This window comes from Agelaius tricolor, unplaced genomic scaffold, assembly GCF_023055355.1.
Source record: "Agelaius tricolor isolate 1412-34295 unplaced genomic scaffold, bAgeTri1.0.p SCAF_44, whole genome shotgun sequence".
Classification (NCBI taxonomy): Eukaryota; Metazoa; Chordata; class Aves; order Passeriformes; family Icteridae; genus Agelaius; species Agelaius tricolor.
Window position 1 is genome coordinate 1,427,519 of NW_027269304.1, and position 144,179 is coordinate 1,571,697.

Sequence of the window (144,179 nt, forward strand, 5' to 3'; positions counted from 1 at the left end):
GTCTCATGAGCTATTGCTAAGCTATACAAGAAAATAGTTTAATAACAAAACAGCAAAACACATGCCATGATCTTACCCACAACCACAACAAGAGGTTTGGCAGGAAGCTTTCTGCTGCACTGAAATCAGTGAAGAATTTTAAAAGAGAATTTTAGAACAGAATTATAAAAGGAATTATAATATATAAAAGAATTATAATATATATAAATGTATTTATATATATAACTTATTTATTTATAAAAATTTATTTATATATATAACTTATATATTTATATATTATATTTGTAATTATAAAATTATAAAATAATTATAATATATATAAATTACAATTTATATATATTATAAAATATAGTAGTGACAATACTGATGATAAGAACTACAGAAAATATGGATTTTTTTCCTATAAATATGAAGTGAAACCAAAGTCAATAAATGAAGCAAATCTCTCCCATTTCCTGCAAGATAAACTTACAAATTTTGACAGAGATATTATGTAGAGTGTAATTTCCACATGAATAGCCCCAAAAGATTTTCAGCCAATGCATCACTCCTCAGTAACGCTGTAGAATTATGAATGTATGTATAGAATGCCTCACTTCCCAATTAAAGGTTTAAAATAACCTAAGCAGGACATAATCTATTCTTAACTATTCGGACTTGTGAGGTTTTAGAGCAATTTAGCTTCATGTACATCAAAAAGGGGAAAAAAACCGGTTGTTCTATGTTCCTGACATTCTGAAGTTATTCTGAAGACTTCATATTAAATGGAACTGAAGTCACTCAGAACCCAGCAATGCTCAGCTGGGTCAGCTGGGTTCTTTTCCAGCATCAGGTGAAGATGAGGATGCTGGATAAAGGGGATAAACAGGAAATGGAAGGAAGTTTTTGTGGGCTGAATTTGCCACTACAATCGTGCAGGAAAACCACATTGCAGCACCCCTCCTGACCGACCTAATGTTCAGTGAGAATATGTGGTATAGAAAAACATACGAGGCAGAGTAATTGCTAGTCAGGAATAAACTGGGAGAATGAAAAAATAAAAAAAAAAAAAAGAAAGGGAGGAGCAAGGCAGAAAATTCTGCTTATGCACAAATCCATTGAAAAAGAAAGGAATTTTTTTTTTTCTTATGACAAGCTCTAATTTTCATATGGCTAAATTAATAACAATCCTTGTCCAAATGCACATCCTTTTCTCTGTAAGTACAAAATATAAATCAGCCAATTAAAAAAAACCCCAAATAATCTCTATTTTGAACAGAGCAAAGCCTCTTTTCTCTATCAAGAATCTCAGTCAAGACAGGAGAGAAAAACAGGCACGTAATGCATTTTTTAAATATAAGCTTTGATGTTTATATGTTTTTCTCTAGTTTTTGGTTTTTTTAGATGAGTCTAATTTTTGCATTGCAAAGAAAAAAAAAAGTAAAATCAGTCTGCAATAAAATTGAAAGCAAAAATTTTAAGCAAACATAAATGGAACTAGTTAAAGCAAACCACAAGCTGTATTTCTGAAATCATACCAGAGCTGCATGTTGGAGTGAGGATACTGCCTCTCTTTTATTTTGCGAGCAACTCCCTAAACTGAAGGTTTTCTGTTATTAGTTCTCTTTTATGGCATCTATAGAACTCGAAGAGAAAGAAATGTAGGTTGAGGGCAACATCAAAACCACGACTTTAAAAAAAGCCCTTCTCTGATAAAAAAGAGTCAGTCCTTTCAGTACCCTCCTTTAGTTTTCCAGTGTAGGGAGCAGGATTGCTGTTTATTTTATTTTCTGTATGCAGCTTCCCATTTAAAAGTCTCAAAACTTTCTCCTGTGGTTTCTCAGTACCTGGTTGCTGAGAATATAACTGAGCTTCAAGTACTTAACTCATTCTAAAATGTTTTTTTTTCTGCTAAATAGTTTTACAGTTTAAAAAAAAATAGTTAACTAACAAAAAATAAAATTTTAATGGCTTTTACATCTTGAGTCAGAAAAGCCAAAGAAACCAGAACACTGGTTTATTTCTAAAATATTCATATAGCAACAAATCCACATTCCTGAAGAAAATTTCTAATGTCTGGAGTTGATAATACACCTTTAAAAAGGAGTCAATATTATCAACCAGCAAATGAAGCCAAAGGAGACAAAAAACTGGAATTTGCACAGAAAAAGGAAGTGACTCTTTCATTGGATGTTGTAGTAGATGCATTAAGAATATACAAATAACTGGGATTTTCTAGTTTTCATAGACTTATGAGACGAAATTTTGTGACAGTCTTCTGGCCCTCCTCATGCTAATATTGAAAAGCAAATTTTCAGTATTAAAGTCAGGAAAAGGGAAAGTCAGGAAAAAAACTTCTAAATAGTTTAATGCCTACTAATGTGAAAGATCTTGACTAAAATTCAGACTTATTCCCTGCTACAGCAGCTGTGGTGACCTGATGGTAATTAGATCACGACCCGTTGTACATTAGTTGTAAAAATACTTAAGGTTTGATTATTTCCTCCTATTTCATGAAAGCCATAAAATTTATTTAAGGTAACCATGGAACAGCACAAGTTAAATGGATACATTGTCACTACTGATTAACACCACAGATGTTTATGATTAACTAAAGTGCTAAAAAGCTCTATATGTGCACAAAAATAAGTAGATTCTGCCCCCAAAATATGAATGAACATTAAATGTGTCCTGTGTTCATCTTAGCCGTTTCTTAAAAACAATTTAAATAAATTTGTCTAAAACCAGCAATAGATCTGATACAATCTAGCACAGTCTTGATCACTCAGAGTGAGGCACATCCTTCATGTGAAGGAAATTGCTCCTCACTATCACAAAAACAAAATCCTTTTTCCCTGAAGCTGAGGTGTCTGGGGTTTCCTGATTCTGGAAATTAATTGCATTAGTCTACAGGTAAAACCCATGTTTCATCTTTTCAATCACTTTGGGTGTTGTGGTCTAAAAAATTAAAAAGAGAAAAATAGCTAAACCCCTTCTGCATCATATCAAACACATTTTTAATCTTGTAGGTCGTTCTCTTTCACCACAGCACTTGTAGAGGAATAAATATTGAAAGCAGTTGGGGAAAAAAAAAAAAATCCTGCATCATGATGGGATGTATGTAAACTTTGGAATGTTTTGTTTAGAGAATCTCTGCACTTTATTCTATAAGACACCGTTAAACTGCAGGATCTCTGGGGCTTTTTTTTTTTCAGTCCAAACTTCTCCATCCTTCCATGCTTACAATTTAGGGGTTTTTTTTCTGCCTCTGACCTCTTCGATATAAAAATCTCACAAGTTTCCTGAAATTTTTATAACCCATTTGAACTCATTATTTCCTAATAACAGATTTACTCAGATATTGCTATTAAGGACTTCAATCTCCAGTAAAATTTCTTAGTGAAGTCAATGGCATCATAAAAGAAAATTATGGGCAAAAACTAATAAGAGCTGGAGTTTCAGTAATGGCTTAGATCAATCATTTGGAAAGCCACTACCTCGAGATCTTTTCCAATGGAAATAAAATGCACACTTGACTTCTAACACCTTCTATTGGAGAAACTAATTTGACGTCAGGCATTTTTTCCCAAAAGTTCTTTTAGACTTGTAAATGAAAGTGAAACTTTGGATACTTTTTGGCAGAGAATAATGGCATTGAAATCAGAAAAGTGAGTTGCAAATGGTGTTGCCGAATTTGTACTTAAGAGGAATCACCAGAATCTAAAGGACAGAGAAAGACCAGACACAGGAAATTCAAATAATGCAATTCAAGCAACACACAACGAGCTTGATAATGACTTGAGCTATCCCAAATTATATAATCAAAATATATAATTTGAAAGAGAATAACAGGGTCAACCACAGCACCCATTTCAATGTGATCCTTTTATAAGGAACATAGCATATTTTAGATTTTTGTATAGCAGCATTGATCACTATTGTTTCTGTGAGAAAACAAATACTAACCAAATAACTATTTAATCAGCTGACTCTATATTATTGCCAATATCTATTTTTTCTCACTACTATTATTTTGATATGTTAAATAGCTATGTAAGAAATCAAAAAACCAAGGTAAGACATTCAAGGAAAGACATCTTAATTATTTTTTTCATTATTTTGGGCAACCTTAATTCCTGTTGCGGATGTTGTTGCTGTTCCTACCCGTTAGGTTTCCAAACCAAGCAGGAGATCATTTTATTGAGCATTGCCATTTTTCCACTCACAAAAGTGCTTTGCAGTTTTCACCTTTAGTTAATTCTTAGGGTGTTGAATCTCCATGCATTACCCTGGCATGCTTATTGTTACGTTCCAAATATACATGCTTATTTTCATGCCATCTCATATTTCCCTTTCCTAACAGCACTGCTAAAAACTGGCAAATAAAATTTTAAGTTCCATCCCTATTATCCCTTTCACTGATTTCTTTACACTTATGCCACTCACACATTTATTTGGAACAGCCCATAGTGATTTTTTTTTTTCCTTCACATTTATGCCTGCTGCAAAAGATACATTTAATTCATAAATGTATACAAATAGGTTGACTGATATTTCGTGTTGGGGTGCTGTTGCTGTTGTTTGTGTTGGGACTTTTTTTCTGCTCAAATATTTATGCAACCAGAGGGAGTAAAAAAGAGAGGAAGAAGAAGAAGAGACTTTGTGAAATGTTTCCTGGAAAAGCACATCCACAGCCGCCTGCTCACAGGGCCTGGCTGCTGTCTCAGGGTTCTGAGACAATTAAAGATATTTCTGAGGCCAGAGTCACCTGAGTTAAGCAGCTGTGGGCTAATGAGCCGTGAATCCTTCATAATGCTGTAATGTTTATTTGATAGAAAAATAATGGTGGATTTACTTAACCTGCACCTGTAATTAGCAGTGTTTTCCTTCTCAGTGGTGTTTTCTTCTGTCAGCCAGAGACTTTTGTCTGCCCCACTTACCTGAAAGACAAATTTCCTACAATGGATGAGATTTGTTTTAATAAAGGAACTAATATTGTTGACTAAATGATTGAGTTTCTCTCCAGCAAAAAGAAAATACTTTTACCTCTACACAATCCTCATTTAGAGTAAATATTACTTGACAATGAACAATTAAGAGTAAAAAGCCCCCGAAACAATGAAACTGAAGCGTTTAATAACCTCACTTTCAACAGTGAGTTCAAAACAAAACCAATCAACTTGAACATGAGTGTTTCAAATGAAAGCATTTCCTTTCCCCCATGGAAAATTCTAATTTTGCTTGGAGAAATTTGGTGATAAAAAAGATTGGATTTTCAAAAAAATAGCTAAGTATATTTCTCCGAGGCATTTAAATAGCAAGAAATCCATATCTTTCAGGGAAAATGGACTTAAATTGCATTCTTATTTGCTGCTGGAATCTATCCAAATATATTTTACATCAGTCCAAAACTTCAAAAGCAGAAATAAAACAGCTGACCATTAAAAAAACCAAAAAACCAACAATAAAAAACAACTGCATAGGGAGAAGTTATTATGTGAAATTAAACTGAAATGTGAACATTTCTAACTGGTTTTATTTCAAAAGGTTTATTTCAGTATTTAAAATTTCAACAGTGTCAGGCGTGAGATTATGCCCTGAATGATGGAGCTCTATGTATTTCCTGGACATATAACTAAGGACAAATAATTAAAGAGTAAAATATATAGTTTTTTATTTCCGGAGAGTAGGGGTTTTAGGAGGATTGAGGAAAGAGTGATCATTGGTGGGTTGGAAATGAAAGATTGTCTCAGACACACAGAAGGAGCCACAAATGAAGAAATTCAGGCCCAAAAGGTGGAAAGCAAGTGAACTGGACATTCAATGCACATTAAAAAAAAACCAAAATCTTTGAAAAATCCTTCTGTATTCTGCCTTGAAACCAAGCAAGCACGAGTTGCCAGCAGAGTCATAAATTTATCTTTAAAACTTATGGGAGAATAAATAGATAATCAAGTTTAGAACCACATTAGTTGTGGTTTTCTTTTTTTGTTTTCTCCCTGTCTGAGAGAGAGCAAATATGCACAAATTTCTGCTGGCCTTAGCTCCAGGAAGTGTCATGTTCCTGTAGACTTAGGAGCCAAGAAATAAAATTAAAAAAAAAAAAAAATCACAGAGAAAGGTGTGCAAAGTCCTGCAGTGTGAAGAGAAATCTTCTGTTCCAGCAGTTCTCTATTTGGTAAAATTAATTTCTTCTTCCCTTCTCCCCTGGTTATCTGATATTGACTCTTCTAAACAGATGGGAAAGGATAAGAAGGATTTTATGGCTTAAAGAGCTCTGCACCTTAAAATATAAAAGTACTTGAATCCTCCAGGCAACAAGTTGTTTCTACAGAGCGCACATTGCACATTCTAAAAGCTTTTAAAATGTTTTCTGCAGCTCAGAAACCCCTCCATTATTCTCTAGCCATTGTGTTCTTGCGCGGCTTCAGCTGCAAAACCGCATTTGTCCTCCTTATGCCTTTCTAAATTTTCATTACCCTGTGAAGAATAATTAAATCACACAGCAAGCCAAGACAACTCAGCGGTGAATGAGAAGCCAGTGCTGCAAAGCAGCATCAAAAACTGAAAGTGAAGATTTTTAGCTTTTAGCAGCTAATTTACTCAGGTACCACCCTAAGGCATCAACACCATTTATCACTCCTGCAGTAATCTGGGACAACGTTTGCACCATCACTAGGAGCAGAAGTGGTTATGGAAAAAAAAGAAAAAAAGAAAAAAAAAAGGAAGGAAATTTGGGGAAATACAAGGTAAATATTGAAATGAATCAGCAAATCCACAGAAAATCTGCAACTGGGCATTGATGTCTGTTTAGAATTAAACAAACACACAAGTGAGGTTCTAGGTAAGGAGTCATGGTCACTAATGAAATCACCCAAGATGCAAAGATGCCAGTAGTTTTTAAAGTAAAACAAACTTCAGCCACATTTCTAAAGAGCTTTGCAAGGAAACTCAAATATTTCTGTGCAACTACAATTTTTACGGAGTTTATAAATGCAGTAAAGACGGTGGCAGCAGAGATTTTGCAAGAAATTAAGTTTTTCTCAAAAGCATCTTTTAAATACCTGAAGTTCTTTTAAATCCCTCTCTCTTACTGTTTTAACCAACACAAAGGAACAAGAAATAACTACAGAGGCAAGCAGGAGGCAACATGCAATTCTTAGAGAGGGCTTCAAAACTAATATGAAAATTAATTTCTTTAATCATAGCAACACACAAAAAAAATGCATTTCCATAGTATTTCTTCTGACTTGAATGATCAAATCTGAAGTTTGAAAATGCCAGTGAGACTCACAACTGAAAATTTAGGGGTTTGGAGCAACTGGCTAAAATTATTTAGCTCTTGTATTACTGCTACAGTTCAATGAATAACAAAAAGCATAAGGGACTCATTGCATAAAGGGTTCCAGGATTTTATTTGATTGTTCTCTTTCTCCAAAAATTTGAAGTAAAACTAAACATGTTTAGCTGAAGTGAATACTTCTATTCTTTTCACTTTGTTAGTATAAAAACTAAATATGAAAGCAATACAAAAAAAAAATATGCCCTTATGGATTTAAAGTAACAAAATAAATCAATCTTATCCATTAATTTTAAATTTCCTTGCTTTGGTGGTTTTACGATAACCTTATTATTTCCCTCAGTAGTCTTTTTTCAATCTAACATCACTGCCTGATACAGTTTAAGCTGTATATATCTATTTCTGCTGTATCTCTTTCTCTAGCCCCTTAAAATCTTTCCCTTTGTTAAAAGTGTTTGCAACCTATTGAAATGCAAATGGAGATAAACACTCAAGTATCATGCAGACGATATTACCAAAAATATGTACATATTTTAACCTGTATTTTCAAGATTTTCTACTTCTGGAAATGCATCTCTGCTCATTTCAGGAGAAGAAGAAATATTAAATATTTTTTGTCTTGTGCAAAATGTCATGTATAATCAAGGAAAGTTGGCTTTTCTTCATCATGATTACTGGAGCAAAATGTCTGTCTCACTAAAGTGCAAATGCACTAAACCCTGTCTCACTAAAAACATCAATTCTCTCTCCTCTAGGATAAATTTCTAACTACTCATCACCAAGTGATAATTTTTCCTACTTTTGATGATGAAGATGTCAGACTATATTAATGGTCCAGCAAATTCCTGCCACATTCATAAGTTCCCTTGTCTGTTAGGTTATCATGTACATTAAACTCAGGAAGGTGTTTGGGTTTTTTCTGGGATTTTCTGAAACCACATCCAGAAAAGTCACACCCCCAGCACGATGCAAATCCAAAAAATTATTTCATTTTACTATCCTTTGATAGTTTCAAAATAGTTTTATCTTGTCCCTGGAAGTCCAACAATACCTTTAGTTTTATTCGTGCCCGTATTTACATCATTGTTAGAATTTAATTTTGCACTTCATTAGCACCCCCAGCCCATCCTAATATTCTAAATGAGCAAGAACTCTTCAAACTTCCTTTAATCACAAACACTCATTATAATTTTTCTGGGTGATGGGGTATATCTGAAAATCAGCATAATTCCAATATGTCTAATTTACACCCAACAGAGTTCTAAATTCTCCTAATCATGTTTATGCAAATGCACAAGCAGCAAAATAATTAATGTAAGGATCTGAAATGTGTTTCAACCCAAATTCTCTCACTGAAAATCACCATTGAACTCATCACTCACTTCCCTTCCCAAAGTGTAGGTTTCTGAAAATACACATTTTTCCTACACATTTTTCTGAAAATACACATTCTTCCTGCACATTTTTCTGAAAATACACATTTTTCCTGCACATTGAGACCTGAGAATATTTCTGTGTCAAAACACCTTTTTCTAGCAGTTAGTTTACTGAGTCAATACTTTTGCCCTTGCTCTACCAGTTTTCACCTTTCACACTCTCTCCCTTTGGACTCTTTCTTTTTGTTTGTTTGTTTCTGTTTGATGGTGTTTTGGTTTTTTTTTTCTTGACACAGAACACACTGTCTAGTCCAATTACTTCTCCATATGAGATGAATGTTCTAATTTCAACACTTTTAGGCCAATGGAGAACCTCCTAGGCTCTGATGGCCTGGATTTTTAAAGGAGAAAGGGAAAAAATTATCTACGCTGTTGAAAAGTTGTGGAGATCAGTTGAAGCTTGACCCCTAAAAATTGGGGGTCAAAAAATTGGTGGGTCAAAAATTGATGGACCCTGATGCCTCATCCCTGGAGGTTCAAGGCCAGGTTGGAAGGAGCTTGGAGAAACTTGTTCTTGTTGAAGGTGCCCAGGGCAGGGGGTGATTTTTAAGGTCCCTTCCAACCCAAACCATTCTGTGACCCACCAGTGGTGTTAGGAATGATGGCTGACATGACTCAGAAGATTCCTTCCTTTTTTTCTGCAGCTACGGAGGTTGGGGGACATCCCAGAATTCTAGAAGAAGAAGACTGATGGAACACCAATCTGCAAGGCCTCAGGTGGAGGATCCACTCAATTTTTAGCCCATCAGTTTTTCTTCAGTCCCTGGGGAAGTTCTGGAATGGATCCTCCTGAGGGTTATCAGAAGTCAGAGAAGTCAGACTGGGGAAAAGGCCACATTAATCCACCAATAACAAATTCTACTTGACAAACCTGACCACTCTCTCTGACAAAGCCCTCTGCTTGGCTGATGTGAGCAGCGACCATTATCTTGATGCCTTCGATTTTTAGCTTTTGTACATTTTTCATATATTTTCAGAGGTTGCTGAAGCATGGCTGTAGCTTCTAGCACATTTCCTATCTCTTTTCCCTACATTTAGGAGCACTAAGCTGACCTTTTAAAAACATTCCTAAAATATTGTTTAGTCTTATTCCAAGAAGAGAACCAACTAGAGGGAAGTTCTTTTTTCCAACCAGAATCTGGACCAGACATAATAAAAGTGGGACAAAAAAAACCTCTGGACTGCTTCCAGTGGGGCAGGACCCCAGGAATTATTACCTAAATACAAACCTTTAAATTAGATAATAGATGATAGATATACTACTTTACTAACCATATAAAAATTGTAGAATTACTGTATCACGTGTGATTTTTTTGCCATATTGTGCACCTTAAAGCTTTCAAGTAAAAGTTTGCTTTTATATTCACTCTACTGTTTTTGGGAAGATCTTTTCTATTTTCCAGGCAACAATGCAACTGGATTTCTCCAAGATTTTCAATATATTTTTTTGCGGTCTTCTGCTGAAATAAATTATTCAGTATTTTCTAGGCAAGGGGTCTGTGGGGTGGGTGGGGGACTGGCTGACAGGTGACACATGGTGGGTGGGGGTCATGATAAATAGATCCCTTCCAAACTGGCAGACTGTCCCAAATGGGGTCCCCCACGCATCCAAATTAGACCCAATATTCTTGATGATCTTCTTAAAGTGATCTGGATGATGACATGAAGCATATCCTGATGAATTTTGCTAATAATACCAAATTATGTGGGGAAGCAGACACTTTGGAAGGAAGAGCTTATCCTGTAGGAAGATCTGGACAGGCTGGAAAAGAGGGGGGAAAAAAACCACTCTGAAGTTCTGTAAGCACAAGTGTAAGGCCCTGAATTTGGGAAAACCTGTGCAGCATAGGCTGGGATCCATGCAGATGGGGACCAGCTCTGTGAAAAGGGACCTCTGTGGAAAGGGACCTGGGAATCCTGAGGAGAAACCAGACTGGTGAGTGACCAGGGCTCTGCTGCAGCAGGGAAAGCCAACAGGGTGGCACCAACAAGGGCATGTAAATCAGAGGTAAATGCATCACCCCACTCCTCTCAGCTCCTGTTGGGTCCCTCCTGCAGCCCCGTGCCCAGGTGTGGTCCCTGCTGTGCCACACAGAGCTGGGCAGGCTGGAGAGGCTGCAGGGAAGGGCCACAAAGAGGATCCAAGGGCTGGGAAATCTGACCTGGGGGGGAAGGAAGGCTGAGAGACCTGGGTGTGCTCAGCCCTGAGGAGAGGAGGACGAGGGGACACCTCAACCTGTGCTCCCCTGGTTAAAGGTGGCCACAGAACGTGACCGTGTTCACAGGGAGGAGGGACGAGGATGAGGGAAGAGATGAGGATCTGACTCCATGTTTCAGAAAGCTTGATTTATTATGTTATGATATATATTAGATTAAAACTATACTAAAAGAATAGAAGAAAGGATTTCATCAGAAGGCTGGCTAAGAATAGAATAGGAAAGAATGATAACAAAGGCTTGTGGCTTGGACTCTCTGTCTGAGCCAGCTGGGCTGTGATTGGCCATTAATTAGAAACAACCACATGAGCCCAATCCCAGATGCACCTGTTGCATCCCACAGCAGCAGATAACCATTGGTTACATTTTGTTCCTGAGGCCTCTCAGCTTCTCAGGAGGAAAAATCCTAAGGAAAGGATTTTCCATGAAATGTGTCTGTGACAACAGAGGAGGAGGAGACTCCCTTTGTGCACGGAGCCCATGGAGGGGACCAGGGCTGAGGGGCCCAAGGGACTCTGCCTGGGCACAAGAGGAAACGTTTTCCCCATAACAATCAACCACTGGAATCATCTCCCCAGGCAAGGGATGGATTCCCCAGAACTGGATATTTTTTTTTAAGATTCAGCTGGACAATGCTCTGGCCCATCTTGCCTGGACTATGATTTTGCCAAGGAAGTTTGACCCAGATGATCCTTGAGGTCCCTCCCAACCTGGGATTCTGTGAACTTGCAAATTCAGGAATATTTGTCCTAAACAAATCACAGCTGTGGAACATTTGTTCTGATTATGTTTAGACACTGCAAGACAAACAAGTCTGTTGCTGTCATGCAAAGAAGAAAGCAAATGGAAAACAATTTAAATTTTTAATATAAAGTTAGTCATCGTGTGTGATGGAAAACCCAGCAACTGAAAAAGGCTTAAAGATAAGAAAATTTATCACCATCTAGCAAAGCACATGAGAAAGCCAATATGATTTCTTGAGGGTTTAGTTCCAGTAAAATGAACTCACTTCAAGTATACTTCCTGAAAATATTACCTTCCAATAGCAGAAGCTGCAAAACCATTGACATATTAAAGACACAAGGAATATGAAAAGTCTGTGGTTTATGAAGATTTATAAATGATATATTATCATGGCATCACACAGTGATGAATCAGTCCCTCTCTGTCAATGATGAATTGGGTTTTTTAATCAATGCATTTTTATTTAGGTATATTACAGAAAAGAACGATTATTTATGACACAGAAACTGACCATCCAAACCTATATTTCACATCCTGGTGGGGTAAATATACAGTCTTTTCTTTGGCAAATTTACAGATTTGTTCGAGACAGAAAATAAAATACAAAAACAACCAAAAATATTAATGAAATAAAATGTAATATTTCCATGTTATCACACAACACACTCAGAGTTCAAGAAACCATATACATGGCCGCATAAAATTCCTCATATTTCATTGATGCTATTAATCAAATAGTTTTTTTGCCACAGCTTCTCTGCTTTTTGTGGGAGCTTCATAAAGCTATTTTTAATTTAACTCTTTATTTTTTCACATTTTTTCACATTAGTAGGTTTTAATTGACATTTTAACTGTAATTTTTGCAAAGAATTCCATGATAACAGTTTAGCAAAATTTTGCTTCAAATTTGATAACTAGCTTCACATTTCATATATGTAAAGTTTATTTTTCCTTATACACTCTTGTTTTCAAACAAAAATTTCCTATACAAATTATCATAAAAACTTTGGTCTTTGATGTATCCACACTATTTGTTCTCTAAATAAAAGGCCAGTTAGGTTGCACAAAAAAACCACCACAATTAATCTGCAGTTGCCTTTGAGTATCTGAAAAAGGCATTTAAACATGTTTCTAGCAAGCAGCTACCATGCATCCATAAAAATGAAATTTTTCTCAATTTCCTGAATTTTTCTCTGCATGATCTATTTTGCGTTATGTGATGAGTGCACAGATCCTCAAGTACAATACAAATGTCATGGTTTTGCATTTTATTTTCACTTCACATTTTAGTAGCACAAAGGGGGAGGTGATTATTTTGTGTTTCTTTCTGTGAAATCTTGTTTACTCTTTAAAAACCTTTGTTTTTCTCTGTATAATGTACAGATCACCATTTTTTTGGGCCTTAACACAGACCCTGCCTTGATTTTCATCTTTATTAATGAGTTGAATGATCAGGCTCTGCATTTTTAGCATTAAACAGTCAAGTAGGTATGAGTCATAAGTTGCTTATCTGTTACATTAAATCTTATTAATTACAGAAAATTACGGCTATTTAAAGATCAGGAGGGTTAAAATGCTTTGGGACTACATAAAATATGACACAGAAGAACTAAGAATGAAAAAGGTGACTTATGATGTATTGTAATTTCATGAACTGAGTAGTATATTATATAATTGACAACTGTACTTGTACAAAGGCTTCTCTCTCAAGACAGCAAAAGTCAAAAGAAACACAGATTCAAGGCCTTTTAAAGCTATTTTGTCCAATTAACTCTTAGAACATGCTTTATTTCTACCTTTCTACCAATAACTAATTATTTGCCTGTCCATGCAACGCCTGCATTGCAGCTCTTTCTCACCAATCACTTGTCACCATGATATTTTCTGAAAAATCCCTTCACCAGGATTTCTTCTCCTGGGAAGCTGAGAAGCCTCAGAAAAGAATGAAAACAGTAATTACCTGGTTGCTTTGGGATGGAGATAGTTTACCAACAGGTGCATCTTTGATTGGTTTCACGTGAATTGTTTTGGCTTAATGACCAATCACAGCCAGCTGTGTCAGACTCTCTGAGTCAGTCACGAGCTGTCATTACCATTCTTCTTGTGAAGCCTTCTGATGTATCCTTTCTCTTTCTTTAGTATAGTTTTAGAATGGCATTTTTAAATACAATATCATAAAATAATATCATAAAATAATAAATCAGCCTTCTGAGAACATGGAGTCAAATTCTCATCTCTCACCTCGTCCTGGGGACCTCACAAACAGCACAATTGCTCCGTGCTCCCAACGCTAGAGAAAATGGAGTAGATGAAGAACAAGAAGGAGATCAGACAACACCCAAACCCCTCCATCTTGTCTCCTACCCACTTCCATACTAAAAACCCAAAACTCTACGTTTTTCACGCTGTGATAAACTACACTGCTATCTGTTTCACACACTCGTAGATTCCAATTCATCCCTAAGTCTTAGAAGCTTTCCCTATGGATAAAGGTTAAAAAAGCAGTGTTCTCCTGGGGGTCAGGACTTCCCAGGACAGGCAGAGAAATACTCCCCGTGCCCTGGGTTCCAGCAGCTCCCTTCAGGTGCTGGAAAGCCACAGTGAGGTCACCCCAAAGATTCTCTTCTCCAGGCCAAACAACCTCAGTTCTCCCAGTTTTTCTTTCTTCACAGTAGAGCTGGTCCACCTCATTTTTGTGACAGGAAATACCTCCTGGTACGCTGAAGCCAGACCAAACAAGGCAGAGGCTGAGGATGAGGGACATGGAGCAGTCCCAGCGTCCCATGGGGAACGACACCTCCTGCATTTGGCTGCCCTGCTGCAGATGTCATCTGCAGATGTGCTGCAGCCCTCCCTGCCCTCAGAGAGCCACCAGCACTCTGAGGTCTGGGTAATCCCCTAGGCCCTGTATTTTGTTCATTTCACACTGTTTAATTGCTCCTAGATTTTCTTTTCCAAGTCCTGCCATGTGAAAGAATCGTAAGTGAAATCTGTGACAGAGCTCTCTCTTTTCCTTTTTAATTTTCCCTTTGTTTTCCTCTATTTTAAAAAGCAGTTCAGATCCCTCCTGGATCTGTCTGGGTGGGTAATTACCCTTTATTCTCCTACCATGCTCTGCCTCTTTTCTTCTCTACTGTGGATTGGACACGAGGACACCAAACATCACCTTCTATCTTGTTCATGGCTTCCCCTGATTGCCAAGCCCACACAGAAGAACGGCAGTTTTCCTAGGAATGACATCCAGCAGTTCATCAAATTGACTTGTCCCTTAGACATCCAGGCAATCCAGAGACAAAACCACGTTATCTCCTCTTCCTGTCCCCTGCTTTACCAAGTGTAACAGTTCCTGCACAGAAATGGTGAGTAAAACCATTTCAGGTGGAAGAAAAGGCAGTATTTTCTGTCCTTGCCATTTTCCCATGAGTCTTGAATCAATTTCAATTTAAGGGATCACCTTCTGCCCTCTCCCAGCCCTTAAATTGAGCCCTCTGTCCACATACATACCCTCTTGTGTGACACCAACGCACATCTTCAGCACTGGACTGGAAAGGTTTCCTCATCTGTGAAACTTGTTGAGAAACAAGAGAAAAGTTATTCTTCAATTGCTAAGTACTTGTAAACATTAAGGGGTCCCCAAAATACAACTGAAAGCAAATAGAAGTATCCAAAATAGCAACCAATCTTTGACAGGATAGCTTATGGAAATGTAGGCCTATCTCAACGCACCATTAAACCCCAACTCCCAAGGCGTACATATTCATATGCACATCATGAAGAAAAAAAACCCCACAAAAAATCACTGAAGTGGGTGATACCAAAATTTCTTTAAAAAAATTAAAAACATATGTTCCCTGCTCTATAACATTGAGAAATTTAAAACAGTGTTTTTCACATTTAATTTTATCCTTTTATAACCTTTATGTATTCCTAGACTAAACTTGCAATGCTGAGAGATTATTATGTCAAACTTTTTTTAACATATTTATTTCATTTTTTGCAATTGTTTTCATAAAATTTCCCTCTGCTACATAGATACCACAATAAGAAAGCTCTATAACATTGAACTCCATGGGAATCAGAGTCATGTTTTTATTCTGAACACTTTTTTTTAGAGTTTTGGTGATTTTATCAAATCGCCCGCAGAAGTGAATTAGCTTGGTTGGTTGTTATTTCTTTCTTCTTTCCCCCTTTCGCCTTCCCTTCCTGTCCCCAGGAGATGCCTGTAGCCTCCTGGAGCTCTTGGATTGGGATGAGGGCCTTGAGCCAGAGCTGTCCCAAGGGGAATGTGGGAGCTACTGGGACTTCTCAGAGTGGGAGGAAGGCAGGGAGCAAGAGCTGTCTCTGGGAGATAACAAAAACTGCCAGGAGATTTCCGACTGGGAAGAACCTCCTGAGCGGCCGCTGTCCCCAGGAGAAGGCAGAAGCCACCAGGGACTGTCTGAGAAGGACGCTTGCAGCAAGCAAGAGCTGTCCCAGGGGGAAGCCAGGAGGCAGCAAGAAGTTTTTGACAGGGAAGAAGGCACAGAGCAGGGGCATTTGGGAGGAGAATTGGCTACCTCCCCAAAAGGGTTGGACTGGGAAGAACAGAGCCCACAAAAGCTGTCCCCCAGAGAGGCTGGGAGTTCTAAGGAACACTCGGACTGGGAAGACTGCATTGGCCAAGAGCTTCCAAAACAAGCAAGATTATGCTGGCCAGAGGTGTTCGAAGGCAATGCTAGGATACCTTCAGTGCAGTCCAGCTGGAAAGATGACAGTGACTGAAAGCTAGCGCACCACATCTGGGAACAGGATATCCAGAGCCTGCGGCTCAAGGCCTTGGTGCAGAAGGAGGACTAGTAGGATTAGGTGAGCATCATGGAGCTTGCACAAAGAGGACAAAGAGGCCAAGTGGGAAAAACAGGCAGCGTTAGCCCAAGATGGGTTCCCCCTGCCTGTCCCGCAGGAGCCTTGGGTCAAGCGCCAAGAGCCGCAAAAGAGGCAGCGTGCCAGGCGCGTCCCTGGGGCAGCCCGAGCCCCCACGGGACACGCACGGGAGGGCCCCGGGCAGGGGGTGCCCCGCAGCAAACGCCGCTGGCCCTGGCACGGCCCCGGCATCAGCGCCCGCTGCCAGCAGCGCCGCGCCTGCAGATGGCGGCCGGCCCGCGGCCCGCCCGGCGCCCTGAGGGAGCCGCACGGGCCACCTCGGCCTGCGCCTGGCCCTGGGGCCCGCCCGGCCCCGGCTGCTGCCCGGGGCGGCTCCCCGAGGCCAAAGGGCACCCGTGGGGCCGGCCCCGAGCCCCGGGGGACGCTTGTGCCGGGGGCTCGGCGCCGCGTCCCAGCCCCTCCTCCGGCTGCCGAGCCGCCTTCAAAGGCGTCGCTCCCACCGCCGGCCCGGCACCGCCATCGCCGGCCCTGAACCCTGTGCCCAGGGGCCGCATCCCCGCGGCTCCGGTGTTCCAGGGACACTGAGTGCAGCTCCTCCCTGCGGGAACCTCTTCCCAGGCCTGGCCACCCTGCCAGGGAACAATTGTTTCTGATATTGCATCTGCACCTCCCCTGCTGGGATCCCAGGCCGTTTCCTCTCATCCAGTAAGGATTCCATGCTGGTCCTTCGGCTTTTTCTCCACAGACAGGAGGTGCTGCTCCCAGGACACAACTCAGACTGACAGACTGTGACACGCACAATCCTTAAAAAACAAAAGAAAGTTGGGTTTAAGAAGTAGTAGTAGTATAGAGAAAAACCAAAAGCCCCACACCAAAAAAATTACAAACCCCCCCCCCCCCCCCCCAAAATCCACAAAAAGATAAAGAATAAGAATAGGAATATTGGCAAGAACAGTAAGAAGTTGAAGCAGGTGAAGAAGCAGTAGTATTAAAAAAGAGTAAGAATAAAAAATAGCATTAACAATAACAGTAGAAAGGAGGAGGAGGAAGAGAAGAAGAAATAAAGTAGAAATAGGAGAAGGAGAAATAGTTTAACAGGAAGGAGAAGTATAAGAAGACATATAAGAAGAAGTATAAAAAGAAGAACAAGAAGATGAATTTAAACAAGAAGAAGAGAAACTAGAACAATAAGAACAAGAAGTACAACAGTAACAAGAACAGCAAGAAGTATAACAAGAACAAGATGATCATGAACCAGAAGTACAAGAAGAACAAAAGATCAAGAAGAACAAGGAGCAGACTCAGTGAGGACGAGTCATAATTTAAGCATTTTAATTCCAAAGAATGCTTTCAGCAATGCCTTGTTGAGACAGAGTGGGTGGTGGTCTCTTCATATCAGGCCGAGTGTGGGTGATGTTTTGGCTTGTTTCCATCTGTACAGGATTCTAAAGCCCTGCAGGTGGGAAACTAATACCTACAGAACACAAATTTCCAGATGAAATTATATCGTACTCTTTGTTTTTCACATTTCCTGTGATTTCGGCATTTTCCTGTGGATTTGCTGTGACAGACAAGTCCTGATTCTTCTGAAATTTGATCTTTTAATCCCTCAATAAAGGCAGATTTTCCCTTCAAACACAGCCTCTGGTTATAGCATCAAAACCAAATAAATAAAAGAAAACCCGTAATACCTGAATCGTGTAAATTACGTTGTCTCAGGATGATTTTAGAGCTATTTAAAGAGAGAGTTAGTAGAAAAAAACGGCAATTTTAGATTTAATATTGCTTTTCTTACCAGTATCTTTTACCTATTGATCATCTTCTGAAAATAAAAGGAAATCTTATTATAATAATTCTCTGGGCTCCCTGAAGTCATTTGTGCAAGTTTGGACTAGTGATGTCATCTGTGGCATGGATTTGTGTCACTTTGGATAGCAATTCCAAGAAGTGGAGTGGTGTTGAACTGGGACTCAGAGCTCCATGAGCTCCTTCCAAACAATATATTAACAATTCCATTATCTTTGTATTTTTTTTAACTGTGTCCTATTTTCATAGCAGCCACTAATTTTGTTTTACCAGTGCTCGTTTGTGCAATTAATTCAGTATTCTTTAATTTTATGGGAAATATTTTGTTCTCTTTGATCATAGGATGTCTTTCCAACATTAGCTACCTATGAATAGTTATGATTTTTTGATAATGATGCTTTGTTAAAGTGATTGACCATGTCATGTTAGAAAAAAAATGCTTCCTACACCTCATCTCCAATTACATGTCATGAAAAACAAAAAAAAATGGAAACTAAAGTAATACATTTATAGGTCCCAAAACTTTTAAAGTCTGAAACCACAAATGAAAACAGACTTAAAGCGATAAGCACAGATTTTTATTAAACTGAAAAATTAGGATTTTTTTTTTTTTTTTCAGCAAGTGTGTTGTAGCAACAGAAATACTTCACTGAGTTTGAATATTGTCCAAGGAGTACAAAACTCACAAATCTTCCAAAAGTACATACTGGGAGTTACCACAAAAAAAAAAAAAAAAAAAAGAAAAAAAAAAAAAGAAAGCTCAATATGTATTAACAAAAACAATCAGGTAATGCAGATGCATCATTTCTATTACTCGAGAAGCAAACAGAACAGATTGAGCAACAGCCATGCTATGAAGAACAGCTCGCTACATTTAATTAACCTTTCAATAGCATGGGCATTTAATTCATTGAACTTCCACAGAAATCAACAGTAGCCTTAAAACATACTTCAAAGGGAAAAATAGGGGCCCAGGAGCCATGTACACATCCTCCTAAGTATCCGCTTGGCTGGCAGACTGGAAAGTGCCAGCTTCAAAGGATTAAAGCTTTATTTGAGGTTTCTAATTTAAAGTGTTACTGTGGGATATAATGGTATCAGTGGTCATGCCTTCAGATAAAGCAGAAAGGTGTCACTAACCTTTATTGACAGCCCCATGAAATGTGAGATTAAGGCAGCCTTTGTGATTCTGCTGCAGAGCCCTTTATCCCCTCGGCTCCCACGTGGCTCTGAGGGACAGACAGCACTTTTCTGGCACAGTGAAACATTTTGGGTCACTCTGGACCAGGGTAGTTTAAGAGCATGTTAACCTGCTTGGCACAAAATTCCTCTAGGCTCCAATCGATATTTGTGGAGTAGATGTTTCTTGGAAACATTACAAAGTTGGGGTTTTTTTTTATTTTTTTTATTTTTTATTTGAGTACTATCCAAAAGAGAAGACAAGGTGCAGCTTTCAGATCTAATAACAACAGCCTGAGGCAAAATGTGGGCAGCTGAGCCCAAAACATGAAATGGCTGAAGTTACCATCAGCATTCAAAAGATTCAGGTTGCTTTTATGAACAAGCTGGCAGAGAGTTCGTCAGGAAGTTACTGTACCAGAAATACACTTTGCTCTTCAGTAAAGAGGCTGTTTGGACTCCTACGTCCATTTTTTAAAAATCTGTTATAACTTTATATTTTTAATTAAGTCATTAAGCATTTTCTAAACTGATAAAGCTTCCTTTATAAGGTGTTTTTTGTCCTTATTATATGACAAGAAGGGCAATTCAGGATTTTTACAGGTTTTTATGGGTAGTGCAATATGTTTGAATTGGTATAGTTTGAATTAGTTTACTTCATGCAGTTAGTTTACTTCTGTGGTTCATGCCTTTCTCCTGCTTAAGAAGGCTGAAACCTTCTGCTTCTCATTAACATCTGATCGTAATAATAATAATAATAATAATAATAATAATAATAATAATAATAGAGTTATAGGTACAAATGATTGAATTTTCATTCCCCACTTTGACTAAACCACATTTTTGTCCTTCTTTGTTATGTAGGTTAAAACAGGGAAAATCACAGAAAATTCTGATTTTTTTTAACTCACTGTGGAATACCATAATTTATTGTGAAGGGTTAAAATTTAAAAGAATGACCAAAAGTCAAAGTAAAGATGAAAACTTGAGACAATGAGTCGTGTGGAACTCACAGACAATGCGAGTAGAGAAGAGAATAAGTTGACAGCAAGCCACTGTAACCTGTGATACCATCACATCTGGAATCCCTCATTAGAACTAGAACTCCCACACACTAAAAATTCAGGAGAATTTAACATGCAGGTATTGGGCCAAACACTCTGCTCAGATGAAATTCTGTGCTCCGCTGACTTGGACGTTATGTTGATTTATACCAGCTGAGAACTACGTTTCCTGTCGTAGAACTCTTTTCAGGTAATTGAGTCATCTGATTGCTTTTTAGTCTTTCTTTTAGAAAACTTTTCCTTTAAAAATCTGATAGGTTTAAAGCCATTGAATCTGCTCGGTTAGAAATTAAATTATAAAATGCAGCACATAACGCTTAACAATAAAGCACGTAATGGTAACAAAAACTTAATGTATTGCAGTCCTAAGGGGCAACAGGAGCTGTTTTATTCTATACTACTCCTTGCTCAGATTGAGTGTTGCCTTTCAGTACATATTATCTTTTCATTGCACTCATTAAAATGAATGAAAAGAAGTTGAGATACATTTTGCACCCAAGTTATTTGAGAAATGTCACCAGACATAATTTATAAGTTCTACATAGGACTTTTGCTTTATTTTTAAAGTTTAAAAAGACCTTTGCAGAACTGGAGCTTGACAAAAATACTGTCTAAGTAGCTTTCTGTTATTCTCTAAAATATGGGACAGAGAAGTAGCCAGGAATTGCTCTAGGGGGAGTGTAGTGGAGCTGTAAAGCTCTCAGGGTTCAAAGGTAATAAAATAATCCCATAACATCTCTACTCTTTTGAAATGCTGGCTCCTTTTCAATGTCACCAGTTATTTTTCTCTATAGTAGTCCCCAGCATTTAAGCTGTGTCTTCAGCTGAAAGACACTTTATGTTCTACACTTCCATTCATCCCCGGAGAAAATTTCAAATAGGCTCAAACAAATGAGGTTGTGGAAGACACCATTCAAAACACTAAGGAGATGAAAGGGCAAGCAGGGACTTTATTTATTTTTTTTTTATTTTTTATTTTTTTTCTGAAACACTGAAATACAGAAGGATAAAGCTAATGCAGAAGGCAGGAACATGCACATTTATCCTTCTGGCACAGCAAACTTGGCATCATCCTGACGAGGGACACTCAGGGAAGGTTTCCTTTGAAACACAGCAACACAAAGTTATGCCTGATTCATAATTTCATGAAAAAAAGGCTTAGCAGCTGTAAAAGTATTCCCCAGACTGATCAGACTCTTCTGAAAAAGAGGTTCACACCACACTACGTAGCAGTGACATGCTTTTTCTGCCTTCCTTTTGGACTGTGGGATATAAAAGAAGTGTTGCAATTCGCCACATTTTCTGGTCAGTTTTGTGCCTCGTACTTTGTGCAGGACAAAAAAAAGAAAATAATCTAAATATTAAAGAGCATTTCTTGTGGTTATTGGTGATGTAGTCACAGGATGTTTATTGATCTCCATATACTGGAGCAAATTCATCACTCTGTCAGCTCTCTTTCATAAGTGAATTGGCTTTAAATGAAACTAGTGATTCTTAGATTGGTGTAATAGCTTTTTACAGCTGGGGTAATCTTAATCGAATGCTCCCTATGGGTTTATATAAATGTTCCACTTATTCAGTGCTCTGAGAACTTGAATGTAGCTTATCTGCTGTCACAGGCATTGATACAGGCAAACTCATGATCAGATGCATTCTTGCAATGCTGAATTGCCCAGGAAGAGCTAAACAGAGCCGCTGCTTCTTTTGGGGCAGTTTCTGCTTTTCTGTGCAGTGCAACTTGGGTGCTTTTCTTTGAACCTCTGTTCCTGATACGGGGCATCCAGGCGGGTCAGTAATGAAACTGAATCACTTATCACAACCTGACTGGTGTCCCCTTTCAAAGTGGAGAATTGTATGTGACACGAGTGCAGCTCCAGTTATTCCTGTGAGAAAAAAGGGGGGGTTCTACTTTACATGATTTCTTTTGCATTAGGTGTTTCTGAAAACTTCAGTTAAATGGGATAATTGTACTCTGTGTGGGCACATGTGCATACAGAGGGAGGAAAAAGAAAATTACCAAGACTTCATACCTGAAATGTCTAATATAGCATTGTCTCTATTCACATAGTAATGGAGTATTAAATTAGTATTGACTTTCATACCTATTATTGATTGTGCTTGCCTATTAACAAGTCTGATTTAAGCACCTGATAAAGTCTCTGTACAAATTTAATCTGCTTTTGATTTCACTTTTACACCAGGCATGTCACTCATTATATTATGCATTTATGTCATTTGCTTTAGAATTTTTTAAAAATATGATTATACCATAACTTTATGTTTTTAATTGAGTCATTAAGCATTTTCTAAACTGATAAAGCTTCCTTGATAAGGTGTTTTTTGTCCCTACTATATGACTTGAAGGGCAAGGTAATTCAGGATTTTTACAGGTTTTTGTGGGTAGTGTGAAATGTTTGAATAGGTATAGTTTGAATTAGTTTACTTGCACTGCAAGTGCAATCTCTTGCTGTTGGAAAATTACCATTCATTTTAAGTTCCTTTCTTTTCCTTTTTTTTTTCTTTTTCCTCCTTTAAGAACTAGATATAATGAATTTATCATATCAGTCTTGGTCTATCTTCTACTCTCTAAGTGGAATTTCTGAATCTTTTTCTGAGACCTATTACCCTACAACTATACCTACTTTCCATAACTATTCTGGTGACAATTTCCCCATCACCCCAATTCTGGATGATGCTTGTGGATGCTATTGTACTGAAAAAGAGATATTGATTGTGCAGCAAGAAAGAGCCATTACCACTTTTGGTCCATTACTGCCAAGGTATCAGTCTTTTTGAGAGGAATTGGAAATGATCATTAGCCACCAATAAACTCTCTTTCCACTTTTTTTTTTTCCTTCCTTCAAGCACTGAGGAAAGTGCAGCATACAACTGAGCAAGCCAGGCTATGTACACACGCGCAGAATTCTTGTAATTAATAAAGAAATGATGTAGTATGTAAGAAACTAATGTTTATAAGGTTGTAATAATGATTATTGCCTTCAGTATTTGGATAGTAGCCTGGGTTTGTAATTTTTTTTTTTTTTTTTGTATTCTTCCCTGCTAGTTCCTTTGACCCTCTGCCAGCTTGTTAGAGGAGGCTGCCAAGACTTATTTGTGTATGTTAAAGCTGTGCTGGGATGTTACCTCAATATCAGCACTGCCTGCAAGAGAGCCACAGTTAATTAACTAATGTCTACTGCCCTTGAAGCCTTCAAATCCAAACAGAAAGTGTAGCAGCACTCTGCCCTATCACCTGAGAAAACAGGAGAGAAAAGGCTGGATTTTGGAAAGCTGGGACGCGCTTTATTTGAGGCCAGATCTTGCAGAAGTTGGCAGCTCTACTAAGACACGCAGCCAAAAATAAAAAAAAAAAAAATTTTTTTTTTTTTTTTTTGCAGACTTGTAGATTAAAAAGAAATCACATGTTCTCAAAGCAAGCTGCCTAGTGTTTGGATGGCTATAGTTAGCACAGGGTACAAGTTTGTCACGTTCACAACAGAATTGCGGGGACGCAGAGGGGGCAAGTCTGCGAGTGAAGATCTGCTGCCCACACTGGGATCTGACAAGGCACCAGCCAAGCCCTGCCTGGGAGCCATATGGCTCTCTCTGCTCTCTCTCCAAGGCTGGCACCTGCCTGCTGGCAGCTCAGTGAGTCTTCTCCTTCCTCACCCCACCTCACATCCACCCACACCTGTGTGGGTGAACGTGCTGCTCCATCATCCCGACAGACGCAGCCCAGCCCCGTGCCTGGGAGTTCAGATTTGGCGCTTCTGCATCATCATAAATGCTTAATCTGCACCCACAGCAATTATCCCTCATGATCTCCAAGAGAAAAAACCTGTGGATCCACCCCCAAGACCTTCAGAATGTATTTTCAAAGTGAAAAAATTAAAAGTATTGGCGGAAACTGCAGTTGAAAAATAAGCTGTAGAACATAAAGCAGGAAACAGGAAACATAAACAGTTTTTCCTGTTAAGCAGGAAAAAACCCATGAGGTTATGGACTTCTGGCATCAAAAAATATTTTTGAAGACTACTTGCCTAGTGGAAGTGCCATATATGTGTATTTTTTGTTCAGTACATTACATGCTTATGGACTTGTGGCATCAAAAAAATATTTTAGAAGACAACTTGCCTAATGAAAGCACCATGTATGTGTGTTTGTTGTTCAGTACATCACATAATAATTAAAAAATGACAGATTACAGAAAAGTAGATCATGATGAGGCCATTAGACTAGCTTTGGGATGGCCAGAGCTCTGCTTTGAAACACAAGTTTTAAACAGGTTTTAAGGCACAAAATACTTAAATCATTTAGGAACATGTCCAAATCTTTTAAGTTAACCTAATTTTGTGATTCCTGATGGAATTAAGAATTTTCAGAAATCTTGTAAGGTACTTGTCTCTAACACAGATACCTGAATGCATTTTTTGTTCAGCATTTATCCCTGTTCAGAAGGAGATGTCACTGGTATCTGGATACATATATTTTCTGATCATCCTGTCTGAGCTTCTGTTCTTCATCACTATATAAAATTAAAAGTGATTTATTGTTTTGCTGAGGAGTAGAAGGATGAGGTGCATACAAAAATGCACTTTAGTTAGGCACCCATGAAAAGGGCAGACCCTACAAGTGTTACTTGAATCTACATTTTTAAATGAAGAAATATATATATATATATATATAGACATATATGTACATATAAAGATAAACATAATATATTTATATAACAGAAAATATAACTGTAAGTAGAAATAGAAATTATAAATATATAAAAATAGCTATATAAATATATTTTGAAAATTTAACTATTTACAATAGAAAAGAGAAAAAATGACTCAGCATATTGAGGCGTAAGGACTTGAGTCACTGTTTGACTGCCCAGCCCGGGCACACATTGCACCAGGGATAGATCCAGCCATAGTGGCCTGGAATCCAGCAGCCTTACTGTGAGCACAGATCCTATCCCTATCTCCTATTTCACTTAAATAGTTTAGAGGAAACACTGCTAAATGCATGTGAATAACAAGAACAGTGATTTTGAAAGCAATTATCTTACCCTTGTCAGCAAGAGGGTTTATTTGCTCAGCAGTTCTAAAGATATGCTGTCTTTTATAAATTATTAATTTAAATAAAATAAGGAAAAATTTGTCAAATATTCATCTTCCTCAGTTTTGTTGTAAAAGAGTTTACCCCAGGAACACCACAAAAGCTAAATGAAAATGCATTTTAGATACTTACCCTTGTAGAAATGACATGAATTTAAAATTAGATTTAAAAGGGGAAGCAAAAACTACAAATACATTTTAATGGAATAATTTGGAGATACAGGAAACATTTCTTTTCCCTGCCATGCTAAGCAGTAGGAATATAAAGTTACAGTACTATTTTTTTTATTTTGAAGAACTACATGAAAAATAGTACACAATGTAGCAGTATCGGAGCAAAAGAAATAGACTATAAGGAAATAATGTACTTTACACACAGAGAAAAGGGGGGAAATACATATTTCTCTCCTCTGTAAAACTCAAATTAACAGCAGCTGTAGTGCAGTTGCCAGTTACTCAAACCTCAAACAAAAACCCCCAATTCTTTAAAAGTCTTGTATAATATTGAAGCATTAAAGGTAAAGAGCAGATTTAACCATTCGTCCAAAGGCGAAGTTTTGTGTTACACTCAAAGTATTTTCCACAAAATATACAGGAAGATAAAAGATACCAAGTTTTTGCTAATCCATCTGGAACCATTCCAAGAAGTTCTTTCCTCTATATGGCAGAGTCCTGTTAAAATATTTTGTTCCTAGAACCATATCTTCTACCCTTGGTACATCCAAAATTTCACCTGTCATTTGTATTTCTGGGAGAATTTCAGGAATGTGTTGAGTTATTAATACTTAGTGGTTTGCTTGTGTTTTGGGAGCTAATTGCTGTGAAGTTCAGAAGAAACTGAAAAAAACCTATAAAAAATAATAAAGGTTCACCCATAAAAACTCTACATCTGTTACATCATCATTTTGAAGTTGTTTTCGGAGCTGGTGTTATAAAATCTTCATAGAATTTTTTTTTTTTTTTAAACGAACAAAAAACCCAAAATCAACCATTATGAGACTTAAAATATAAAGTTATAATGATATAAAATGTGCTCTCTATTTTTTATCAGCTTCCTACATCGCCAGCCTGTGATGTCAACTTTTGTAGAGTCTCAGAATATAGTTTATGATTAGAACATATACATTGAATACTTTGAAAAATGAGAGAGAAAAATTTTTGAAAAAATTGTGAGCTTTTCATGTGAAAGATGCTAATGTTCTTGTTATAATAAGGTCTTGTTTAATAAAAGGTAAAAGACCTTGTCAGAAGGCACTCTGAACTAATTTCACAAGTCTTTCAAGTAGATTTTCATAATTAACCAAAGGCTTGGCTGTAATATAAGAAACTCTTTGGAGATTAAACACATCATTTGAGGTCAAAAAATGTAGTAAAATAGGAGCTTCAAGAAGGTATATTTTAAGAATTATATTAAGTCCTTCACTTAGACTAGGAAAAAAATTATAACTAATAGGCAATAAGAAGAAATTGATAATTTGAGTAGAGATAAAAAATGGGTAAGGAGTTGGCTTCAGTTTAGGAAAAGAAAAGAAGACGGCATTAAGTCTGGAGGAAAACAAGTAAGAATAATGAAACTAAAAATAAATTTTTATAAAAATGAATATATGGAATTACCACAGAATTGAAAACCTTGATAACACTGATGTAAGAAAAGGTAATGGAGATCAATTCATTTAAGAATAACGTACCTCCTCCCTCTCTCCTGCAGGAGGGTGGCTGGCCTGATTTCCTAGGAGCTGGGTTATCTTAATCACCCTGGGTTTGGAGCGATGGAGTTGGGACCACGGGAAACACCGTTAATGAATTAACACCATTATCAGAAAAAAAAATGGGAAAATTAGAAAAGCTGTTGTTAATTGCAGCCTCACCTAGTAACGAGCTTTGGTTATACCAGTGACTTGTATCACACCAAAATGTGATGTTGCCAAACAGAAAAACAGAAATAAAGGTGTTTCTAGGGCCGTGTTAATAGCACTGAACTAAATCCATAAAGGTTTTTCTGAAAACAACTCTGGACACCAGTGTTCAAGGAAGAAGTTGAAACAAGAAGATTTTTCATAAGATAATTTTAGAGTCATTAGGGGAAAAATGCACCCTTGAGCAGGGATCAGTCCCAAGAGATGCTATGACTGTAGCTTGCAAATACATTGAAGGTCAATTCTAGACTGGAAGAAGAGCTTTTGAAGCCAAAATTTGCTGATATGAGTGTAAAATAACAAGGAATGTATTTAGGCTTGGGCGTACAACCCAAATTTTGGAAGGTAGTTCTAACACGAGGATGGGGAAATGTGTCAGAAACACTGATCATTTTTAAATTTTCAAAATGAGCAGGTGTGAAAATCTCTACCAAACAGAGGAATAAGCTGTGTGTTCTCAAAGAAAATTTAAAAAATTTTTAAAAAGTGAGGTTTTTTTCTGAAAGAGAAAATTCATATTAATTGCTGTCTGGGCCTAAAGGTATAATCTAAGAAATTGGGTTTATTGGTTAAAGCTTCTTGCCACATATTTTCAAAAATGTGGCCTTTGTATTAGAGCTGAATTATGGATGTTCAGCTCAGACAGGAAAAAGAACAAGCCTGAGATTTCTATAAAAAAATCTCAGAAGAAAATACATTGTCATGGTATTTTTTCTAGTTCTGTTTCCATTAAGCAGAGCCAAAGACAAATAACATAAAGAAGTGAGTGCTGATGGGAATCACCAAAACACATATTGCTTCTCCTGTTCTTTAAAATCCTTAAATTCTTTATTTTTTCTTTTTAATTATATGCTTTATTAAATCCTTCCTGGTGCTGTAGAATTTATTGTTACAGCCAACTTCATCTGCGTTGAGTGTAGGAATTCCATTGTGTGCCTTCATCAATCTTAAGATTCAGGAGCTTCAGAATATTATCACATTGCAAGTTGCAGTTGAAATGCATTTATGCAAGACATAGACCATAAGGACACCTCAGAAAAGAGACACTATTTTGGCATTAAAAGCTGCTAATTAATTGATAACTTATCTTGCAGCCACACTGTATTCAATTTGAGTTGAAGAAAACCCGAAATTTTAAGTAGGATTGATAATTGTTAAAGTGAATTAATTATCTGGAATACAAGACGCTTTAATACGAAGTGTCTACTTCTCACAAGATCCTTCAAAAACTGTACAAGAGAGTTTTATTTTTTAAATTATTCTATCCTCTTGGGAAATCACCACTTATCTGGTTGAAGATGTCTTCAATGTCAGAGTTTTTTCAGGTTAAAGCATTAGCAACTGTGTGTATTTAAAAGATATGAATAAAATCTTTAGCGGTTCTGACATGATTATTAGAAAGTAAGTTTCACCTTCTTGAAGCGCATCTCTACATTAAGCTTTATAATAGAAAATAATTTATTATGGCATTCCAGGTTAAGGATTACTATTATTGTTGTTGCTGTTTTTTGTTAAAACATTTTAAAACAGACAGATAAATTATTACCTATTGAAGCTGTGTCTATTAAATCTTTCTGTTCAAATGGGAACAGAAAGTTACAAACAAAGCCATAATATCAGAGGAAAATATATTGTATAATTCTGAAGCTAAATTTGTGCAGAAAGGGTGATAATAAATAACTAATAACTAATAACTAATAACTAATAAATAAGCCCAATATTTACAGAAATGGACATTTTCACCTTCTTTGTAAAAAGGAAAGATTTTGACACTCCTGACCGCCGATCCATGGCAGCCCTAAACTGTTGCTTCAGTTTAGAGAAGGCCCAAGGAGACATATTCCTCTTTTATCACTAAAACTGGGACTAAAAAGACTTTGTTTATATTAAAGTGAAGGAAAAAACCCACACTGCAAAATCAGATCACACACTGTTCTGGAAATTTTTGTTTTTCTTACAGAGAGCCTAGTGAATCATTCTCTGGCACATTAACAGCTGAACAATGTTTGTAAAGCTCCTTTTGAATGAGAACAAACAGCAAAATCATTTTTAAAGTCACCAAAACGAATGGTGATTTTTCCTAAGTGCAGAAATGAAAGAATCAGGAATAATGTGCTGGAAAGTGCTGTTGTTACTGGTGTTGTATTTGTAAGGCAAGATGGAAAAACACTTAACTCTCAGAAATACATCACCTAAGATGGCCCACAGAATCAAGGTCAAATTGGTAAATCAGCCTCCATCATTCAGTACATCCTTCCAGAAATTTCTGATAGAAGACAAAATATATTTTGCTGCTGGCTAGAATTGTTAGTTAATATTATTTCCAAAGTTGATTTTATATTAGTGGAGGCTGCATAGACTTTATATGGTTTTTTGGTTTTGGTTTTTTGTTGTTTTTTTTTTTTTTTAATGGGAGATCTGTGTTTGTGCTGACTTGGATCTTTTGACAATTTTGTATTGTTACCTGAAACAGATGCATAAGAATCTTCAATCTGTCTGTTTTGAAATCTTTTTTTAGTGTTCTGATCAAACTGGAAAGGTTTCCTCAGCTGTCAGAGCTTCTAATCCAATGGTGGGTTAGAAAAAGGATTCAAGCAAAGCATCCCAGACATTTTTAAAAGGAAAAAAAACCCAGAAAAGTGTCTTTATTTCCATGACAGCAAACACCAAACAACGCAAAGGAAGGTACAGAACATTGCAGGAGAACCCAGAGTCTCACCTAATTGGGAAGGAAACTTCAACTTAATCTCTCTCAGTTTATGCTCTGGAGCAGGATAACTGATGGCATTTCCACACCTGTACGTTTGCTGACCTCCAGAAATGGTTATTGATTTTCTAAAGGACAGATATAAACCAGATGTAGCTGCTCTTCTCAGGCAGCACACCTGAGAGTCCAAAACTCTGAACAGGGATTTTTCTCTTGTGCGAGGAAGGTCATAAATGGTAAATTGCTTGATAAAATGATTGCTGAAGAAAAAGAGGACAAGCACTCCACAGACCAAAAATAAACCTCCTAGAAATGCACAACCAGGAGATTTGCTTCCCTGCACCACCTGCTCTCCTCTGTCACTGTCATATTTTCTGGAAAAATTCCTTTGCCAGGATTTCTTCTCCTGGGAAGCCGAGAAACCTCAGAGAAAAAGGAAAACAATACAATCTCATTTGCTTCTCCCTGTTTTGCTGCTTTGGAATGTGGCTGGAGATTGTTTATCTAACATGTGAATTGTTTTGACTTAATGACCAATCACCGTCCAGCTGTGTTGGGACTCTGAGGAGAGGTCAAGAGTTTTTCTTTAGTATCTTGTTAAGCCTTCTGTCTGTATCCTTTCTCTATTCTTTAGTATAGTTTAGTAAGGTATTCTTTTGTATAATATAGTAACATAAAAGAATAAATTAGCCTTCTAAGAACATGGAGTCAGATTCATCATTTCCTTCCTGCCACGGGGGACCTGAAAATACCACACTGCTCCACAATCCTTTTTCCATTAGGTGCTGGCCTTGCCACAGAGGAAATGTCCAGGATGAGCAGCCAGAAGATCCAGCTTCCAGTACTAAACTCATACGACCTGAGTCAAATCTTTCAGGAAAAGCTGCTTTTCCTTTCTGAAAGTGCTCTACAAATATGTTCTGTATGTTATACCTGAAACATAATCAAACATTTTGAAGGGGGCTGGGGCGGGGGGAAGAACAAAAACCTAATTATTAGTTACAGCAACAAGAACAATGAGCAAAAATAAAATCTCTGAGGAGAACAGCAGCATTGCTTCTCTTAGCACACTGTTGTGTGGCTTTTTCCAAATGTTTAGAGCTTTTAGTTTTCTCCAACATTGTCAGAACCACTTACAGGCATCCTATCTTCAACTCACAGCACTTGTCACATCCCCAGCCCAAATATGAAATTTTAAACACATTAGGCTTCTGTCTGTTCTGTTGTAAGGGAAAGCTTTCCAGCTCCATTTGTCACATTTAATAACCATGACGCAGAAAATGGAGGAAGTGAGGAGTGTCATCCGATGACTTCTCCCTGATGTGGTTAATCAGGAAAAAAAGTGAGCCAGCAATGTAAGAAATATTGGCTGTCCTACACACTGGGGCAATTGGAGATGGTGTAATTAGTCACTGGAAATCAGTACACACACAGCAGGCAGAGAGGAATGATCAAGATATTTTTTTTTTCCATAATCCTTACAATAATATTTCATCCTGAGGTCTTATGTGTACTTCATTGAAATTAAAATAATAGATTTAGTGAGGCTCAGGGATTTTGGATTTGGTCAAAAAGGGTCGTTTAGGTTGAGGGGAGTAAGTGACAATGTTGTCTCTGTCAATATGTGTGTATCTCTGCTCGTGTCTGTGGAACCTCCAAGGAATTAAAATGGATTCAGGATAAAAATACTGAGGATGAGCTTCCAAAGTAAAAGACTCTCCCCGCTTTTTTTTTTCCCTTCCATTACAGAGACTGTAAAAAAGTTATTTAATTACTTTCTAGGATTAAGCTCTCTCTTTTCCTATAGAAATACCTCAAATTCCATCAAGATGCATATCCTCTTAAGAGAGGATTGACTCTAGGGTTAACTCAAAACCTTGATGAAAATTAATTGCATTACTACTTCTTAAAAATTCACGCCCAAAGTTTCTTTATATAAGAGAAATATTGTGCATCCTCTAATCCCCTCTTTCAGACATAGAATCACATGCAATTTAGATTACAGAACACTAATTTGGAACATAAAGAAGACACACACAAGGTTAGAACAAACAAACTTAATGAAGGACACTGAAATCTGTGTTTAAACTACTTGTGGCGACTGATGGCAATCAACTGCATCTAAAGGCGCTCCAAACACCCATTTAGTTTTCACTTTCATGTCAAGAAATAACGCCCCAAAAGCAACATCTGGAATACCTTATGAGCTGCAGAAGCAAACTAGCAGAGGGAGATTAAACCTTTGCACAGTGAAGGGTAATGTGACCATTGAATCTAAGTGTCTAATGGGAGGGGAAAAGTACAGGAAAAGAAAAAATATTCTTACCCTTCCTTTCTCCTTTTGTACATTTCACCTCAAATTTACTCCCTTTCATGCTTCTGTTTTAGTGCTTTGAGATCTTTATGTTATATGAAAGCAGAATGGAATCAATACTTCTGTAATAATATAGGATGAGAGACGGACTGTCTGTCTCTGGGTCCACAAGGCATAGTATTTGGGGAAAAAAAAAACCCAAAATGTGTTCAGATTTCTTCAAAATCTTCAGGTCTCTGGCAGAATCATTCTGCATGTGGGAAGAGACAGAGATGGTTTATGGCCCCCAGCACTGAGAGCTGAGATATCTGTCCACACTTTTCCTTGGCTAATACACCCATATTTTTATTTGTTTTTTGGCAAATATCACTTCTCTAAAGTAGTAATATTCACATACTCACAGGACGTTAATATATAAGGTCAAACAGAAAACATATGGAACACCAATAATTTGATTCAATCTGATATGTTAATACCTACTTTCTTCACAAACAATATAATTCTTAAAAATTCAAGTAACTTAAAGGAATCAAGAGGGTCCCTCCAGTTCATTCTTTCCAAACAGAGATAAACTTCAAATTGTGGTTGAAGTTTTGGGAAAGGTGGGTAACTGCTGGCTTTGTCTTTTATTGACAAGAGGAGAATTCAAAGTCAGCTGTGAATGTTGGCTTGAGAAGCTAGCAGATAAATGGGGAAAGAATAAACACATCATACTTCACATTCTCCCCCCTGAAATGTTAAACATATTTCACAAATGTATGGGAACTTCTATTGTAAGGGTTTTTTCAGAAGAAAAGCAGAAAATTTTTATGCTGTATGCTTAGAAAAGATACGGATATGTAGGCAATGTGAAATAGCTTCTGTTCAGTGGGACAGAATCTCTTAGGAATGCTGACTCCAGGTTTAGAAAGTTGAATTTATGATTGGCATTAACCTCTGTACCATTTGGATAGGACGTGCTGGTAAGAGTTTGAATCAACAGGTGGACATCCTTTTGGCTATAAAAGTTTCTGAAATTCCGTGAGTCTGCAGAATTTAATGTGGTGGGATTCCCGAAGCACAAACTTCAACACTTTTGCACGAAATTTAAAAAAAAAAAAAAAATCAGATGAGCAGTAGCATTTAAAGACCAAATGAGCTGACAGACTTATTTAAGTCACACTCACATCTCATGTTAGTTGCAATCTGTTCTACATTCCTCAGCCATCAGAATTTACCATTTTAGAAAGGAAATTATTATAATAATTGAGGGGTTCCAGCAATATTCCAGTGCAGCGCATGGGTTAATTCAGTTTGTTTTAAACAAGTAAAAACCACTGGTGCTCTCTCTTGATGTTTTTATGCTTCACATTATGTGTTTGATCCATGGACTACAGCAGAAACAGCTTTGTACAGATTATGTGAGTGACTGCTGAGTTTAGTGCTCATTCAAGCACTGGAGTGAACACCCTCAAAACAGATTCATCAAAACCACGATTATTCAGTCCAACAAAGTGCAGGAGACAGAGCAAGGAAAAAATATGTGGGAGAGATTTAAATCTGAGCAGATACCAATCCAGCCTTCTGCTGCGATAGAAAGCAATTTCAGCAGGACGAGGTAAAGAAAAAACACAAGGTATACCCAACCTTTTCTGGGAAAAAAAAAAAAAAATCAATATTTATTTTCTGAAAAGGAATCATATAGTCTAGCTATATGTAAAAAAAAACCGAAAAAACCCAAAAAAACCCCAAAACAAAACAAAACAAAAAAAACCCCAAAAAAAGCAAAGCAAAACAAAAAAACCCCCAAAGACCCAAACAAACAAAAAAACAAAAAAAGACACCCCCCTTTATTTCAGCGACATAAACTTCTTAGCACTCCCCTCAGACCAATAAACAAACAAACAAACAAACAAATAAATAAATAAATAAATAAATTTGTTTTGAGAGGGGGAAAAAAGAAACTTTACTAATTTTATGACATTGTACTTGTTAGGCTTTCTTTTCTGTTTGAAATGGCTGAGATTTGTATGCCTGATCTGATAGGCTGTCACAATTTGGTATAGAAAACATTAAAAATTCAGTTTCTAAAGTGCCAAACTTGCAAATTTCAGACCACAGGTGAATAAGGAGGGTTTTTTTATTCATCTTATTAAAGTATCACAAAAGCCTAGAACAGGTAAAACATCTTGACCAGGGCTTGAAGAGTAAAAGGCTTCTCTGAACATGAAAATACCTGAAAATTCCAGAACAATTATTGCATTTGTGCAAATACTGTATGCACAGCTGTGTAGATGTCAGAATAATTTCTGTATCAAAATAGGCTCAGACATATTGCTGTTGCTAGAGACACATCCAGAGTACAATTTGGATTCAGATGTAGAATTATGGACTATCCAGTGAAACCTGTGATTGACAGGAGCTGCCTTCAATTTTTAATACAGCTTTTAAACTTGCCTGTTTTTTGGTACACTCCAAATTGTGCTAAAATACTTAAAATCTACTATTCAGTGCAGGGGAATAATGCTCTGGAAAGTAATATCAAGATAAACCACCAGTTTTAATTACTTCATAAATTTACAAAGATTTAAACAGTTTTGCAAGATTGTCCGCAATTAACATCAGTAAGTTTCAGCGGTCTATATTTTCTTGCTTTGGTTGAGAGGCAGGGTATGAAAATGAAACACCAAATCTGGGACGAAAATATGGTGAATATATTTAATTTAACTGTGGTGGAAGCTGCTACATGTGAAAGGCATGGATTGAGTGACTCTCAAAGGCTGCAGGTGTGGCAGAGGTGGGTGACTTGGGCAATGTACACACTGATGTGGGTTACAGTTGCAAAACAGATTCACGATTAAAATTTATGGACAGTGTTTACATATCTAGAATTTAGATTCTAGATGTTCTGTAGAATTCTTTAGAATTTAGATATCTAGAATTCTACACCCTTGATTTGCCAGCAAATTGGAAACCCATGGGCCATCCCGTGCCTGTATAAAACGTAATTCCTGTAAAAGAATGATAAACCAGAATAAAAATAATAGTTTTAATCTGAAATACGGGATTATTTAAGAATGTTAAGAATTTTTGAGAGTGACAACAAGCTCTGATGGATTTATATTCTCATCTCGTGCATCTCCTTAGTGAATTTTTGGAACAACATACTAGCGTGTCACGATAGAGAGAACTGTCAGCCAGCCAAGATGCTGAACCAATCAGAGCAGGGCACAAATTTATTTTTCCACCCACAAGACAGATTTTTTACTCAAAGTGAAGGAGAGATTCACAGCACTAAAGCTGACTCTGTAAGATTCACAGTAGTACAACAAAGAACAAACTTTTCCTTTGCTGCACCCATAGGAAAAAATGTCCCAGCTGAGAGCTGTAAACCAGCCTGGCTGCAAAATTTAAGAGAAGGAGTCAAAATCATGATTTAATTAAATTTTTCAGAAATTCCACTAAACACCTATTTACAAAGTGGTGATCTGGTGTCGTTAAAGCAGGAATTAACTTTTTCTGCCTCATGGCAGTTCTTGCAGGGCCCCAAAAATTCTGGTACCTGCCGCTTGTTACCTGCTGAATGAGGCATTTCCTCCTCTGTAATTATTGTCCATAAAGTTAAAATGATCCAGCTGAGAGAAAAACGCCTCTGTGCCCACCTGAAAACCTGCAGCCATTTAAATCAATGTGAATTTCACAAGATTTCACCAGAAACGCACATTTTGATCCCATCTAAAACGCTTTCTTTGAGGCCCAGTAACCACAGGAGCCCTTCCTCTGCCAGGTTAACAAATTTTAACAAGAAAGATGATTCCTTTATCAGCTGAACCCAAACATAATTGAATCTTTTTTTTTTCCTTCTCCCTTTTCTTAGCTGCAGATGGGGCCACCCATGAGTGGCCATGTCAGTTTTGTATCACTTTGACCTCTTCATAATTCTGTGCTTAATTGGTTAATACATTTAATAGTTTCCCCATAGATTAGCTGTAGATCTGCAAGTAGCTGAGCATGAAAAGGGGTTTCAGTCACCATCCTGCAAGTGTTTGTGAACCCTGGAAATGTCAGAGCTGTGTAGAGCAGCCCTGATCACCAGAGAATGTGTAAAGCAACAGATTTCCCCTGGTCTCTTCACCGGGTGAAAACTCTGATGTGAACAGAAAATGCAACTACATTAACATCCCACCATGGAGATAATTGCAAATAATTTTACCTATGCCTAATGGGCTGAAGAGTTGGGTATTTTAGTGTTGTTGCCTTCTTAAAAATTATTTGTTGTTGTTGTTTTGGTTTTGGGGTTTGTTTGTTTGGTTTTGGTTTTTTAAGGTTTTTGTTTGTTTTTTGTTTGTTTGGGGGCTTTGTTTGTTTTGGGGTTTTTTGAGGGTTTTTTTTTTGCTTTTCTTTCTTGGGGAGTTCAAACCTGACAAGCAGCTGTGTGAAATGCTTGATGGAAAAATGCCAGGTAGAAAAAAATGATACTAAAGTGCTGAGTAATTTATACTATCTTAACCTGCAAGAAGATAGTAAAGACCAGTTTCTAAAAGATAAAATAATTCAGCAATATGTGAAATACATAGTAATGATATTATACTGGTAATCTTTACCAAAAAATTACTTTTAGGATATTACCTTCCACAGAATAAATGCCTTGCTGCTATCTAGAATATTCTCACAGTCTCTTTTTTTTCCCCTTCTCAGGCAGTGAAAGAACATTTTATTTTTTACCATTTTCTGGCAAATCACACATTTCCTTTTCTACTGATGGAACTGTCCTGTTTTAAAAAAGTCTCATTCAGTGTAGCATTATGTGATAATTTATACTGCAATATCATAGCTAAAAGCATCTCCTTACATGTAACTTTATAACTTTTTACTTTCAGCAAAGCACAGTTATAGGAAATGTGGATACAAGAGTTCCCCAGAGTCATAAATATTACAAGGAATTGAGCCCTTGACTGGATTGACTTCAATATCTATGAAACAGCAACAATAAAATGTTTCAGCAATTTCTTCATACTGAGATTTTGAGTCAAATATTTTTCATCAGGTACAGCTTTCAATTCTGAATATTAAATTGAATAAATACGCCTAAAGATGAACAAATTAAATGCTATAAACTGAACAGATTAGGTGAAATAAGCCATGGACAGCAGTAGCTCTCAAGGGTCTTGATACATCATAATTAATTTTTAAAGTACATTATGTTGTTTTCCTGCTGAATACCTTGAGGTAAAATGGAAGAAAGCACTGGTATAAAATAAAAAAAAAAAAGGAGGATTTTCTTTTTTCTGCAGCTGAAGGATTTAACATGAGCCGTAAATTTAGTCATGGAGAGATAATTCAGCCATTGGTGGGAACAGGTTTCTGGTTTTAGATTCATCCTACTTGGTCATGAGAAGTAGCAGAGAATAAACCTTGTGAATATTTGTTACTGAGTATATGAAAACAATTACAGAGAGTTCACTCCCCACAGTACAGGTGAGACTTTTACATTATTTCGGTTTTTTTGCCTTCTTGAAAGAGAGTATTCCACTTCTAGATTTAAAGTTTGGGATGTAGATATTTATGCGGTGATGATTAAAAAAAAAAAAAAAAAGAACACCTTCATCTTGTGAGATGGATTCTTTTTAATTGAAAAAAATTCCAACCAGAAAAAAATATCTAAAAGCTGTTCAAACTTTTTTTTTTTTTTAATTAAAATTTAAAAGTTCAAAAATAAGCTGGTACACCAAATACCTGCTGGTGACAGAGGTTCAGATATTTTTCACATAAGGAATGCTGGTGAGAGCCCACACACCTCCATTATTATTACTAATAAATATGATCCATGTAAAAAAGAAACCCGGTATTATTCTCTGACACTTATTTTCCATTTTGGAATATCTCTAGGTTTTTAGGGTTATATCTTTAGGAATATCTTTAGGGTTTTTAATTCATAAGAGCAACATTCAAAGTTGTAGGGAGAAAAAAAAAAAAAGCTAATTCAACTTCTTCAAGGAATTGACCCTCATGGATTGGTCTAAGAGCTTTTGCTCGGGTTAATTAACGTGCAAATCAGGATTAAATTTGACCTTCTAATCTCACTTTGGCATCCACGAAGAGTCTGGTGAAGCACCAGCGTTTGAAAAGAGTAATCAAAAAAATTCAAAGTTTTATTTTACAAGGCCCAGACACATTGGTCAGGGTGTTGAGAACAAAGGCTGCTCAGTTTCTGGTCAAGCTCTGATTGGGGAAATGTTGGTTTACAATTTAACAGAGCGCCTGTTGTGATTATCAGAGGTGCAAATCTATAAAGGTCTGGCACCCAAAGGTGAAATAAAAGATCTGCGGTTCTGGCTTTTTCTCTAACACATTGCCTGAATAAAGCTGGAGGGAGTTCAGGAAATCAAAGTGTCAGCACAGGAGGAAGAAGATTTCTTTCAATAATAGAAATCATGTGTTTTTTCAAGTTGTTCTTTCTTTTTTTTTTTCAGTCCTGTAATATTTTACTGACAAGCCTAAAAAGCAAACTTATGTGGGAGTGAAGCAACATGATTTCTTTTGAGGAATAAGATGTAGCAGGCAAAAAATCACCCCCAATAATCAACCAAGGAGTCTTTCAGCAGTGGTGAAACACAAAATTCTCAACATTTGGGATGAAACATGTGGCTGAATCATTGAGAGACACCAAACTGTGGGGGAACCCTGGAGTTGCACCAGTTGGGTTAGGAAAGGAGAAATACTTTAAAAGCCCTGGAGGTCAACACAGAGCCAGGAACAGTCAGGAGTGATTGCAAGCGGGCACATTCCTCCATCTAGCACTTGTTTCGAGGTCAGGTGTGCATATAAACTATTTTAGTGTATTTTCTGACAAACACGTTTGCTCCAAAAATGCAAGCCCTCCAGTTTGTGCCATCTTTCTCTCTGACTGGCATTTTTAAGGTGCTTCAGAAAATTGTGTGAGTATTGATAGAAGGAGTGAGGGGACTATCAAAGGCTGCTGGAGGGAGTACTTTTCATGTGGAAATGAATTTAGCAGATTATTAGGCATGTAAATTCTGCCATAAATGTGATGTTTCCTCATTACAATTTCCCTTACCACTATTCAGTGAACTACAGTGCTTTCCCAAGACCATCTTCTGTTTTATTTCACTGCTTGGTTCCTTGGGTACAGATGAGGGCTACATGTTAATCAGGAGAAGTAAATAAACCAGACATTTTTACAGGATTACTTTGCTTAAGGTATCGTTAAAAGTTCTAATAAAACAAAACCAGGAATACTGTATACATTTTACTTACCTAACTTCCTTATTGCTCAGAAACATTCTCAGTTCAAAAGCAGATTTTGGGAGATCAATTTTCTTCCTTTTTTTTTTTTTGTTTGCTTTTTTTTTTGTTATGTTTTGTTTTCCGAGAGTTTTCTGGGGTTTTTAGGGCTTTTTCTGTGGGAATTTTTTTTTGGTTTGATTTGGTTTACGGGTTTGGTTTTATATTTTTGGGGTTTTTTTGTTTGTTTTGGGGTTTATGTGTGGGGCTGGTTTTTTGTTTGTTTTGTTTTTTGTGGGTTTTTTGTTCTGTTTTATTTTGTGCAGTTTTGCTCATTTGTTTTTGTGGTGATTTTTTGGTTTTAGTTTGTGGGCAACTTTTTTTTTCTTTTTGTTTTCATTCATTGAGGTTTATTTATTTATTTTTTATTTGTTTGGGATTTTTTAGTGTTTTGGTTTTTTGTTTTTGTTTTTTTTTGTTTGTTTTGGGGTTTTTTTGTTTGTTTGGGGTTTTTTTAGTTTTTGTTGTTTGGGTTTTTTTTAATAGAAAGTTTTCCGTAAGATTGAAGATGCAGAATGTTTTCCAGAATATTTCCAAGAGTTTGATTGCTGAAGAGGGACCTTCACTCATTCCCCCTCCTACAAAAGCAGAACCCCATCAGTCATTTGCTCACAATTTATTTCTAAAATTCCTGCTGACATTCCCACCACAGTGAAAAACATCTTTTCTCTAAGTAGTACTGATAAAGACTCATTTTACCACCAATTTTTGAGAAAGTTCTTACATATTAAAGATATTCCCAATAAAAAATGTCATTGGCAAGGCCGTGCCTATTTCATCTTGGATAGGGCACAGAAAATGCCCACTGATCATGGTGGAAGTCCAGTTTTAGAAGCAAAACAGACAAATATGTTTTCAATGAATAATATTAAGTATCCCTTGTTTATTAATACCAAATTATAGCAGCAGGACCAAAGATTGTACAAAATACATAGGACAAGTACAGTTATTGCAAGAGACAAGTCAAAACATCTGAGTTATGGTATACAGTTAAGTTTGTCTAATTGATTAAAATAGACATGAAAAAAATATATAAATCCAGCCTTAGGTATAAAAAATACCTAAATCCAGCAAATGAGGCAGAATCCAGAGATGTGAGCCATGGCTGGGTTTTGCAGCTGGTTAAGGGTCAGTTGTGTGCTGCACAGATAAATAATGATCTTTTCCAAAGATTTGAAGACAAAGTTGGAGAAAAAAAATATTTTCTATCAATTTATATTTTTATTATTATATTTTTATATCATTTATACAGCTGTCATGTCATACAGAAATACAGTAAAATCAGAAATACCATTATAGTTATAGATACAGATTATACAGAGAGCAAGAGAGAGGGATAATACATAGACAGACAGATACAAATATAGATATAGATATGGATATGCAGAGAGAGAAATATGGATATATAGATAAATACTGGGTATAGATATAGATACAGGTGATATAGATTTGAATAGATAGATGATATAGATAGATAGATATAGATGATATAGATGACATAGATGATGTAGATAGATGATATAGACATAGATAGAAGATAGAGATATAGATATAGATAGATATATAGCTACAGATATAGCTAGACACAGTCATATATGTCTCATATATCTATATGTGCTGATATAGATATCAACAGACACCCAGGAAAACAAAATCATTTATTTAGGTTGGAGAATCCCTCCCAGCCCATGGAGTCCCAGCTGGGCCCAGTCCCCACCCTGTCCCCAGCCCAGGGCTCTGAGTGCCACCTCCAGGTGACACCTGCAGGGCTGGGCACTCCAAACGCCCCTGGGCAGTGCCAAGGCCGTTCCTGAGCCCCCTTTCCATGGGGAAATTCCTGCTGTGCCCACCCTGAGCCTGCCCTGGCCCAGCCTGAGGCCGTTCCCTCTGCTCCTGTCCCTGGTCCCTGGAGCACAGCCCGGCCCCCCCGGCTGTGCCCTCCTGGCAGGAGCCGTGCAGAGCCACAAGGGCCCCCTGAGCCTCCTTTGCTCCAGGCTGAGCCCCTGCCCAGCTCCCTCAGCCTCTCCTGGGGCTCCATTCCCTTCCCAGCTCCGTTCCCTTCCCTGGCCACGCTGCAGCCCCTCCATTGCCTGCGTGAGGGCCCAGAGGGGACCCAGCCCTCGAGGTGTGGCCTCAGCAGGGCCGGCACAGGGACGGGCCCTGCCCCGCTCCTGCTGCCGCCCCAGGGCTGGCACAGCCCAGGGGCCATCGGCCTCTCGGCCCCCTGGGCACCCCTGGGCTGTGCCCGGCTGCTGGCACCCAGCAGACCCCCAGGGCCTGTCCCAGCTTCGCAGCCCCTCTGTCCCAGCCTGGAGTGCTCCATGGCGTTGGTGGGACCCAAGGCAGGACCTGGCCCTTGGCCTTATTGACCCTCACACCACCGGCCTCATCCCTCTGATCCAGCCTGGCCAGATCCCTCCCTAGAACCTTCCTGCCGTGCAGCAGATCAATACTTCCACCCAAATTGGTGTCATCCCATGGAGGAATAGAATGTAAGAGAATAGTGCAGAAGGCAGTCTCACACCTGAGGAGTTGCAGCTGTACTAATCACCAAAGATTAGGAACAGGCCTGCCCTTAATAGGCCACAGCTGTGTCCAGTAAGAAAAAGAGTGCTACAAAAGAGTGAGTTAGTTGGGTGAGGAGAGAGTTGGAGTTTGTTGGTTGTGCTGATAAGGGAGATGGAGTTTTTTGGCTGCTTTGTGACGATGGTGGAGTCGGTGCTGTGAGGAGCTGCCTATGTGGAATCACTGAGAAGGTATGGGGCTTTTGAAATAAGATGACAGCATCATCCACCCACTCACTGAGGGAGGACTTGATCTCCTCATCCAGATATTATCAATCTCAGCATCAATAAAGACATTGAATGGAAGCTGGCCCAGTGCTGGGCCCCAGGGAACACCAGAAGTGATGATCCACAGTCCCCCAACCTCTCTCTTGGCCTGGCCATCACCCAGGGTTTAACCCAGAGAAAAGTTCACCTGTACACGCTTATTCCCAACCATAAATTGGTTTTTTGCACTCCATGAGTAAAATGGGGATGAACTGCGTGGGGGGAAAAATGTTTTTCCAGTCTCTAGCAGTGTAATGTTTTATGGTTGATACCAAAGCATGAGGTCTGCCTGGAAGAGCTGCAGGCCCTGGGAGTGTGAGGGTCTGAGCTTTTGCAGACCAACATCTGCTTTCTGCAGGATAAGACCCTAAGCTTCTTATGTTGGCTGATGCTTTAGTGTTTAATCTGTTTTGATAAAGACCTCTAACATAAATATTAATATTTTATAGCATGATATTCCTTGAAAATAGCCAGAAATCCCAGAAGCATGTCTGAAATGAAGTTCCTGAAATTTTTTGAATGAGGAAGAAATTTTCAGTCATTTTTGAGAATTCACAAGAATTTTCCCATGCAAAGTCTTTGCGTTGTAATAGATTAATGTTTTTATTCTGTTGTCAAAAATCTTGACAGTTTTATAATCTGGGTTTTAATGAATATCTGAAATTATTTCAGTGAACTTGATAATTTTCTAATGCAGAACGATGCAAAGTTCACAATCACAAAAATAATTCTTCTACACTACTATTTTTTTTGAATTTGAAGGAAAATGCAAATTCTAGTAGTTGGATTTATGAAAAGATATTCAAACCTTTAGTACAAATGTACAAGTCATATGTGCATGTTTGGAGTAAGAAAGGAAAGTGTGCACAGCACTTCTAGCAAAGATATTAAAATTGACAGAAAATATGGAAACAAAATAGGAGAAATTGTTTGAGGAGTAATTAAACTTTAAAGGAAAATGATAATCAGAAACTATTTCTCTATTTCATTTGGACCAAAAAAATTGTGGGTCTCCAAGAAATGTTTTGATAAGAGTTTTTGGTTTTTTGTGGAGGAACTTTTGTGGATTTTTTTTAACTGATGTTTTTCATTTTAATTTAAATACAATCCATTGCCAAGCAATCTTGTTCAAGATAAGTTGCATTGAAATGCTGGAATGAAAGGAAGAGAGGATTTCCAAATTAAAATTTATGACATTTAAACCTGCAGTTTTGCAAAAGGAAGACAGAACTGATGAGGTCACTGGGGTAGAAAGGCTTTTTCAGATATTCGGAAAATAGAATAACACAATTAATTTAGTATCAGTACCACTCAGAAGAGTGATTGCGTCAGCACAGAATATCGAGAGTTTATTTCTGTTCCAGATTACTTTTAGGCTGCTGTAGATTAACACTCAAAGTCTTCAATTGCAGCAGGCTGTAACATTTTACAGTCTGCCTCTCTGATTTTGCACAAGTATAAAGCCAATGTAAGAACATGGAACTGGACCCCCGTGGGTATGAAAGCGTCCAAACAGCACAGGTTTGCTGCAGGTGCAGAGACCTGGATGGAAAAAAATGGACCACCACAGTCCATCTAAATATTGAGAAGCAATTGGAAGGCTTTGGGTGGCACGACTTTGAATCCTACAGCCTGAAAAATAAATTTTCCTGGTAAAGAATGTGAGGCTTTTGTGATGAAATACACGCTGTTTTTCAAATAACTGAGCTATCTCATCGAACATCAGGAATGCTTCTCTGGCCGCAGATTTCCATTTGGCTAATGACTCTCTCACATAGAGTATGACTAAAGCTGTCACTGCAGCAATGATAGCAATACATCAATAAACAACATTTCCCTGGTTTTGCTGTCTCTTCCAAGCAAAATGAAGAGATCAGTAGACTAATCACACTGCTGTTGCGGAAATGAAAATTCACAAAATATGTACAGCTAAAAAAAAAAAAAATTAAAATCTTCTTTAAGTGCCTTTTTTTTTTTTTTTGGCACTTGAAAGAACTTGCACTAACCAATACTGCTGTGCAAAGATTGTGACTTTCAAAGGCCAAAAAGACATTGGTGATTTTTGGTGAGAGTTAGTAATATTTTCATGCCTGATCACACAGATATGTAGGCATTGGTCCATGCAGAGCAGCATATTGGTCTCTCAGATCTTCATAAATACTTTATCCCAAGCTGGATAGTGTAGAGCTGCACTCATTTTGACCAGCTGGGATCTTGCCTAGATTAGCTTTCAGCTCTCAAAACTGGTAAAACATTGATATTGAGTCTTTTTGAGTACATCTTCAAGGACATTTTTGCTTAAGATTAAGAACTGATCTATGTAATATACACACTATAATTTTCTCTGAATTGCTTCCTACTCAGGTTGAAATGAAGGATTTGTTAATTAAATAAGATTTTTTTTAATGTTCTAATACATGTGAAACCCGAATTACTTAGTAGTGATTACACCCTTCACTAACAAATTCAGTTTTCAGGGACAAGGTGCTCACCTTTCAGTTTCATTTAACCATTAATTTTATTTTGTTTTATTTCTGTAATGTTTCAAGGTACAATTTCCAAAGTTATGGATTATGACTAACAAAGCCAAACTAAAAAATGTATTATTACTGAAAATATCTCTTTTTTTTTTTTTTTTCCTGCATAGGATGTTGATGCACATGACTATGAAAATGTATAAATACAGCCTTGACAATAAAACCTCACAAGAATTTATAGGGACACCACCTTTTTTTTCTCTCTCCAAATATAAGGCACTTCAGGAATTTCAGACAATTCACACTTATTTTGTCATAGCCTGGTTATTTCTGTCAGCAGGGATGTTCTCCCCAGCTCAGACCTTTGTTATTTCTGTTTCTTGTCCCGGGACTCACCTCACACCTTTGGTCTATTTCTTGTGTTCCCAGGGAACAAGCTGTTAAAAAGGGATGATGTTGGATTTAAGAGTCTGAATAAAGTAGGGCGGATATTGATGGAACATCTGGAATCATGAGGGCCAAAAAAAGCCCTAAAAAACCAAGAAGGACTTACCTGATCTTACTTATGGCATGCAACTAAAAACTAAACAATTAAGGTGATTGACTATATTATATGCTAATGAAAGATGATTAATCTGAAGGTGAAATGTTGACTTTTTTCCAAAGAAGAAGGAGAAAACAATGAAAGACTTTGTCATAGTAGATTTTGTGCTATACACAAGAAAAAGATGATCAACATTACTTTATTTAATGTTTAATGAGAAGTTTTTTTTTTTTAAATTCCTTCAATTATACTTTTCCAGTGGATAAAATGCTTTAGAGCATGGCAAGAAGAGCTTGTGACTGTGTGATTCTCAATGCGAATTGTCAGAAACAATCTACTTATTCAATCAAGTAACTACAAATATATATATATATTATATATATGCATACATAAAAAAATATGTACACATGTATATATTATATATATGCATATATAAAACTATGTACACAAATATATATTATATATATGCATATATCTATACTAAAATATGTACACAAATATATATATATATGTGCAAATAGACATATTAGATGTAGATATATTTGGATAGAAATAAAACCAGTCTGCAGTTTATCAGTTCTCCCTGATGTTAATTGGATATTTAGGCCATACAGAGAGATTGGGAAGGAATGAAGAAAAAATAAAAGGAAAGAAAAAGGAAAAAAAAAAAGGAAAAGAAAAAGGGGAAAAAAGCACTGGGCTGAAGAAAGCTAATTTCTTTCAGATTTTCTCTCTGCATGGGAGATTTGATAGCAAGTACTGCAGTTTAAAAGTCTGAGTAAATGCAAATGAAGGAGAAACTGGGACATCTGGGTATAAAAGTATATTATGTAGTTCCAAGAGGTCCAGTGGCACTTGTGTTGTGTTTAATCAAGTAGAACAAAGTAGATATTAGATCCTTGTAGACTATTTTGCTTAGCATTCCACAAGTTGTATTTAAATCTCAGTGGCCTGAATGCTAATTAATAGAACAAATTAATCTTTTTGACCCAAAGGAAATTTACAACCATGTTCTTCTCACACTTACAAGGGTATTTATGTTGACTTTCAATGGCTCTGTTGCAAAGACTGGATAAGAGACATGTGGCAGTCCCAAATCCAACATAGAGGAATCATGTTTTAATCAGTAAGGCTTTTTAGAATGTAATTGTTAGAGCAGAGCAAGGTTATCCATCAATTCAGTGTCAAAACAGTCTGACATCTCAGAGGAGATCATTTTCTCAGGAAGAAACAATTTTTTTCTTCCATAGAAGTTTGTAAATCAATACTTGTTTCCTAAAGGTACCCAGAGGTTTTCCTAATGTGTTTTGTTAATGGGCAACAAGGAAAACAAGATTGCACTGGATGCCAGATGGAAAAAGGTATCTGAATGTGAAGAAAAGGAAAATTCATTTCAATTGTTGAGGTACAAGCTGAGTTGATGAGGGCATTGTGAGTAACAAAGAGAGCTGAAATGCTCCAGAGTAAGTCCTTTGCAGCTGCTGCAGGTTGGGTTGGTGGAGAATTTCAAGGAGTTTTACAAAGCAGGAATAAGATGTAATTTCACTTGCAAAGGACCTTGAGAGAATATTTTTTTGCCTGAGAAAGGAGGGCTGGGTTTAAGCGGGGACATTTCTGTAATCTGTTCTGTGTGCAGCTGCAAAAGCTGCTCCTGCCCTCAGCACTGAGGTGCGCAAGGTGCGAGACCACTTCCCTGACGGCTCTTTGGACATGAAAGCTCTGCTGGACTTCAAGGCTGCAGACCGTGAATGATCTCCCAAATAAGATCCACGGAGTGGTGAATATCCTTCTGCTTCCATCTGTGCCCTGATCCAAATCAATTGGTTTGGTCATCCCCTAAATTTGCAGGATTTCAGCTGTTGGAGGGTTTTCACATGACAACTGCAGAAGGTTTAGCTTCCTCCCTGGCATTTTTCTGTTGAAAGCACAGAATAGTTTTGTCTTAGCACCATGTGGCATCCTGTCCTCAACTTTGCATGCAAACTCACTGATACAGGCATGCTGCCTAAATATCAATTTTTATTTTTCTTTTGGTGGGGGGAGCAGCAATTAAAAAAATTTACCACTTCAGCTTGGATGTCAGGAGAGACTGAGAAAATTCTGACATACACGGCCAAGCCGTATTTTCAGTAAAAAAATTCTACGTTTCCCACTGGAAAACAGAGCACTGATCAGTGCTGAAGACCTCAATCAACACTTAACAACCCTGAAATGCTGAGACACAGAGCTTGGAAGTGTCTATTCAGCCAGGTAAAGGTTATTATTATATGGTTCATTTTTATTTCCTCAGAAATCATGCAGTCTTTTTTGGTCTAAATTGAGCAGTTTCCATGATGGTGAATGTCCATTATTGCGTCTCAGAGGCACATTTTCTGCCCTGAGGAGGGGTGTAGTTCCTGAGGAGCCTTCAGCAGAAGGCTAAGATGTCAAGGGTTTTCATTCACGTCAGTGAAAGCAAAATCAGAAAGTCAGCTCAAGACAATCTGTACAGTGTGACCCAGAAGAAACAGATAAAAACCATCTTTTATTTTGTGGGGTTTTTTCTGCTAGAATCATACTTTTATGTAATTTGGTTTCATTTGTTAAAAAAAAACGTTCTCTGTGGGCTGGTTACAGGTGGAAAAAAGAAACGCAATTTTAATTTTTTTTCCAAAAGGCTGGCAAAAAACTGAATTTCTCTGAATTTCCACCTTCATGAATAAGCCATACTCAAAAGACGTATTTCAGCTTATATCATGAAAAAACCCCAAAACCAAATCAAACAACCAAACAACCTAAACAACCTGAAAAACCCCAACCAAATAAAAACAAACAAAAACTGAGGGGGGAAAAAAAGAAAGAAAAAAGAAACAAAAAACCAACCAACCAAACAAACCAAAATGAAACAAAAACAACAAAATAACAAAAACAAACAAGCAAAACCAGCTGGGATTTGCTTGGTCATACTTTTACAACCATGTTAGCCCCCCTTATTCTAACTTGTGTACATAGAGAATACCAGCTGTAGTCTCTCTATTTTTCCTCAAAAAGCGAGACTGTTCTGAGTAGTGCAGAAATGGTTATTGAGTAGTTTTCTGGCCTAAAGGTCCTCCTGAAACTCTAAACAGAGCACTTTGTCATTAAAACATCACTTTCTTCCAATCGGTTTGTCTGTAAGATGTGAAATGTTGGTGGGATTGTTTTTCTTTCAGCTGTAAGAATCAAGATCAGAGAACTAAAGAATCACAGAATGGTTTGGGTTGAAATGGATCTTAAAGCCATCCAGTCCCTTTCCTCATATCCCAGTGTTATTTAACCCATTATTTTCCTTGGCAGAAGTATCTCTTGAAACAGAGTCTGCTGGTAACTCATAAAAAATGCACCACTCAGCAGCCAGGCCACAGGAACAATCACTCATGGTACAGAGCCCTCAGCCAAGATAGCAATTTTACAAGAAATTTTTATCAGCATTACTATCTGGATAGTCTGCCCTAACAGAATGCAGCAGAGTAATTAAACCGAGCAGACTGCCAAAGCACATGTTAATTAACTTTGGTTAACTTCTTCCAGTATTAACTGTGAGAGTGACATCATTTGAAATAATTAGGCATCAGAGACCTCTAAAAGTACATCAGCTTGTTCATTCTCTAATGCTTTGCCCTTGCCGAGCACTTGTGGGCCTCAGGGGACCTGCTTGAGTGAGCCCTGTGGCTATCAGCAGCCTCTCACAGGCAGGTGTGGTGCTGCTGCATTTCTGCAAAAAGCAGGAGCCTCACGTTAGAGTCAAAGCAGGAAAATGAAGGCCTTTGAGCTTTACAGGGCACCAGGAGGATGAAAATCCTCATGCTACCAATGCAAGCCAGCAGAACAGGCAGATTTCCTCTGATCCAGTAACACAACTTGCACTCAGACAAGTATAGAATGAAAAAGAATTTTCATTTAAAATTAAATATGTGAGGGGTTCTTCACATATTAATAATCATCCTTATGGTTTTGATTATTCCTCCAAGCCTAACACAAAATAAAGTGAATTTTAGCAAATAAACTTTATAGGTGGTAAGTTTTTCCCTCTGCTAGGGGAGTGTTGTGATTTAAGATGGATGAACCATAGCTGTGGTCATTGCTCTTCCCACAGAGAGAACAGAAACCTTTTTCCTGGTCCTATAAAGAGTATTTACCTTTCAGAACTCGTTTGAGAGCACTGTTGAATCCCTTGAAAAAGAAGGGAAAAACTCTGTTAATCATCAACAACAGGTGCAGACAGAACAGTTCTAGGGGATTATGTACAATAAAAATATGCAGGAAAATCCAAAAATCAAAACCAAAAACCTCCCATCGCTTGAGTATGTCTCTCTTTGGGTTTCAGGATATTAAATCTTTTTAAAGCACCACCATTTGCTCATGAATTTGTGCAAGTTTTGCCTGCAACAATTTTACGGAGTTCTGCCCGTAACACGCAGCATAACTTTTCTCCGTTGCCCAAATCACCGCTTCAGTAGACCAAAAGCTTCCCAAACCACTCATCTTTTTAATGTTTGCACAGCCACCTACTCCAAATCATCACTTTGAGCCCAGAAGAAACGTGCAGCACTCTACAGTGCCTCAGCTCTTGAAGACGGGGAGCAACATTCTGTTTTTGCTGCTAAATTCTTACGGAGATAGGCTTCTGGATATATCTGTCAGTAAGTGTAAAAGAAAGCAACTGAGAGGGAAAAAGGTTCTCAATTTTGGCAGTGCATTAGTGTGATTTTTTTTAATCAGTTCTTGTGTGCAGCCACAGCCTGAAGCAGCTTTCAAGCACATTTTTCAGCTTTTTTGGGCATCCAACGTCCAGCCGAGGTCAACCCATCACAGCCCTACAGATAAGTGTAACCTAGGTTAAAAACTGGAAAGTTGAAAACACACAAAAGCTTTATTTTATTTATTTTTTTTTCTTCTTGCTCAGTCATAGATACAAGGGGGATTTTTTTTTTCAAAATACAGGTTTACTTATATACAACTATATTCCAGGGGTAATGTTACTGTTTCCTTGAAGGTCATGAAAAAGATGTTTTGTTATCCCCTCTGCAAGGACTTAGCTTCTTCAATATTTAAGGTCTGGGATGCTGCCACTGCCTCAAATGCTATCTCAAATTGTGTAAAATAGAATGAAGCATCAGGCCAACAGGAAAATTGTTTATTGAAAAAAAAAATCAACTCTTTGGTAATTTCTAACTCTGAATTTATGACAAAAAATCCCTTCAGTCCACTTGAGAAAACTTTTTCTATTAACATGGGGTTAAATCATCATGGCAACCAGTTCTGAATCGCGCAGGCTATTGAGAGATGTTTTCTGCTCTCTGTGCTGATGAACAGATGTTTATTTTCACATTTTCACAGGTCTCCGCAATGACTCCAATGAATCAACCCAAAAACTTCATTGTGCATCAGAAGCTGTAGCACGTTGATAAACAGGTGTGCTGTGGAAAGGGCTGCTGTCTTGCAGGGCCATGCTTTGCTGCTTGCGTGGAAAGCCTCCCCAGGTGCAGTGGTTTTATTTCTCCAGGCTGTGTGTCTCACACTCCTGCCTGTTCATTCACCTTGATTAGCAGCACAGGTTAAATTAGCTTTTCTTGTTCTTCATTCACACAATACTCTTATTCACTGCAGAATTCACTAATTTGTGGTTTCCCTCTCCCAGCTCTCGTTTTCACCAATGGTCCGAAGATTTTGTATATTCTGATGGAAATATTTGCTTTTTAAATTCTGCGCTTATCAGGTAATAATGCTCATCTAAAAATCATGTACTTATGCATGGAGATCTATGTCTTCTGTTCTCTTGTTTTAGCAAACCTTGGTTTGTTTTCAAAAGAAATATTATTACAAATACGTATTTAGATTTTCTAGCTCATTTTTTTAAATTCTTTCCACTGCTAGAGCAAAAAAAAATGTACTTGGAATAATGTCATTTCTTAACTTAATGACTTTTAGAAAAAAGGGCTTGAAAGTAATTTCATTTTTTAATCATTTAACATTGCAAAGTTGTAACTTATTTCTAGTGAACAAGTCAGGCTTAAAAAGAAACATAGAGCTAAACTTTAAAATTATGTATCTGAACCATCAATAACTGTCATTTCACATATAAAGCTTTTTAAAAGCTAAGAAAATGTGACAATTCTGTGTTGGTGGAAAATTAAAATACTATATTATCAAATCTCAGTTCCACAAGTATTCTTCACACTGCAATAGGCTGTGTGAAGAATTAAATTGACTAAAACACATTCAAAAAAATTTAACAGGAGTCAGATTCAGAAAACAAATGTTTCAGTCAGTCATTTGGTAAACCAAAAATTTATTTTGTAGAACATAACAAATTCTTCTTCTTTTTTTTTTTTTTTTTAATCAGTTCATGCTTCTCTTTTTTTTCTTTTTCTTTCACTCATTATGGTGGGGAAATTATGGGGAAACAGGAAGAAATATATAGGTCATAGCTGAGATAACTTCACTTTTGAACTACAGTTTTTTGGAAACTTTTGAGTCAAAACTCAAGAAACAATTAAAAATAAAACTTCTGTTTCTTTAATTTGACATATTCCATTTGGCTATTAATAGAGTAGCATATCTTAAGAAAACTGAAAATTTTGCAGGCCAGGAGAATTATGCATGGTGGCAAATACAGTTTATATCATAACAATACTTACTCATTTGAGTGGATTACAGCCAATTACATCTGATGTATGAAAGAGTAATAGCTTTTTTTTTTTTTTTCTTAAATTAAAACTAGAGTTTCATTAAATTCAGCTGAATTCAACCACATCCTTTGTGAAACGTGCGTTTTGGCAGCCTAAACTGTTCTGAGTCTTATTTACCTTATCAAACCAGTCAGATATTAAACCCACGTCAACAAAACATTGTTCTTTGGAATATTCCTTTCCAATTAGGAGAATCCCTCATCCTTAACAAATGAATTTCTTATCTGTATTGCTTTCACGTTATCACAGCTAAGTGCCAGGAGAGGACAATAATATTTAATGAGAAATCACATGAGACAGGGAAATAAAATAACGTGGGAAGCAGTGCCAGTTTATCAGCTGCTGTGTACAAATGTGCAGTTCTCCTGAAGCTGAGCTGAGTTGAAGTTTTTCTGAGCTGAATTATTTACACCCAAACTGAAGGATTTGGGTTTTTTTGTTTGGTTGTTTGGCTGGTTGCTTTGGTTTTGTGGGGGTTTTTAGTTTGTTTTAGTATGGTTTCTTTTTTTTTTTTTTTCATTTTCTAGTCTTTCATACTTACTGCTGGAGTTTTAAACTGTTGTTTATGAAATTAAAGGTGTCTTTTTTCCTTAAAAAGAAAGCCCCACCTGGAGTTGCTTCCTAAATTCTTCCTCTACTAGCTGATTGCTATTTCTACATTAATTTGAAAAAAATGAAGAGTTTTATAAGCACCATTAGAATCTCTCTGGAGGTTAAAACACAGTGCTGACCTAAAAAGAGCAGTCTTTAATTTGTATCTCATTTCTGTATAGTAATAGAATTTGGACAATTACATTTCTAAGTTTATAATGAGCTTTAAAAAGAAAGTAAAAATTTAGTATAGGAAAAAGTAAGTTATCATCCTCCAAAAGTACTGTATAATTTCTGTCTGAGGAGATTAAAAATAGAATCAGTGAGATTTTTGGATGCAGGAGTATTGTCTATCTGCCTCTCCATTTTACAGAAAATAAAATTCTTTCATTAATGATTGTGATGTACGTTATGTCTGGAAAACCTGTAACTTCCTACATTTTACTGGTAAAATTTCTTGTCATTCCAGGTATTAAAGCATTTCAGGGAAGTGGGATTGACATGCAAGACAGATTACCTTGAAAGGGATGAAAATTCAAAATCAAGTGGAGATTGAGGCACCAACTGGCGCCATTTTCCTGCAGAACATTTTGTCATATATGACTTTATTCTGCATGTACGCTCATCTTTTGTGTGTAGAAAGATATAGGAGGCTTTTCACATCTTCTGATTGGAGAAATGTGTGGGACCATCCAAAATTTATTAAAAAATGAGAGAACTCTCTTTACATAAGTCTTAGTATGACAGCAATGATAGCAAAAGTTATCATATCTCAGTGTCTTGAAAGATGTTGTGATATCAAGTACTTTTTTTAAAGTTTTTTACTTTACTTTTTTTTTACTTTTTTACTTTACTTTTACTTTACTGTACTTTTTACTTTTTTGGCAATAAAATACAATTTTTTGAACAAGAGCGAGACTAATTAAATAAGAATTTCCAAGGATGAAGTGAGATGTCATAATCTTTAAAACAGGAATAGATATTTCTTCCTCACTGAAAAAAAGTGCACAACTCAAATTATTTGCTAGAGTCATTGGGTTAATTCCTCAAATCACAGAATTATTGATGTTAGGAGAGGTATCTCCAGATGTTGAATTCAAATTCCCTGTTAAAAAAGAGTCATTTAGGGCACATTGTCAATGATTCATGTATCTAAGAATGGAGAGTCTCCAAACTCTCCCAACTTCTGGGTTTGAACATCCTCAAAGTAAATTTCTTATATTTAAGTAGAAATTCTTCTTTCCATTTATGTCCATTGTTCCTTGTCCTTGATACCACTGACTCTGCTTTTTCACCCAATGACACCATTAGGTGTTTCATGCATTGAAATATTTTATTATGAGATAAAATCAAGCTGAAATTTTAGGCTGCTATTTATTGGGAATTCTGAAAATAATTTGATTCCAAGTGAATCAAGTGGGAAAATAACAAAATCCTCTTGCGAATGGAATTCTAGATGTCTAACTAAAAGCATTGTGCTGAAAAATTTTGTAATTTGGTAAATACAAATTGATATGCAGGGAATATCTAGAATTGAGGCCAAGTTGATGTAAAACTACATCTTGATTTTCTATCCAAAGTATTGCTTCCTTCTCCTATATAGGAGATTATTAATATTCTGAATTTTGCATTGAGTTTCTGTCAGAGTTGAGAGTACTATGGGGTACTTTTGAAAAGTGGGTAACAAAACAGGCATATTGTTGTTCCTAAGCTGAGCTTCACGTAAGCTACAAAGAACCCAAATATCGTGGAATCTGATAATCAGAGATTCCCGTAATCATAGAATCACAAAATCCCAGAATAGTTTGGTTTGGAAGGGACCTTAAAGATCCCCAGTGCCACCCCCTGCCATGGGCAGGGACACCTTCCAGGGATGGGTCATACTGGAATTGTCTCCTTTGAACACTGAGAAGACCAAATGCCATTTAATGCAAACTCTGAGCACAAATCTTAGAACATCTGCACTTGTAATAATTTTGGAAAGAAAATTTAAAGGGTTTTTTTTTTTTTTGGACTAATGAGGATTGTTACTAAATTATCACAGACTCATAAATCATTGTTCCTTGCAGTGATTTAAGGTCCAGACTTGAGAGGCTTAGGGCAGTTATCAGACATCCAAAACTGGGAAAAAAAATCCCACCTCTTACTGAAAATATGAATTGATACCAGCAGTAAAATGGAAGGATGTTTTTATGTTGCTTGCCACAACCTGAATCTTTTTAGAGCCACTTCTTTCTGTGATATTGTTTCTCTTCATATGAGCATAGGCACATTCCTTTTTCCTTCAAATGAGTCATTGCACTTCATTTTCTATAACGAATTTCAAGTCATACACTGATTCTAAAGCAATAGTGTGGAATGCCTTTCTCTATCAATTCTGGTTCTGTTCATTTAGACAGCAAGATTAGGTTTCAGTTGAGACTCAGAGTTGTGGTGCAAATGTCATTTTGGAAAAGGGAACTGACTCCCAACCTTTCAGAACTGTGTGAATGGAAATAGCCATTTTGTTATTAGAAAAAACACTGAAGCAAAGCTCTGCCACTTCAGATGGTGATCAAGGGGAATTAATTAGGCCTGGTTATATGTGAGATCTGGGGATTATTATCAAGTCATTTTAAAGCCTGCTTTATTAATCACAGCATGTCACGATACATGTCTTTTATGCTATCTTATCACCTGGGAGTGTATATGTAAAATAACATGGGGTTTGGTTTTGATTGGGGTTTTTTTGGGATTTTTTGTTTTTGTTTGTTTGTTTTGTTTTGTGGGTTTTTTGTTTGGGGTTTTTTTTTTTTTGTTTTGTTTTGTTTTTGGGGTTTTTTTGTGGTTTTTTTTTTTTTTTCAGCAAAATTTAATTCTAAGCTGAATTTATTGTTCTGTATTCCAGTGGCAACATTCTGGGGGAAAAAACCAAAACATCTGTTGTATGTACTTGCATAGCTTCTATAAATGACAGCCAAAATAATGATTTTATATATCAGCACTGAAACAAAAAAAGGGACAAGAACTTCAGTTATGGAAAAAAATAAAGGTACTGCAATTCAGTTTTAGAGTTCTGACTCTCCAAAAGCACCTATAAGAATGTCACTCCTTGTAATTTGGAGGACTGAAACTGAAGAGGAGGGAGTTCACCAGATTTGGGAAGGAAAGGTGCACAGAACATGGACAGAAACCCGTACTGGACCACAAATCTGATGAGGAGCAGCTGAGGGAGCTGCGAGGGCTCAGCATGGAGAAAAAGAAGCTCAGGGGGGACCTTCTGGCTCTGCGCAGCTCCTGACAGGAGGCCATGCTCTGCTCCCAAGGAACAAGGGTCAGGAAAACAGAAAATTACCTCAAGTTGTGCCAGGCAAGGTCTGGGCTGGGTATCGAGGAAAATTTCTTCACCAAAAGGGAAGTCGGGTGTTGGCACGGGCTGCCGAGGCAGTGGTTGAGTCACCATCTCTGGAGATATTTAGGAGATCTTTAGATGTGGTTCTTGGAGATGATGCTTTTGAGTGATAGATAGACAGTGCTGTGGGAATCGTTCAACTTTATGGTTTTAAAGGACTCTTTGAGCCTTAAATATTCCAGTATCTTATGATATCAGTGAATATCCTTCAACCTACACCAATTCTCATTTTTTTAAAAAGCTGCAAACCCTGATTCTCAGGTGGGAAATCAGAGTCCACATGGGCTCAGTTACCTGTGTCACTGTACAGACCTAAGACACTGCATACTACAGAAAATCCTGCAGTCAGAACTCCACGATAAATGAAAGTTTCATTCCATTACAGTAAAACATTTCTGCTGCCCTGTTCTGAATTATTACACGGTTAGTTTCTTTTTTCACAGCATGAGGGAGAAAAATCTCCTCAAGGAAGAATGAGGTTATGCAGTAGGAAGTAGTAGAGGAACGTCAGGATGCTTCCTCCTCTTCCACTGTATGGAATTTACACGGAGACAAAACTTTATACACACAAAACACACCTGCAAGACATGAGGTTTAAATATCTGCCTGTGCACAAAGGATCTGGTTATCACCTTCCCCTCTGAATGTTTAAGAGAGATGCAGGGAGGTGAAAGGATGAATCATGCCAAATTTGCAGGGCTGCTGCTCCGACAGGAAAAGCGTGGGACCTGCTGTTGGATCTGCTCGCTGACCCTCATTCCCCTGCCTAATTCATCCCTAACACAGACAGGGGAAGCTGCAGCAAGGCCATTCACAATGAGACCCCTGCATGTTCACCATGAAATGTGTCCTAATGGCTTTGGTCCTCTGCTGCTCTTCTGCACCTCACACGAGTCAGGGGAGAGCCTCTCCCTTGTGCACATGCACGTCAGTTTGTGTTCTGCACTGTATTTCACTGTGGTTGTGGTTGGGGTGAATAAAACTTCTGCTGAGCATGAGGCAGGTAAAGGGAGAGCAGGCCAAATGCTAGCACAGGATTTTGGAGGTCCTGCCTGAGCTCCCTGATCCTATCGCAGCTTGAGATATTGAGCAAACTGATCGATAATGAGGTCCTCGGGGGAATTTTGGGGTAAGGGTTTAGGAGTTTTTCCTCCACAAAATACAGAGGAGTTAGATGCTTCCAAGTGGATATCATGAAAACCAGGCTGCAACACAGAACTGCCCTAGACAGTAAAAAAATATAAAAATTGTGGAGGAAATTAATAATTTACAATCCCAGTAGCCTCCAAACTTCAAGTTACTCTTCCTGTTTGAGATGGGCGAGCTTGCAGCTTTTCTTAAATGTTCTTTTATTTTTAGAACAAAGAAGATCCTCCCCTTTCCCAAATATCAGCAAAGCCAGTCAGGATCTTTCTGCTGAGCAGTGGAGAGGTGAGAGCAGTCCGCCACCCCCTGGGTCAGACACATCCTGCTCGCTTTTCTAGGTGAAGCGTTCAAACCCCGCATCTCCAAGACTGCACCCAACATGTCAGATGCTGATGCACGTTAGGGGAATGGGAATGAATGAGATGAAGGACAGGATTTTATGTCTCTGCCGTTCCAATTGCCAAGGGAGGCGTGGTGGAAGGCAGCCTGAGCAGGCTCTCCTTGGCCTCACAGAGCTGAATGCTCCTCCCAGAGCTATCAAATATGAGGGGTGCTCAGGGAGTGTGACAAGGAAATCATAGAAGCCTGTGTGGAAGCGGCCACTTTCTGAACTCAAATGCCTCAAGAATTCCTTATAATGTGGTCTTTCTGATTGAAAATTTTGCTAAATCTCTTTTTTTTAATGAATAGTACGCTTTCGGAGAGTTAATTTTTTCCACTCAGTAATTCCTAATGACTGAAATCCATTTGGAGAATTTGCTATCCCTTCCTGTACTTTAGAAGTTATCTTCAGGAAAGGGGAAATTTCTGCAACTCCATTGATAACTTGAGATGAACAATTTTGTGTAGGGGTTGTAGGGCGTGATTACCTCTGAGCTGAAAGTCCTGATGGATGAAAGTGGTGAAGGAGAACATCATTCTGCTCCTTATGTCCCGGGATCCAAGATTTTGGGTAAGGTCAGCTGTACAGGCTCCTGCAGAGAGCAGGGTCTGCAGCCCTTATTCCATCTGATATTAAGAAGGTATCAATCAACAGAAAACCCTGCTGGAGCAGGAGAGACTGAATATTGTATGTGTTTTTCTGGCTGATGGAAATGATGCTGAAAGAGCATTCAGTGTTTTAAGATAAACACACAGGTCCTGTGTGTAGTCTTAAGTTGCCTTGCCAAGCTTAAACTTTAAACCAGCAATGAAAAAAAAAAAAAAAAGTCAAACCAAACATCAAAGAATTTTACTCAACTTGAGTTAAACTGCACATTTGATAGTCAGTTTCATTTTTTAACATGTGGAAAATACCTGTTCTTTCCTTTCAAACCATTATTCCTCACACTATGGGACTCTAAAAAAATGGAATTTGCTTCTATCTTTTTTTTTTCCCCCTAAGAGTTTTCAAACTCATCCAGTGCAGTGAAGAATTCAAAATTTGAAATTTGAAAAATTTAAATTGTTTTAACTGGAATTGAATGTTAGAATCTGGATGTTGTCTAGCCCAACCCCAAGGATCAGTAATTATCTTCTTTAGAAGTAAAGGTTTTATTTCTATATAACAGTCACTCGCTGGCATGAAAAATTCAGCAAGAATCCTATATTTGCAAAAGTTTTAGGGCAATTTCTGGTCCTAAAATAAGTCTGTTTCTTACAGAGCTCAATATGGGTATTATTTTCAGTTCTAAACTCCAGTTTTAGAGATTCACTTTGGTAGCAGGAATGTTTCCACATGGTAGTGCCTGCCTGACACTGGAATGAAGACTGACTCTCTTCATTCCTGGTCAACCAGGAATTTTGTTAAAATTAAAAATTAAAAGAAGAAAACCCGAAAGCATCAAAACAAAAACAATGACCAAAAAACCCCCAAAATACAGATGCAGACCTATTTTCAGCATGTACATCTGGGGAATTTCTCAACAAATTTGCTCAAACACAAACCCAGTAATACATATTTGTTAAAAGAGACATTTTGATAGACTTCTCACTGTTTTTAAATTTTGTTTTGCAATGATATACACGCATGTATCTAATTTTTATTTTAAAAAGTGCCGGGGAATTACTGGTTGGAGTAAGGCCAGTTTTCCACTTCTGTCCCTTGATATTCCTGTGTGGCTGGAAAGCATCAGCTATTAATATATTTTTGCTCCTGCTAGAAGGCATGAGAAAGAACAACAAAGTATTGAAATACCAGTTAGGTCTGAAATATGTGTAGAACACATCCAGGTGAATACATCTTATACATGAATGAGGTGAGTTAAATACAATACAAACCTTCAAGTTTTGTGTCAAGACTCTTTGAGGCAGAATAGTGAGAGAGTTTCTACTTGGGGATGTATTAATCTGATTCTAATTCCCCAAGTTTTGATCTAATAACCTCAGTGACAGCAGACAAAGAATCCAGTTATGCCTTATGAGAAATTTAGACTTGTAAGACATTTACAAACCACCTGGGTAATTACTTGTTGAAGCAAAGATGAGTAAAAGAATTGTTACTACAAGAATTGCAGACTAAAGGAGGAATTGAAGTAGGGCTGGCAGCTGGGTGTGTTGAACAGAGAGAGAATTTCTGAGGACATCACAAAGAATTTCACAAGAACTTTAACTGAAAGGGGTATAATTTTCCCTTTTAATTTAGATTCCGGCACACCAACTGGAGTTTTTATAACTAAACTGTGTAGTGGCACAAAATTGGGATGAACTATCCACAGAGGAAGGATTGCAAAGTTAAACAGGCAGGGTTTAATGATTTTGGGACAGGGGAAATAAAATGGGATGGTATTTAGTGATAGGAAATTAAATTACTGTACTTATTATGTGCTTGGATATCAACAAGAGAGATTTTGCCACAGAATGAAGAATTATTAGGAACAATGAGACAAAAAAGCACTTAATTGCTAGCTGCCCCCATTGTGCAAAACCTACTGATGAATGTTGTTTCAGGTTGTTTTCTTCAGTGACAGTGGCACTTGGAAAGACTCTGGAAGTTTAGCCATTATGAACACATTTGCTTAAATTATTCCTTCCAGGAATTTTGTCCTGTGAAATACAGCACTTTTATCTTACAGCTGCCATCAACTATATTTCACTGACTTCCAAGGTGAAACCTATTTTTTCTAAAAACATATTACTTGTGAAGCATCTTCCTGTTTTATGTGTCATGTACTCGGATGACTATGAAAAGGCCAGGTTAGAGCCTGAGCAAGTTTCCTTTTGCATAAAGTCCCTAGAGGCAGAAATAATGATCACAGGAGGTCTCTGGAAAAAAAAACACCCAACCAAATAAAAAACACACACTCCCCCCAAAACAAAACAAAACAACAAAACCAAAATAACACCCCCCCAAAAAAAACCCAACCAACCAAACAAAAAAACCCAAACCAAAACAAAACAAAAAAACCCCAAAAACAAAACAAAAACCAAACCCCAAAACCAACCAACCACCTCAAACCAAAACAAAAAAAGCCCCAAGAACCCGATAAAAGCTCCAGATCTTGTTCAGGTGACATATATTGCCTACTCAAAAGCAAAGCTGTCTGCTCCAAGTGATACGTCTGCTTTTACTTCAAAGAGAGGTATGCACACCTGATTCACCCACTGGTAATAAAATATAATGTAATTTTCAGCTACTAATGAGTCAGCAACTGAAAAGATAATTTTGTTGGCTACTACACTGACTTTATGCATGATATATATAAAATGTAATGTTTGAAGCAAGCTGTTTGATAAACAGCCCTCAGTTTATAACTATACTTAAAAAAATCATTGGAAAAGAGATTTTTACCTTGCTAAACACAGTACATTAGCTGTGAGTTTATTAAAATCAAATGGTACATTTCTGACTTGTAATTAAAACATTCTTTGCAGTGTTATCATACAGATTGGGTTTTTTCCCTCCATTACCATAAATTATAGTGCTATAAAATAAGGATTACAATGCCCACAGTTCCCTTTAAAATGTAGCATTACAATTATTCTCTATTACAGCTCTAAGCAAGCATCAAAATCTTAAATTTACAGCTTTATTAAGGTTCATGAGGGAAACAAAGGTGAGGTGGGTGGGCCATGACAAGCCAAGGATGCCTTTTGTGCAAACCCCACCAAGACCTAAATTTTAGTAGCTGCTTCTCTGCTCAATTTACTGAAGTTTTCTGTAGAATTGGGCTAGAAAATAGTGTTTAAATCAGGCCTAGAATACCCGAAAGATGCAAGGTGGTGTCAAGCCCAAGATCTTCCAGTATGGATGATATCAGCCATGTGATGATGGCAGCAAATGGTGCTGAATTTGAGGCAGGAACAGACCTTGGAAAAAGGAGTATTTCAGCTTAAACAGAAGCTACAATGTCTTCTGGATACCCTGGGCCTTGCCAGAATATCTAAACAGTTGGAAGTGTGCCTAAAAAGCAGTGAAAAATAAAATTAATGACTTTAGAATTCTCCTGTCTAAAATATACAGGAAAGTCTGTGATGAGAAACTATAATCCCAGGTATGCTACAAATTTTGTGCTTCCTGTTTAGGCTGTGAATGTATTCTGACTTCTGTATTTGTTTAATGATTAGGAAAACGAGGACCAAATTTACCTGGGATGTGAAAAAAGACTAAACAAAACTTAGAGGTTTTGGAGTCTCTAACTTTAGGTCTGCCAAACAGTGCAGCACCTTCTGTACTGAAACAAGATTTAGATAGGCACTGACAAATCACACCTTTGTGAATATGGTAAAAAACCCCAAAACCACCAAAACCTGAAAACTTTGTGTTGGTGGGAAAGCTGAAGGAGGGCCATGATGAATTCTGGCACCACTTATACTGGAAATATCTCCAGAATAAAGAAGTCTGAGTCACATTAAGTAGAGCTCCTATGTGTTTGCACAGACACCATATTCAGCAATGCAGTTTATTAAAACAGTAATAAACAATGCGGCCAACAGAATAACAAACACATCTGCTTGATCAGGCAGTGGGAGAAAACAATGCAGAGGAAATGCAGAGCATTTGTGTATTCATGTAATGGCTACATGTACCAGTTACCAATAAAACACATCTGTTTTAATATATGTCTGTAGATTTGTGTTTCTGTAGAGATATACGCACGCGTACAGACAGCCCCAGTGGTGCTCGGTGCTAGAGTTTGAGCCCCTCATACATATTAATGAATTTGGCCTCAAAATGCCCTCAGGAAGTAGAGAATTCTTATAATAAAAATATATAAATCATATACATTAATAGACTGCAGTGTGAAGTAAAGAGCAGGAAAGAATAATGCCACAGAAAATCCATGGGGGCAACCAAAAAGAAGAACTCCCAGAGAGGTTAGGATTAAAACCAGAAATCTTTAAAGTGAAGTAATTGTACTTTAGAAGGCAGCAGACCTCTGAAGAAAGAGGAAAAGGCAATTTCTGACTGTAGGGAATCATTGCCATGTTTAATATACTGTGCATAAACATTTGCATTTCAGGCCTGCCCAGTGCACACAGCTTTGGTATATTTCCTTATATTTCCTTGCAAACATGTTGTAAGTTTTAAGTGTTGGAAGGAAACACACGAGTAAATATTTGTAATAATATCAATCTCATATATTGGCTCTTTCACTGCACAAAGGTGCTGTAAATCTGGCAGCTCAGGGTCTCCTATCCAGAATTTTTCATCTTGCTCCTGCACCCTTCCAAAACCTGGACAGTTTACTTAGAAGTCTAATTCTTTTGAAACTTGAGATAGTTTTAAAATTAAATAAAACCCCAAAAGTGATATGACCTTGAGAATTTTTTAGAGATACCTCAAAATATCTGAATTGTTTAATAAACTTTTTCTGGGTTTGAGCATTTCTTTGAACGTTTTGTATTCAAAATTCTGTTTAATTTATGCCTAGTGTGAGGCATTTCTGGTCCCTGTACCCCTTTACTCTAACAATAATATGTAACACACATATATTCTTCAGCCTGGTTGTCCTTGGAAAAGAACTTATTAAAAAGAAAACAAAAAGCACTTTTCCATGCTTCCTACAGTCCAATCCTTAAATTTTCATATGCCATCATCAAGGGTGTTCTATAAACCTGCAGGTTTATATCCCATATCCATATACTTTAAGAATTTATGGAGACGGGCTTGCATAGATGTTCTGCTCATACTGTTTATACTTCTAAAAACGCAGTAACTCTTCAGAGATGTTCTTGGTGACATTATACTCATTTTATTTCTGTTCCTTCCCCAGCATAGAAAGTGGATTTTCAAATTTCTTATTGTGCCATCCTTGTCAAAATCAACATTGAAAGCAGCTCTAATGCTATTTTCATAGAAGTTAACGATTAAAGCCTGAATTGGCTTCAGACTGAACCTGTTTCATGCTGTGACTCTTTCAAATTATTTGCTTTTAGCCTCTTGCAATTTCACTGTGCCATATGTTTTTTTGGGTTATTTGTTTGTTCGTTCATTTTGTTTGGTTGTTTTGGGTTTGGTTGTTTTGGGGTTTTGGTTTGTTTTTTTCATTCAGGTCTTTTTGGGGGGTGTTTTTATTCGGGTCATTTTCATTTGTTTGTTGGGGTTTTGTTTGGGGTTTTTGTGGGAGTTTTTTTCTTGGTTTTGTTCTGATTTTTGGTTTGGTTTTTGGTTTGATATTTGGCTACTACCAGGAGAAGCTGCAGAATGAATACCTGAAAACATTTGTAGCATTTAAGCTCCTTGAGGAAAAGTAAAGCCTTCAAACTCCTGCAGGAATACAAAACACACTCATGTGTACACAGGTATCCTCTCTGACAGATAATCATGGTAATTTCTAATTGCATCACTTGAAAAACACCATGGTCTACATTTCCTGTGTAATTTCAGATGAAGCTATATATTAGTTTGTATCACACCTTATGTTGTCCTACTCGTGTGTAAATCAGTCAGATACTGACATTTATCTGGGAAAAAAATTCTCTGGACCAAATTTCTGGGAGGCTGGCATTCACCTTGTCACTCATCATAAACTGAAGGAAAAAGAATGAAATCTTTATACCTTATGAAACAGAGATTGGAGAGAAAAACTGGAAAGACAGAGGTAGTTGTTATTCCAGAGCACTGAGCATCAAATTATACTTCCTGACATATAATTTACTATAATTTGCAAACCTTTTGTATTTCCTACCCAGTCTTATTTATAGGCATGCTGAGCAGGAATTTAATTTCTATCCACCAAACTTTTTTTATTTTATAGCAGTGAAATATGTGAGTTCCTGAATCTCATTTTAACAGTTTTGGGGTGGGGGAATAGTGGAGGAATATTTGTCAAGGGAGGCAGCAAGCAGAGTTCAACTTCTTGCATAAATTAACGTAATCATATTTATTTTTACCTAAAAACAAATTTAAATATAATTTAAAAAATTTTTAAAAAGAAGATGGAAATACTAGGATAATATTCTGATGTGTAAAAATACATACATCTTTTCATTAAGGATAATTGCTGTAGCCCTGAACTCTGTGGCACCATGGAATCTGAGATTGGTTTGGGTTTGAAGTGTAAATCTTAAAAATCATCCAGTTCCAACCCCTGCAGTGGGCAGGGACACCTTCCAGTAGACCACCAGGCACTGCTACCAGTCCAAAAGTCAATTTAAAAGTAGCTGAGCTAGTGCCACACTACCATGCACCAAAAGGCATTTTTTAAAGTTCTCTTGTGCTCCAGATTCTTTGATCTCCCATTTGAAGACTGTTTCTCTGCAGTGGGAAGGACTTTTAAAAAGTCCTAACTCTTTCAAGGGACAAGGGCAGGCACACAGGGCTTTTGAGGTACAAAAGTGGTGACAGCCCCCTGTGCAGACCCACCTCCTCCTCCTGGGAAAATAATTTTAGGTATGGTGTATATTCATGCAAAACACAAACGTTATCTCAAAATAAAATAAATATAGTAGATACAAAAATAATGTAAAAGGATATAAATTAATATGAAGATATGAAAAGACACAAACAATTATGCCAGTAAATCTACAGATTGAAAGATTGCTAAATAAGGAGGTAAAGTGACCACTTAAAGGAAAAAATCCTCATTCAATATCCTCCATCTCATCAACAAAATTCTACATTAGCAAAAAAACACACTCCCCCTTGAAACCACGCTGGCCTTGCCCTCCTTCTGCAAGCAGCTTTCCCCCAGTCCTCTCTGACACTTTGCATTTTCATCTTGCTCACATTTGGTAAAATCCAGCTCTGAATGAGTTTTACTCCATTTTGGTAAAAAAGAGTCTTGACCCATTGAGCCTAACCCAACTCACAGAAATGACAGGGTGAAATAACTTAAGCCACCTGGGTATTTCTTATCAAATGACATTTTATCGTGTGAAACACCCCCTGGTTACCTTCAATAAATTTTTCCCTGTAAAGTGCCTTTTATCTGAGGGGATTTAAAATTAACCAATAATTCCAGCACTTAGCTCTGGGCTGTAAAAAGTTGTAAAAAGCTGGGGCTGCCCCTGCATCCCTGGCAGTGCCCAAGGCCAGGCTGGACACTGGGACACTGCGAGGTGTCCCTGCCATGGCAGGGGGTGGGATGAGATGGTATTTACCAATCCAAACCATTCTATAATGAAAATAATCACAAAAATAATGTATTTTTGCTACTCCCTTCTTCGTCAGCTGTGCAATCACCGCCTTGAAAAAACCCGCAGAAAATGAGGCTTGCAGGTCTGTGGGGAACTACCCAGAGTTACAGATTTCTATGTTCGTGTTCAGGAGAATTTTAATGTAAATTTTGTATATGTGTGTGCTCGCTCTCTCTCTAAATATGTGAATTAATTCTTTATCTTAATTTACATAATTATCAGGAAAAGTTGTTGTTCTTAGGATGAAACCTTGGAGAGCTGATGAAAATGAGGGAGGTGTATTTAAAGAAAGCATTCTGGAATTATTTCCTTATCTCAGTAATGTGACTGGAGACTCATGCAAAAGTGGTAATTTAGATCCAGAAGAATGGTATCACTCATTTTATATCTCTTTAAGAAAAGCAGATAGCAGATTAGTCCTTAAAAGGGGTGAATATTTATAATATTAATATTGAATGTGTATGTTTCAGAAAATTTCTCTGGTTTTGTGTTTTATTTTACACCTACAGATGCATCTAAATATCCATATATGAATTTATATACACTGACAAATATAAATATCTCTATATACCTATGAAAGCCCTTCTTTTTATTAAAAACATCTTCCTCTACACAATTAATATGGATTCAACAGGTTAGTATATAGTGTTAATAAAAAATCTTTGATTTTTTTTTTGAGGGTTAAGAGCTTTGGAATACCATTTGCTAAAGTGTCTCCATGATAAGGTGCTTAATTTGCAATAATAATTCTAATAGCTTATTAATATTTACTTTATGCAAAAATTTTTTCAGCACCAATGCTTGCCACAGGTAGAAAACTTAAAAGTCACAGATACTTAAAAATTGTGCTTGTGACCCTGTGGCTCCTTGTGACTGGTTTATGAGACTTGTGAGGAAAACAAAAGGAAAATAATTTTTTTTTTTTATGTTCTGTGGAACTTCTTCTCCATGATAGCACCCTGCTTTTTCTTTATAACCAGCCAGACAGCCCTGAGCCATGAGCAACAGGATTCAGGTCTGTGCTTTAACGAAGGATAAAAGCTTAGAAAAGGCATGTGAGAGCAACAGGAAGTATAACATCTTCCTTTTTTTGTTATATGTGCCTTACATACCATATTTCCTCTAAAAATATTAGTTGAAATCCATTTTCAGATCGCCAGTGAAGACATTTAACCTCATGATGGCTTCTTTCCTGTAATTCTGCAATGGTGCTGAACCAGGACTGTATTTTCCCTGTCTAGGGGAAATTTTTTTTCTGTCTCTAACCTTTCCTTGCCAAGAACTGGACATGTCCCAGTTAGACTGAATTCTTAACAATGGATGTGAACTGAGTAATAATAATAATAATAATAATAATAATAATAATAATAATAATAATAGATAACCTATTGTATGTAATGTATTATATATATTATATATTATATATTATATATTATATATTATATATTATATATTATATATTATATATTATATATTATATATTATATATTATGTGTTATGTGTTATGTGTTATATATTATATATTGTATATTGTATATTATATATTATATATAACATATTATATATTATATGTTGTATATTATATATTTTTATATATTATATATTATATATTATATATTATATGTTATGTGTTATGTGTTATATATTATAATTATAATATGCTATATTAAAATACATTATTTATAATAATTTATAATAATGAGATAATATTTATTATAATATTCTTCTTCTTCTTCTTCTTCTTTTCATTATTATTATTATTATTATTATTATTATTATTATTATTTTCTTTATTTATTTTGTTCAGGTAAGCTGGTGAACCACAAAATTGTTACAGGCTGTGGATATAAATTTAAGAATGTCTCTAAGATGGAATTGAGTCCGTACAAAGGGTTACGGCAGTAAATAAAACACCAAAAAATCATAACTGAAAATGACATTTTCAAGGAAAAATTATGGGGGACTCTGATGCTCTGATGCCAGGCATGGGGGAAGAGAAGGAGGGAATCATGGTCTGTGTTGAGGGGAAATTGATACAGAAGACTGATACAGAAAAATTATTTTCCTTTGTTGTCCATGACCAAAAAAAAAGGCAAAAACAGTCACATCCAATGTCTCTGTGTGAAGATCACAGGGCTCATTTCCTGCAGGGACCTTACAGCAGACACTTACTGCCAACCCCCAAACCAAGATGATAAAGCCAAAAGAGCCAAATTTGCCTCATTGAAGCAAAATTTTGGGTCAACACTATGTTAACCCAATGAATTTCTTATGGGTGAATTCAAGTAAAAGCACTTGCTGGAAATGATGCCCAGGACTTTTAGCTTCTTATATTTTTCATATATTTGTAGCTGTGTAGATTGCTAAAGAATGGCTGTAGCTTCCAGCACATTTCCTATCTTTGTTCCCTACATTTAGGAACAGTAAGGTAACCTCATAAACACAATCCTGAAATATTTTGTCTTCTATGGGGAAAATCAAGTCCATCTCAGTCAGGCACAATAGAACTATGACAAAAAAAGATTGAAATTTAATGGAAGTATCTCTATTTATTAATAAAGTTGTAGAGTTTCTTGCATAAAGAAATTTTATTCTCCACCCCCATTTACAATTCAATCTGAATTTAGAGGGGAAAAACAAATTAGATAAATTTTGAAGTGGGAAAGACTCTTTGTCGAATATGTAGGCTAAAAAAGCCTGCAGTAAGCGTGATATTTGAAATCTGTGTTTGTCTGTCATTTTTGTGTCACAATGCTCAACAGAGCAGCCAGAGCTAATTACTGAATTCCTGATAACCACTTTCATTTGGTGATAACATCACAGCAACTTCCTCTCTGAGCAGATAACGTGGATAAACAAACTCTGAAACACTGCAACAGTGCCAGGTCATAAATGCAGGGACTTCTTCAGCAGCTGATTTGTTTTTATTTATTACTGATTACCAGAAAGAAACTATTTCCACAAACCCACACCTCTCCAGTTTTCCCTATAAGATATTAGTATGGATTACCCATAATATCATTCATGACCTTAAAATAACACTTGTGGTGATGCTATTAAATATGAAAAGCAATTATTAAACTGTCTTGGGTCTATTTAATCTGCATTTATTTAGCACTGTGAAGAACACACTGCATTTTAGGTTGTCCTTAAATTGCTCACTACAAGCATATGCTGTCTGGGGCTGTAAACTGCAAATTTGCCACCCTGTGTGACATTTTCTTCACCCCAGGACTAGATTATAACATTTTAACCTAGAGGAGAATGGTAAATAATGAATATTGTACTTTTAGTGCAAGCTGTTGGACAGATAATAATTTATGAAATAATTCGTAAGGCCTGAAGGATTTGAGAGCATTTCCATAAACAGCCCAAGGCAAGCTGAAATGTATACATATAAAGCAAGCTGTTCTTCACATATTTTCACAATATTAGAAATTATTCTGACAACTCTGTCTCTCTTGTCACCCCTTAATGACAGTCCATGCTGCCTGGGAAGAGTGTATGAACTCCTCCCTGCCCCTGATATCTTGTTAAATAGGGAAAAGGTACTGGAAACAGGTTGAGGGGGAGAAAAATAACGCAGCAAATTGTTAAAAATCTGCATTCTGAGGTGGTCCCTCCTATTCCAGTGGCAGCTGCAGGGGAAGGAAAGGGTCTGTGCATCCTTGTACATGGAATTTGCTGACTTTCCCACGTGTTCCTCATCCTTTTTGAGAGAGTTTTAGTCTCAGGTCACAGAGGGTTCCATCCTGAATAAAGGATTATTCTTGTGCCTTCTGTAAAAAACAAAAAGTTTGTTGTAGGTTTTGGGGTTTGTTTGGGGTTTCTATTTATTTGTTTTGGTTTTTTTGTTAGGTGGTTGTTGTTGTTGTTTTTCTTTACATTCTGTCACAAGGAATGCAAAAATTGTCTTCCGTTTATGGCAATAATTAGTGAGATTTTAATGCACATCACTAACATAATTGATTTTATATCCTCTTTATACAGGAGTGAAAACACCAAAACCCTGCATTTTTCCTGATTTGACTTATGATATAACACGTTTATTAGATACATCACCTTTAGCACTAATATGACTTGAAAGCTACAAGTAACTCATTATTTCAGTTTCCTACCTGAGACTTTGTACAAAGATGCAGATATTTCACTCCCACTCTCACATACGCAGGCTTTAACTTACCCATAAAATTTTACACTACTGAATTTTTATAGACAATTGTTTCCAACTATTTACAGGTGTTAGCTCTTTATATAAGAAGATACTATCATTCTGGATGAGGTCATCGCTAAATTTCGGTAAGAATGTTGCTACTTTTAGGATGCTATGGCAAGAAAGTATAAATGTGAGGCAATTTAGCTTTGTTATGGGGAAGACAAAATTGTCACTGAATAACCATTGCTATTCTCAGTAATATTCACCAAAAAAAATGTTCTGTCATTGTAATGTAATCTGTGGGGTTATTCTGGCAGTGTATATTTGAGATATTTGGGGTGGGGGGTAAATTAATACAGGGAAAACACAGATGTTTTATAAAATAAAGACAGTGACATTAAAATTTTTGAAACACAAACATGGGAGTGTACAAAATCAGCTAAAATCTTAGGAGAATTTTTATTAGGTTTGTGACTTAGAAAATGAGAAACACCAAAGGGTGGCATCCAAAGTTCTCCCCTTCTCCATTGGTTTAGAGATATACAGACGGGGAGAGAAATATTTTTTTTTTTTAATCTCTTTTCGGTATAATAGACTGCAGCATTTTTGAAGCAGCTGAGGCTTACAGCTGATGAGACATAATGATGCTGGTCAGGCCAGCAAATAGCCGATTATCTAAAAAGCTTTTTAATTTCAATTTAATTCGATTTAGTCACACTTTTGTTACTGACATATATATGATTATCTGGGCACTCTATTCTAATACCCTTGACTTTTAGCTTGTTAGAAAATCCAGTGGCAGTTCTCTGAGCAATGAAGGGGAAACTGTTTGACCTCAGTAGCTGAAGTGGGCAAGGCAAGAACACGAGGCTGTAGTTCAGGAGTGCACAGTTCAATTAAAGAGAATCTGCCCGCATTTAACGAGGCTGCTGTGAGCACCCCTGCTCCAAATTCCTGAAATCCAAAAAAAAAAAAAAAAAAAAGCAGAACATCAAACGTGTAGGAATCTGGGAACCAGCAAACCAGCGCTGCTGTAAAATAATTGGCCATAAGTGGAGCAATCCTGACACTTTGTTCCATCAGTCAAGTGTAACAAATCTGTAATAACAGAGTCGCTGGGGACAGAGATTTGCTGAATGCAGGCATTCTCCCAGCTTGTGAATGCCAAAAGATCTGCTGTCATAATTGCAAGTGAGGTCCATCATCTTGCAGAGATGTTTTAATCATATCTTTCCTTCTTTTTGCCCACTTTTGGGTTGAGCTGGCTGCTGCTCTGCAATTTGTGAGGGATCACTGGTAAACCAAAGAATGAAGGTGTGGATTTATTTTGTATCAGTCCAGATTAGCTATGCTCAAATGCAGGCACAATCAGGTGGGAAACTGTAATGAAGCAAGGTACTTAATTAATTAATTAATGTATATTAATGGTTTGAGAGGATCCTCAGCTGGAGTTCAGCAGGATTGCTTTAAATTTTGGAGGGGAGCAGGAGAAGATTAAGTTTTGCTTCCATGACTTGTGACAACCTGCATTTCAAAATCTAACCCCGCATTTCAAATTGAAAAACAAATTTAACAAATTTCTCAGTGTGGTAAGTCCTGCCATCACCTATTTCAGCCAGGGTGTCCCAGCACACTGAAGCCACAGAGTCACAAACAGATCACAAATAGAAGAAGGGAAGGGTTCATTGGTGCTGCCTGAGCAAGAAATCAGAATCACTGCAAGGAGTGAACCATCCCTCTCACTTTATGAATGTCTTCAGCTCTGGATCTCAATCACCCCATCTGATCTGTTAAATGCAGCTCTCTCTCTCTGATGACCAAGCACGTGTGGAAACAGGAGGATCACCCCAGGCTCAGAGCATGGAATTCAGAGCATTAAGGCAAGGAACGATGTGCCATAAAGTGCTGTGCACTTCAGTGCATAGCTCACTGTACTCTTGACAAATGATGCTGCCCCGTGGATGACACAAGGCTTATGAGTGACCCTGGTTGGTTAGAAATGCCAGAAAAAAGCACTTTTTAATCTCTGTTTCCACTCTACATTTGTAACCTGCTGCCATTAGATGAGTCACAGGAATTAACTCTCTGCCAAGTCCCATCTGGTACATTTCTGCTTTGGTGGCCACTGAAACTTCTCACTTGTCCTGAAACATGAACAAAGTCTTTGCTTTGCATAAACAAAGTCTTTGGGTGAGAGGCTGACCAAAAAAAATAGGGATTTGAACCTGAGTGTGCCAATGAATCCTTATTGGCATGGCACATTTTCCATTTTACCGCCACATTGGATTCACTGTTCACTGTTTTTCCTCTTTTCATGCATGATGAGTGTGGGAGCAGATCACGTATTAATGCTCTCAATTTCAAGCATTGGTGTTTTGAAAAAAAAAAAAAAAAAACAACCAAAAACAAACAAAAAAAAAGCTTTGTCAATCTGATCTGGTTGTTTTATTGATCTAATTTTGCTCCACAAGAATGTCTGGCAGCGTGTGGATGTATGCTTAGATATTTTCAACTCTCAATCATTTAAATTTTACAGAAGATTTTTTTCCCTAAGAAAACCTGATTACTTCTGGGATGGATGCTTCTCAGAAACAAGGTTGACTGAGCAGAAAAAGCAGCAACTTGCTTGATGCCAGTCTCACTACAGACAGAGTAATAATGATTGGATCTGACTCCTGTAAATTAATCATTTCATCAGAGATGTGATTTCCTTCACACTATTACTACAGGAAACCAAAAGGACATTTCTTTCTGATGCTCACTGAGCCTCATGCCTCCAGCAGGGATGCATTACAATTTATTTAATTTTTTTAATCTGCAAAATGAATGTGAGGAAGAAGAAGGGTTTGGAACTGCGGAGGAATTGCCTGCTTCTGCTGGTAAATTAATTTTATGATAGCTTGTTGCTTCAGAGAGATCTCTTCTTCATCTGCACCAAAGATTAGACTTCAGAACTTTGTCACTGTCTTGTGAAATGTCACTGAACAGATGGTGCTTTCCACTGTTTTCTTGATCAGAGCACAATCTGTCAAAGTGCTTGCACACATGCTCAACTTAACCACAGCAGCACTCCCATTTGTGTCAGTTCTGTAATCAATGCTTTATGGATTTTTGGCCTTTAAATAATCTTACCAGTCAAGGAAAAGTTACTCTAAAATTTAGCACTCAGTTGCATTTAAGTTAACTAGAAAACAACCTTTGATTGCAAAGAAGCCATTGTGAAAATCCCTCCTTTGTGAAGAGTGTGGGTGACTGCAGACAGTTGCAAGAGGTGAACAGAATAAAGTAAAAAACTGCATGAAATGCAAATCAATGATAATAGCAGTCTCTCCATAAATAATGAAGTTTTCAACAAAAATATATAAGATTTATGGTGATTCCATCACTCCTGAGTATGCAAGAATGGAGAAGTCTTCTAACTTTCTGTCTAAAGCAAGTGATCCTTTCTTATTTTCAATTTCATTTTTAAAATTTCCCATATTTTCAAGGCTGCAATCTTTTGAAGCGAACAGATTAGGGGATGAAGCCACAGGACTCATTGTGGACCAGTAATTTCATGATGTTACATAAAAAGACAATTTTCAGTTGAAACAAGAAAATCAACCCCTAAAATCACAAAGGATACATTTTCTGGCATCATTTCTCACAAGAGCCATGAAAATAAACTAACTTCATCTCAACCTAACTGTGCCTTAAACATCAGTCTCATTCTCCTCTTCACCATAATCACTGGGTGAGGTATATTGCATCACCACAAAATTTAGAATTATCTTCTCAACTTCGCTTTCCTCTTCTTCAATATTTCCTTTTTTCTTCCCTCTTGATTACGCCACTTGGAAATGAAAATTGTTCATGATGAAAAACATGCATTTGCAGCAGTAAGAAACAGTCACAGTGTCAGAGTTAATGCAAAAAAGAGAAGTAATGCAGCGCTGAAATTATTTTACCTCAGGGCAGAGGATTTATCAGGGTATTTCTTCGCACTGAATGCCAGCTCTTCCATTATAATGTATATATTATATTCTGGATTGTTTTATTACACAATGAGATTAGTTTTCTCCTACCCTGGTGCTGGCCAAATCATCATCAAACACTGAATTTACACATGGACAAAACATATATTTTAGCATTGACGTGTTGAAATTACATCAGTGATTCTGACAAAATCAACAAAACTCATGTGCTGTGTTCCAGGTCCTTCCACCACACTCATTCCATCAAAACCTCTTGAATGTCATTTTCATCCCTCATTTCATTCTCCCTGTTGTTTTTCCAATCCAGCCTGTTGCCACACATTTTGAGTACAAGCTATTTGAGGCAGGGAATGTTTCATTTCTGTATCAAGGGCCCAGTGTGTTGCAACTCACACATCCCTGCAAACAGGTGCAAATTAAATATTGCAGCTGTGAGGCGAAACAGCTGGAGGGATTGCATGCAGAAAGTGTGCAAAAAATGCTGATTCAGTTGCATTAAGTGTTGCCACAAACTGAAACAGCCCAGATTTCTGTAGTTCAGCCCTTCTTTCCGAATATGGGGAATATTCATATATATAAATTTATAATTTATAAATATAAAATATTTATATTTTATATAAATATTTTATATATTATATTTATATATAAATATATTTTTATATATATAAATATATATATTTATATATAAAATATGTATTTATACATAAATATATATATTTATGTATATATATGCATTTATACATACATAAATGCATATATATCACATAAATACAATAACAAATAATAAATAAATAAATAAAATAATAAATAATAAATAAATACAATGTGATATTGTATTTATTGTACATGTAAGGAGGACTTACAACAGGCACTAAGAATAATGGCAGAGGATTTCTAGAAAATACTGATATCCTAACAATTTCTGCTCATCAAGTCTGACAAACAGTGAATACTGGTTTTTTTTCCCCCTATGAGCAGGCTGAAGTATATTTAAACAAAACCTCATCCAGGTTCTCATGCCTAGTGACTTTCAATAGCAAAGTGCCTCAGAAGTTTCCTCGCGTTCTCATTTCCTCAAGGTTTTCTGTTCTGTCTCTAAATCCTTGAAAAATTACAGTTGTGGTTTACCTTTTTGAGTTTTTTAATTTTCTTGGTTTTTAAATATTCTTTTTTTAAATTTTTTTTGGTTCTGACACAACTCAATCAGGGGCTGCTATGTTCATTGAGGAATCACGTGTGTGAAATTTTAGGTTGCCTAATGTATTCCCACAACTCTGCAGAAGGGAAAAAAACAAATTTAAAAGTGAATAACCGACTCTAAATTTGGATTGCATGATAATTTGACTGGCAAAGGACTATGTCTTTACTAAACATTTTTCATCTGCAATTAATAAAATAACGAAATAAGGAATGAGTTCTGGTGGTGAGTTACCAAGGTCTCCTTCATGCATGTGCTTCAAGCATGGAAATGTTGAAATTTTTCACTGAAATCGCTGAAGTAAGTTGACAAATGGACAGAAACGATGACTTTTCTCTTAAATTTATTATCATAAGCAAAAAGGTGATTACAGATAACAACTTTTTAAGGGATTAGGCCTCAGATTTTGTAGATTTCATTATTAGTTGGTGTTCTAAGTAAGTAGTCATTGATGCATTGTTTTTAATTGGGATGAAGCCCTCATTTTTTGGCCTGAATAATCACATCATTCCTCATCAGAAGAGGTTTCCACCAAGTGTCTGAAGAAACGTAATATTGGTACTCTGATTCTTCAATTTCTTTTCAAATGAGGGAGCCATTGATAAGTATTGTGTCTCACCTTTGTACCAATAAAATTTTAGCAAATTCAATAAATTAATCTTAATTTGAACTGATAGGAGGGTCAAATCTGCTAACCTAAACCTCCACAGGTGCAAGCTAATTTTAAAATACATAAAGATAATATAAAAATAAAGATAAGGTTGCGCAGATTGCATTTGAAGTGTTGGAAAACTTGGCTTTTATGTTTACAATTAAATCCATGTGGGGAAACTGTTGTGTTAAACAGCTGGACATAAAGCCAGGGCACAAAACAAATATTAGAAGGAAAGGAAAAGTGACAAAGTTTTACAAATTATTTTTACGTCACTATAATCTCATGAATTAATATCAGTAGAAAGGAAAACACTTTTAATGGACAGTGATTTGTGCTTTATCTCCAGAGGCAGAGCAGCCCTCTCTCAAGTACTTATTTCTACCCATGTGCAATGAAATGATGATGAATTCATAAACATGCCTGAAGATCTGGCAAGAGGTGAGCAGGTGTGGCATCAAGGTGTTCAGGAGGCAAACAAAACAAACTCAATGTTGTTTTCCCATGATAAAATCACAAGCTATGATGATGCCATAGGATTTTGGCTTTTATATATTCCATACATTTGTGATCCTGCAGTTCTTTAGTGTGTAACTCCAAACTCCACATTCCGTGTCAGCTGCTGCTGCCCCATTTTGGGCAGACACAACAATTCCTCTCCAGGCCTGGCAGCCCAGGACACCTCACTGCCTCAGGGCCAGAAATGCAAACAAAAGGGAGTTGGGGGAGCAACCATGGGGTAAATGACTTCATTAGCTGAAGCTGGAATTGTTAGATTAACCCCCAATATATACAAATGGACCAAACTTAAAAAAGTGTGGAAACCCATGGTCCATTTTTGGGCAAAGCCCCTGAGGGGCTTTGTCAGGCCTAAATGTACCTGAAGGCCTTTTTAAAAAATATAATCAGTTTTTATTCCCTTAATTTTGTCTGGCCTCTGTTTTTAGTTAAGCCCAAAATGCATCAACAACAGTTGATATTTTCAGTTCAAACCTTCCAGTGTAAAATTAAAACTCATTTTTGGGCCTGCACTTTTAGAACAGCCGGTGTGAATGATCAGGAAAAGCATTGGCTGGGGAAGGGCTGAGCGTTGTCCAACAAGAGTCTTAGAAGTTAATGGTAGATTTATCTGCTTTTAAGGAGCACTGTGTCTTCAGACTCCTGCCCTGAAGATCTTTGTGCCCCCTGACCGTGAAAGAAACACCCCAGAGGAGCTGGATCTTGTGGCTGCCTGCAGCTGGAGGATATGAACCCAATCTCACATGCATTTCATCCTTCCTTCTGCTACCAGTTGATAGAACCACTACATCAAAAAGTTGCCATGAGGACATTGCGCCATCATTTATGAATAAAATCTCTGTGCCAAGCCCCATTTCAGACAGGGTAGCTTAACCCTCCCTGCCTCCAGCTGCTATTTTACTTTGTCATCCCTCAGTTTTGCCTCAAATATATTGTTTTGTAGTCAATTATAAATAAAAGCTGCCTTATAAATAATGTTTTACAGCTTATTGCAACCGATAAACCACAGCGCAGAGCGTTTTGATGCCTTCCAAAAATGAGCTACGACACATTAATATGAAATCTATTTTTCCATTTTCCCCATCCTAAAAGTTTACAGGCAGCTCTTTTCTCTCACCCTTCAGATAAACTCAAAGCATCATTTCTGTTTGCTGGTGATTTAGCCAGGCACATAGCCATGGTAACACAGCCTTCTAAGTGACAATAAAACACAAATCTGGGCAATAGTGACATTTTCCTACACAATATCTCTGTTATTTCTGTATTGGATGTACAAGCACAGCGCTGCTTGTCAAATGCATCTTTGCACTTTAGCATCAGGCTGCTGCCTTTCTACTTTTTATTTCTTTTCCTTTTTTTTTTTTTTTCTTGTAGATAATTGATCTAATCATGGCCAAAAAGTGCAGAAAAAAATTAATCTACTCATGAATAACTTCTGAGTGTTTAAGTGAAAGTTAAACATGCAGGGCAGTAGCAGTTATGGCTCTGTGATTTTCAGCACTTTTAAATGGCTGCATTTTGCTTGGATTCCCAACTATTTCATGGTAACAGGAAGACCATACTGTAAACAATCACATACTTACCAGAACAATGTTTTCCTTGAATATTTGCAAGACAATTCTCCTTTGTGTGCATTCTGGGATTTTTTTTTAAATTTTTTTTTGAAAGAACGGTTTTAATGGCATCTTTTGAACAGAATATATTTTAGTATAATATTCTTAGTGAAAGGATTAGGAAACTCACAGGAAGTTAATTCTGAATTTAGAATTTCAAGGGAAAAAAACCCCAAAATTCTGGCACAGGACAGAGTTAAATCCTCTAAGGACTGAAGGGGAAAAGCATCCTTTTTTCCATGGTATCAGTCAGTAATTTGCAAATTATCTTCAAACGCAGAGTAATTTTTACAGATGATTCTGATAAATATTGCAAATGACTGGGGAAGTAAAAAACTGCCTTGGAAATTAAATCACCTTTATAATACTATATTTTCTTTTCATTTGTAAAGCATTAGTGAATTCTCTTGTTCTCCATCCAATCTAAAAAAAAAAAAAATTAAAAATATATTCTTTAGTTATCTGTTGGGGTTGTTTTTATTGTTTTAATATTTGTGTCAAAAAAAAGTGACACATGCAGATGTATCAAGGTCAGTTCAGCTCTGAAACTTTCTGCAATTTTGGAAGAGTCACGGCTATAATAATAAGATTATCTAGCATCTCTTTTTCCCCTAAAGATGACAGTTTGTTACCAGTTTTTCTCCATTGCTCTCATGGACACGGACACTCTATTGTGCTCCTGATAAAGAGCTTCAAAGCATTTACACATATTGTGGCTTTGGTTATTTCTTTGTCTGGTGTAAAATAGCCTGAGAATGTATTCAAAAGCTGGATGAACAGGGAAAAAAGGCTCCAACAGATTGATCTCATTTAAAGGTTACTTTTCATTGCATATTGAACTCACTCTGGAGTTAGCTATCTTATCTCTCCAATTTTTTAAATACTTGTGTTTGGCTCAGAAAAACTTTCTCATTGGCAGTTCAGAAATTTTCTTTTGATCTCTCAAATTTAATTCTTATTCAAGTCTAGAAACATTTTCACATATTTTGCAGTTTAGGACCTTTATTCCCCCCAAATTATATATTATAACCAAATAGAAGACAAATGCCCTATGGGCTGTGCCTGTGATCATTCTATTTTGTTATTCCTGCCAGGGTTCAATTCCAAAGGTGGCTACAGCCTCATTTATGCTAACAAATTCATATATTGACCCCTTTAAATTAATATATGTCTTAAGCCACCAGAATTTCATTTATTGTTTCTCTTTCTACTGCTTCTCTCTGCTGAAACAGCCCTACTTTATCTTCTTAATACCCAGGGTGAAGTTAAAAAAACACTCTGGTGTCTGTTAGTCAGCAGAAACAAATTATGGGGTCCCCACCATGTTCCCAGGAATGGCAAGAGAAGTAGAATCCAGACAGCCTGAAAATGCCCAAATTTATTAAATCCCACCAAACCATTCTTGTCTCTCTGCTGCTTTTTATTCCTCATGGTGACACCAAAAAACGCCACAGCCTTGGTGTGTGGGGTGCACTGCAACCTCAAGGTTAATCAAATTTTGCCCTCAGAATGCAAATGCAGGACATATCATCATTATTATTGTTTGGTTTTTTTTTTTTTTAATAGTAGAGAATTGAAATATGGTCAAGGCCAGATGAAACCTCTGGGACGTGCAGGAAGACCATCTGGAAATTGACTCCCATCAGGTTTGGTTCTCCATTTGATTTTTCAGCTTTTTTGTTGAGGTGGACCCAGTCTTCCATTGCATCCAAAGTACAACCTGTTTAATTTTGGAGTGGATCAAGCCAGAAGATTAATTAAGAACCATTCCTTGCAGGGGAAAGGGCTGGGTTTCTGTTGCTGGGCTTTCAAAACCACCGCTCCCACCTTCCCCATGAGCCCTCCCAGCCTGAGGTTTGGCTCTGGCTATCCTGGTAAAAATCCCCTTTCCCATTCCAGGGAAGTGCTGATGCCTTAGGATTTTAGTGTTTATATTTTTTCATGTATTTGAGATCCTGCAGTTCTTTAGTGTGTAACTCCAAACTCCACCTTCAGTGTCAGCTGCTGCTGCCCCATTTTGGGCAGACACAACAATTCCTCTCCAGGCCTGGCAACCAAGGACACCTCACTGCCCCAGGGCCCAGAAATGCAAACAAAAGGGAGTTGGGGGCAGCAAACTGGGGGTAAATGACTTCATTAGCTGAAGCTGGAATTGTTAGATTCACCTCCAATATGCAAATGGACCAAACTTACAGAAGTGTGAAAACTTGTGACCTGTGGTCCATTTTTGGGTGTAATCCTTGAGGGAGCTTTGTCTGCCCAAAAGGTACCTGAAGGTCCTTCAATAAACATAACCACTTTTTATTCTCTTAACTTGGTTTGGCTTCTGTTTTCAGGTAAGCCCAAAAAGGCATCAGTGTCACTTTTCTGTAGTAAACATACAAAAAATGGAAATGTGGCTATGAAAAGTTAAAACTTGTGTTGTTTGTTCCTGGCATGGAACCTGAGGCACGACTATCACGGGAGGGGAGGGCACTCAGGACCCCCAAGTGTCTTTTCTCATACCCACATTGGGTTTGCACAAAAATGAAGTTGCTGCTCCCATGTCACATCTCTGGGTGAAATTCATGCCCACTGAAAAGAGGGGCCTGCCCTATCAGCTTCCTTCAGAGGCTGATCCATGAAACATTCACTTTTCCACGCAGAAAAGCCTTGATAAACAGGTGATGTTTTGCCTCTCTGCACAGCAACAGCAGCATGTAGTTAAATGAGTGTGGGGTTTTAGTTCAATGCAAAGTGAAAATAAAAGTTAAACCTTCTCATGAATCCTCATGTTGCTTTGGCTGTGAGATACACTTAGGGCAGAACAGCTTTTCTTCTCATAAAATCCAGACCTGGTGCTGTGAAGATTGAGATTTTTCTGTGTGTTTTAGTATAGTTCTAGAATTTAGACTGTAGGTTAAAAAAAAAAAACTTGAAACCAATTTTTTTTATTATTGTCTTCTGCAGCAAAAGATATTTTCTTTTCTCCCCAAATGAGAGAAATTGCTCTGCTGTTTTTATTTTGCCACAATTTTATTGCCTTAGGGCCATGATAAGATACCCTAGACCAAATAAACCAACTTCTGATACACTAGTGTCTCCTGTCTCCTAAACTCAAAATTGAACTTCATGACATGATCATAAGAGAACTTTTCCACTAGTGATTTGTGGACTAAAATGAAAGAATGTTTTTCCTCTTAAAAGTATAAAGTAATCACTGTTCAAAGCAGCTGCTCTAATACCACTTAAGAAAGTTATTTATAATTTGTAATTTGTAATTTAAACAGCAATAAATAAAGATTTGTATTATATAGTTTATTTCTGGCCTCAAGAATTTAACTGTTGCTGGAAAATGTTGCAGTTTAATGGCAGAATAAGGGTTTTTTCCTAGACATATTACTTTCTATAATGCTTTTGCATTTCTGGACTTTAAATTTCACTGAAAGAGTTGCTGCTGTGTTGGTACAAACAGAAAGACCGACCTGACCTTTTGGAACATTGCTCATTACTGATCAGGGCACAAAGGGTTTGTACCAGATTCCTCCAGAATCTCAAATAAATATTTAAAAATTGCCTGGTTTGAATTGCAAATATGAGCCACGAGCGAGGGGGTCTTTGTTTTGCATGATGACATTCCAGCCTTTGCTTGGACATAACGTTTGCAGAAACATTTGAGAGGACAATTTTTTCGGACAAACTTTCCTGAGTTCGGTAGTTTGGAAAAGACATCCTGGCAGACCACAAAGCTGGGGGAAGCAGATGACAACTTTCCACCACTATAAATTACAGCCATTTGTTTATTTCTATTTAGCATTTCCACCGCCGGCTGCATGCTGATGATGCGAATTGGACGGATAGATGTTGACTAATCTGCAAACACTTTAATTGGCTTCTGAATTGCAACAGAATCTCATGCCAGGGTTTTATCCACAATTAAGTCAAGTTTTATGAACTTAATTCCTCACTATTGTTTGCTGCCAAAATAAAATTATCAAAGATTTTCCTCATTGACATGCTGGGAACAATTAAGGGGTTGTTTACAAGCACCAGTTTGTAGTTTTGGGGATGAAACAGCCTCTGCTGAAAGGTCTGGTTTGCAGCAACCCTCTCTGAATTTCGACAGCATTCTATTTGGGAAAGCGTCTTAGGTCTGAGCAGAGCGAGTTTGTAAGTTTGCTTCATTTTCTGTCACTTTTGAGAGGCAAGTGTGAAAATCTCGGGCTGAGGAAATGAAATTTGGGAGGGTTCCTTGTGCAGAGTCAGTGCAGATGGAGGCAGTGCCTTTCTCAAGGTGCTTGGTCGGCACCTGGCAGCAGCTTTTGTCACATCTGCTGTGAGATAGGCAGCAATCTGCATTCTGGTGGAAGCATTCAGATTTTTAGGAGCCTGGTTCTGTTATTGGCATCTCAGCAACTTGCAGCAAAATTCACTCAACCTCCAATGAGAAAACTCTTAAAATTAAGTGTAGAGAGGCAGGGTGAGCACCAGGGTGATCACATGTTCACTTAAATATCATGTTTAGCTAAAAATAGCAAGTGTGCATATATTATGTCAACGTAGGATAACTACAGAGAAAAAAGGAGGGGAAAATCAGCTTTACAAGACTGGGCATCTACCCCTTTCAGCATCTGTCCATCCATCCCTCCATCCATCCATCCATCCATCCATCCATCCCTCCATCCATCCATCCATCCATCCATCCATCCATCCATCCATCCATCCCTCCATCCCTCCATCATCCATCCATCCATCCATCATCCATCCATCCATCATCCATCCATCCATCATCCATCCATCCATCATCCATCCATCATCCATCCATCATCCATCCATCATCCATCCATCCATCCATCCATCCATCCATCATCCATCATCCATCATCCATCCATCATCCATCCATCATCCATCCATCCATCCATCATCCATCCATCCATCCATCATCCATCATCCATCATCCATCCATCATCCATCCATCATCCATCCATCCATCCATCATCCATCCATCCATCCATCCATCATCCATCATCCATCCATCCATCATCCATCCATCATCCATCCATCATCCATCCATCCATCCATCATCCATCCATCCATCCATCCATCCATCCATCCATCATCCATCCATCCATCCATCCATCCATCCATCCATCCATCCATCATCCATCCATCCATCATCCATCCATCCATCATCCATCATCCATCCATCCATCATCCATCATCCATCCATCATCCATCATCCATCCATCATCCATCCATGCATCCATCCATCCATCCATCCATCATCCATCATCCATCCATCATCCATCATCCATCATCCATCCATCATCCATCCATCCATCATCCATCCATCATCCATCCATCATCCATCCATCATCCATCCATCCATCATCCATCCATCCATCCATCCATCCATCCATCCATCCATCCATCATCCATCCATCCATCCATCCATCATCCATCCATCCATCATCCATCCATGCATCCATCCATCCATCCATCCATCATCCATCCATCATCCATCCATCATCCATCCATCATCCATCCATCCATCATCCATCCATCCATCCATCCATCCATCCATCCATCCATCCATCATCCATCCATCATCCATCCATCCATCCATCCATCATCCATCCATCCATCCATCCATCCATCCATCATCCATCCATCCATCCATCCATCATCCATCCATCATCCATCCATCCATCCATCATCCATCCATCATTCATCCATCATCCATCCATCCATCCATCCAGCCATCCATCATCCATTATCCATCCATCCATATTTCCTTGCTCCAAATTTCTGCTGCCATTTTCCCGTTTGCTACCTCCCATTTTCTCTCTGTTTTTGAAGGAAATAATCTGCATTATTTTTTCTCTGAAGAGTGTGGATAAACAGTCCAAGGATTCCACACTGATTTTGATTTTATTATGGGAAAGTTGGCTTGAATTTTACAATAATTTCTGGCTTACCAGAAACACTTTTTCTGAGGGATGTTTCTAAAGATACCACTTTGCTATCCATACTCAATAACCAACTAGTGGGGTCTGAAGAAACACACTGAATCTGCTTCACATATGTGTCCTACAAGTAGTAATTTAAATTCCCAATCTGTTCAATACATTTTAATCCTGTTTCATAGGCTTACTTTGGAATATGGTGTTTTTGGCAGGAGAAAATATCAGAAATATTATTTAAGTGCAACAAAGTATATTTATAGCATAACATCTTTATATTAGCTGAAAAGAAAAAAAATTGTCTATGTTAGTATGAGTTTAAGGAAAAGGGGAAATATGCAATGTTCCCTTTGTCTGTATTATTTCTGCTTATCTAATAGGTAAATACAGGAAATTCTTTCTACCCAGTGGGGAAATTCTGCATTCTGGTGAAATTGACTAACAGCAATTTAAGTTTCTCATATTGAAAAAGTCAAACTCTATAAAGAGAGAGACATTTTGTAAGGCTTTTGTGCTGATTTGGTGTCTGTCTAAATTTATGTATTTTCTCCATCTATTGTATTTTTTATTCATTGGGGTTTTTTTGTTGTTTCTTTTTTTTGTCCTACTCCCTGTCTTGAGATTCAGATGTTCCTTTTACAATCTTGACTAATCCAGTTCCCTGTTAAAATAGCTGAGTGGAGACAGTGATATTTTTATGAACTAAATGGCAGAAAGTTTTGAATCTTTTAGGTGAAAATGCCTGTCTACTTTTGAAAAAGCAAAATTTCTTTTCTCTTTTGTACAGGTTTGGATATTCCTCTCTGCTGGGATGTAGGGGAGCCTGAATAAAAGGCCCCAGACCATGGGGAAACTGCATTGAGCTTCCAGCTGCACAATGAATTGCTTCACTTTCCACAGATCACCAAACACTGATAAAATAATACCAGGCCGAAAATTTCAGAATTATTCCATTCCAGCTCAGTGTAATGGTCCCTTTGTGAACAATTCCAGGATTTTTCGTTCTCAGCCTAGCAGAAGTGGCCACTGATTTCTCAAACTTTTATTTTTTTTCCCAATACCTGTAACCTGATGATTGAAAAAAGCACACTTTAAACCCTTGCAAAACTGCACTTCATCGAGATCTCCGTTGTTATTAGGCTCTGTTAACTGACAGAAATTAGTATAAATTTATTTGTGAGGTTAATTATGCTTGCAAGGGATTCGTTTCCCTGGTGACACCTCTTCACCCCTCACCAGCCTGAAGGAGGCTGCACAGTCCTGGAGAGAAGCAGTGTTCAAATTTTGAATGAGCTGTGCACAGGTACTGCTCCCTCCCACAAAACCCACCTCTCTGGTGTTTAATTTTATATAATTTATGTCATTTTATATCACCACAGGACACAATGATGGGAAAAAACCCAGGGCAGTATTTATTCTGGTAAATATTTCTCTAATTGTAAGTGAAAGAGTTAATAAAGATTTTCAATACATTATCTTATGTTGCTGTTTTAATTCTGTATTTTAATTTCCATTGACCCCAGATAAGGTTTGGTTTACATGCTCTAGAAGTTAATGTGTTTGTATATATTATTTGGTGTTTGCATACTTTCTTAAGCCCATAAGTAGGTATAGAATTTTATGTATTAACTTTTATATGTACATATATATGGATATATTTTATAAATACAACCTCAGGCAGTATATAATGGCACCCTTTTTTCCTATTTCCTAGATCTTGGCTTTGTAATTAACATTTGACAGTTCAAGTCATGAAAAATTTCACTCTATGTTTTTAAAAAAAGATTTGGTATGCATGCCTACAAAACCATTTATGAGCAATGTAAATTTTCATTCAATGCACCAAAAAAAGAGTAAAGGCTGGGAAATATTTCAGTCAAAGATAACTGATATTTGCATAGAAGATAAAATGATTGTATTGCATAAATGATTTGGGGGCTTGAATTCAGTGGAAGGTTAATGAAGGTGCATTCCTGCTTATTTCAGGGCTGCAATGTGAATAAGATTAAATGTGTGGATGTGAATAAAACCTGCAAATTTTAAAGTTAATTAAATAATCAGAAACTGGGCACAGAGGAATGAAATAAAAAAAAAATCTGATTGTTTTAGTAATTGTCTTGATTTAGAGAAGATAAGCAAGACAGGAAGAGGCTGAGGGAGGTTTAAGATGACCCCAAAATAGTTTTAACTCAGCCAGATTGTAGTTGACTGCCTCTTATGATTTCTTTGTTTCCTTTCTCCTCTTTTTCTTTGTATTTTGAAGATTTTCCTTCACAACAAGCAAGTTAAATAAGTCTTCCAGTCCCTTAAAGGGTCTGACCGTTGGAATTTCTATTTTTCAATAAAAAATAGAACGCGTGTTTGTGGTATTTGTACTGTTAGCATAGATTTTTAAACTTAATGGATAAACACTTGAAATGTGAGTTCTTGTGACCCTAAAGCATCATCCATGTAATTGGAAATCAATTATGCCTTGATTTTGAAATAGAAACAAACAAACAAAATTTAAAAGATGCTCATTTTATTTACTGTGCAAGTGAAAAACCACATGGATATAAATCACTTGTATTCCAAGATGGATCACTGAATTATGTTATATCTGTGCTTGTAATTAGAGGGCAGAACAGATGGTGAAGCCTTAGTGTAAAGCAATATGTCTATTAAAGTAGTGCCTCCTGCCAAGTAAGAGTTCCAAACCATGAAATGTCCACTCACCCCGTTTTCAGAGGGAACCAGCACTCTGAGAGACAACTGCTTCTTGAGGAGAAGTTTAAAAAAAAAATTAAAATCCATCCCAAAACCACACAAACAACAACAGCAACAACAAAACCCACAAAAAAACTTCTCCAAAAAAAAAAACCCCAAAAACCAAAAGCAAAAACAAAACTAAAACCAACAAAAAAAAAAACCCAACCAACTCAACCCCCCCCCCCCAAAAAAAAAAAAAAAACCCTCAAAAAACCCCAACAACCCAGAAAAAGCAAATAGAAGCTTTTTAAATAGTCTGCCAATAAAATCCAAAGTTAGGAATTATTTTCCATAAAAGGAACAAAACCCAACTATATCAAGATTTTCTAGGATAGAATCAGGGGTGGGGCAATGAGAAAAGACACAATATGTGTGATTTTGCATTAAGTGGAGCCGCTTGTGAGCAATGTTCAGGGGTTCTGATTTGCTACTTCTCCTGCATTTAAGGCTGATGGAGGAACTCCTGGTTTTAGGAACAGTTCTCAGCAAAATTGCACCTCAGAGTCCGAAGTCACCTCCAGATGAGAGCAGACACAGAAGTCTCAGAGAGGTGTAGAGGGTACACACCTAATTTCACCCCATTTATCACATTAACTCTTGTGGACTGGACCTGCTCAGTACACATCAGTCAGCCATTGTCAGGCAAACAATCAACGAGATAGAAAAGGTTCAAGTGCTTCCTCCACTCTCCAAGAGCAAAAAAAAAAGGTTTTTTAATAGAATTTTTGCTAGAATTTTCTGGAAATCTAGGTCTAATCTCTATGTGGTTTTTTTTTTTTTTTTTTTTTCCTAGTCTTAACAAATGTATGGTCTCTCCCAGAACTTAGATTTTTATATACTTGTTATGTCATGTCATGTCATGCCATGTCATGGTATATTTAATTTAATTTAATTTATTAAATCAAATCACATAAAATTTTATTTTATTTTATTTTATTTTATTTTATTTTATTTTATTTTATTTTATTTTATTTTATTTTATTTTATTTTCCTTAGGAAAATAGCATTTGGATGTTTCTGAAAAAGCGCAAACAAACAAAAACTCAATCCTGCAGGAAAACCCCATAACAATCTGATTCAAACTAACTGACATTGAAATTTGTTTCAGGATATGTTCACAAAGTTTAAAAGGATGCTTTAGGTGTTTAAGTTCAAACTCACAGAGATTGGTTGTGTCACAAGCATCAACAGTTTTGAGTTGGTTCTTTTCTGTCAGAAAATGCAATTGCGCTCTTTTATTTCTATATATTCACGCCTACAATGAGCTCTGGAAATTGCAGTTTCATAGAGGATCATGAGTGATTTTCAGGTGAAGTAAAATCTGGTGAAAATGTGCTTATGCACAAAAGAAAGCTTGCACAGCCAGGGACAAGGAATGCATTAGATATTGGTGTTAATTTGCCACAGTTCATGTTTCCTGTTTTTCAGCAGGACCTCAGAGACTGAAATGAAATTCACTTGTCATTTTTCATCCAGCTTGGCAGACAGCCTTCTCTTACTCGGTGACACATTTTTGTTTCCCAGGACTCCAGCTTTATTCGTGTGCAGGAGGGGCATGAGACAAATGGGAGAGAAATGAATGTTTGTGTTTAAAGTCTGGGTTGCAGGGGATGAAAGATGGGCTTTTTTCCTAGATATGACAGAATTCCAGCCAAGCTCAAAATTGTAAAACAATTGTATCTCAGGTACTTAAAAGATGTTTGCCTCTGATTCTCCAAATTTAACTTATGACAGTTTTAATTCTGAATAAGGATATTTTTCTCATGGGTGTTTATAAATAATTTATCTCCTGTTAGTGCTTCTTTTCACAAAAACACAAATATGAAATGATATCCCATTGCTCTCTCACAAAAACCCTGAAATACCTTTGAGAAAACTGCAAATCTGAATTGTAGAAACATCTTTAAGAGGAGATGAAATAAGATCTCTGTGAATGTTCGAAAAGGCAGAAGCAGACAGAATCTTGCTGATGCATTTAAAAATAGCAAACTAATGCCTCACATGGCTTTTTAAGACGAATTTCCTTCCCTATTTTTCTAGCCTGACATTTGGCAGACAGATAAAAACACTAATTAGGAGTAGGTGTGCATTTGAAATGCTGGATTTCTCACATAGTTTACTTTCATTTTAAATTTCCAGCATTGTTCAAAGACCTGAAAGAAGCAAATTTACTGAAAACAGGGTTTAGGCTAGACTAAGACTGCTGTCTAAAACCTGTCCATTGCTGTTCAATTAATATTGGAAATAAAAAAAAACCTCATAGAATATCTTCAGTTATGGCTTAGCTTTTATGGGACCTCAGAGCCCATCTGGTTCCAGCCCTCCTGCCATGGGCAGGGACGCTTTCCATGAGACCAGGTTGCTCCAAGCCTCATCAACATTCCCTCCAGCAAAGGTTTGCAGTCAAGTCTTCATCCAAAACAGGAAACATAAATTTTAAAAAATATATATTTAAGCACCCAAAGTAGATTATATATATCATATATCCATTAGAGAGCACAGCACAATGGAAGACTTGCAGGTAGAATCTAATCTGATTGGGGGAAAGGACAAACACAATATTGTCATATTTTATGAGAGATTTTTTTTTTTTTTGGAAAATCAATATATTCTGCTTCAATTCCTCCCTGGCAGGGTGGGCAGGCCCTGGCACAGGGTGCCCAGAGCAGCTGTGGCTGCCCCTGGATCCCTGGAAGTGCCCAAGGTTGGACAGGGCTTGGAGCAACCTGGGACGGAGGGAAGCATCCCTGCCATGGCAGAGGGAGCTGGAATTTGCAAATAATTAAATGTACAGGACACTACCTCAGAGAGAATTAGGATCCTGAGCTGCTCTGAGTCTCTTTCTTTTTAATTTTCTCCTGCTTCCAATCCAACATTTGCCTGTTCCCAACATATCAAAAGATCTCCTGTGACAAAAGTGACACCGTAGAGCTGGGCTGGGAGCTGAAGGCCTGTTTATTTTCCTGTTCCCCTCCTGGCAGGAAAGGACTCCATTCAGAGCAGATGGGGGGGGTTGTTGAGTGTGTTCACACCTGAGATTCCCTGTCACCAGCGAAAATGTGTGGGGAATTATGCATGTCACCTACTGTGCATCTCATTTCCCTCAGCTGGTTTCAGCTGGGCCTTGTCCTCTCTGCCCTTCCCTTGCACCGACATTAAAACCTTCTTGAGCACACGCTGGGCAGAAAGGGAATTAACCAGCATAAAAACAGCATAAAAAAACCACCAAACCCCTTGATCTGTCCACGCAGATAGCTCACCCTAAGAATTTCTAATGCAAAGAACACCTCCCTTGAAAATTTTCTGTCTGAGGGGATTGCAACTGTCTCGCCTAACCCCACACCAGGGGTGCTTATAATGAACAGTGCTGCTGCTTATATTTATACAAATTCTTGGCCAAATCTCTCTTCCAATATCTCTGCTGTCGTTGAGGCCTCGTGCCATTAAAGGGCAGCAGGAATTTCTGCTTGCAGGCCAGAAGTCTGAATTTGTCATGATGTCTCTATGACCTCGAGGGAAGCGATTTGGGTTTAGAAACCCCTTGGAGTAACTGCTGCCCTCGATATTGATTTGACCAAGAAAAGGCATTTCCTGCCTGACACAACAAAATCACAGATGATCCTTTAATTCCTCCCAGACTTCATACTCTGTGATACACCAGCTGTCTTTGAGAGACTAACATATTAAACAGTGACCAGAGCAGGATGGATCAATGGATCATTGCCCTGCAGTTCTATCAACCTGGACAGAGAGTTCTAAAAATATTTCAATCTTTCCTTTTTTTTTTTTTTCCTCCTAAAACTTTTAATTTCATTTTACTTCTATTTATGTTTGCAGCTTAGCAAAGACTAGGTCTTTATCAGTAAGTACACTCAATATATAAAAGGTAGAATTTTTGACGGACCAAAAAAATATTTTCAGGGTATTCATTCTAATTTTTTGCTGTTGCATCCGTGTGATCTCTAGTATTACTGCTTGATACATGATTTTGCATATTTTAACACTTTTCCTATCTGTCAAAAGATACACATAGTTCCTCTAAAATACCCCAGTTAATTATGGTATCCAAAATCATATAAACATCAATGCATGAAGGTCAAATTCATATCAAACTTCTGTTTCTAGCAGCTATTTTTTCAAGAACTCAAATTTAATTACTTTGTTTAAAAAACCATCAAAAAACAAAAAAAACCCCAAACAAAATCAACAACAACAAAAAACCCAAACCAAACAAAAATAAAAACAACCCCCTCACCACCCAAAACAACAAAGGAAAAGCAAAACAAAAAAACAAACCAAAGCCCTCATTGACACCAATACACTTCAAGACAATTTCACTTTTATTTCATGGGACTGCAAAACTGTGCAGATATTTTCTGCTGTTTAGGATTTTGAAAAATCTTTATTTGAATCAAAAGCTATAACCTTTGTCAGCCCATGAAGTCCCTTCAGCTTTTCAAAAATAAGATGAAAAGGCCACTCAACTCTAAAAATGACTGCGAGAGTCCAAAATGTTGTATTTATTTATACATATAGATGTATTTGATCTTGCTATGAATAGTTCTCATTGTTTGTTGCCTCAAGTTCTTTTCAGGAATTAAAAACTCCTTTTCTGGAAAGGTCATCATTTGGGTCAAAAGGAGTTGGAAGCAGAATTTTCCTCCTAAAGGAGAATCCCCAAGAAGCAGAGTGAATTTGAATCTGCATCTGTTGGAGGAAAATACTTTATAGGAACATAAAAAGTTAGATCAATGAATAAATATTCTGAGTAAGAGTGTGCCCAAACAATGTGGTATGTAACACCTGCAAGAAGAGAGCTTGATATACATGATTTTCATCATCAATTACACTAATTTTCTTTACGATAGAGTGCTTAAAACATTGTTACTGAGTTGCTGGGCCGAGCAGAAGCTGTGGTGGCTTGAACTAAGGGCTGTGCATCAGTAAAGTGACAGAACAGAGCCATTGTACTCAGTTTTTACTCAGTTTTTACTACTCAGCACTTGGAGTGGTGCAGGCGAGTCGTGAGGACAAAAAACATTCACTTCACACCACAACCTTGTTCCTCCAGCTGCAGGTTCAGCTCTGCCATCATCCATCATCCCCAGCCCTCATGGCTCAGTTGCTATTATTGTGTTATCAAACAGGCACTTGCTTTTAGTTTCTTTTTTCCTTGCAGCAGTGTCAAGATTTTTATCAGGCATCCAAGCCCTGCCAAACAAGAGTTGCGGGCCTAAGATCTTCAGGTGATGTTGCTGTCACAGCACGAAGGTTTTTGTCCTCTAAGCTCACAACAAAAGTAAAGTTATTCACCTTTATAAAACCCAAACACCGGTAAAGTTATTCACCTCTTTAAAACATAAACACCAGTTGAGCTGTTGTGCTTTCCCCAGTGTGGGATCTAATGGAATCCTGGGGTGCCTCAGGAATTGTGGCCAGCAGGTTGAGGGAGGCGATCCTGCTCTTTGGAAGGATATAAAGAGCACAGTTCCCTGTCAAAGCCATGGAAGGAGCTTCCCATAAGAAAATCCACCAGGGTGGCAACTTGGGAAAAGCGAAGAAGGGAGGAAATCGTGACAGGAAAGTGCTGATTCCTGGTGGAGGTTGGGTTTATTCAGCACATCCTAAGGATTCCCACTCTGGTAAACTGTGGGAAAGGGAAGCACTGCTCATACACAGATCACCTCAAGTTATGGGAATGGCTCCTGCAACCACCAGTGAGGAACATTCCTGGCATCTTCCGCCAGAGAAGATGATGATTCTCATGATCCACAGGTGTTGGAAATTCCCCTTTCAGGGCTGGTGCCTGGGCATTCCTACCCAAATCTGAACCTGTCCCTGGAACTCTTTGTCTCATGGGCTGCCCCCACTTTTGATGGATCACAACTGAGGCAATCACTTCAACCACCGATATTAAAAATTGCAAAAATCAAAGGGTGTATCTAAGGGTGGTGAGCTGTTTCCTCTCCACTGTCTGGGACCACCAACAAAGGGAGAAATTATGAATCTGACTCCATGTTCTTAGAAGGCTAATTTATTATTTTATAATCTATATTATATTAAAAAATACTAAACTAAACTATACTAAAGAATAGAGAAAGGATACACAAAGAAGGCTAAAAAGATACTAAAGAAAAGTCATGACTCCTTCCACAGTCCCAACACAGCCTGACTGTGATTGGTGATTAAGTCAAAAACAATTCACAGCAGAAACTAATTAACAAATCAGCTGTTGGTAAAAAACGTCCGAACACATTTCAAAGCAGCAAAACACAAGAGAAGCGAATAGGATAATTATTGTTTTCATTTTTCTCTGAGGCTTCTCATCTTCCCAGGAGAGAAATCCTGGTGAAGGGATTTTTCAGAAAATGTGACGATGACGTTTGCCCTTATCCTTTGTTTCTCTTTCTTTCCCTTATATGTTTTCTTAAGTGATATTTTCACTTTCGTATTGTTTCATTTCTACAGATAATAATGACAAAAACGTCTACACACCTCCTTTTCATTGCAACCAAATTGTTCTGAAATCATCTAGAGAAGGGAAACGCTGCCAGGGGATGCCATCAATGCATCCCAACATCTGCAGGGGCTGCCAGAGCACGGGCCGGGCTCTGCTCGGTGCTGCCAGTGCCAGGATGAGCAGCAGTGGCCATCAAATAAAGGGCAGCGAGGTGCAGGGCAGCAGGAGGGAGAACTTGTGTCCATGGAGGGACAGCAGAGCCCTGGAACAGCTGCCCAGGGAGGGCCTGGAGTGTCCCTGGCTGGAGACATCCCAGCCCCAGCTGCACCTTCCTGGGGGATGGACCAGATCATCTCCAGACATCCCTCCCAACCCCAAATATCCTGGGATTTTAGGAATCTGGCATTCTGTGGCAGTAAATGCACTAAATGCTGAGCATACAGATACAAGATTTTTTTTTTTCTCACCTTTATTTTGCCATGGTAATAAACTCCTGTGGCTCCCTTTCTTTCCCTTTCTTCCCCAAGATTAACAGAAATGCAGCAGTTTGAGGCATAACAGCAGGCCTGGGTGAAATGGATGTGAAAGCACTGATTAAAAAGTAATTTTATTGAGTGCACACTGTGGAAGAACAAGACATTAATTAATTAGACTACCTACTCAATGAGAGATAAGTAACCAAGATCACAATTATCTTTTCATTCCGTGTCTGGACAGTGCTGAGTTACAATGCAAATAAGCAACAATATTAATTAGCAATTGTTAATAAAATTTTGTTCTGATTCTGGTCTCACAATCATTTCTAGTGCTGTCATGAATAACTTTACCTGAGATTTTCTAAAGCCTTGAGAAAATCTTGTCTAGTACAAAACATGTAATTCGCTTTTTAAATTTATTGGGTGCTTTCAGAGGAGAGAAGGAAGCTTTCCAAGTGGAGGCATTCTCCAGAAAGGCATTCACACCCAGAATGTTTCTGGATCCCTTTCTTTTCCCCTAGAAATCCCCAAACTGGCTGTATGGAAAGAAAGGGAATGTCTCTTTCAAGTAAGACAACCACGTGTTACAAATTTTCAGTTTCAGATTCGTGTCACTTCTTTCCTCCTACCAAATGGACGATTTTAAAAAGTGGGTTTTTGACTTTTGCCTGGTTTTGAGGTACAAAATACCAAAATACACTGAATAAATCTGGTTTTGTTTTTTGTTTGTTTTTTTTTTTTTTTAACTGAGGGAAGAGGAGGAGCACTTTTGCCACGTCCCTCTCCCAAATCCCCCATCCTTGAGGACTTGTCCGATAAGGGGAAAGGATGCCAAAGCCAGATTTTTCCTAAGTTCTTGCATTCAATCACAGCCCTGCTGAGGAATACACGCTCCTGGCCTGGGAAATACAGATAACATTTTGTCCAGAGCACACGCTGATTAATTCAGATGTACCTCTCCATCATTAGCTGCTGTAATCTGCTGGTCTGCTGCTCCCAGATGTTCTGCAAAGATGCCCTGTAATTTCTGTGCAAACACCACAAAAACTCGTGTTTGTTGGCAGTGAATTAGCTGAAAAAAAAAAATCCAATCAACAAGTGACATCCTGTCAGCCAACGTGTCAAAACTCAGATGTGTGTTTAACTCTGAGGGATTAGGAGGAAAAAGAGTCTCCCTCTTTCCAGCAACCCTTGAATATTATCCTCTGTGCAAAGCTAGGAATGCCAAAATGCCATTATTATGAATTTATAGCCATTTAGGTTATATTGTAAATTATATGTCATGTATATATATATATATATATATATATATATATATATATTAGGTTATATTGTAAATTATATGTCATGTATATATATATATGTTTATATTTATATTTATTTATATTTATATTATATATATTTATATTTATATTTATATTTATATTTATTTATATTTATATGATATATTTATATTATATATATTTATATTTATATATGTATACATATATAGACATATACATAATTTTATACAAAATATATATATATTTAAATTCAAAAATATAAAATAGATGTAAAAATATGTGACAGAATATATTTAGTGTTTATATTTTTATTTAAAATATGTCTATCTATTTCAATTATATATACTTCCTTGCCAAATTTTATTTTCACTTTGCACTGAACTAAACCCCCCAAAAATATATGTATATGTATTTAAATTGTATATATTATTATACATTATGTATAAACACAACACATTACAGAAATGTGCTATATCTAATGACATATTTATATTTATTATTTCAAATTATAAATTTAAATATAGAACATAAATATAAACATTCAGACTATAAATTTGTCAGGGATGCTTCTGAAGGTCTAAGACTGGGGTGAGCACAAGTCTGTAGCAACATAGACAGACAATGGAAAATTATCTGTGCTTTTGTTAATAAAAAGAGGCTCAAACTCAGTCATGTTTGGGATTTTGTTGTTTTGTTTTTTTTTTCAGGAGGCATGTTTGGTTTTGGTTTTGTTTGTGGGGTATTTTTGGGTTTTACTTGTTTGTTTGGCTGAGGGATTTTGTTTCTGTTTGTGTGTTTGGTTTGTATTTTTGCCCTCTGATATTTTTTAAGTAACAATTTGTTTCTGAAATATCCATTAATTTACTATTGGGTAGACATTGTGTTATCTGGAGGCAGAAGCAAAATTAAAATTCACAGTAAAATTTCAGCAAATTTCCTCTGTAGGTTAATGTTTTTTCACTTCTGAGGCTCATGGAGCAACACATAAAAACTAAACAATATTTAGGCACGAGGAAATATATTTTAATACATTTATATGCATAAAAAGAAATAGTTTATTTTCTGTGCTTTTGAATAGTAACTGATATTTGTGGAGCATGTCCAGAGAAGGGAACAGAGCTGGGGAAGGGTCTGGAGCCCCAGGAGAGGCTGAGGAGAAATAAGTGAAATTCTGCATTGTGCCAAATAGAAAAATACTGACTTTTTGCTTTTTGTGTGTCAAAAAAAAAAAAAAAAAAAAAAAAGAGAAAAAAAGAACTTCACTTTTTTTGTTTCTTCTTTTCTTTATAACATCACAGGTATTGCACCAACTAATTAAGCCTCCTCCCCTTAAGCTTAATTGTTCCTTGCCAGCTTTTTATTTTCTTTGTCAAGAAGTGAGAGCTCACCAGCTAAGACTTCTATAAACTTCACAGTTTTAGTTTTTGAAGTAATCTTAAATGTGTTTACAGCTGATTATGGAAAAAAAAAAAAGAGAAAAAAACAAAGGAAAAAATCACAACGCTTTCAGGACTAGTGCCCAAATTCAAGGTGATTAAAAGTAATGGAATGATTTTTTAATATTTCATCAGCTAAATGTTGTCAAATAGCTGCTCTTATTGTGCTTCTGGGGATCACAATTTTATGAGAAAAAGTAGAGGGAGGACTTTCTATTCAAATATTTCCCTTTTTTTTTTTTTTTTCCATACATAGCGAATATATTCAGTTTATAACCCAAACATTTCAAAGAGCCGTACTTCCAGAACACTCAATTATCCCATACCTAGCATTTCACCAACACCACCAACTACAGAAACTCCAGATATGTTCCATGGTCTCAAAGGTTATTTCAGCAGATGAAGCACACCAAAACAAGGTGTTTTGGTTTGTTGTTTCCAAAATTACAGTTCAGTATTTACAGATTACCCAGCATACTTTAAAGATGTGAAAATGCTTTGTGACTACAAAGGTTTGAAAACAATGACATAAATCTGGTAAATGTAAGAAAGATAGATATTCCAATTTACATATACATAATCACATTCCTTTTTATTTTTTTTTCCTTTGTTTTTCTGGGGCAACCACTTTTTGTTTAGGCTGCCTTTCTCTGGCTCCCAGTTTAGCTTCAATTTAAACCTAACTTCATTGTTAAGGTGTCAAAATTTGGGTCATTACAGCAACTGCAGGATCCTGTGCAAATTCCTGCCCCTCTGCTGGAGGCAAACTGGGACTCCTGATGTAGAGAAATTAAATCAAGCTCAGATGAAGCTTTAATTAAGTAGCCTGAAAGTGTTAGACTCAGTAATAAATAAAACCAGTTCTTCTTGCCCACGCTCTGGTACAACTTGGGTACTTTGTAAAGTCTTTGTGGGGTATTAAAGCCACCCTACAAAGCCTTCAGTTCACTTTTAGGAATCAGCTCTGCTTCCTGTTGTACCATAGACAGCTCCAAACAGAAAATATAAAATGGAAAATATGAAATAGATAATAGAAAATACATCCTGGTGGCAGAGGGTTTTAGCCTCCGTGGTTACCCTCTAGGCGTGGTGAGCCAAATTTGTCTCTTTTAGACCTAAATCTCTGTTTCTTCCTAAGACAAGACCCAGCAACCAAGGTGAGGACGTGCCCAAGGGTTGAATCAATTCAGTTCCAATTCTTACCCAGTCTGAGTGAATTCACTGACAGCCCCAAAAAAACAATGGAACGACGCATAAAAAACATTATTAATTTTTAATTTTTTTGGACACCTTAGATGTGTCAAAGCGTTTGCCACATCCTTTGGAAGAACTGCGGTGGTTTGCAGGGAAATCAAGAACAAAACTTCTCAGCAGCCTCCAGGTGCCCACCAGGCCTTGCTTCTCCTCGGCTCTGTTCCACCCTGCGTAAGGCGCTCGATTCCACCAGCGCCACTGCTGCTCATCCTTCCTCATCCTTTCCCTGCCAGGCGCCTGGGTGTGTTGAATACTGCCTAAATCATCTGCTCAGCTGGGAAAGGACATCATCTGCAAGATTTGCTGCTGCCTCTCTCCCAAATTCAGCCTCCTGCTCCCGGCTGCGCTGACAGAGCGCGTTACCCTCCTGCTGCTTTTCATGGGTTAACTCCAAATTCCTGCCAGCTTGTACATCAAGAGACAGATAGGCATGATGAAACCCTGAAATTTAAAGATTTTTTACTATACCTGTGCAAGGGGGAGCTCATCTCCTGAAAGAAAAGGCCATTTTTTTTGGTAGGATTCACAGCAGAAAAACTGGGAGTTGGATCATGAATTTATGATCTATATTTATGTTCCAAGGTTTGATAGATATTTCTGCTTTAAAATAAAGCCTTACAAAGAAATGAAATTGAAGCACAGGAATATGTATTTCCAAGCAACGCCAGAAGAAGCCACTTTAAATGGATGAAAATGTATCATGTCTTTTACTACAATTACTTTTTTTGTGTGTCTGTTTTCTCCCAGCTGTAGCATTATGTGTTTGCTAAAGCAGAGCGGTGTACGTAGTTTAAGCCAGGATTTATTTCTTCAGATTAAACTCACATTTCGGTAGTTTTACGTCTTCCTGCATCTGGAAATGATATAAAGCCATTCTTAGTCTCCAATAACGGGAAAAAATGGCTCATTTTTGTAGCTTGCTTAATCCCACAGTATGGGGATGTGTGGCAGATAGCAGGTGAAGGCATTTAGCAATGTCTCAGCTCTTTGAGGGAAGCAGAGCTGAATTATCAGATGCCCAGGGACACAACAGGATGTTCACACAGACAGACAGCACTGCAGAAATGCTGTGAGTGTGTGCCTTCAGTGTGTTGTGGTAACCACACTCCCTTACCCATTGTCAGCACCAAAAGTATCTAAAATCACCTGCTGCAACCCAAAAATTCTGAGCGAATTAGCTTTTCCTGGAGGACATGTAACAGAGGAAAAAAAAGAAAATCAGATTTAGCAAACAGTGGCATTTGAACATTCAAACACATTAAAAATGAAACCTGTAAAAGGGCTTGTGCCAGGAGATACCACCAAGATCTGAACACCACAGTGCTGTGCAGAAAGGAGATAAAGTGGAGAAATGTTTATTCATGCATGAAGGGACTATGATGGCTCAGCCTTCTGACACATTATTTTCAGGGCCAGTTTCTAATCCCAGAAGAACTACAGAACTGCAAGCTGAAGAAGACTTCCTGCTCAGCAGGTATATATAGATATATATTTCTTTTATTTTCTTTCTTCTTTTTTTTTTTTTTTTTTTTTTTTTTTTTTTTTTTTTTTTTTTTTTTTGGGTCACAAGAATAGCAGATAGGTCTAAAATCAAGAAACTGTCCCTTGGAGGACACGCTGCTAAACAGTGCAGCATAGGTAGGTTTCTGCTGATTCCTGTTTTCTTACTTTAAAAATTGCTGTTAGCAGCTAGCTTAATTGAACAAAATGCACTCTTACTAATTTTGCCTGCTGTCCTCTCAATCTGTTTAACATCTCAGCAGGACTAATATCTTCTATATCTGTACAGAAACTGGAACCAGTATTGCTATGGACTGGAAAGTGGCTACTGTGAAGGACATTAGTGTGAAAATAAAAACTTTATTTCAAGGAGGAATTAAATTATGGAAGTTTGGCTATATGTCCATTTAATTTTCTCTATCAGCTATCTATGAGAAATTGACTTTTTTGCCTCCATTTATGGCTGTGGCTGACTTTCTAAGGTGTCTTTTACATTGGATTCAAATTGTACATTTAATGTGATGATGTGCAGAGGTGTAGCCCAAACGTGCAACCTGAGAACTGAAAATTAGGGGTGAGAAAGCACATTCTGCTGATGTATAAAACAGAGAGGACACAGATCTTTTTAGATTTTTGAAACTGCAGCATTTAGGATGTGCAATGAACTTTCTGGATGACCCTGCATAAATATATGTTTTTATCTCTTCTACAGATATGGGGTATCACTGCACCACTGATTTATATGAATGTGTAAAGTATATAGAGCGTATAAAAATATATAAAGCATACACAGTCTGAAGGATAAAATCTCCCATACTGGCTATCTGCTAAAAATATTTTGAGAGGAAGTACAAAAGGCCAAACCCCCAATTACAACAGTTTTCATCCTTTTTGGTTTTCATTTTCATACTTTTTGGTTTTACTGCTGCTTTCAGCTGGAACTCTGCTGAATTAATACCATTTCATCAGTCTGGTTTGGACCTGGAACTCATTCCTAAGCCTAGATTCAGTTGTCTTGACTCAGTCATTTATTTAGAGGTGATGAGAAGAGAAGGCTGGTGCTGCTGCTCTGGTGTCCAGGAGTAACAGCTGGCATTTCCTCCTCTTGAAGGGGTTGCCAGGGACAGAAATACACAGAGCAGAAGACTCAAAAATCTGCCTGAGCAGCTGTCACTGCGATGAGCAGGGTGCAGATACCCAAAACATCCCCTTGGTTTGCCAAAATCCTCCGTGGTTTTGGCACCTCTTCGCTGTAAAACTGGATGGTGGCAGTGACAGCAGCGTCAGGCACCTCTGCAGCCAAGCAGGAAGAGGCAAATTCCTTTTATTTTGGATATCCTGAGGTGCTGCAGGCACCACCGTGCCTCAGTGGCTGGGCTGTTCTTTAATTTAATTTAGTCCCACTGTCAAACCAATATGGAGCAACCAGATTTTCACAGCAGGGTGGCAAGAAAGAGACACGTTAAGGTTCCCAGCTCCAGGAGGAGACGCTCAAAAGAGAGGTTTAGGAAAAGAGGAGAGGAAAAGAAAAGAAAATCTGAATGCTGCACAGCTGTTTCTGCATAAAATAAATTGCTGTTTGGAAATGTGCCACTCTAGAATCAAGCACCTGGGTTTTTTTTTCGTTGAGTTGGTTTCTTCCCTCCTGTTTCTAAATTTACGTTGGTGCAGCTTTCATAAAAGAAGTTTTCTGCAAAATCATGACACCAAAGTTTTGTCATTATCCTTAATGGGGGTAATATTTCTTAAGTGAATTGCAGACAACTCACTCTATTTGCAGACCTCATTTTAGAGTGGGAAGAAATTGCCTCTGCCTTGTTCTCTGCTGAAATGGAAGGGACAATCTAATCTGGTTGTTTCATAACAGACCAATCATTCCAATGTCCTGATGGCAATGCATGGCCCAGATGGACTCCTCTGCTATTGGATGTGGGCAAAAGATCAATTATCTTTTATTTTTGAAGTGCCGGTCGTTAGCCAGGAGTTAATATTGAAACCTCATTGACAAGGGGTGAGAAAGCTCTGCAGCTTTTCCTTTTATTGGCTCCTCTGTAAAATGGTTTATGATGGGTATACAGATGGAAAATAAACTTCTAGGATACATTATTTTGAAAATACAAGTTTTAAGACAAAGTACAGTTTGTAAATATTAGGCCCCCCAAGCACAATGGGACACAAAACCAAATGTAAAGCACATCCATAAAAATAAGCATCCAGAAGAAAAAAAAATAAAACAACAAAAACTGAAGGTGTTGCTTTGTTTGTATATAACTATTTAAAATAAGTATGTAAAGAGGCACTAATTTTAGCAAATAACTATATAAAGTTATATTCTTTGCCCTGTGTTTTTCTGGAGCCCAGAAGGGACAAAAGCACCACAATCACCATGAAAAAGTGAAATATTCCCTGAAGAAATGCAAAAAAAGAAATAAAAATGTGATCATGGGTGCTGTGAGAGGAGCTATCCAGTATTCCTGGGCTGGCACCTTTCTCTGGGCAATGCACAGCAAGAGTAAAAGGAAATTAGCAAAATATAATGATGTGTAAGGAACAGGGTGGGGAAAACAACAGAAAACGTAATGACTCAATATAAATCAGTGACTTTCCAGCATCTGGGATAACATTTTGTATTTTCCAGGTCTGAAAATGCACAGCACAAGAGCGTAAGCCTTGCAGAGGAAGGTGATATTAGAGTGACTTGATACACAAAACTCTCCCCTGAAGAAAGATTGAGAACACATGGCTGGTTTATTTTAAAGAGAAACACAAGAAGAGACACAATAAAAGTACATTCCAGTAATTTGCACAAGAACTACAGGACAGAAGATCAAGCACAGTCACACCAGCTGTCATCACTTTTTCAGTTTTCCATTTCAGGGAGACAGCATCACTGAAAACTGACAAAACAAACAGGTTCTTTTTTTTTTTTAAATTTATTTTTTCAAGCGAAAACTTACCTTAAAGACCAGTAAGTTTTGATATTTTAACAGGAAGATACTTTTTTCGTACAAAAGTGTGAAGGTAGTCTTTGGACCCAGCGGGGAGCAAGGCTTGGAGGAGGAAAAAAAGCACAAACTGCCCTAAAATGGTCAAAATGGCAAAGCCACAGAGGCGTACCACCAGAGGCAACCAGAAATACCAGGATGAATCAAAACCTGATGAATGACAAACAAGCCACGTATCACTGGTTTTAATATTGATATTAATTTTGCTGTTATTACGTGCAAGTGTGCTATGGTATTTTTAATTCTGTTATGATTTTTATTTTAGTTCTTCAGGTGAAAATTTAGGGGCGATTTTATGCAAGCTATCTGTGCTGCAGTTTCTGAAAAACCTTTCCAATGTGTCTCTTTTGAGGCTTTTCAGAATTTGTAAAATGTTTTATGGAACTTGAGCAGAACTGGTGTGCAAAACTGAGATGTGCTATTATCCTATTAGGATTTTTGTAAACAAAGAAAGTGTGGGAAAATGTATACCTTTTCATCTGATTTCTAAAGCTTTAGCAGGTGTAGCTTGTTTTTAAAAGAATCCTGCCTAAAATATTCAAAATTCAGAGACTTTCAATGAAATGAGTGATATATAACCCAAGAGAGATCCTCCATTTTTCTCAATAATGCACACATGATCCATTAGTGTAATGAAAATTAAGCTTTTCTGACATCCAGATTCTAATTCTTATTCTCTGCTTTCCCTTATCTGAGACATTTTCAGTTTGCAATTCATTAAAAATGTCACAACAAATTGCTGTGCTGAAATACAAGAACAATCATTAAAAACAAATTTATCCTCAAAAGAGGCAGGTCCATAATTTGAGGACACAATTTTTTTAAATGCACACTTTGAAGATTAGGAGTAGTTTTATTGTTACTATATATGAGAATAAAATATTTTTGTGGTTTTTTTTTCTCAACATTTCTAATGATGTTACCAGATTTCAATAAAAATTTAATTTTCAACTCCTTGGTATAATGAATCTTGCATAAAATCTGTTTATATAAACCAGACTACCGTGAAGAAATGAAGTGCTTGCTGTTAGTTGCTCATAAAGGATCAATTCCAGGCCATGGGCCTACTTGGAATTGTGTCCCTGACTTTCTCAAAACCTGCCCATTGTACAACACACTCTTCTTCCCTGCTGTTCTCATCTTAATTTAATTTTTTAATCCTATTGGTTTTCCTTTGGAAAAATTTACCCTTTTTTTTTTTCAACTAGAATAGAAAAATATGGTTGACTGCACTACCTGATGGCTGTTGCTCTATTCCCAAGACAAAATTCTCTCCAAGTTTATTTGACCAACTAAGACATGAGAATTCAAAAAAAAAAAAAAATTATTTTTCTTTAGTTTCTATGGTCTTAGAATCAGTTCCATTCTCTCCCTCTTCATAGCTCTTGTTTTTCAGTTCAGCATTAAAGTAAATCTTACTCCAGACAACTCAAATTTTATATTGATATGAGTGGCATATGCCAAGAAAGAAAGAGTCCTAAAGACAGGGAATTAGTAAACAGAGGGGAAACACACCAAGGAGTACAAGATATAGGAGTCTGATTAACGGAGAACAAAGAATTTAACATGGAAATATTGATTCAGAATATAAGACAAATGAAATTATTGTGCTGTAAATTTCATGATAGTCGCTAAAAAAGTTCTATTAAATGGTTTAAAGAAATTAGGAATCCTTTAAGGACAATAAAATAGAAAAATAAAGAAAAGGAAGAAAAATAAATGAGATTTTTTTTCTTTACTGTTTTATTAAATGTGCACAAAAATCTTTAAAAGAGTGAGTTCTGGGTTTAGTTTTCACTTTTCTTTTATTCTTTTGCATTGTTTTTACTCTTTTGCATTGCTTTTTCCACACAGCTGAAGGAGAATACCTCTGACTGTGTATCAGGAAAAAGCAGGGGGGAGTCCTTGTAAAACCTACTAATATTAATTATTCAGCATGTGGTCATATTTATTGCAATCATTACCTCCTGTGTTTACAGCCCACGCAGTAACTCCTGATGCTCTTTCTGAAACCAAAGAAACCAGAAATAATCTGTCTGGATTTCTGTCATCTTGAACCAGGTTATGTAATTTCCTTCGAATATTGCAAAGTTATTGATTATTTCACTCCACTTAAATACGGGATTATCATAAAGGCATTAATTTTGTCATTTGGAAATACAAAAAACTGTAGGTAAAATTCATGTTTTAGTCAACTACTTGATATTCAGGCTACTAGGGTGGACAATTTAACTAGAATATGATACTTTATTGGCAGAAACTGAGGATATTACCATCTTAGCATTCTTCCTGCCTCCCACAAGATGATTACAGGTCACAGCTTTATTTGCACTAGTGGTGATTTGAATTCTAAATCTTTTATATTTGGCTGAAAAGGGGCATCATGGAATAGATTGCATATACGAAAATTTGAACTCAATTTCTCTTTGGTCTCCCCTACTAAATTGTTTGGGTCCTCATTGAACGAGTGATTTGCTTTTTATTCCGCACACATTTTGGTTTTGCATCTTCCTGGCAAAAGAAAGATGGAAAGATGGTGTTTTGTGCAGTCTAAGATGAGGAGCTGTGGCATGACTGTCACACCACTTACTACGCAGAGTAAGCAGGGGAGTAAGTTCATTAGGTCATGAGTTGTTGCTGCTCAGCGTTTGGAGGGATAAAATACACTTTCTCCCACACTGTGGGATCGCTCTCCACCGAAATAATCTCATCAGTATGCAGATTATATGCAGATTATCCACACTGTGTTGTCAAGATCCTTGATTGCTTCTTGCTATTGCCGATAAAAATGATTTTTCAGAAACTGAAGAACTGAAGGGGAAACAAGTTGATTTTTCCCCCTCCTTTTTTTGTTTTCTAATTTTTTTTTTCCCCTTAACACATTTTCTGCACCTGTAGAATCTCTGCCAACTTTGTTATTTTTGAGCATGCTTCATCCACTTTTCTTTAACTGTTTATTTTTTTCTTTAAAACAACAGACCTAAAAATCTCTGCATTTTGGAATGTTTCTTCTGTACTGAAACTTTAACTATTGATTTATAAGGTGCACCCACATTAACCCTTACACAAAAAAAGAGGGTGAGAGCCTCTGACCTTTAATTTAGTGGTTAAGAATACAGAGTTTCTCTGCTACCAGGCGCTTTCCCTTCTTTATCCCCAAAATATTTTCAGGAATACTTTGAAAGGAATATTTAAGTGTGCTTATGAAAACTTGCCATTCCAGGGAAAGTCTAAAGGAAGTGGCAGAGCTCCTCTGGGATGTTTCTTTATTAAAAATGAATGGGGTTCTTTTATAATAATAATAATAATAATAATAATAATAATAATAATAATAATAATAATAATAATAATATTATTATTACTATTGCCAAAAATGTGCTTACTCTGAAGAGCCTCTCATTTTCACAGGGATGAAAGCAACTTGAAACTTGTCACCAAGAGCCAGTCCTTTCCCAGGCGGAAAAAGGACATTTTTATGGAGCCCACCATAAATTTTGACACAGAAAAGGGATATCTTTGGTTGGGAGCTACTTAAAAACACGGAGCAGGAAAAAAATACAAGTAATTGACAAATAGTTGACAGATTAGTGCAATTTTAACTCCTGAGTGAGAGACGCAAAGGCCACACCACCCCAGCAGCTGAAAACCCTCAAGGTTTTCACCTCCTGCCCCCAAATTTTTCCAGACTTTTTGCCATGTCATAGGCAGAGAATTTATTTCCTTATATCCATGGTTCAACTGACCATCCTTAAGGCACAGCCACTTGCATTTTAAGAAGAAAAGTGGGTGGGTTTTTAAAAAAATATTCAAGTGGTCAACTCTGATACCAGCCATAGCCACCAAGAGGAATAGAGAGGGTCAGTTCTGTATGGGCAGGGCTTGTAAAAAAAACAGATTTAAACCTTCAGGATTATGTTGTATGCCTTTGTTGGTTCTAGTAAATTTGGATTTTTCACTACAGAATCCTCCCTCTAAACTTGGTGTCCTGCACCATTTGTTTTAACAGTGTTTATTTTTGAATGGGGAAAAAAAAAAAATGAAGAAAAATTAATTTGAAAAAGGGATCAATGAAACCACTGCTTGTTTTTTTTTTTTTTCTAAAGAGCTTTCTCCTAGAACAGAAGGAACATTCTGAAATACAGAGATTTTTTAGGTCTTTTATTTTAAAGAAAAAAAAAAACCAAACAGTTAAAGAAAAGTGGATGACACATGCTCAAAAGTAATGAAGTTTGCAGAGATGTTTCAGCAGGTGCCCTGCTGATAAGCTGCAGCTTAAAGTCTTAAAAGGTCATTAGCAATTCATACAAAGACCTATATCTGTGCTGCCTGTACTTTAAAAGGTTGTGTGCAACAAGGCAGAAAAATAAATTATTTCAATCTTCTAAATATTGTTTCTGATAAAACCTTCCGAGACAAAGGAAAAAAAAGTTAATTTAGTGCCTGCAGCACCCGGAATGTTCTGTGTCTGCAATTATTTGTGTATTTTACATGGCCATGTGACAGGCTACTTTTAATACAGAGGATCATCAACAACTGCTTTTCTATGGTGGAGGAAACACCTATAGAAAAAAAGCAGGCAATTTGAATTTCTAATGAAAATGTCTGCAGAGATAGGTTCTGGTATTCTGTTGAGCACGAGCGTGCTTCAAGGATAATTTGGAATAATACAGGCTTTTGTTTAGATAGTCAATGCGTGTAAGAGTCACAAACATCTTACGCAACGCAGGCAAATTATTTGGACATCCTGAACTAGAGGTAGCGCAAAATTAGGGAGAGAAAGGCAGGAATGGAGCCTGAAAATGTGGAAAAGCTGGTCCCATTCCCAGCATGAAACCACCCAGCTTCCAAACGGGGCTTATTGATGCCCTGGCACCTGAGCTCTGATGTGCCATTTTGGCAGCAGAATGGAAAACAAGCTCCTTCCCACCAGAAACATTGCTTTTGTTGGTGGTATCTGAGAGTGGCAGCCATGAAAAGCTTTTGTGCTGGCTCTCCACACCATAATTTGCCATTAAGAAATGAAATTTTGAGTAGACAGCCAGGCTTTGTCAAGCTGATCAGGCAGTGGGCGGAACATTTCCTGTTAGATGGCATAAATTATTGAAATGTTGCCTGGATTAAAATTAAAAAAAAAAAAAAATTCTTAGTCGCACACTAGTGAGTTTTAAAGAATGAAAATTTGCATCCTTGGCAAAAATGCTTGTCATATTTCATTTAATATGATAATGTGGCTTCATTACTTTTTAATTGAATCACACTTTGCTAAATACTTGACAGCTAAGACTCCTAATTTGATAGGGAGCCATTTCACAATGCAAGAAGTCATAAGTTATCAACTAATTGGAGGAGCTTTCTGAATGCCAAGCATCATATAAATGAAACTCCTAGCCTATTTAACCTGCTCCTCTAATGTAATTTTGTGAACTATGTCCAGAGAGTTTAGTAGAGTATGCTGCATTACTGCAGTGATATGGAAAGTAAGATTTCTCCAGTGAGAATTCTTATTCATTTTACTCCTGCCTTTAGTGTTAGTTACACTAGCCTTGAAAAATCATTAAAAATCCACTGTTCCACACAACTTTAAAACTGTATTTGGTGTTTCATTCAGTGGAGCTTCTTTTAATACACAGGAAGTTATTGTTTAAAACTTGAAAGAGCGTGAACCCAACAACTTTGGTATTTTGGTGGCATTAAACTTGCCACTTGGATTTCTTTCTTTGTCTCTCCCCTTCAATCTGGGCCAGCAAATTATTGTGTTACATCTCTCTGTCCTTTTCCCCAAGTCTGCCTTTCAGCTAAGAGCTCTCCATCTGATTTAACAGTAAAGTAACAAAGTCATTCTTTGAAGTGTAGCTTTTCTTCCAGCTGCAGTTTTAATCCAATTATTCATATTTGTGACTACACATTAGGCAAGCGTGTCCTTGAGTTGTAGTTTATTAATATAACTAGTATAATGCTGTTTACATTATGTAATATTTCCTCTCCAAGTTGGACCCTAATTAATATTAAGGTCTTCCTTTTTAATGGTATTTACTTGAGTGGTCTGGCTTTTTCCTAAAATGTTAAGTATTTGGTTGTTTGCAGCAGTTCAGGAAAGAATTTAATAGCTTCAGTGCTCATTCATTACATTAAATTTAAAAGAAAAAAATCTGCTATGGCTATTAAAGCAGTAAACCCCTGATTGTTCATCTGTGAAAGACAGTTCCAGTCCCATTGCCTTTAATTAGAGTGGATCATTTTCTTCACCTTAAAAAGTCAAAGTCCAATGTACCCCCAGGACATTTTGCTTCATGAAATTAGCAGGCAATCACAGGACAGCAGCACCTGAACTTGTGGTCTAAGCTTTCTCTGTAAAGAGTCAAGATTTCAGATTGATTCAAGCCTTGATTTCCATGGCTAAATGTGACAAAAGTAACAATTTTATCACTCTTTCTACCTAAAAGCTCAATACCTTTTCCCATCTCCTCCATCCTCCAGGTTTTGGCCACATTTCCTCATGAGTTCTGTTCTTTGAATGCCTCTGGATATGAAGGGAAAACGTAAAGATTTGTACCCCTGTTACTCCATTATGGTCCCCTCTTTAGTCTCAGCAAGGACAGCATGGGTAAGTTGAATTTAAAAGGAGCTGAAGCTCCACATTGTAAACATATAGATAATTTATGAAAACATAATAAAGTCATTACCCACCCATCATCAGCAGTCACAAAGTGTTTGGCACCAAGTATTTTGTCTCAAGTTAGATGTAGGTCTAAAGTTTGTCCTTCTCCTTGTTCCTGTGACAAAGCAATACAATAGAGTAATGAGATTACTTGCTCTTCCATAAATAATAATGGGAACAAATTTGCTTTTATAAATGCTCTAAATTTCTCTGGCTCCAGAATACTCAACATCAAAGGTTAAAGATAACTCTTAAATTGAATTTTCACTTTGCAATGAAATATAAAAAGATTTTGTACTTGGAAGAGATTCAATGCAGTCCTTAACTGTAAAAGGTTAAGCTATGCAGAAAGGCAACATTTCCTGGTAGCTTTCTTTGGCATGAATTTGTGGAGAAAGAAAATCCAGAAACCACCACAAAACTCTTCTCCACAGCAGAATTTCTTTACTGAGATCTTTATAGATGTGTGTGAGATATTTGGGAATATAAGAACCTGTTACTTCTACCAGGCAAGACTTGTGGTGACACATGAAGCACAGATATTTCCTTTAAATGATGAAAATGCCTTGAAGAACAAACCCCAGAGGAGTGCAAACCCACTCCCATCAAATATTCTGTCTATCTTTACACTGCCACATGAAACCATACCTGGGGTGCTGAACATATATTAACATCAGACCTTAAAAGAAAATATATAAGTTTTCTAATATGTATTTACAGAGGGCTGAAAGTTTTCTTGTCTAAATGAAAGGTGTTGAAAGCTGAAATCACACTGTTTGTGATGAAAGCTGATGCATCGGATTAAAGACCAAAAAGCCCCTGCTACAATATCATGAATTTTTAGTAATTTATTTATTATATAGTCTGAAGTAATCTGATACTGGTTAATGTTTGAACTTGGTAAAGAGATACTTCATTTTCCAAGGTTTCTCCTAAAACCTGTTTCTCATTTTGCTGATTGTATTCCTCCTTCCAGCAGACTTTTTTGGGCTTTTAAAAAATAAGACTTCACAACAAAAAATAATTGCCTACCATGCCAATGTTCAGCATTTCAGGAGTCAGTCTGTATGCTAATATTTTGGAATTTCATCTATTTTAGCTGAACTGGGAAGAACAAGCTGCAATCTTGTGCTGGATTTCAGAGTATCCACCACACAACTTGTTAAGTGTGACACCATTTCCTTTTAGGAACTGCCTCGTGTGTGACCATCCTGATCCTCAAATACTAAAGACCAACAGTAAATCAAGAAAATTTAAATTTTATTTTCTTTTTTGATGCATGATATTGGCCTGTGGATGGCAATCAATCGTTTCATTAAAGGCGTAAAAACATGGCATGCATCTACATGAATTGACTCAAATTATTTTGGAGCACTGCTCTATGAAGGGAACTGGGAGTATGAGTTTTTTTGGCTGCTGTTTTGTTTGTTTGTTTGGTTTGGTTTTGTTTTTACTCACCTATATTTAATTTTTAACTTAAATTGGGTCCTTTCCTTTCCTTTTTCCTTTTCTTTTTCCTTCCCTTCTTCCTTTCCTTTTTCCTTTTCTTTTTCCTGTCCTTCTTCCTCTCCTTTTTCCTTTTCTTTTTCCTTTCCTTCTTCCTCTCCTTTTTCCTTTTTTTTCTTTTTTCTTTTTTCTTTTTCTTTGAAAAGAAAGAAATTGTCTTGTAACTTCATTGATATTTTCTGTTAGACAAGGAGATATTTACAGGAGACATCATCTTAGAGATATAACCTAGGTGGCACAAATTTCAGTAGCAATTTTTGAATTTCTATGGGTGACTGGTGGATCAATACACAATTCACTGTAAGCAGTGTGTGCAATTGTTACTATCTTTAAAAGATCATGCCTTTTAAATAGACATAGATTTTTTTATTTTTGGAAAATATTATGCTCTAGATGTTAATATTTTTTTTAGTTTTTATTTCTTTTTAGAGTTGAAATATGTGGCACACATAAGTTTTAAATAGGCAGGTGTTTAAACCAGCTGGATATGCATCTGACTGTTAAAAAAATATATGTTAACTGGAATTATGAATAATTGTGTGCTAATACTTAATCTACTTCCCAAAATTTCCCAAAGTTGCTTTTGTGGCAAACTTCTCAGTTCCTTTCAATTCTGATCCTGATTTTTTTACCAATAACGGTGTAGAAAAGAGATAACAGCAATGCTGGGGATCTTAGGGGGCTTTTCCGACCCGAATGGTTCTGTGAGTCTGTGACCTTGTGCTCCTAACCATGAAGGAGGAACTTCTAAACAAAACTGAACTGTTGTAACCCTCATCCCACAACATAAAAATGACTCTGAAGGCAAAAGACTAAATATGACATTTTCCCACTGTATGTGCAACTACAGAGATGCACGAAATCAGCCAAAACCAATCTTGTTTATGATGAGCTCCTAAATTAATGAGAGACAAATGTACAGCAAATCCATAAGTTAATGAGTGACAAGAGTAATCCCTATGCATATATACACGTTAATATTTGGACATGCATGGAATATTTGGGTGGGTTTATGCTATGGTGAATCTTTGTGGTACTCAGCCTTGCTGGAAAACAGCTGATCCTCCTCAGTTTTTAATATTTAATACCATGGAGGAACTTATATGATTTTATAATTTTTCTATGATTTCAAGGAACTTGAAAGCCATGGAAAATTTTCTTTCAAACTATGCCAGCTCCTCCACATGTGTACCTTAAATAATCCCCACTTAATGATTTCTTTGGAAGGTGCCTGTAGCTATTCAATATTTACCTGTTTTTCCTGCCAGGTTTAAGTGTTGTTGAGACCTCAACCTCTGCTGTTGTTAATTATTGAAACAAATGGATTAAATGAAGCTGGCAACTGTGATTAGCACATTAATGCTCATGTTTGCACGAGAATTCAGAATTTGCAGTAACTATAACTTAGTTAAATGTTCAATGAATAGCATGTTAATTACATCACATACTTCTTCTGTGCTGTAAAACTTGAATGCTCATGCAGAGCATTTGAAAGACAAATCTCAGTGCTCTCAAATTATTTTATTTCCTACTGTGTTAAGTTTTTTCCCCCTATCTTTGTGCACTTTCATTCCCTCTTTCAGTAAAAGGAGTTTATTCATTTCCTACTGATACTTATGAGGTTTGGGGATTACTACCCTATTTTATTTTTGGTCAATTTTATTTTGGGGCAGTTATGGGGAGAAGTTGGAAAATGAGAGATGGCAAAACAACATTTTGTTACGCAGTGACAGGTGATTGAGATACACGACAAAACTTAGCTTTTAGGTAGGGAATAATAATGCTAAAAATGGAGAAAAAAAAAAGGTAGTCTGAAATACAAATTATTTCTCATTCCTAAATATTTTAAGCATTCCCCTCAGACTTGTCTCTTGGCCATTCACAGTATCGTGCAGCTTTAGCATTGCCTGCCTTTCTTGGTAAACAGGAAGAAATAGTGAAGGACCATTAGGAAAGATTTGTGTGACAAGAAGCAGACACTTTAACAAGTGTATTACCCAGCCTTGATCCTCCCCCCCTCCCCTTGCAACATTTCAGCTCTGGGTCCAGGAAAGCCATAAAAAAACGTTCAAGAGGTTCTTATCTTGACCGAATTAATTTTCTCGACACGACACAAAATGTAATCAACTTTAATACATAACTTGAAAGGTTAGCTTGAAGGATTAGAGCAGTTTGATTGTGAAGTGTGCCCAGAAATCTTGATCTGAGAGGGGATGATGAATTCCTTCAAATTATTACTGGAGCAATAAAAAGCACAAGGTTGAAATGTTTGAAAATTAGGTGTGCTCACATAATTTCCAACTCATTGGTTTCCCATCTAGACAGGGAGAAAATGGCCTGGGGAATTCTTTGAGGATGTGAATCATGAAAAAAACCTTCATCTAAAGGCTGCTATGGGTGCAGCTCACTGAAAAAAATTAGTTATTGAAGTCCCCTGAGGAAATTCAAAGGCCGCCGTGGTGCTGCAGGAAATGCCTTTGGATGGTAGGAAAAGTTCACCCAAGCAGATGAATTCCCAAAAAACTGAACTTTTCACTCAGAATATTGTGGAGGTTTTGGTGCTGTGGTGCAGGACCATGCAGGACTCTCTGGGACATGCTCAACAGCAGAGCATCCCTCTGAGTGTAGAGCAAGAAGGTGGGGAAAGTTTACCCAGCCAAAATGAGAAGCAATTCTCTTTTTGTCTCTCTGCAAAACGTTGATCTCTTTCAACTACAAGAAGGAAAACAAATGCCTCATTAACCAAATCCTCTCTTTTCAACATTTTATTGCTATTTGACTCGATCCAAACCCAGAACTGCCTAAGTCTAAATATAAAGATGTTGAAAAGGATGCTGAGGAATATTGGCTAAAACCCACTCCTATGTGTGATTTAATCTTCTGGGGAAAACTGATTTGTTTCCAAACATCTAATTATGATTTCTTAAAACCTCAAAAGTGAAAGGTAAATTTAAATGAGAATGTATTATCTATAATAAGAATATTTATCTTTTTTTTTTTTTTTTTTTGTAGCTGCTGTGGCAGAGGTATTTCTTTCCTGTTTTTATCAACAGGTTCAGTGCCAGAAGCCATGCTATTGCTTCCAACACTGCAATGAAATTCTGATGCTGAGAGTCTCACTACAACTTATTTTACATCAAATAGAAGTTAAGTCTTATTTTTCTTTTCAGTTTGGGATAGGAAAGATATCCACACCAAGCTAAGAATATGGATGATAGCAGAGCTCCCGTACATCTGCAACAGTTGTGAAAAACTAAATAGAGGCAGCGAGGCAAAGAAACCCCTGAAGAAATTAGGAATTTAGAATAAAGAAATATTTTTTTCCTTTCAGACTGAGAGAATATTTTGTGCTCTTTGGGACTTCCTATCTGATGTTCAGCATTACCTCAACATGTTCAGACAACTGCTTCTCCAGAGAAAATATTCTGGGGTGCTGCTGGGCACAGCCCATTAATGAGATTGAAGAATGCTATCATCATCCATTCAAGTTAAAGACCTGAAAAAGAGGGGGGAAAAAGTAATATATGTCCTATGCATAATTGTGTTTACAGCTACACTTCCTTTCCTGTAAAGTAAAGTGCAGCTGTATTTCCTCTCATCCTCCAAAGTGCCCTGAATCACAGCCAGGGTTAGAAACCAACCTCACATCTTGGAATGTGGTGCCTCCAGCAGGTTGGCAGGGCATGCTCAATGTACAGAGTGAGCAATTTGAAATTTCATATTTGCGCTGTGCAAAAAGGAAGGAGATTCCTATCGAGGGCCACAATGTTTTTTCAGATACTGTTTCTGAGGAAAAAGTTCCAGCTAATGGATAATGATCTAATTCTGATAAACTATGAAGATTTTTTTTATAAAGTCCTTTGTGTATCCCAAAGCAAATGCATGAAATCAGTAGATTCTGTTATCATGGACTAAAGGATTACACAGGGAAAAAAATAATGAAATAAAATAATGCAAAAACTTAATATGCTAGAAAGTCACACAAAATTTGTAACTTCCTGCTGTGTGCTCCATCTAAAGAATTTTGGAGTTTCAAATTAATTTGCACTAATGGGCATAAAGCTCAGAGATCCAAGTTAAAAATCTTGGAGTTGTCTCTCCCATTAAAAAAAATGAATCTGAACAGGTAGGAAAAAAATTATGATCAAAATAGCTAAATACTTCCCTTTTACTTTAGTATAGCAATATGGAGCCTCCATGGCATCCTTCAGTCTGGCAAACACCTCAAGGTCATGTGCAATATGGAATAGATATTGCTTTTTTTAAAAGCAACAGAATTTTGAGTATGGCATGATCACACCCATTGGAAATAAGATTGATGATGTCAAAACTGCAAGCCTGAAGAATCTTGTGCTGTTATAAGTCTTAGACTAATCTGTCATCTGGTGAAAAGGAAAACTCAGTAATGGCCACACATTTTTCAAATGCATCCATGCTTTTAATTTTGAAGAAGAACCAGGGGTACAGAATATATGAACTTAGATGGAAAATTTGTCTATGTGCTATTTATGCTATTAAACTGTGAAAACTGCAATGAAATTTCAGGATGTCTTTGATTTACACAGGCATGTTTTGTAGCAGAATAGCTGCTTTCACCTTTTGGATTGACAGACCATTGCAGCTGAGATTGGAAGTGCAAGAAGATTTCTGTCTGCTGAGTTAAATCACAGAACCGCAGGATATTTGGGGCTGGGAGGGATGTCTGATCTGGTCCATCGCCCAGGAAGGTGCAGCTGGGGCTGGGATGTCTCCAGCCAGGGACACTCCAGGCCCTCCCTGGGCAGCTGTTCCAGGGCTCTGCTGTCCCTCCATGGACACAAGTTCTCCCTCCTGCTGCCCTGCACCTCGCTGCCCTTTATTTGATGGCCACTGCTGCTCATCCTGGCACTGGCAGCACCGAGCAGAGCCCGGCCCGTGCTCTGGCAGCCCCTGCAGATGTTGGGATGCATTGATGGCATCCCCTTGGCACCATCCCCTGGGGCGAGCGGAGTCGTGATGGCTCCTTCCCAGATCCCAAACGTGCAAAAGACAAAGAGCAGGGGACTGTCAGTTTAGTCACAACAAATGCACCTTTATTGAGGGCCAGCAGCAAATGTGATAGAGGGATCAGGAAAGGAAATAAAGCATAGAAAGAAAGAGGGTGCAGGGAATATAGCTACCAACGAGACGGAATCCTCGTGGTCCAGCCACACAGATTCGCCGTGTCCCTGGGGGTTCACCAGAGCCATCTCAACAGTTCCAGTTCATACAGTCTCAATCCAAAGCAGTGGCATCTGGCCCAAAGGTGGGGAAGATTCCTGGGCCATTGTGCTGAGAGCCCTCGGCGTGTGGGGCAGGTGCGAGCGAGCAAGGCCGAGCCGCTGCTTGTCAGACCTTGTGGGGCAGGTGCAGGCGTGTGAGGACAAGGCCCCATCCATCAGAACCTGTTCCCAGCAGGGCTCTGTGCAGGCACAGGGAGCACACTGCAAACAATCCCTTGGGATAACACCCAGAACACGTCCAGCCAGGCCAGGGCTCCTGACGGGGCCTTCAGGGCCCTTGCCACCATCGTGAGGCCAATGAAGGAAACTTCAGAGCGTCCCTTACACCCCTCTTGGTGTTCCCTTCTGCAGCCTGGCCAGCCCAGCTCCCGCAGGCTCTGGCCAGCCCAGAGCTGCTGCAGAGCCCAAATCCTGTGTGTGCCTGCCCTGGAGCCTCTGCAGCAGCTCCTGGTGTCTCCTGTGCTGAGGAGCCCAGGGCTGGAGCCAGCCCTGCACAGGAGCCTCAGCTGGGCAGGGCACAGGGGCAGCAGCCCCTCCCTGGCCTGCTCCCATCCTCGGGGCACCCCAGGGTCCCCCTGGTAGTAAAAGATTTTAAAATCACAGAAAATTTGGGGAGCTAGAAAGAAAGTTAGGCTTAGCAGGCCCTGGGAAAGTGTTAAAGGTAGGCCCTGGGAAATGTTAGGCCTTGTGTTTGCTAGATCAGGTGAAACTGCACCTGTGTACCCAGTATGTGATAAATGATGTGATTGTTAGATGTGACCAGATATAATTATTGTTTAAAGAATCATGAGAAACTATGTTAGGGGCTTGAGGCAGATCACGAGAAGTCCATGCTTGGATGAAATCAATGTATACAATAGAACAATGTAAGTTTAATAAGGAACATGTACGTTATATAATGATAGAATATAAAACATGTTCGGCTCAAAACCATGTCTGGTCAGATTTGGGTCTGTACCCCTGACACCCAGAGCTCTTCAATAGAAGCACCTGCATATGATCATTCTGTGATTGTGCGTTCCTGAACATTAACACCCCTGGCCCTCCTGGTCCCAGGAGCCTCTGCCAGCTCATGGCCACCTTGTCCCCAGCAGCACCCCCAGGTCCCCCCCAGGCTCTGCTGGCCCTGGGGTTGTTCCTGCCCATGCCCTGGTGGGAAGAACCTCACTGGGTTTGTCCCCACCCAACTCTGCCCAGTCCCTCTGGGTCCCTCTGAGTCTCCAGGTGCATCAGACACTCCCCCAGCTCTGCATCATCACAAATATCAACAAACCTTGTCAAAAATCACATCAATTCAGATTTCTCACAGAAATAAAAAGCCACACATACTAATGAAAATCAAGCAAGACAGTAGACACTGAAATTTCCAGTATTGTTAAAAACAAGATGGTGTAACACCACCTTATAGATTGAATCCCTTTGTTTAGTGCCCATCATTCCCCTGCCTTTTTCTAGTTATCCTGGGCTATCTCATCCTTTCACTGAACTATTGAAATGCAGCAATGAAAAGTTCATACTTTTTTTTTGGTTCTTCCAAGGAACAGGCTCATAGGACCAATGAACAAATATCAACATTTTACATATAAGAAACTCTTTGAAAAAGGCTGTAGAGATTTATCATTTTTAAGTGGACACTTCTATCCTACCTTCCCTGTCCTGCTTCATGGGCACTGCAGCTGCATGGAAAGTTTCATTATTCAGTGGTTCCAGCTGAAGGTGGGGTGGGAGTTGACTGACAGCAGTAAATCCAGGAGCCTAAATATGACTTAAACAACTTAAATGACTTAAATATGACTTCATGACTTACAATTATCATTACTTGCTTCTCTCTCTTTTTTTCTCTCATCTTATTTTCTCTCTTCTAACCTTTTAACTCTTCTAACAAGCCTAAAGAGCTTGACTTTTAATTGTTAACACTTGAAAATTCTAAATTAGTAAAGATGTATTTGATAATACTAATTAAGAGGTTAATTTAATTTTTTATAAATGGTCTTTTGCCATACCTGCTTGCCTTTTTAGAATCTAGTAATTGCTGTAAGAGATAAGAGGGCAGAAATAACAAATAGGAATTTCCTGAGAAGAAAAGGGTAAGAAGCACACATCAAAATTTTTGCATTCTACACATGAAGTATAAAGTGTGGCATATAAGTAGATAGGAGAGCATATGTCCAATAATCCATGCTACTTTCTTAGTAAAGATACACTATTAGTGAAAATTACTTTTTATTTCCATTAAAAGGACATTCAGTGAATATATTTTGACAAATTCTGTCCACCATTTGGAACACAAACACCTGTAAACCTAACTAGCTCAAATTTAAACACAACAACCATACAATAGCACCACAATTTCCAAATATGCCACATAATTAGCTGCTGCATAATTAGCTGCTGCAGAATTGGGTGTAAACATGGTCTGCCTGTGGAAGAGGAGAGGGCATGCTTGAGAATTCAGTTCTTTCAGATTGAGCTGAAAAGAAGCAATTCACCAAATTATGAGTAAGCCGGACATTTTATTTCTCAAAAGAAAGAAACAGATCCAATGTTAGTCTGTGGAACAAATCTCCTGTACAATTCTTTAAAGGAAAGTGCCATACATTTTTTTTTTTAAATGAAAAAAAAAGAGTGGTGTATGTCCCCAAGCTCCTTGTAAATTTCCAGAATGAATAAGGAGAATCTGCTTTAAAGTAACAAAGATATTTAATAGTAATGTTAATAGGAAAAAAAAAAAAAATTGTCTGTGAGGGGTGGGCAGGCCCTGAGAGCTGGGGCTGCCCCTGGATCCCTGGCAGTGCCCCAGGTTGGGCACAGGGGCTTGGAGCAGCCTGGGACAGTGGAAGGTGTGGGAAGTGGAAGGGGGTGGGAATAGAGGATTTTTAAGATCCCTCCCAACCCAAGATTTCCATGATTTTGTGAATCCTGGATGTGACTAAGGCACCCACCTTTCTGCCCTGCTGAAAACTGGGCACGGTCAATCTGTTCCAGGTCTAATTTCTTGAGGATGTGTCGAAGAGTGTGGCAGGGCATGTGGAAAACTGGGTTCCTCCCTGCCTAATTTTAGAAAAGGACATGAATACCTCCACCATGGCACAAAACTGGGACTGAACCCTACTTTATATGAGTTAAGAGGATGCCTGGCATGTGTAGGCACCAGTTTTACGAGAGAGACACAAAAATTGCTTGGATTTCAGCAGATCATCCCTAGGAGATGCCACTATGAGATATCCACCTTGCTAAGTCTTTTTACACAGTCAGCAACCCAAATTATTTCTGAATTCATTATTTGGAGCCATTTTCTCTATCATAGAACCTGACTCCTGAGCCATTTCTTCCTCTTGTAGTCGTCTGCCCCATCAGCTAATTAAATGTTATATTCAATCTACTGCCTAATTTCCAAATAATTTATTTCCCTGCAGAGCATCTTCTCTCTTGGAGAGCCTTATGCCACAGAAAAAACATTTGCTGCTTTTATTTTTTTCAGACTTAATTCCCCTCAGTGTCTAAGACTGTATTTACTGCTGCTCAAAGAGTACCCAATCTGAGTTTAGTTTGACAAGATTAAAGCAGAATTAATTCAGTCTTCAGGAGTTCTCACATAGTCACAGGATTAAAGACTGCAAAATTTTGGGGAAGTGATAACAATTTTGTGTTATTGGTCAGAACAGTTGTTTTGTTTTCAAGACACTTTAATTTTTATTCAGTTTATGGCAGCTGTATGTACTTTAAAAAAATGAAAAAAAAAAACCCACAAGCTTTATTAAGAACATTCATTTCTTTATGGCTTCCTTTCCTCATAGCAGAAGGAAACATCCAAACAGAAAGAAAAGGCAATAAAAGTCCAGAAAGATAATGTGGACCAGCATTATTATGCCTTGACAATGTTGTAGCAATGAGCAGATAATAAAACAAACACCCTTCAAAGGACATACAAAGGGACATTTCCTATTTATGCAAATAAGGATCATGTAAGGAATGATCAAACCACGCTTCCTATAGAGTACCAATTTGTTAAATGGAACAGATTGAAAATAACAGGTCATTTCACGTAGGCATAGCTTATTCCAAGCAGTAATTTGGAAATAGCATGTCAGACATTTCATCACCCTGGCCTACACACCTGTAACCAAGGCACTGGGAGTGTTAATCCAGTGTAAAACCTCTCAATTTTCCTCCTTAATGCAGACAATTTTATATTTCCAGAGAAAAGAGGGTCTTTGTTTCCAAGCACCAGAAAAGTTGTCACATAATTTGGAAAGCTCACAGCACTTTGCTATGGTGCCAATTTTGTGGGGAAAGGAATAAATTGCACCATGTGTTATTTACAAAAATAATTGCAGCTATGCCTGGGTTCTTTTCTGAACCAGGTTTAGCACCTCAGGAAAATAAATGAAGCAACTTCATTTCGCCTATGTAAGATTTTTCAGAGAGAAATGTTCTTTAGTAATGAAAAAGACCTGTCTTCCTCCTCCAGAGGGAAAACAGATGCCTGCTCCCTATGTCCTGTGAGTTGTTTGACATGATGTATTTTGATTATTGGGCAAAGACTTGACACATCAAGCACATGCTGATAATATTGATCTTTAGTCAGTCCCTCTTTTCTCTTTGCAGAAGAGTTTTGTTTTTTGTTTTTTGGGGGTTTTTTCTTGTTGCATGTACACCTCTGGCATAGCAAGAAATCTCTCTGTGTTCACTGCCCAAATCACTGATGGCTTTATGTGCAACCTTCTGCTTTTCCACTGACAGGATAAGATCTATTTGTCCTCATCCTGGGGTCAAGTGGTTTTTTCTGAGTTGTCAGGAGCCTGCAGCCTTTTCACAGACCCCTCTTTGGCACCAGAGAAGGTTCTCACCACCTCAAAAATTTCCTTTGCTCTCCCACACCAGCAGAGCTCAGAGGATGAGCTCTGGCTGTAAATGTATTCCCTGAAAAAGTGTTATTTGGGAACTAAACAGAGCCTTATGCAGGGCCACAACAATCTTTAGTTTCCTTCTCTTCTGATGCTTGAAATTTGACTTTTCAGGCAATGCCCAACAGCAACCAAAAGGGTCCTAGACTAAAAGAACAAAAATGGGTCACTGAAAGTAGTAAAATACCAGAATTTTGTGGTTCTTCACAGGGCCAGCGGGGCCCATGTCCTATAAGACAGTCAGTGAAAAGTGTGGGTGTGAATAGCTCCCTTCTAGCCCCAAAATCAGTTAGTGAAACCAACAGAGAGGGCTCTCTTTGGAGCTGTGGCCTTTAGGAAAGGTGTAGAGCACTCGATGAATCTGTTCTCGGCGCAGCAGTGAAATTATAGACCATGGAAAACCCAGAGTCAGAAGGGATCATCCGCTCCTGGCCCTGCCCAGCACACCCCAAAAGTCTCACCCCATGTCTGAGGGCATTCCCAAATGTTGGGATGGACACCAAAATCCTTTTTTTGAGCAATCTGCAGCTGAAGGAACCCAGGTCCATCCAACCTCAGATGTCTGAGCTGAAGATCTGACTGTGCACAAATCTGGCAGTAGTTTGCTTCCAGGATCTAGTCCAAAACTTAAGCTGAAGCAGTGCTCAAAATCTTACAGAAGGCTTAGGAATGATCCCCACAGATGAACAGAAAGGCTTTAAAGACTTTAAATGAGCTCCTCTGGGGGTCTCTAGGCTGACAGGACCAAGATGAAGTGCCAGGCAGAGGTGCAGTTGTGGTGGTGTTTGCAGGGGTGCCAGGATGAGGAAAGCGATGAGAATCTTGACTCCATGTTTCAGAAGGCTGATTTATTTCATATACTAGATTTTATGACATATCTTATATGAAAAGAAAATTATATATTAAAACTATACTAAAATAGAAGAAAGGATTTCATCAGAAGGCTAGCAAGGAAAGGAATGGAATGGAATGATAAAACCTTGTGACTGCTCACAGCCTCGACACAGGTGGCTGTCATTGGTCATTAATTAAAAACAATTCACATGATGCGTAAACAATTCTCCAAATCACATTCCAGAGCAGCAAAATATGGAGAAGCTGAAACTTCTCAGGAGAAAAAAATCCTGGCAAAAGGATTTTTCATAAAATATGTCTGTGACAGTGCAGTTTCACCACCTCGATGATGACTGTGCCTGGTTGTGTGTGCTCCTGAGGAATCCTGAGCTCTCCCTAAGAAGCAGGAGATGAATTTCCTCCTCTTTTGGTGTCCCCACAACTTGCTGGCTGAAACTGTGCTTGCTCTGGCTCAGGGTCACCATCACACCACGTTCTATGTGTGAAACACAAGACTTGAAATGATGCTCTCAAGACTAACACCCCTGCTTAAAACCTTCTGGTTCTCGCAGCAGAGATTGAACTGTTCAGTCTTCAGGCAGCATCTTTGTATCTTGCTTTTCTTAATGTGGGGAAAGCTAATGCCAGGGCCCAAGAGGAAGTTTAGGGGGACAAAAAGGAAAAATGAAGGATCAGTAATAACCCATTTATCTTTCACTAAGAGGCATAACAACTTCTGAAAAGCAGGGCAGCCAAATGGGCAGAGTAAGAAGGGAGGAGCAGATTAATTGGAAGATGAAGGAGCAGGATGAACACTTCAGGGTGTCACAGGGTCTTTGGATGAGAGCCCTGTGGGGTATGGGCTGGAGGGCAGAGCTGTTTTTTGACCAACATGTCACACAAGCTGTAAGCAGGATCTCCACCAAGCACCTGATGAGCTTCTGGAGCAAAGCCGACTTGACTGAATGTAAGAAACTTAAAAATAATAATTGTTCTATAAGGATCACCAAAGGATTTTGTCCACTCTGGTATAAGGAAGCTACAACCATCAAAGCCTGCTCCCAGACCAATGTGACTCCTGTTAAACCACCTGGGAGGAAATTGAAATAAGTTTAGGGTGGTGCTATTTCCCAGTGAGACCTAAGGAGGAGTAAAGAAGGCTGGGTCCAGTGGGTGGAGATATCTGGATAGCTCAGATTTCAACTTTATTCTGCCACTGGATCACAGAGATAACGAGCACCTTTCAACCATGGCGCCTCTCTCCCTTTTCCTCTCCATCTCCCTCCCCTCTCTTTCCTATTTCTATTTCTATTCCCTCTCGCCGCCTCACATTTGCTGTTAAATAAAATCTGTGCAACTGTGTTCAGCAAATGGTCACGTTTGCACTTTAATTCAGCCTCTCTCTCTCTAATAGTCATCAGATCATAACACTGAATGCCAAAAATGAACTTTGCACTAAACCCTGAGGTCCAAACCACCTCAGTATGAATAGAAGGAGCGAGGTGACTCATTTGAAGGTGCACCATGCTCTGAAAGAAAACTCATTTTAGTGGAAACAGACAAAAAAACTGATGCTAATTCAAATTATGTGATTTTGTTGGGTTTTTATTTTTTGTTTTGGTTTTTTGGGGTTTTTTTTTGGGGGGCTAAGTTGGATGGTTGGTGTTTTCTTGGTTTTTGGGGGTTTTTTTGGGTTTTTTTTGTTGGTTTTTGGTTTTTGGTTTATGAGTTTTGGGGGGGGTTGTTTGTTTTTATTGGTTTTTTTTTGTGATATATACAAAATTTGGTGGTTTTTTTGTTTGGTGGGGTTTTTCTTGTTTGTTTGGGTTTTTTTTTTTTGATATATACAAGATTTATTTCCTCACTTCCTTATCTGTTACTCACTACTCTGCACCCTTGGGAACAATCTATCCTTTAAGTCATGGGGATGCATCTTGACTTCTGTCTGCCTCACATGACTCAGAAAAGTCCAGCCTCATATGCAATGAATGTGCAATGAGGTTAAAAAAATAATAATTAAAAAAAAATCTAGGAGATGAAATTTCAAGCCTTCTAAATTGAGAAGATTGGAGAGATGGGGGAGAAAAGCTCTGTTATCTCTGTGGCACACGAGCTTCTGCGAGTTTTGATCTGAGCAATTTCCCTCATTCAAATTAGATTTTTGTGGGCATGTGATGTGCAGAGGATTCCTGATGTGCTCGAGTCTGTTTAGCTTTTTGTCTGCAAGTGAAGTGCGTGATGAAATGTCTTGGATTACTGTGAAAAGAGATAAAACTTTATTACCTTACATCTAAAGTTAGTTAGCAAAGCCTGTCATTTCAAACAGAGAGGAAGACTGGAGTTAATGAGCTGCTTCAGCGTGATGGGCGCCTTAGAAAGAAGCTGTGCTTTCACAAAGTGAGGGGGAAAAAAAACTATCACAGGATCAGTGAGAGGCCCCATAATTAATAAGGCACAAAGGCACAGTGCTGCTTAATGTAACATAAACAATCCTGAACTGTAGACATTGTCAGCATGGGCTTCCATTTGCAGAGAGTCACTCACTGCCCATGGAAAATCAGGAATTACCAGTCTCATCAGGACCCAAAAACAGCACACACACGGAATTGCTTCATTATTATGCAGTTAGGAAAGTGATGCTCTGTTGCTGTTTGTGGCTCTGCTCTGCCCTTTCAATTACTTTAAGATTAATTGCGTTGATGCATCTGTTTTGTACACTGAGTTGGAACCAGGCTCTCTCAGCACTCGGCCAAATATTCAGCACCAAACTAAGGCTTGAAGGCATCCTAAAAGCTGAAATTGTTTGGAGTTATAGCCAGCACGCTCCAAGCAAGCAGGAGAGGAGGAATGTTAGTTTGAGAGGCTGCTTTTAAGCAGCAAGGGCTTTATTTGCTCTTTTATTTCATCGTCCATGCTGATGCCTGCACCCAGTCGCTTCAGCAGGCTGAGCAGTTACTCAGAGAATAACAGATTTCCTGAAGGAAAAAAAGCAGCATATTAAAACCATTCATTAGAGATGTGTTCTGCTCATGTCTAGGAATAACAGCCTTTTCATTACACATATGTGAAACAGAGCCATAAAGGCAGAGCACAGGCTGGAATGCTTAAAGAGATACACGAAATTATTGCTTCACCACTGCTGTTCCCCTCAGTTACACGCCTGGTACTGCTCAGTGCAGCACCAGCTTGAAGCAGGGAGAAATAAATATATAAAGAGGTGATTCTTTACTATCTAAAGAGCCAATTCCAAATAAATAACACCGGTTTTGATATTGAATTAACTTAGTTTGGGCTCATTCAAAAATTATTTTAGTTCCAGGGACATCTAAGATGGAAGGCCTGGAAAATTTCAGGAAATGGCTCGAACAAGAAGTGGAAATAATATCAAAAATGCTGTGATGGTTTCTTGAAACATGAGCAAGGACATTTAGAAATATGTCTGTACACATTAAGAAACATAATTGAGATTTAAAGATGTTAGCAACATGCACTCGAGGAGATATTACTTGAATAAAAAGGTTGGGAAAAAGCAATTTTAAAACCAGCCGAGCAAAGGATATGTTTTAATGCTTTCATAAGGTATATGAGAGGACATGATAACAAGATTGTTCCCTTCCTAAGGCTGATCTTAAATTTTCCAAGCACTCTTCCCATTTCTGTAAGTAAATAGCAAACAGAAATGAACAAATAGAAGCAAAAAGCCTCTCATGCAGGAGGTATTAAGAAAAGTAGCGCACTGAAAAGTGATAAAATCTTATTGACAGACTGCCTATTTTATTGATAGTTGTTGATTTAACATTAGAAAATGTGAATTTAGGCTTAGAAAACTTAAGCAATTTACTATGAAATGACACATTTAAGTCCTTATCTCCAGAATTTTCAGCTTAGAACTTGGTGCAAAGTCTTGCAAAAAATCTGTGGTTTTGACACAGCCCTTCCCTTCTGAAACGTGTTCTAGTAGAATTATAAATATGCTCATGATGGTCTCATAGAAGTTTGAAGATGCCTTATGTGTGTCACAGGAAATCATGAACTGATTGGCTGAATTTTTTTAAACTGTTGCTGGCAATTTTATTGTCTCTTCTTATTCTGAAGTGATTGAGAAGTGGAAAAAGAAAATAAAACCAAAGAAACCACAAAAAAACCCAAAACCAAACCAAACCAAACAAAAAAAAAAAAAAAACCAAGAAAAAAACCCAAACAAACAAACAAACAAAACAAAAAAAAAACCCACAAAGAAACCAAAATAAATTGCCTGGATCCATTGCTTCCTGAATGTCTTTCCTGACCACAAATTATTGGTTTTGTACAAAGTGTTTTCCCTATTTGCATTAAAAAAACTAAAGGCTCAAACCCTGAGAAAGAGACCTGAATAGGACACCTGGACTCAAAGGAAAAATCCTCAGACCTTGTGCTCAAATCAACACAACCTTTCCACTGCTGAACTCTGAAGACTAATTTTCTGATGCTATGAATGATTGTCTTTGAATAAATATATAAATATGACAAGTTTGATATTTATCGATCTGAAAATCTGAAAAATTTAAGTAGCAATTAAATATTTCTTTCCCTGAATTGTTTCCTGAGGTTGTAAGATTTTTCTAGTGATTACACATTTTAAACTTTAACAGAAGATAAAGTTTATTCAAAAGCCTAAATTATTCTAGTGAAAAGAATGTTCAGTGTGAAGAAAAGCCTCATGTGCTTTGATGGTCTGATGGAGGAATTTAATGTTGACAAACCTTAAAGCCCATGCAGATGGAATTCTTGTTTAATTGTTAAAAGGGTTTGGGGAATATTTTCTACATAGTGAATTTTCAAATAAACTGGAATTTATTACACAAAGTCCTTGGGAATAATAATATTTAATAACAGCAGTGTTATATTACTCCATTATTCTGGGGAGCAGCATCATGAAATTCACAAGCATCTTTAATAAAATGCGTAGATAAAAACCTTAGCCCAAGGCTTTAAAGGTGTAGGGAGTTATTGTTTTTTATTTTGTGACGATGGAAAACTTCCTGTCCCCTGTTCCTCAAGTTCCTTTTCCCCTTCACCACTCGCTGCAACACCTTTTGTTCTGGGGCCTCAATGAAGAAACATGAAACTCTAGCATTGTATGACATTGCTTTAACAATTTAGCCACTTAAAAATAACTTTCAGGCAAGGGAGGCCTTGTAGAAACTTCAAAATTGGTGTAAATCAGCATTAGAATAAAATGTAGAGCAGTTGCATTAGAAAACATCTTTCCTAAGGAAAAAAGGTATCAAAGCTGCCTCCCCAAAGAACTGCCTTAGTTTCTGATTCCAAATTTTTCTAATCAGCTATAATTTCAAAACAATTCTTACTTATATAAATTGCAGCTGATATTATTGCATTTTCTCATTAAACTATAACTGAGAAAAAAATTCGGAAAAAATATGAAAATTAATTATTAAAATTAATTATGAATATTTCAGAATAAAATATTTTAATTCAGTCAGTGTTGCTATTCATCACCAATAGTAACATACAAATATTTTATTGACACAAGTGAGCATTAAACAGGAAATATCAGATCTCAGAAATATCAGATTCTTCCAGCTGTAATTACTGAAGACACCACCTCATAGATGCTTGAAAGTTTGAAGTGAGTACACAGAATGAAAAAGTTCTAAAAGCATTTTCTCATTACCTCACTTAGGAAATCATTTTAAGTCCTAGACACGTTTTCATAATCTTGAGAAAAGAAAAAAAATAGGGACATTGAATTTGAATTTGTCACTGTCAGTCACTCAGATGTAAATTTTGTTCTATTCCCTTCCTACTTTGAGGACCCAATCTCCTTTTTTAGTTTGAGGCTGTGAATTAAGAGCAGGATGGGAAACAAACAGAACTGCAAAATTACTATGAACTGACTCTTTGGAGTTTTTAGTCCTTATTCTGATTTTAAAATACATTAACTAAGTTGACACGCCTTTCTGAGAGGGTTTGAACAATGAGAAAAAACTCTTCTCTCTTTCTTCTCACTACCATGACCACGGCATGAGTGGAGGCAGCAATTCCCACTAGAAACCTGTGCATTTACAGGTAAAAACAAGGTGAAATGCCCAATTTGTTTCATTGTTTGATTTCCTGTGCACACAGAGGTATTACAGGGCTTTTATCTTTTTTTTTTTCTTTTTTTTCTTTTTTTTTTGGCGTGGGGGAGTCTGTTTGGGCTTTTTGGAGATTTTGGTGAAGGGTTGGGTTGGGTGGGGGTTTGTTTAGGTTTGTTTTGGTTTGGGGTTTTGGGGTTTTGGGGTTTTTTTTTGGTTTGGTTTGGGGTTTTTTTTGGTGGCTTTTGTGGTTTGTTTTGTTTTTCTTTTTTTCTTTTTCTTTTTTTCTTTTTCTTTTTTTCTTTTTCTTTTTTTCTTTTGGGATAAGCCCTCAGTGTCATAAGAAGCCTTCTCTGAGTAGAATCTGAAATCTTTGGATATGAACAAAGATATTTTTCTGCACTACAAAGTTTAGCAATTACTGTAGGCAAATCCCATGTGTGGGATCACCACCACAAAATGCAATATTATAGTCTATGATATGCTGATAATCACAGACTCCACTGGGGAACTTTGTTCAGCTTTGCCTCTGTTTCCATGCAAGGGTTTTTGGGTGCAGTACAACCCAATTAGTACAAATTTGGAGATGACTCCACTTGTGTTTGTGGCTGAAAAACCCTCAGGCAATGGAATTCACAAAATGACACAAAGCCCAAGTGAAGTTTAAAGGACGTAAAACTGGATTGAGGTGCATTGCATTCCCCTGGATAAATTGCACACAATTAAAATGCTGTTTTTTCTTAATCTGCAACCAAAACTTCTCAAACCTGAAAGACCAAAGAACCCTGTTTGACCAGGAATGGATGCAGAATTTAATATACTCAGCAGCATTCTCGTGTAAGGAAATGGGGCCAGTTTTCTGCAGGTTTCTGGGATAACAAAAAAGTATTAAAAACATTTAGGAGGCAAATCATCTTTCTAGGACTTTGCTATTGTGCTAGCTTTAAATATGGCTTGGATGCTAGTAAATGTTCTTTATTTACACAGGTCTTATTGAAGCACAATAAAATAAAATGCTTTATCCCAGGCTTGTCTTGTTAGGCTGAGATCAGAGGAACTGGAAAAGACAATTTCCTTTTTATTCACAGCTCCATTTCTGGATGATGACTCCAGATGTTATTGTGTACCTTTGATGAACATCACTTGTGAGCTCCAGAAGTGCTGCTTAGATAAAGATGGAGAATCAGAACAGCTCCAGCAACTTTTAAAAACCATGAAAGCTCTTGCCGTGCAATTCATCACTGCAGTTCTCATCACATCTGGGCACAGAGCAGGAAAATATTGGAGCTGCAAGCAAAATAGAAAGGTTGCTAACCAGGCGTGTCTTCAGGGATAGGTTCAAAAACACAGAAATACAAATTTTCAGCTCTCTGAAATTGCAATGCATTGGGATTCAAGAGGACAAATTTGAAGATAAAGCACATTGGCCAACATGCAAGCAAATGAAGGGTTTAAATTTTCAGATCATATGTGCCTAGTTTGTTGCTTAATCATACAGAGACATTAAAAAGTTGCAGTATTTAATTATTGTAGGAATAATGCAAGTATGGTCTGTGCAAGTGTGTTTAAGCTCTGTGACCCAAACCTATCCCAAATTTGTGGCACCACCAAAAACCAGTCTTTCACCCAGTCATGCTGAGGTCACAGAGTCATCTCCACATCACCCTTTTATATATTCAGAAAGGAAAAAAAGGAAATGCAGAAGAAATATTCAAGATGTTGCAAAAAATGTGAGTTTTTAGAGTGCATTAGGTGACGCATTATGTCATAATTTCAGTTTTAACTAAGACCCTTAACCTGAAGGATGTCAGCATTACAAAAAAGATCTCATTCTCCTTCAGTCCCCCTCAGAGAGTACCTTTTATTGGATGAATTTAATAGAATAATCTGACCTAAAGGATAAAGACAGTTTTCCATTTTCCCAGTTCCTTTTTTCCGGACAAGGACAAAAGTTTCTTTATTATAGATGTGGCTGCAGAGTTGTTCAGCTATAATTACACCACAGGGGTTAGAATAGTGGGTGTTGCCTAAGAAGTGTTTCATCCAAGTCAAGGTTGGTCAGAAATTGCAGTTTAATCTCTAAAAATGAACAGCAGCCTGAAGGTTATTGTAACCATTTTTGTGGATCTATGTGTATCTTATCTAATAAAAGATAATTATCATTGATTACATTACCTTTAAAATTACAGCAAGAAAGAGATCAATTTAACAGCATATTAGAGAATATGATTTTGACAAAGCCTCATTTGCAGCCAAACCTTACCATTTTACAGTGACATTGTGAAACAAGGCACAGCACTTCTCTAAATTATCCTGCTTGGAATATCCAAAGTGCTGCAGCAACATCTGAGTTTAAATGTGCAGAAAAATGAGCAGGAATAATAGCACATTCACCTGTATCTTCATTAGTCATATTTTAAACAACTGCTAAGAAAGAGATTTAAAAAATGTTACACTTGAGGGTGTAATATTAAGGTTCAAGGGTAAATGTACATCAACATTATATTTCAGTTATTATGCAGATGTTTATGAAAAACCTGTGTCTTAGATAATAATGAACTTATTTAGCTTCCTGGACCCAGACAATATGAGAAACCATTAAATGAAGTGATTGTCCTCAAATATTAACTTTTTACTCCAAGTACATTTTTGTGATTTTATTTATTCAACTCATAATTCCAGAATTCTTTTCTTCCTGAAAGTTTACATGGAACCCATAACTGATTTCCTGTGCCAGCGGAATCAGCTCTAAAAAGGATCTGCACACACCTGGAGGAAGAATTTAACTACACTCCCCACTGCATCCTTGTCCTACAAACAAATCAGGAATTAACTTGAATTGACAATCATATTGAATTGACTGGGAAATGTCTTTTTTTTAGTCTGTGGGAATGTCTGGCAATCCCTGTGTTCTGCCTCCTCCTTTTTTTGGAGGGGAAAAAGGAGTTGAATTTTGCAAGTTCTTGCTGTGCAAGTTTGTCCTCTCATTGTCATTTTCTGAGGGAAGGGTAAAACAAGAGCGCAATAAAATTAGTTCTGAACACATTCTGAAATTGCACAAACAGATTTTGCTCCATGAGAGATAGCTAGGCCGAGAGCTTGCCTTCCAAGGATTTCAGAAAATTGTCCATAAAGGCTCATGTTTTTCACAAACAAACAAACAGAAATGTGTTATTTCCCAAAGCTGCTCATCTATGCTCAAATGCTGTCCTAAAATACCATCTGGTTGTGCACATCCTTTTTCCCCTCATATTTTCCTTAGAAATTTTCATCCTTTCTGGGAGATGAAATGTTCAGAGCGTGGGATAACTTTTCAGGTTCATCAAAGCCTGTCAACTCCAGGCTCCACCACACTGTCCCTAAACAGGAAGCATCTAGTTAAATAAAAATTACTGAAAATCTAAACTGCCTCCCTTAAAGAACCAGTAAACGGTCAAAACTGTTCCTCGTTGAGAAATTATGAGATAATAAAAAATTTGGTATTAAGTAGCTAGAGAAGTGTGTTTTTTTGGATCATCCCCTTTCTGGTATGCGCAGGGAGTTTATTATGGGGGCTTGAGCAAATAATTTAATGAGTAGTAAAATATCGTACCATGGGATCTGCCTTCTCCCGTTTTTGAAAGGCACCAAAGTTCATTGCAAGAAAAATGTTTGAGAGACCTCTTTACCTTCAAGTGAACAAGAGGTAAAAGTAAGGAGAAACTGCATTGAAAAATCAGTGGAGTCATAAAAAACAAAAGTGATGTCAGAAGTTTCCACACACTGTGATCCTCTTTCCCACTTGATGCAAAGATGTTAATTTAAATCTTACCTGGAAACTTTATACCCTTACTGTTCTTTACTTTTGTAATAAAATTATGGTTATTGAATTGTAAAATGCTGCACTGCAGATATGGGAACTATTAATCTAATTTTATTGTTAGAAACCTGCTATTTGGTTTTTCCATTACCCTATATTTTGTAGATTTCTATAGTTATGCAAACCTTTCAGAGAGCCAAAAATTTTCTATTGATTTTGCAATAGCTTCTCTTTGGAGGAGAATCCATCAAGCAAACAAATAAGTAAAGTAGCTCAGTTGTGAAAGTACAGAAACACTGAAGCAAGTAGAAAATAACTTTTCAGAAAGTATAAAATTAGCAGTCACTGTTGAAAATGTGGGTTTCTTTGCTCTTTTGTTCATGTTCTAATGCTTCTCTTTCCCATCTCTTTTTTTTTTTTTTTTTTTACAAAATATTAAATAAAACTAAGCATGTGCTTACATATAGGTCCAATCTTTTACTTCCATCACCCATTCTCCTTATCAATAATCTGCTTATCTGGTTCAATGCCAGTTTTTCCTTCAGAACCATGATTGCAAACACCCAAACGTAGTTATTGCCTCAGGTTTTAGTCAGAAATCCTGCTTAATTAATAACAAGGATCCAAGTGGATCCTGTGTGGTCTCATCACTGTTTGAAGGACAAGTTTCCGAAAACTGAGATTTAAAGGGGGGACAAAAAAAAAAAAAAAAAAGAAAAAAAATGAAAAGAAAAAAAAAGGAAGCAATAGAAGGGGATAATGAAAAATAACTAATAATTATTAATATAATTATTAACCAATAATTGGAAAAAACTAAAATCTGGCCTGATTTGCTTACTCCAGTGATTTTATCACGATGGATTTTGATTATTAGGAAAGAGAGTTTGCAGTCACAAATCTGTTTGCACTGCTCTCATCATGCTGGGCACATTTACCCAGCACTGGGACTCGTGACAATATCCAGACAGTGATCCTTGCTCCTGGCACCTGTCCCTTAATTCTAACCAGGCTGGAAATCAACAATATTAGGGATTATATTTCCTGTGAACAAACTATTCCCAACGCTGGGGTTTGTATTTCACTTTGAAGCAAGACCTCACTGTTTAAATATGCGTTTTTATTTTTCATTCCCTGGGTGTGGATCTCCTTATTTGTTTTTTTGTAATTGAATGTCAGACTCTCGGGCTCTATTTGCCTGTTTACACAGGTGGAGCACTGTGTGTTAACAAGAAATCTCTTCAGGGATTTTTGTGCTTCTTCTGTAAAGACAGGGCACAGAATTTATTAATCTCTCTCCTTATAAATGACCACTCATTTGCCCAGCATATTAATTAATGACAGTCTGAAACAAAAGTGAATTTCTGGCCTGTTCTCAGTGAATTGTGTGATGTGCTATCAAATATTGCTGCATTTTATCCATAATTTTCTAACATTCTAACCAAAAAATTTCTAACCGAACCTTATCAGTTTGATCTCCAATATTTGTACAAGAAGAAATCTTTGTTCAAAATATGCATACAAACTCTTGGTATTTTCAAAATCAGAGGGAATTAAGGAGATTATCACTTTTCATTCCAGTGGAAAGGAGGGCAAATTAAACTCCTAGATGATAATGTAATATAAAGTCAAGCAAATTGATTTTGAGGTCAGTTTCTGAATTACTCATAACATTAACTCTCAATTAATCTCAGCCCTTTTCCTGTTAATAAGCAGAATTCATATTTATTTCTTTTTAACAGATAAGGGTTTATAAATAAAATATTAAAAAAAAAGTTTTTGAAATATCTGGATGCTCCAATGTACTTTACAAAGCATAATCATTGCAAATATGCTTTCAAGTCAAAATACCAATTATAAGATAATAATAAAAATCAATCAGTGTTATTATACATGTTTTGGATAAATTTTGTCATCCTACTGAAGCTTCAGAAGAGTTCTCCAAGTGGGACTAAAAAAATGGTCCTACATTAAAAATCTGTGAGTCTGAATATGGAAAACTGTCCACAGCCTCAAATGTTTCTTACTTGTTACATTGCAGTGAAACCTGTAACCAACTGCAATGTCAAAAATATCTGACATTTTAAGAAAATCAAAGCCAAGACACAACCTATCAACATCTTTCTAAAATTTAGTAGCAATATCTAGAGCTCAATCTGTAATTCCGTGGAAAAACTGCTACTTTTCTCAGGACTACATCCCAAATATTTGGGATAGTATCTCCTTCCATGATGCATCAAGGTGTGTTGTGATTTTTTTCCTTAGTTTTGAGACTTTCTTGGTGTTTCATTGCTGAATTTTTATTAGAAAGGTGTATAAAACAGCTCTGGATATGCAGCCCAAGTTTTCTGGAGTTTTAATGTGAAATCGGTATTTTTTTCTTTCATTTTTACATGACTTTCAATTCTCATCTTTTGGAAAGACACATGAAAATAGAAGTGATTTAAGACAGCTTGAGTTTTACACTAAACCAAACATTCACTTTTTCTTTTTTCAAACACCCTTCACCAGAATTCTTCTTGTGGCTGATGGTGAATACACAAAATACCATTATGAACAGCAACTGTGATGGCAGCCTTGTGGATTCTCTGCCTGAGTCAGCAAATCACAGATTTTTAATTAAAACTTTCTGTTTTATAAGAACTTTAATATTACAGGTCACCAATGAAGAGAAAAAAAGTTATAGATAATTCCATTCACCTCGGATTGGTTGGCCAATCCGATAAAACTAAAAGACCTTCAATATTCCAAAAAGTTATTATATAGATCCTAAATAATTAGGTAATCTTGAGAATTTTCACGCATCTGAGATGCCAGAAAAAATAATTTTTGAGACACCACATAAAATGATCTATCACTTAAAGGATACAACAGAAAACCTGAAATTCTGGTCCACCTTGGACTAAATGTGAGCCCTTACCATGGATTTCCAGATTGTCCGAGTTCACTGCTGATTATCAAAGACTTGTTTGGAAAAAGGCGACCCTAAAAGTTCTTGTTCCATCATCTTCTACCCCTAAGGAGTAGGCAAGAAACATGAGATTCTGGCATTGAAAAAAAATGCAAAGGGTTTTGCCCAATTTTTGCTGAAAAGCCCTCATTTGGTTTCAGGTGAAATGATGCGCCACAGAGATAAAATTAATTTGCCCCAAGCCCCATCCAACTGGGCCTTGGACACTTCCAGGGATCCAGGGGCAACCACACCTTCTCTGGGCAACCTGGGGAAGCCCCAGCATCGAGAAACATCCCCAACAAATGTCAAAATACTGATTTTAGACACAAAATTGACCATTTTAAGAGTTACATGCTCAGATGAGTGGGTAGAGCTTGTCAAACATCAAGCTTCACATAGCCTGAGAGGGAAGGTTTCTGAAACACCAACAATTAGCTCAGTTTGTCCATCTCATTTAAAGTCCTGATCTTAGCTTGGAATGGCTGATGTGAGTCAATACTTTGATGGAGAGATGGCATTTGTTCAATTCAAATGACACCCATCAGGCTGACTTCTGTTCTAAAGCTCCCAGAGGTTAATTGAACAGATATGAAGGATAAGCCAGTCTGAAATTGCCTCTGCTCTGCCTCAGAAGTGCTAAGCCTTTGGACTTAATTTAAGACTCCTCTCTTTTGTGCATTAGACTGAGTCGTGTAGGAAGTTTAGAGGAGGAAATGTTAATAAAAGACAACTTAATTGTAAAATTTGCATATGGTGGGGAGTTTCAGTACAAAAGAGTTTAATGGTATCTCTATGAGTGAGACTCAGGCATTTCCCTGCTAAAATAACAATTCCTGCTGAGCTGGAGAGCTGGATGGAGACAAACCCAGTGAGGTTCTTCCCAGCAGGTCAAGAACAACCCTCAGGGCCAGCAGAGCCTGGGATGGACCTGGGGGTGCTGCTGGGGACAAGGTGACCATGAGCTGGCAGAGGGCCAGGAGGGCCAGGGTGTGAAAAACGCCAATCACTTGTTTTTAAAATTTTAAAACTTTAATAGTAATAAAATGGCTATAAGAATATTAATACCATTAGAGTAATAATAATTTGGACAATTTTGATTAGGACAATATGAGACAATAAAAACAAAGTTTTTATTACAGACAGTCCAGGTACGTCTTTCTGGGCAGCATGAGCCTGAAAAAGGACCCATGTTAACAGAGGATTAACCCTTAAAAACAACAGCCTGTTGCATATTCATACACCTCATACATTATGCATAAATTCCATTCAAACACAGGATTCTGTCTGGTCTGTGTCAGCTGCTTCCTCTGAATCCTGACGGCATCGTCCTGACTGAGCGAGGCAGGAAGAAGTTTGTTTCTTCTGATAATGGGGCAATAAATTCTTCTCTAAAAGATTCAGGTGTCCTGTGGCTGCTATCTCAGTGTGAGTCCCTTCTTTAGAAAAAAGTGTCCTACATAGCAAAGTTTCTATTTTAGCATTTTGTTATAACCTAAAACTAGATTTAACACACTACTTAAGAAAATGAATACAGCATAGCTTTCTAACATAACACATAGAATATTCATTTTAATATGAATATTTGAATGTTTGCCAAAAGCCAATCCTAAAATACCAATCATTTTTCACAAGGATGACCCTGGGGTGCCCCGAGGATGGGAGCAGGCCAGGGAGGGGCTGCTGGCCCTGTGCCCTGCCCAGCTGAGGCTCCTGTGCAGGGCTGGCTCCAGCCTGGGCTCCTCAGCACAGGAGACACCAGGAGCTGCTGCAGAGGCTCCAGGGCAGGCACACACAGGATTTGGGCTCTGCAGCAGCTCTGGGCTGGCCAGAGCCTGCAGGAGCTGAGCTGGCCAGGCTGCAGAAGGGAACACCAAGAGGGGTGTAAGGGACGCTCTGAAGTTTCCTTCATTGGCCTCACGATGGTGGCAAGGGCCCTGAAGGCCCCGTCAGGAGCCCTGGCCTGGCTGGACGTGTTCTGGGTGTTATCCCAAGGGATTGTTTGCAGTGTGCTCCCTGTGCCTGCACAGAGCCCTGCTGGGAACAGGTTCTGATGGATGGGGCCTTGTCCTCACACGCCTGCAGCTGCCCCACAAGGTCTGACAAGCAGCGGCTCGGCCTTGCTCGCTCGCACCTGCCCCACACGCCGAGGGCTCTCAGCACAATGGCCCAGGAATCTTCCCCACCTTTGGGCCAGATGCCACTGCTTTGGATTGAGACTGTATGAACTGGAACTGTTGAGATGGCTCTGGTGAACCCCCAGGGACACGGCGAATCTGTGTGGCTGGACCACGAGGATTCCGTCTTGTTGGTAGCTATATTCCCTGCACCCTCTTTCTTTCTATGCTTTATTTCCTTTCCTGATCCCTCTATCACATTTGCTGCTGGCCCTCAGTAAAGGTGCATTTGTTGTGACTAAACTGACAGTCCCCTGCTCTTTGTCTTTTGCACTTTTGGGATCTGGGAAGGAGCCATCACGACCCCGCTCGCCCCAGCGGATGGTGCCAAGGGGATGCCATCAATGCATCCCAACATCTGCAGGGGCTGCCAGAGCACGGGCCGGGCTCTGCTCGGTGCTGCCAGTGCCAGGATGAGCAGCAGTGGCCATCAAATAAAGGGCAGCGAGGTGCAGGGCAGCAGGAGGGAGAACTTGTGTCCATGGAGGGACAGCAGAGCCCTGGAACAGCTGCCCAGGGAGGGCCTGGAGTGTCCCTGGCTGGAGACATCCCAGCCCCAGCTGCACCTTCCTGGGGGATGGACCAGATCATCTCCAGACATCCCTCCCAGCCCCAAATATCCTGTGGTTCTGTAATATGTCAGGGAAAGTGTGATACCATCTCATTATTTATTTTTTTTTCTATTATGAACCTCAAAACTAAAATCACAGATACTTTAATATCAACTTAGAGCAGATCTATAATGACCTCCATCTCTATTTCAATAGCAATCACTCGCAGACTTTTTGTTTAAGATGCAAATTAATTGAGGTATGCTCACTGCATGCTTCATTCTGGAGGTAATTATGAGGCACTTTGGAACTTTTTTGTAGGACATTATGCTCAGTTTTGCAAAATAGCAGCCTGTGTTGGAAAAAATGAGCAAAGTTAAACCTGCTGTGATTTTTTTTCCTCTCTGCCAGACCAAATAAAGTTAGATTTATCTCCAGATTGTAGCAGACTTGTGATAAAGACAATATAAGAAGACAGTGTAAAGTGCCTTGTCAAAGAAAAATATTGTATTAGTTGGAAAATAAGATGATTTTGCAGGGAGTGTGGCTGCAATCCTACCCAAGATTACTTCATGTTTACTGTGAGAGCTTCTTTGATTGATTGCATTTCAGCACTTTTCAGTTTTAGGAAATTTCACATTACTCTTGTTTCTAAGATGGCAGGAAATATATCTTTCTATCTTTCTGCAGTGGTTATTATAAGCTGCACAAGTATGTATCTTTTTTTTTTCAAGTATGTTTGACACCAAAAAGTTTGTGGAGAGCTCATGCATGTCAAGAGAATAAAAAAAAAAATCAAAATAAAGGAATCAAAATTCTGTTTAAAACTATTCCTTCAGTTTTCCTTGTCTAGAGGACTTCTCTAATCTAGAGAAAATCATACAGCCTTATTCCTCAAGTAACTTTTATTTTTCATACTCCTAAGTAAGCAATCCTAAATATTTCTGTTTTACTGGGAGTAAAACCAAAGGTCTTTCTGGACATTTGTCAGTCTGAAGTCAGTGTTGAAGTCACTGCTCAAATGTATTTATACATCATAACACTCATTGTGCTGAGATTAATTGTAATTTTATTTGCCTGCTCCAAATTCTGTGCCTCCCAAATTGGCAAAATGAGAAAAAAATTGGAAAAATGAAGACAAGTGCTTTTATTTATTTGGTGTGATTTAGGGTTTTGTTTGTTTGTCTTTGTTTATTATTACTATCATTACTATTATTACTATTATTACTGTTATTACTATTATTATTATGTGAATTGTAACCCCACAGTCCACCTGGTTTTTGCGGCCTGGGTACATAACAAAGACAAATCAACCCAAGAGATGAAAATTAATTGTAATCCTTGTATTTGCTGAGGTGTTCCATCAGTTTTGTCCCATTTCTAATGAAAAGTCATTTTCACTCTGAAATCTCAGCAAAATGTCAACAGAAAGTGAAAATTTTCTTGCAATGTTCAGTAGCTTCCAGGAAATATTCATACATATTTAAATATTTACATTTTTAGCTGTAATTGACATAGTCTTAAATCCCTTAAATCTGATTCAGAATAAAAAAATACAAAATACATGGGATTTACAAATTAAAATATCCAAACCAGGATATCCAAACTGTTTTTGTCATGCAGGCTCTTTGGTTATAGCCAGCTCCACTGGAAATCAAAATTTCTTAATCTCTGAACAACCTTTGGAAGTCTGCTCTGGAATTTTAGTTTCTGGATGTAATTTTGTTTTGAATTGATGCTGGCTCTGTTTTATATTGTGTTGTAAAATGTTTTTGAAGGATTTTTATTTATTTATTTTTAATTTTTTAGTTTATTTATTTAACACTACCACTTTAAACTGATTCAGTCTGCTTTGACTTCTCATCTATTGATAACAGCATCAGTGATGCTGTAGAATAAAAGCAGTGAAGTTTTTAAAATTTTTTTACAGCATTAAGGCATCTGGCCTTCCTACAGAAGTTAATTGCCATTTACAACTTAAAAAGGTAAAAGTAAAGGGCTCCGAGGTAATGCTAATGAAAAAGGACATGCAATATTTTTATATTTGCTACTAGTACTGTTCTTAAAATTACTATTACAAGGAGAGAAATTGTAAAATGCAATTCAGTTGCTAGGTAAATGGGAAATGAAAAAATTATATTATGTCACTTGCAATCAAAAAAGGAAAAAAAAACCCAAAAAAACAAAGAAGCAAAAAGAAAAAAAAAACCCAAAAACACCCCAACCCCCCCCCCAAAAAAACCCCAAAAAGGACTATACCAGTCTTTCAAGTTTGCAGTAACAGAGAACATCCACACCAACCTGCGTTTCACAGAGGAATTTCCAAGCTGTTGACTATTCTTGATGATTTTTCTACATTATTCATTTTCTACGTCATTGTGACGTTTTTCTACGTCATACTATGCTTGATGATTTTATTGTTGTGTCCAGTGGTGCTGGAATCCTCGAGTGCTGAAAGAAAACCAAAGGCAGTCAAAAACTTTGATGCCATTTTTAAAAATACATAAGAAACGTGATGAAGAATGAACACCAGCTAGATAACTTCACCGTTTTCATTGTAATTGGTCAAAATATCTTAATTTAGCATTTAGAAATACCTGTTTTTCCAAGCCCTACTCTATCAATATCTTTTTCATGCTTTCAAAATAATGCCTTGAAGGTCAAAATAAAAAAAAAAAAACAAAAAAAACAAACCACAAAAAACAAACAACAAAAAAAAAACTGATCCCTTCTCTCACTGCCTTCTAAGTTACCCAGAGATGTCCTTTTTTTATTCTTTTTCCTCAGCAGCATGTTTAAAATTTGCTGCTCTTCTTAGGTACCATGTTTATACCCTACCATTTTATACTCCAGAAAGAGCAAAATCCCCAAATAAATTAAAAAAAAAATTATTTCATTTTGGTGATAATTTTTGCCACTCTACCACTCTTATGCTGATATTAAAGTAGGTTTCAATCTAACTTTTCAGTCCTGTATTTGGCCATCAGTTTTATTCATGGTCTAAAAAAAGGTGCCTTAGTACTGTCTATAAAATTTTTCAGGGTATGGGGTGAGGTAATAGGACCCTTTTCCCCCTTTTCATTTCATTTTTTTTTTTTCAATTCTATGAAGCCTTAAAAATGCCAAGTGGGAAGAAAGGCAAAAAGAAAAATCTTTTTATTTATGATGTCTCTGATCCTTCTTGATGCTCTAAGTTGTTGAATTAATATTATGGGAAAAGGTGCTCAAGGCAGTGGAAGAAGCAAATATTCTTGCCCTAATCCCAAAAGATGCTGAACAAATTTTGGAAGAGAAATATACATAAAATGGCAATTTCTATCTGGTTCTGTATAAGAGAACTGTGATGGGCAAGGTTGAGGTGTTATTTATAACAGAAGGATTGTGAGATAGGCTGTTTTACTTTTTCCCAAAAGACAAATCCCACTTACTGCTGTTCACGATATTATCTTTCTATCTCGCGTATGACTTCTGTTTAATGTAAATGTGGCAGATTCTGTTTCTCAGTTTCTGATAAAAAGAAGTATTTCCACTGGGTAGATTAAAGAGTTCTGCTATCATGTTTCAATATTACTTTCAGAGTCGAGGGACTGTGCTGGTCCTATCTGTAACCTGTTCTTTATTTAAAGAGAAAGTCTGGCTGTCTGAAATCATGTTTTAGATCACTATAGCTCCACAGCAACATTGATTTGCACTTCTGGGTGAAAAATGAAAGACAACATTATACAGCATAATTATGCTGATGCCTCAGCTGAGCTCCAGCACATCTCCTGTGGGGGTTTGAGCATCAGAAGTCTGAACAAAGCTGGGTTGAAAAATAGCGTGGCTGGTCCCTTTCATTATGAGCTCAATTCCTGATCCTTGCCTCCTGAATGCACTGAATCTAATTCAGGCTTTGGTTGACACGAGTGGTAATTGCTTACAGAGGCTGGGGATCATGGAGCCATGACAGGAGGGAAAATGTTAATCCTTAACTACTTTCTGAGCAATCCTGTCAGTGGATGGAAAAGGGCACCTCACCCTACTGAAGCCACAGAGATCTCTTGGGTTTTTCACTCAGGAAAGGAAAAAAAAAAAAAAAATCATTGAGATATTTCCAGAAAAAAACACGAAGTCTGATTTTCTATATTATTTCTCTCGAACTTCATAAATGTGGCTAAAAGTTAGGCAATGTTGCTTAACTTTCATCCCCTGCAGGAGTTAAAAGGATTCTGCCCCCTAGGGCTTTAAAAGATGATAAAATATTGTGTATGCCCGACTTCCCTCACTGCGTTCAAAGGACCGTGCTGTATCAATGTGTTCCTCCCGAGAGTCAGCTGCACAGAACTCATTTTCTCTCTGAGACCATTCACGAGACACCATTGCCCCTCCATGCAATTCAGTGAATACATGGACAAGATCAAGGTAAAAACATAGAGGAAGAATTGCGCATTATTTAAGCTAATTTCAGATTTAGCGGTTAAAAGACACTCGGAAAAATTCACTTTACTTCCCTGCTAAGAGGACTTGTCAGAACCTCAAGTGACAAATGCAGTCTTAATCTACTCTGAAGTAGATAGAAGCTTACCCTTGCCTCAAAATATGATGAAAAATGTTTTCAATTTCTTTCTGTTTTGCAGTAGAATTCAGTAAGTTACTGGGAGCTCCCACTAGGCATGTCTTTTCCTTTCATCAAGTCCCAGTCTTGCTGTTTTTGAAAGTATTGTACATTTTAACAGAAGAATCTGAGGAACATCCAGTGCTTCTGGCTTTGTCAATAGTTGGGGAATGATTGAACGGAATCCAAGTTTTAAATCTTTTCATTTTCATTTTTTCACACTGTTTTGTTAAGAACTGACCAAAGAAACATTTCATGTTCAGCCCTCAGTATTGAATCCTCTCAAATCCTGAAAATGTTTCTTTTAATTGACATTTCAGCTAAAATAATTCCAATTTTTATTTTGATTCAGTCACAAATCTATAAAAAAAAAAACCATAGTAATTATAATATAGTTTGAATATTCTTTTTTGCAAGACAAGAAATGCTGGAAATAATAAACAGTATTTTAAAGAAGATTCCTTTCTGGTGAATGAAAAGTTTGAAATAATCAGAACATTCAATGTGAACTTGTCAGATTCAGAGATTCTGGAGGTGACAGAAAATATGGAGGTCACTGTACCTTTCTGAGCTGGGCTTGGGAACTTTAAGTTTTTAGTGTTTCCACATTATCAGGATTGTGGCAAAGAACTGCCTAATTATTTGAGAGGTTATTTGTTTCACTTGATGCTGTCAGAACTCTTTATTTGATCTGAGAGGATACATGAAATAAAAGCTAAAATAAATTATCTAAGTGAGCAATTAAATGAAAATTCAAGAGCTATATAGGTAAAAATATCCTCATTGATGAATTTTCCTCTCAATCTGTCCCAAACAAAAGAGTAATATAAGTATCATAAATATATTTTCTCAAAATGTATTAGAAAAAATAGTTTCCCCACCTCTGAGATGATGAGATTTCTGTTTATCACCTCCACAAATCAGACTCTAATTGGAAATACTTTTTTAATACAATTACACTTATATTGAAAACTCTATCCATAAAATAGTGAAGAGAAAAATGCTCACACATTTCCATTTCATACTGATGAATCAGGGTTTAGGAAACAGGCCAGAGTTTATTCACTTTATATTTTGGAAAGATCTATAAGCATTTATTAATTTTAATGGGGTTTAAGTGTTGCCTTGGTTTGGAATACTTTACATTAAGAGGGAAAAAAAAAAACCAAAACAGTGTACATTTTCTGATCTGCCAAAAACATAATGGAATACATTATCTGGTCCAAAGAAGGGTTGACTAGAAGAGGAAAACATGTTCAAAACTGTGGCTGTATTTCACCAACTCCTGTAAATACTTATCTGACAACATTAAGGATAGGAGGATTATCTCTGGACTCTGAACTCTTGTGGGAAATAAGAAAATCAGGGAATTCTCAAAAGAATTTAAAAGTCGTTAATCAGATTGAGAACACAGCTTTGAAATTATCAGAGTACACAGGAACTAAAATCACCAGGCTGTATGTTAGCACCTGGTGAGCAGCTGCCAAAGGAATTCTGTTCAAAAAGAAAAAAAAAAAAGTTATCATTAGGAAGTGATTTTGGTACATTTGGTTTTCAGCATGTGCTAATGAACTTCTCTTGTTCCAGGTCAGGAATCTGTCGACAAAAGACCTGAACATGGCGAGGAGGAGTAGGAAATTATTTGACATTGTCCTTCTTAAACAGGTCTATTTCAAGAAGAGTCCAAACTTTAAAGAAAGCCTTGCTGCAGCCCTGTTTTCACAGAGATCTTCACCTCTGCCTGAAGAAGTCGACAAAACAGATTTGACAAGATAATATGTACATTATGACATTTCTTTTCATCATCTGGAGCTCCCACTTTTCTCTTTCCCTGCAGTGATGCAAACCCCTGCTCCGTCTCCATCACAGGCATCGACACCCTGGGATCCTCTCCCCAGATCTGCTGCCCTTTTGCAAAAGTCACTTTGTCTAACCCCCCTGTGCCCTTGCTAGGAAGAAATCTGCTTTTTTGGTAGTCTGGTATAGTGAATTGGGTGCCTGGTGGAGTGAGGGAAAACAGAATATTTGATGGGAAGGGAAATGTGACCTCTTACCATGAAAACAGGCTGAGGAGTTGGGATGTGCAATGCCATTACAAGTTATATTTTTGTGTCTCTGTCAGGGAAAATGTGAGGGACCACTCAGGGAAAACACAGTTCTTAATAAGAGAGGAAGTGGCAAACTGAAAACCAGTGAAATGTCACAGAGCTCTCACAGTGACATGAGTGGGAAAGGGTGTAAATTTACAACAGAGCACCTCCTTCCACTGTCCCCAGATCACACCAGAGACGAATTCACGCTGTCACTCACACACAGGGTGAATTCCTGAGTCTCCCAGAGCTGCCAGGAGAGCTTTTTTACCTCCATTATGCCCACTGTGCTCCAAAATAAAGCAACACAAGGCAACACCCATGACAGGTGACATGTGAAACTGAACAACTGAAAGGAAAAGAACGGAACTCCCATTCCATCTCTGCTGGTTGCTAT